The following is a 126,487-nucleotide window of genomic DNA, read 5'->3' as shown; positions in this document are numbered from 1 at the left end:
GACAGCAACAATAAACCCCTCTGTCTTTTTTCTCTTTCTGTTTCTATCGACATGTCACCCTCTGGCCCTTTGTGAACAGTAGCTCCAGTGTATCTAGGAGCCATGACTGAATAACAACACCACTGGTGTTAACATCAGCCTATTCTATCACAGGTTACAACAATTCACACAGGACTACAATGAAAAACCTTTGAAATGGCCACATTTAGTCGAAATCTTTTATGTTTGAGTCTCTATAGTATGTCACAAAAACACCTTAGAAAGCTACCACCCGTTCTGGAAGTGACCAGAAGTTACTTTGGTAGTGCCAAAACAAAAACACCCAGCAACAATGTTTCCTTTGTCAACGTCACCTCCAGTCCAAAAACGGAGGTTAGCTGTGGTTCCTCAAAACAAGTAGGATGGCAATTCAAATCCCTGGTCTGGTACATGTTGTGCTAATGTGTCTGTGAGTTCTATGATTACGGCATCTTCCTCCCACATGTATATGTCACGCAGATTGCCTCTAAATAGATGTGAATGTATGCAGGCCCTGTGATCATTCATTCATTTTACTTTTTTCTACTTGTTATTGATGTGATGTGATGTGATGTCTTCTTCTTGCTTTATTTCTTCTCTTGTTCTTCTTAATTCTAGTGACGTTCAGTGTTCAGTGGCTTTTGCCGTCATCTTTCTCTTGTTTCCCTTCCTAATCGTCCAGCACTCGCTTTGTCTGTTCCTACCTTGTTTTTTTTTTTGTTTTTTTAAATGGTCGAGTGCATAATAATTAGTGAGCTTTCCAATGTTGACATTGGACTGTTTCACCAACCGAGGACTCCTCTGCTCACACCTCCCTTTCCAAGTGCGTCAGGCCACAACGGCTTCCGGAAGCACCCTTACTTAACAATACAAACATACTGCTGCCACTAAACCGTCCTAATCTTTAATAAAATTATAGTTATTGTGGAGGATAAAGCGGTAGAAGATGGCTGAGATTACTATGTTCGATGTATGTGTGTGATTATTCTGAAGTGTGGGGCTGAAGGGATTTTGCCCTCAGGTTTTTGGCTCGCAGCCATTCTTGCTCTTGACACGAGCAGCTCTGACTCACACAGCTCCCATCACTCCACTCACACACAAATAAATATCCCAAGGTGGCTTCTGCCAGTGTCAGTGATGCGAGTCGGCATCTAACAATCTGTCACAGCTGCAGCACTATAGTATAGTATAGACTAACACTTTGGGAGGATGAGCCCAGGTCCATAATTATGCAACAGTCAAGGTGGCTGTTACAAGTGAACCTTCCCGCCCAGAGACGCAAATCCTGAACCTCAGGGTGTGATCGCACAGCTTCTGTCTGCCACGCTGGGCCTTGTCACAGCACTTGTCTTGCTTCAGTGTTCCCTGGAAACAACACAGTTCCACAGTATATATATGCAGCATTGGCCGCCTAAAATGGGCTGGATAATTTTAAATCAGCGGGATCGCCTGGCTGTGAATGCATCGCCCACCCGCCTGTGAGGAGCTTTCAAAGCGGTGAAGTGAGATAAAAAAAACAAGCCCAGCAACACTTAAAGGCCTTAAAGACATAGATTGCTTTTACTAATAGAACACGACCCTGGCAGCAGCTGTGGCGCAAAGGCACAGCAGTGGCACATGTGGTCGCTGCTAGTGTAAACAAAGACGAAATGTGATAATTTTCTAGTAGAGTGGCTAAAGCCACATGATTTTCTGATGATTACAGCAGTGAACATGGACATGAATCATTGTAGCTCATATCATAATAACGCAAAACATTTCTTGAATAATTATGTTAGTGTGAATCCGATGAATAATCTGATTTAGCAAATGGGGAAACCATTTTGATCAGAATGAAAAGTGTGACATCCTGCACCTTGATAAGCATTTTTTTCACTCACAGCAGCAGTGGTTATTCATTTATCAGTGTTTACTGCACAAGCTCTCACTTTAACGTGGATTTGTTCAAGTTCATTCCAGCTGCAATAATATATTATAAAGCAGTGGTTCTCAAACTTTTCATACCAATTATACTACCTGAGAAAATACCGAGCTCTCAAAGTAACACCATTATCGCTAAACGTTAAAATACAGTGGCGTAAACATTTCACAGGAGGCAGATTTATTCCCAATTAGATAATTTGCTCTCTCATCATCCTCCTATTCCTTACAGATACTTCACACACACACACACACACACACACTGGTACAGTAAAATTAGATGAAGACGGAGCGAGAGATAAGGTGACTCTAATTATTATTATTTTATTTTTTTAGTCATTTGCTTCATTTTGTACGGAGCCCCCGAAGTGACATGAGGAAGAAAAAAAATTGAAATCTCGAGTTTCAAAGTCGAGTTTCCCAAAAATATGGAAAAAAAAATGTAAAAACATTTTATTTTTTTATTTTTTTTTTCATCATTTTTTGGAAACTAGAGATCCTGACTTTGAAACTCGAGATTTCAAAAATGTTTTTCCTCATGTCACTTCGGGGGCTCCATTATTTTGTACGTACTGCGCTCAATATTCCCCAGCTCCACTCCAGTCACATTACCCTGGTATATACAGCAGAACAGTATTACTGATTTTCCTCTAAGTACCACTGGTGGTACATGTACCACAGTGTGAGAAGAATGGATCTAAACATTAAAAGGCCCATAAGAACACAGTGAGCACTTTTTGGATGCTTTTTTATTTTTTTATTTTTATCTCAAAATGGCAAAGTAGCCTACAGATAACACTCTCTCACTTGCCCACTGCAGCTCTGTTCTATAATCTCTGCACAAAAAACAGACGCACCATATCCAGTATCAGTGATCTTGGTGCCATTTGGGACACAGGCTCCAAAACATAGACAAGACTGATGACATATTTAACCTCTCACTGTTTCCTCACAGTAGCCGGCACATTGGCCGCTGAAATGCAAACCGCTTTTCCATGTGGTTTGTTTAACCAAACAGTTGCATGTGTTTGTTCATCTGTGAGTGGTGTTAAGCACTGGTGACATAGCTATCGGTTAATATGCTTGGCTCCATCTTCACATTTCCATGGCTGAGTAGGCCCAGGGCTGTGTGATGAATCGGAGACTCAGTAATAAGCTGCTTATGTAAACACAACTATTGTGCCTCAGCTGCAGTGTGCTAAGGTACAAAAAAAAAAAGGTTTCTACCACACACTCCAAATTACAAGAACATTCTCCGAGGCAAAGAGCTATAACCGTACACTCACCATGTGTGGTGGAGAGACACAGACTCTGAATGAATGAAACATATGCTGACATGTTTGGTCTGCTCCATTTTGTTCTGTAATAATTATAGACGGAGCCTGAAGTCATTACATAATACATTTAACTTGCTGCCAGTTCCAGCATCGACTGCATTTTAACGCACATCACGTTCACTTCGTTTCATTTGATTTCTCCTCTAATGTGGTCATCGTGTCATTACGCTCTATTATTCTTAGCCACACACGATTTACACTGCAACAGCGACAGAGTTGCACAAACAAAAACAGTTCCATACAGCCATTAAATTATAATCATTTTATGCAATGCTGCGAGGGGACGTTCCAAAATGTGTGTTCACCTTTGCATCATAGTCGAGGCAACTTTTGATGCAACGCAAGTGTTTACTCATTAAGTACTTGGACTGAGGCGATGGCAGTGAAATTTCTCACACACATTATTATACTATTTCATTGCATGCACAGCAGCTTGCTCTCTCCCTCTCCGTCTGTCCTTCCCTCTCTCCAGCAGCAGCGTCAGGACAAACACGGCTAATCGATGGGCAGTTAAAACATCCATAAACAGCGTTTTACTGTCCTCACAGGCAGTGACAGAACTCATCAGATTTTACCTGCAGCTGCCTCTCTTTTTCACTTTATGTACCAGCTTTATGACTGTGGATAAAATGTGGACTTGTAGTGAGAGTTATATACATAATTCACCATCATCTGTAAGCGTGGTTCTACACATGTGGGGGTATAAATGCCGGGATTTTGTTGATGTGGTTTTTCATGCAGTTGAATGACTGAGTGTTGTATTCAAAGCATTTCATGTCTAGGGACCGCCATGCCTTTTTTGTTGTATTATGGGCAGCGCCGTCTCATTTTGCTCGTCTGCTCTCATTTCCTACAACTTCCACACATTTTCACACAACTGTCTTCTGAGCCAAATGGTGGACTTAGTGAAAGACAACCCTTCTCCAGATATAGTTCTAAAAGGCTCATTCTAAAGTAGTTTCCAGTTGATGACTATAAAACATCATTATGAATATCATATTACAATAGGCGATAAGCATAGATAAGGTCACAGCTGACCTTTAAGCAATGATATGGTGCGTTGACATTATACTAGATCATTAACTCTCTAAGTGTAGCTTAAAGACGTTCGATCAATTTGTTCCGACTTTGGTTCAGAGTTCTGCATCAATTTGGCTGATGGCACATTTGGGTAGGTTATTTTTTCAATAACACCATAACAACATTTCTTCAGACTGTCGGAGGACGACACATATGCACCTCCCATGTACTACGTTAATAGCCTTTGCCAATTGTTTTACATCTTTTGACCAATCACAGAGCAGTTTTTTCTGCAGCCCCACCACACATTCACTGCACACAAGTCTCTCCTATGCAATAACTGCAATTTGAGCAACAGCAACAACCTTCATAATCTGCTGTAAGATCATTCAGACTAATAAAAACAACAGAACCAGTCTGGCAGAGAGTTTTTTAGAGATAGAGGAGCTTGACACACCGTGTCTTGTAGCGGTTGCTAAGTAATCACTCGGCAGTGGCTAATTGAAGGAGGTTGATTACATAGTCAGCTCAAGAATCTGACTATGTGATGAACAAACACTGCACTTGCTTTGACATTAAGATTCATTTACAGATAATGATTTTATCAAAACCAGGATTTATAATGACTCAATTAAATTCAAACTAGTGGTGTGTGCAACATACTGACACTATAGCACATTCTGCAATGTCATTATTGCAGTTCCAGATCTCTATGATTCAGCAACACATGGCAATGATAGGGAAAAAGAGAACCACTTTTGTGAATGCATGCATGCACAGCCTGCAGCAAAGCCGTAACCCTCACCACAACTCAAATCTTGCCCTGAACATTTAGGTGGTTCTGTCTCATTAGGACAAGGTTTTGGTCTCTGTGAGGACTACTGGTCCTGACAAGGAGACAGCGTTTATGCCCCAATGTCCTAGAGGTAACACACACACACATACACAAGACAGCCAATTACATGTGCAAGGTGCTTCTGGGTAAACATGGCTTTGTGTGCAGTGGTTATGAATAGACGTGTGTGTATTTAAGTGGCCCTTCCTTCATGACCACTATTCCTAAGTCATTCTACGTGTGAGCACTAATGCAAGAGGATAGCAGAGGATGCTCATCTGAAACTTTTCAGCACCTGTGGCACTTGCTGAATAAAACACACTGCACTGTGTGACGTTTAGTAGAATGTAAAAGGGGAAATTCTTGATCTGAATAGCTGTAATTATTTGCATGTGACCTCAGAATATAATAACATCAAGTTCACAATCAAACATCAAACATCATGTCATAAACAGACCCCAATGGAGGACAGGATGACTCACTGAGACAACAAGTGAGTTTATGGTGAATCCTCACAGAACTCTACTCTACAAACACTAAGAAAAAAAAAAAATGTCTTCCACAGAGAAGCAAAAACAATCCTCCACCTCCTCTGACCTGTGATCCTTGTTGTGAACTCGAAAACTGTGGCCGCGGCAGATCTACTTACAGCGGAGCAGAGGTCATCCACACACACGAGGAGTGGACCAGAAGAAGAGGAGGAGGTAGGGGAGAGGGGTGGGTGGGGGGTCTGTGCTCAGGTTTGTCTCATCTACCCGAGTGTCACTCACGCGGAGGTAAGTCCACACGATGCAGACACTTCCTTCAAACACGTCTCGGCAGAGAGAGATGGGGAAGACACGGACATGGAAAATGTCTTTCTGACAGCTCGCGCTTCACCTCCCCTCCAAACTCTATCTCCGCCCTGCGCGCGGACACCGCAGTCCTCTTCAGTGTCCAGATGACGACCAGAGACTGGACACAGACACAGCGACACACACAGGAGAGACAGCTATGGGGAAGAAGACTCAGACGAGCTTTATAATTAGGCTGTGGCTCCTCCTCTGCCAGTCTCTGACTTTGACCTTCCCTCGTTGGTATGGCGACGGCCAATCAGCGCTCAGCAAAACACAAGCCTCCTCCTCTCTGACTGGATAGACACACACCAATGTGGACCATGGATGCTGTGTGTGTATGTGTGCGTGCATTTAAATCTATGCAAATATATGTTGTGCTGGTAATTATAATGCGCAATAAATGGGCAAAAAAATGTAAAATTACATCAATTATATTATAGCTGTATTATTTACACCAAACTGGTGTCAATCTTTCTTGCTTTTCTAACATATTACACCAAACATACATACATACATACACCAAAATAACAAACTACAACAGCAGACAATTGCATGTGTTGCAAACTAGTGAAACAGTAACAGAAACTTGGTTTTTAAAACTTGGAACAGATGTGGAATATTCAACCAAATAACTTACGATAAACACTATTTAGACATATTAATGCATCTAAAGATATCTAGATTTCTGTAATATGTTAAAAAAAAAAAAAATTTCTTCCCACACATTATCTGTGAGCTTAATGGTTGGTCACTGGATAAAATACTGTGAGTTTTCAGTAACTTCTTCTATTTGTGCTTTTCTCCACATACAGTGCCACCTAGTGGGCAAACAAAGAAACAATGACTAACAATCAAAAATAAATCAATTTGTAAATAATGGCTTTATTACGCTGGCAGCGGCGGCTAACAAAATTATAATCAAATTTAAGCAGAAGAGCCCAAACGTGTCTATACGTATACAATTTCTGACAACAGACATATTTAAAAATAAATAAATTAAAACAAAACTTGTTGAGGCCAGCCATTCCTGTGTGGGGAAGCAAAGAGCACAGTAAACCTTTCTTATCCAGAAAGAACTCAAACTAGCAAAGCATGATATAAATGCATCAGTAAATACAGACAGTGTTATTTCCAAAAAGGACATCTCGACTTGCAAGATGACACCATGACGCTTGCAGAGGATTTGACCTTTTTTCACAGGGTTGTGCCTAAAGGTATCTTCACCAGAGTTTGAGCAAAAAGGGGGGGGGATATCGAGTAGTGACTACAGCGGAGGAAAGTACAACAGTTCAAGAAAGTCACCTCCACAGAGGAGATGTGAGGAGACGACTGCCTGGAAAATATCCCTTTTGTCTGATTGGAAGTTAGTGCAGGTTGTTGGGAGAGAGGTAATAGAGATCTCAGCAGGGCTGGAAGCCAGGATGAGGTGCATTTATCCTCCTGCTGAGAGACTTCAACACTGTGTCACTGCAGGCAAAAAAAAAAACCTCAACCTCAAACCGCACAAGAGCCTCATGTGATGCAGAGTAACGTGTGTTTCTGCCCATCACAATGTCTCTGTGCTTTCATGGAGACAGTTATGTAATAGGTGGCACAGGAAACAAGCGAATGCACACAAAAGGCACACACTGTGTCTATGCAGTTGCAAAGACATGGGAATTCCCTGTTCTGTGCTGTTAATCATTGAAAAGTCTTTTGACATGTATAATTCATACGCTATTTCACAACAATGCAGAGCTCCATTGTTTTGTTGAAACTGTATTATTGGGTTATAGGAGTGAGTGGTATTGTTTTGTCTGAGCTTCAAGGCATTTAGATTTTTATTTTAACCAGGAATTATTTTCAACTTTGAATACTGGGCAAATAATGAAATAATAATAATAAAAAAATATATATGTGATGTACAAAGACACTTTGAGGCGATATTAAATGTTAAATAATAATTAAAAAAACACAATTAACTGGTTTATTCACCTTTACTCCAAATCAAAACTCGATTTTTAATTATCTGGCATTTATCACACAATAAATATCAATGTCAACTGATTCTGTTACCGTGGTAACTTCCTCGGTCCAACTCACTCTCTGAGGTAGAGCAGGTCATCTTTTAACCAGGGTTGGTGGCTCAATCCCTAGTCCACATGCCACTGTGTCCTTAGGTGAAACATCCATTCATTGTCTACAGCTTTGTTGTTCATGTGAGGGGGCCACTGGAGCCAAGTTGACAAAGGGCGAAAGGTGGCTTTCAAATGAGAGAGTAAATCCCAAATTGACCCTGGCAGCTGTTCCAGCAGCATGCGAATGAATATGAATGATGTATGATCAAAAATACACACTGCATATAGATGTGCTGTATTAATGTGTGTGGACGTGTGAATGACATAACTGGTGTGTAAGACATTTGAGTGGTTATCAAGGCAAAAGCTCTATATAAGGTCTAGTGTTCAATGGAGCTCAACTAAAGAGAAATAAGTCATTTTATTAGCTGCCAAGAAACAATGTCACCCAATGTATCAATTAAAATGCTCGTGATCCTTCAAATGTGAAAAGAACTGTAGAACAGTTGTGTGTGTGTGTGTGTGTGTGTGTGTGTGTGTGTGTGTGTGTGTGTGTGTGTGTGTGTGTGAACATACCCACATCATAGATACCAAGTCAGTTTTGATAATAGGAGGAGAATGAATGAGGAATAAGAGCTGAGCAACAAGGATAGCTGCAAAGATAGAGAGAACACACAGTGGTGCATTAGTAGTTAGGAGACCAGTGTGAATTGGATTCACTGCTGTGCACTGTTGTAACACTCTCATTACAGTCACTTTGTGTGCAGATGCTAAAAAGCAGTTTGACCACACTGTTTTTCTGCCCCCGAGAATTTCTGTCTTACTGGCAGATGAGTGACAAGAGAAAGACAGATTGTAGATGGAGCCAAGAACATCACACTGTTATCCCAGCAGACAGCCAACTGTTTATTTCTAAAATCACTTAAGATAATTTACACATTTACTTCACTGACCACATCGGTTAATTACGTAGACTGCATGATGGGAAACAAGAAGCTTCTTTAAATTGAGATTAGGAGTTAGACAACCTCTTTCATGCAAGTTAAAATAGCTGAAGAAAATATACAGTACATAACTATAAATGTGGCACAGGCAGAGACATCCTGTTATCCACATCTCTATTAGAAATGACAATATATGATGTTGATTATATAACACATTGCCTTTGTTATTTAGGCACAGCTCTACATATTTGATACACAATAATAACTTGTCAATATTGTTTACAAAAATATATTTATATATTTTTAATATGCCATAAGTGCATCATAAACCCAATATCTGCTTACCTGGCAGTAGATAGCAACATGTAACGTTAGTGTAGCCTGCACTCTTGTGGCCTGAGAGGCTCACTACAGTGCATTCTGAACACAGGCTACTTAAATCACAACACATTTACCGATGTGCATTTTATTTCACTAAGGGACTGGTATATTTCCTCAGCAATGAATTGGAAACCTTGGCTTGTAATTCAGTTTAGTTAAAGGTTGGCAAATCAAAATGTCTCACTCACTGCAAACACAAATGGGTAATATGTAGCTACTGTTCACCCTACAAACTTAATAGACACACATCTGTATTCTTAATAATGCTCACTCTGCAGGGGTTTTATGAGCTGCAGCCTCCTTCAGAAGACAGGAGGAATATGTGTGCACACTGTGGTTTCCTCAGGGATCCACCTCGTCCAGAAAGTTTGACAGTAATTAGGCGAGCTGACACTAATTACCATCATTCACTGTTGGGAGCAGGAGTTGTTCCGACAGGCTCTCTTTGACTCTGGACAGGTGACTGCTGCAGTTGGAAGTGAGCACTGTTTCAAAGAGGCACTGGTCAGAGGGCAGGCTTGCTTGGGGATAAGGGACATACTGTACAGAGATCGATGAGGAAATAATCTGAAGGAAGCAGAGAAAAGAAATGAAGACGGTGCCATTGTCATGTCAAGAAGAGCTAACGCAACATGGAAAAGAAAGGATGAAGATGACACCCTTGCAGAAATCTGCTGTCCAAGAGGCACAATGTCAATGTTCACTAGTTGTTTAATAAATTAGAAAGGTAGTTCAAAAATTAAATAATATTTTAAGGGAGGAGTCTGTATTAACACCAAAGAACAGGAGGAACTAAGGGAGGAGGATGCTACTCAAAATAAAAGGGTACAGGAAACCAAACTGAAATACACAACAATAGGATCCTTAAGTCTGTCCTGGCAAAACATTGAATAACCAACTAATCCCAGATCACAATAAATATATGGTGCACAGGCCAAGCGAAAAGGCTAATAATCAGCACTACCTAATACTAATGCCTACATCCGAGTGACACAGGGGCTCACTGTTCACATAAAATCACGGTCTCTACTGCTGGTTACGGGGGTGGCTGATGAGGAGGTGCAGGAGAATTGGGCAGTTGAACTGGAACCGAGGCAAAACCGGGAACAAGTAGGCCGAGGGACATTTTGAGATATTTACAGATTCTGAACGTGTGCTTTCAAAGCTTTTGAACAACGTTTAACACATGTAAATCAGATAATACTTGAAGATGTGGTCATTTGAATGGATGCACTCCTCAAACAGCTTTTGGGAGAACTTTAGCCTCAAAGATTTACACTACAACCCTATCCTGGTCAAGCTGTCAGTGAAACCACACCTATTTTTAGATATTATATACTGGCCATGCATGCTTTAATTGTTGCATTTGTCTGTTTCAAAGATGTCAGCCCTGTACCCCCATCCTGAAAGCCTCAAAATCTGCCACCAAAGCCTACAACACACAATCATAACCCCCCCACCAACACCCCTCACCTACCCCTGCCCTTCCCGACGATATCTCACTCTGAACTGACTTCAAAACTTGAGAGCCCTGATAAACTACTGTAGTAGTTTATAACAGGTCTAGGGACCCCAAGGGTTCTATAAATAGGTCCCAGGGAAAAATAAAATGAAATGTGATTAGAAATGTTATAAAAATGAAAAACAAGAAAGGTAGTATACTTAAGAGTTAGAAGGATCAAAGATAGATACATATTTCTAATATCAAATCAAATCAAATCCATTTTAAGTGGCTCTGTGGTCAATCTGAGCTGATGATGTGCTAACTCTCAGCTAGTTACTAAATCATTAGCATCACAGTCAATACTCCATACACAAAGCTATGTCATTCACACATTATTCAATCAAGCGCATCATGTTGGTTTGTTATTCATATTACTAGCAGACATGCTCACATGCTCCCATTGTGCCTTGATGAAGATATTAACGACGTTAATGAAAACTCACCTTAGAAGAAGACAGAAGGTTAATAATGAGAGGTTCTGGGTGCTGGCGTCATCATGGCATCATGTCATCATCTCAGAAGTAACTACCAGAAGTGTCTGTTTCTCAATGTGTCCAGGTACTCTCATGTCCTGCTCTCTTTCGGTCGCTAAATAATTCACCCGTTTGTGTATACACTCTGGAGAAAGTTTGCGACCATGAAGTCTGCGAACTTTCATGCTAACGCATTAGCATACATACAGTCCGCTAGCTTAGATGCTAATGCTAACGCGTCCACTCGAATAGCAGAAGTGAGATCAGCGTCGGCGTGACCAGAAACCCTCTAACCCTAACCCAATAGGTGGGTATACACCCTGGACAATTCGCCAATCCATCACAGGGCCACATAGAGCCATTCACTCTCACAATCAGGGTCCAATTGACCTAATCTCCCAGTACACCAACCTTGTGGACCCCAAAAATGTGTATGTGTAAATACTGTGACTGTGATGATGTGATTAAGCCACTGGGTGGCAGCCAAGCTACACTTGTTTGAGTGTGGCCTCAGACTCAGACAAGCTGCAGCATTTTCTTCACTGATTTAAAAAGAGCAAACAGCACGTTTACACGCTTTGTGGCGTGTCTGAATTTATGTTTTTGTTTAAAAAATAATGTATGAACAAGCACAAGCATTTCACTGTCCGTTTGTTGGTCTAATGGTGATGTTCAAGCAAACATAATGGCCAGAAATAAGAAAGAAGATATGAATGATTTCACATAATTGAAAGATAGTTCTCAGACCAATATGAGTTCTGTGTTTTAAAGAAGCACTGTGGCTGTTACAGGCAAAAAAGAGAGATAAATAATACGTGTCAGAATGTATAAATGCAGCTTTAAAATGTAGTGAAGTAGTAGTATTCATATAATGTAGCCCATAAGTGATGATTAAATGTTAAGTACAGTTCCGAAGACACTGCAGTCAACTCAATTCCGCCCCTGACCTTCACCCCCTCCTTCTTGTCACCGGCACACAGCAAATACAAATACAAACAATATTAACACAACTACAGTCTATTATAGTAACTTTAAATAACCTTTTGAGTAGTAAATGATCAATGAGTACCTCCTAATTAAATACCACATTACCTTTGTTAAACAATTATTGTAATGACAATGTCACTTTGCAGAACTGAAGATAATTAATGGTTAATTAAGCATTCATTATTGGTCAGTAATTGAATACGCACTAATCAAATGCCATGTGTAATAGTGAATAAATAATGTTAATTTATAGTAATGATTAAGTCTGTGGGTATTTTGTTGAGCCATTATTATTGATTAACAATTATCCAACAAGGACTGTTTAGACATTTGATTTATTTATAGAACAGTATCCTACATTTCAGACCAAATTATGTGATGGGGATCAGAAACTTTCATAATTCAAATCTGCCAGACCAAAAACACTTTTGGATAAACATATTTTAACTTCCAATGGTTTATTTACACCAATGTGATATTTACAACAATGTAATATGTGTATTTTATACAAATGTGCATACATATCTCTTTAACAGGTAAAACTTTATTCCATGGATCCAGAAGGTTCTGGGCAGAACATGTAAACATTCAGTCTAAGGCCAATGACAACGAAGGGGGAGGGAGCATTCCATTCTTATAAAATATAGAGCTTTAATTTATTAGTCAGCAACAACAACGGAAATGGAAGATAAAGTCATTACAATAACATCACCTCTGTGCATTTAGTGTTTTTTTTCTCCTTTTTTTTCATGAAGTCTGATGATGCAAAAAAAAAAAAAAAAACACAAAAACATTCAAAATCTAAAGACACATTTAAAAAAAAAAAAATACAGAACAACTTGTACGACCTCTTTTTGCCCTTTTTAAAAACTTTCCTTTTTTGTTAGAACCAATGCTGTCATTTGAAGTTCATGATCGGGGCTTAGACCGATTCTGGTAATGGAGACTGCATCCAAATCAAGGAGCAGATATAAAAACCCCAATTGAATTGTATTGTTTCTGTGACGCTGATACTTTTTTTTTTTTTGAACAGAGAAGTGTAAAAGAGAGTGAGTGTCAAAATTCTAATCAATAGATTCTTTACTCACTTCTTAATAACACCCCTCTCATCAGTTCACACTTGCCTACTCGTACTTTCATGTGCGATTAAAACACACTCGCAAGATAATTGCACTTTGTAGCACTTTGAACAAAATGTAAATGCCTCATGCTCTATACAGGAGTATATTATTAAAAAAAAAAGGGGCATCTTTAAAGCATTTGTTTTCCCATTGTTTCTGCATTGAGAACCTCCCTCATACCATACTGTACAACCCTAAAAACGAAGAACAGAAAAGAAGGACCACACAGAATCTTATCAGGATTACAGTACAAATACAGGTTCATGCACACTATGAAAGCCAGCTTCCCAATATTTTGGTTAGTGTCACAACATTGTTACAATGCTCTGTTGTGTATATGGGCATTTTTTTTTCCACATTATGAATGTCACATGGAAGTAAGAAAGAAAGATGTCTTGTGTGCTCGGAGCTAAACGACCGCTGCCTGATCTGGGCACATCTTTCCTCTACCTATTGATTTATTTCCACACAGAATCCAATCATTCCATGCCCGAGTGTGCTTGTTGCATTTGGCCCCAGCCAATGTCCCTTGAAAATAAAAAGAATAATGCCCTCTGTGGAAAACCTTGACCTTTTTATTGCACCTCACTCGCAGTACAAATGATCTTTGCATTTAAAAAATATCCTAACCATTATGATGCCATTATTATGCCAACCGTTGTTAAAATAGAGTTCAGAACAAAACTGATCTAATGTTTGCGTCTTCCATTCATGGCTCATTGCCTGAAGGAACCGATCACTCAGATTAGAGTACAAATAAAAACTTTTTCATTTGTTTGCCTTTTTTTAAAATGTAAATCTCTCTTTTTGAAATCAGTATCGGCTGACAGCCAAGCTGCATCATTTTACAATCAAGCCACTCAACAAGACAGAAAAAAACAAGGGGCAAGCATCAGCTTAAAAATATATCTACTAAAAGGCCCAATTACAACATACTGTACGTTTGCATGGAGAAAATACTGTTTCCCCACAGTAACTGGGACCATGTGTCGCTGGTCCCTTTGCCACAGTCACAAGGAGGTTGCATTACCAGTATTACTGATGTGTCCAGTAATAAAAGAGTCCTGGCATTGACTTAAACCAAGCATGAAACAAAAGAGATTCCATTAACTCTTTAACAACAATTCATTTCCTCCCGTCACAACGAGCCTCTCAGAGTTCGCCGGCGACAGCTTACGTGCCTGATAACACATTCCAAACAGTCACCAAAGGTCATATGATGCTGACAGTTTTGTAATGACAGTAACAGCAACAATAAAATTAACAACATCAATAATGACAATATTTGCCCCAAAGGTACCTATACACAAAGAGCATGTTTTTTTTTTCTATAAGTACAAAGAAATCCACAGAATGATACTTTATACAACCTACAATAAATACTGTGTATCTTATATCTTGCTGTTTGAGAGAATGTGTGTGGGGTTTTGTTTGCAAGCCTTTTTTCTCAGTTTGATCTTTTTTTTTTCCAGGTTTGTGGACTTTTTTCTTTTTTTTCATGTAGCTACTCTCGATGAGTCTCTCTCAGTTTTCACAGGGTGGGGTGGAAGGGGCGAGGGGCTGTTTCAGACACAAAGCATGGGTTCCTCATGTCTCTTCCTCCTCCTGCTCCTCGTTCTCCTCCCCATCCCCGTGGTGCCGACGGTTGCGGGGCTTCTTGTGCTCCTTGAGCTCCTTCAGGTCTTTGGCCTTGAGGGCGCCCAGCAGCGGGTCTCCAAACTGCCAGTAGTCCTGGCAGTACTGATTGATCAGGTTCATCTCTGGCTGGCTCAGGATGGTCAGCAGGTCTTTGTACTGGCCTCCACTGGGGGTCCACTGGGTGCTGCTGGAGTGGAGAGAAGATGACACCAGCCCTCCCCCGCCCTCCACCAGCACGCTGTTGACAGCCCGGCTTGACAACACCACCAACTGCAGTTTCACCAGTGTGTGTTTGAAGTTCTTCTCCGTCGCCGTGCACTGGTACATGCCGGAGTCGGATGGCTGCAGCGACCGCAGGAGGAGACCCTGCTCTGTTTTCAAAATCCGACCGTCAGAACGCATCTGACAGAGACAGAGACAGAGACAGTACGTTAACATGACATGAGAGGAAAAAACAAATCAAACTAAAATCAGACATTTCAAATTATGTAAACATCCGGCTGAAATAAATAGCATTTCTTAAAGAGACTAACACTAACACCCAGATAACATGGCTGGCTGTTGAATTGCTACTGCATGAATACATTCAATCAGACCAGAGTCAGACTCAAGCCGGCTTGGGAGTATGTCGCAGTTCTCATCCCCGGCTAAAAACCAGGAAAAATAGCAGAAGCCAGTACATAGAAGGAATAATACAACCATGACAAAAACAAAATTTCTGAAGTACAACATCAAAATATCTTCACAGATGTAAACGATGTGGCTTGAATGTGTTCATACTGAATATTGTATATATTTGTTTACATCCATACTCTTACGGTGTGTTAAAAAAAGTAGGTGGGGTAGAAGTGTAACTCGTATTTTTTCCATATCTTTTTTTATTTTTTTACATCTAAGTCCAAGACATGTGAGGCAGCAACAACGTCAGCTCTGCCTGTGGGAATAGAGACCATCTAAGAGAATAGTCAGTAAAAGGGAGGCAGCCACACTACATAGCTTCACAATAAAACTTTAACCAGGGCCTCAGGCTTGTATATCACAGAGGAGGCCTTATTTACACCTTCCCTTCATGTGTTGTTCCCCTGGGCCTGAGGACAGTCAGAGGTCTTGCTGGAGAGTAGATCCTTAATCATTCACATGAACTGATAATCTGAAATGAACGACCCTGGACTAATTTGTGCTCTATTGTATCTATTGTCTATCATCAAATCTCCTTAATAATGAACTGATAAAAGGAATAGTTGGCTGCTTGTTGTCTCTTTCATACTATGCATAGCTCGTTTGTGCAGGAAACTATTCCGTCTGGGGACAACACAATCTGCTGGATAATGGTTTGCATTTGAGTAAACAATTTCATAATGCATCATGCTTATGCAGTATAACTGGGAAATACTACTTTGTGGTGACTCACCTCTTTCCTGCGGTCACTATTATCTCTCTGCAGATGCCATTTGATTACAGCATGTGGAGAACGGGCCTGACACTCCAGGAAGGTACTGCTTCCCTCCACCCCATACTGCACCATCTCCAGAGTGTTCTTATTGGCTGCACAGCAGAGAGAGAGAGAGAGAGAGACAGGGATGATTTCCATGGCAACCAAAACATTCAATTTCATGAGTCCCTTTTAGTACTTCAAATCTCAGTTGGGTTAAAAATCAAACTCCTTCCAAAAATATGGAGACCACGAATCTGTGAGAATGCAGCCTCTTCAATGGAAACGTTGAACAACTTGGAGCGGCGAAAGTTTGACTTCTGAGTTCATTCATTAAAAAAAAAAACACAGAAGCAATAAAAGTGGAAAAGACAACTTAAAAGGCTGAGGAATAATAATCTTACTGTTGGAGTTGAAGCCACGGCACTGGCGGATGGGATTCCCGTACTTGACGTCCTGCCTCCTGCTCCGTCTAAATGGGTCAGACCAGTATTGCCGAATAAGGAGAGAAAACATTATAAAGCAACTGCAAGCCAGTCAAAGCCATTCAATACAACAATACATGATGCTATTAAAGTATATATAATACTTAATAATGTAATAGTGATGTTAACAGTTCACCCAAACTGATTTAAAAACGCCATTCTGCAAACCACGCAGTCTAATTTGAGCATCATTCACCACACGAGTCAGTCAGTCAGTCAGTTAGTCATGAGGTTAGCGTAACTCGTGCTGTCACTGCTGTTGGTGCTCACCTCTTCTGCGAGGCAGAGTAACGGGAGCAGGACTTGCCATCCCACGCGCAATAAGGATCTCTGGCGAGACAGCAGTCGGCGCAGGCCTCGCCGTACACGTCACAGCGGTGCAGAGCCAGCTGCGTTAGCCCTACCGCAGACGACACGTACAGCTGTTGCTATTAAGACAAAAGCGGGAGGAAAATAGGATTAAAACACAAACTGGGAAAACACAACCATGAACATCATCTCTAGAACGTCTTATCAGTGTTTCCCCCACACACACACAGGGATCCACTTTTTTAAAGATGACAAACCACTGTCACGACCCAATTCACAGGTTCGATCTTGATAAGAGCATATTTGTGCATAATATAATGCGTATTATTTCATTATCATGTTGAATAGATAGATAATAGATAATGATTCATTTATTACTCATAGATGGGAGTAAAAAGGAAGAGCAACCCATCTGAGAGTTTCTGGGAATACACTGATTTGCTACATATGACGTGGTCTTTATTCTTCTTTTTATTATAATATTATGAGTCAATTTCATGGTTTGATTATAGGTCTTCAAAAACTCAGATAGAAAATAAAAGCACAATACTGAAAATGTTAAATAAAAATGTTATTGAACAAGTTTCGCTGTTGAACAAGTGTCTTTTTCTGCTTCAAAGTTTAACAACATTTAACTAATGTCTTTAACTTTTACTGTATGAAACTATTTTAAGATTTTTCTTGGGATAACCCGTGAGTACAAAGGTTAAAGTAGTTCAAATTGGTGTTTTTCTACCTCACTTTCATGGATATATAAGGTCCTTGAAACTTAAAACCAGAATTCAGACCACATAAACCCAGGTAGCTTTTTTTTTTTATTGACTTTGTGTGCAATGTGTAGTCAGGAGCTTGTTAAAAGTTTTATTTTTAAATGTTATTTGCTCTCAACCCATAGATTTCACAAACCAGATGTATGTAATGAGATAAGTGTCAACTCTGGCCCACCACTGTGTTGAAACAGCAGCAGGCTGTGGATCATCTGGGAGAATACTGAGCTCATCTCTATCAGGTTACCGTCATAATTTTATGATCAGCTGTTCATATTCATCAGTCTGGCAGTTTGTGTGTAATACTAACTCTCTGCCTCTGGACTGATGTCATTAAAAGTCAGAAAGGCCAAGTATTTAATCACTGCGGAAGACAACACTAAACTTTTATGTCTTTTTCCATATTGTCTCCCATTGTCATGCATACAGTGTAAGACCTATGACCCAACTGGGGAAGCAGAGCTGTATACGTGTAGCTTGTGACCTTTCCGAGTTGTCATTGATTTCCTTCGGTGGAAGGTGACTTCTTTTCTCTTTATGCCAGCAAAGGTTAAGAAAATCAGTTGTGCAGACATGCTTACCCTTTTGGATGATATCTTCATTGTTGTTACAGGAGTGGGGACCTTTATAGAAAAAGATATTTTTTTCTTGTGAGCACAGTGTGTTATCTCAACAGCGAATGAAAATTTAATATACTCAGAACGTCAGAATAGATGAAGAGAAAGGACAAGAACATTTTTATGCACGAGGAGCTTAGGGGGGGGAAAGCAATAATGGCAAACAAAGAGCACAGTGCAAAGAGAGATAAAGTATAATGGAAAAAAAAAACGAACTCACCTTGAAAACCTCCACTTCCTCCAGGACCAGCTCCTCGGTCTGCAGATCGTCTCTGGGCAGCACGATGACTTTCTGAACCGTCCCCTTGTCTGCGAACCACAACACACACCTGTCAGCTACACACCTGTGACCTCCTACACACCCACATGTCTCCACCTGTCAACGACCCCTTAGATTTTTCCATTTTTATTCACTCAGTGACCTCCAACATGGGATAATCCGCATATCAACAGCGTCTGCCGTACTCTTGGTCTCTGTCATGTGGATCCTCTCTGTGGTTTGCCCTATCCTCAATGACACTCTATTCCACGTAGTGTACTCCATTACAAACCTCTTCTTATGCCCCTATACCTATTCATTTAGGTTGTATAAGACATTCTCAGCACTCCTCCTTTAGCATGTTTGATTTCTGTGAAGAGTACAGTGGGACACCTCAGATAATTTATGACTTTCTTCATTGAGCTTTGACACGGGGGCTAAATGGTTGCTTTTGACAGCAGCTGAAAGAACAAGCATTCCTCCACAGTGGCCGTAACACACATACGACGAAAGCCGCGTTGGGTTCTTATTAAAGGTTAGAAGCCTGCAGACAACCATATAATCTCTTTTACGCGAGTGGACAAGATTAAGATGACGGATATAGCTCCCACCCCACCCCCCCTTGTTTCCTTCTTTTCTCTCCCTCCTGCTGTTGATCCACCCTTGCCCTCCAGGTACACATTTCCTCTTGTTTACTTCACGTGAACGGAGCAAAGTGCAAACCCTTCCGTTGGTTACATTTGCACTCAAGCAGTAAAGGGAAGAATGCTTTCCTCCGTCATGATAAATGATTGCAAAAAAGGGCGTTCTTCATAACTCAACTTCCCACTGACGCCGTCATTCACCACCGTAACTCTGAGTTCACAGGTTCAGACTTCAGAGCTGACGTCATTTACAAAATAGCCCTAAACGGTTCTGACACATTACTTAACAAACAGATTATAACTATTTCATTACATAGATTACAGAGGGGAAAAAAAAAACACTCACCAGTTCCTAAGAAAAGCACTTCATAGTTGCCATCTGCAGCAGTCACCTGGTCCACAGTGATAGCGGTGAATTCATAGTCTACGTTGGTCCTAACCACTAGGGGGCGCTTGTGCACTGGGTACACTGCGTTGTACATGGCTGGGTGATTCCTCATAAAGTTAATCACTTCATCTGGATAGTCCTTAGTGGATTTCATGTTGGGAGTGAATGTACCTCCTGGACACTGTGGGAGAGAGAGAGAACTATTAACATTCTACTAATTAAAAAAAAAAAAAAAAATCTTAAAACAGGCACGTAGTACAGCTTGTAGTAATATTTGGATTTTGATATTGCACCGTGCCTGTATCGTGTTCAGATGGTTTCTATTTGAGTCCTAAGTCAGAGATAATCACTGTTTCTGTGGGATTTTCAAATACGGGGTCAGTGTAAGGTGACGTGAGCTCACCGTGCCAGGGCGAGGGTAGGGGATCTTCCCAGTGTAGGCCACCCATTGGTAATTGGGACCCTCTTTGTGGGCAAAGGGTCCATTGAAGACCATGCGGATGTCGGCCATGGAATAGACACAGACTGCTGAGCCTTTGAAGACAGAGCTATAAAAGAGGAGGGAAATTTTTAACTCAGATTACAAAAACACTATTGTTGTTGTACAACACGCATGCACACGATCACGCAGTCTTCTTCAAAGCCGCGTAGTTATTGTACACTGACCCAGAGACAGAGAAGACTCCATATATCACAGGATTTTTTGTGTCCTGCGTTGGCTGTATGTAAACATCTCCTGTAAGGAAAAAAAGAGAGAAATCATCATGTGCAAAGAGCAAGTGAAGGAAATATGTTCTACAACACAAACACTTCTCTTAACTAATATTGACACAGCTTTCGGGCCGATCCAGTCACTTTTAGAGAGAAAGACTTTTAGGTAACACATTCAGTGGAAATGGTGCACTAACAAAGAAGCTCAACCTTAATCTTTGTTGAGAACACATGGTATCCATTACTGGATTTAGATAGTGAGCTAAGTGGGCTCTTGGGCTGTGCTTCTGTGAGAGTCACTAAAATCCATAACAGCGCCACAAGAATAAAGGTCATGGATTCATGTGAGAGAAAGTTCAAGCTTTCCCGCAACAGCGCTAAACAAGACAAAACACAGCAATAATAAAGCTTATTAAAGGTGCCATATGTAAGAATGTGGCCAAAAACGGTTACTACATTCAAATTCAAAATACCGAGGTCTTTGAGGTTTTCGTTTTCTGATGTAACTGGCAACCCGTGGTTGCTCGGCAGCTGAGACTCTACTGACTGCAATGATTGGTAGACGCCGGTAGGTGGCGCCACAAGCCAAAACATGATTTCAAAACATAAACGTGATTTGCAGTCTGCAAAATATTTTTTTTAATGGAAATATTTTGGCTGTACTGTTGTTGTTGGTGAGTTCAGTTTGTTATATGAACATTATTCCTGAGTCTCTCTGATATATTAAGAGGATTTTATGGCCAGTTGCTTTAAATGTATTACATAATGCAACTTTAAAGCTAAATAAAAATTAGACAACATGCGCTTAATTGCAAAGCTCATAAGCGCCTGTTAAATATGTTAATCAGTGTGTTTATTTCAATATTAACTCATCCATCAGTGCTACCAAAGTTGACGAATAGTCATGGAGTAATTATGGTCACAAAAAGCCTTTAGTAATAATAATAATAGTGGTAAAACATTTGTTTGTTGGCGCCTTTCTCAAAGTCACCTTACCTACAAATGCAAATATAAAAATTAGAATCAAATATAATAATAAAATACAATAAAGTGTGGTTTAAAAGCTGAAAGGAAGGGTAACATTTGCCCACAATCTGGTAAAAAAATTATAAAAAAGGATAAAAAAAAAATGGTTCCTTCCAGACAGCCCACCTTCTGTCATTCCTATATCCTGCTGACGGAAGCAGTGGGTGTAAAACCACAGCAACTGACTGTGCAACAGGAAACTGAATGACAACCACAGGAAAGACAGGTAGGGAGAAGCCTTTTTAAACAGATAACACACTAAAGCTGAAACCCAGAGAGGCAATTTCACCTTTAGAGCCATGTAAATGCAGCAATTAAATCAAAGCACCAGACGCATGATATTTCACATCTGGACACAGGTGGCACCAGAACAAAAGTCAACAACTGGATCAAAACAAGAATGTCCCATCAACTGGACTGTAAACGTTGATGGAACAGAACCAAACGGCCTGCCCACATCTGCATAGGATCCTCATATAATGTCATGGAATGACGACATTAACATTACTCGGACCCCTCCCTGATGCGGAAAGTATGAATCATATCACTTACACTAAAACCCTGAGTTTTGCAATACTGTTCACTTTTGCATCTACAAACAATCACCAAACCCATCATCACATTATTTCCATGTTTACCCCCCCCCCCCTCCCTTTTTGCCTCTTATTAATGTTGCCTATATGTCTGGTTTCCTCTGGTCTAGACCGTAGCTGTGTAATTGCTGAACCACCCGAGACTTCTCCGGAGGAGACAGAAAATGTGAGCTGATGATTTGCAGGGATTCTCCTCTTCTTGCTTTTATAGTTTATGCTTTCCACATAGAACGAAAGGAAATATCTCTTTACTCCCAAGAGAGAACGGCCTCATAAAGTCTTCAGCCAATTATTAAGGTCTGTAAATCATGAATGCACACACGCATGCATGTCCTGCAGGACTCAGGATTTAGCTCATCCTTTTTTGTTGTTACTGAGGTAAAGGTCCAAAGCAACAAATAAAGAGAAGATAAACACGTGATGGGCGATTTGACTTTTTTCCCTGTTCGGTACCTGACCTAAATAGTAATCCCAAGAGCCGCGTTCACATGCCTACAATAGGATAAGGGCCTTCGAGGGAAATAGAGCGTTCTCCCAACCTAGTTGTACAGGAAAATGAAAGACACCATTGAGAAACCTGAGAAGCGAGTAATGTAATAAGAAAAAAAAAATGTATATTATTGTTTGGAGAGTGTGGAAAGAGTAAAACTGCTAAAAAAAAAAAAAAGTACAGTGAATGTTGGGACTGGATCAAAACTGCTGAGTTTTGTTCTCAAACGAGAGAGTCCAGTCTTCGGAGGGACTCCTCACAACTGCAAGTACAGTGCTGAAGAAAAGGATCAGGCACATTGTTCCTATAGTTCCCAATTTACCAGGTCAGTCCCTCACTCTCTCTCCCTCACACACACACACACACATGCAAAACCCACTCACTTTTGTTTAAGATATCATGAACGAAAATGACAACTACAGTTGTGGGACTGTGTGTGTGTGAGAGAGAGTGAGAAAGAGAGAGCATCTCCCACAGCTGCCACAGCTGGAGAAGTGGAACGGTCATGGGTTAAGCGTGGACACAGCGGCACAAAGGTCCGTCAAAGGTGTCACACAACAGACGATCCTCGACACGGCATTCAGCTGTTGGTGCCGCAGAAATGAGAGATTCGCACGCAAGCGCACGCACATGCACATGCAGGCGAGTTACAGCGGAGGAGCCAGGATAGCTCGTTCACAGTCACTAAAATAAGATCATGGGTTCATGGGAGGAAGAAGGGAAAAAAAAAATACTGTATATATAACGTGATTTGCAATAAAAAACCTTTCTGACAGGACAGTAATGACACCAGCTCGAGGGGAATGTGTGCATTATTAACAGCTAAAAAAGGATCGAGATTTGTGTGGCAATAAAATGTCAGCATCTCATTTTCTCGGAAGAAATCTTTTGTTTCTTTGTGCTTTGTACAAACTATTTTAATTATCTTTTTTTTTTTTTTTTAATGTTCAGGTTTTTCTTTGCTCATTTTGAGGTTTGGGAATCTAAACTTTTTTTTTTAACCATTGTCTGACATTTTATGGCCAAAACTCTACTTGATTAATCAAAGAAAAGATCAAAATGATTGTTAGCTGCAGCCCTAAAAGTAGCTCTCATGTATTGTTATTATGACTCAAAGTAAAACTCTTTTCAATCACAGGGGCTCAGTAAGTTACAAGGTGTGAGATGGAGCCAATACGTTTCACATAATCCAACTGTAAAAACTCCCCAGGTCTCAGACGTGCTTTACCATAATGTCTTTCTGGATCAGACCAGGACTTCAGCTGCTCCGAGCGTTTTAGCAAATGCTCCAGTAATTACCTGTTAATTCATTTAAGAAAAGGGGGAATGTTTCTTGCGATTATTTTCTTTCTGAGAGGTGAATATCGGTTGATTAAATTCAAAGTCAGCCGAGTTTGACACAACTGAAAACTGGGAGTAAAAGAATTAAATCTATCTCTAAATGTCTTGAATTAACAGGATGTACTTGAATGGTTTCAGCTTTTCAAGTGAAACTCACACAAGGTGCAATGACTTTGTCCACTATGTTTTGGTTTTGCAAATATTAAACAAACAAGATTTGACATTCATTAAACCTCAACATTAAAGGTGCCATTAGGCTGAATTCATTGTCTTTTGCCAGAGCCAGGAACGCTGTTTCCAGTCTTTTCAGCTAAAAGCTCAATGCCTCTTGCTGCTGCTGTGTCTTCATGTCGAAAGAAGTGATCAACACTGTTGACCAAAATGTCAATCTCCCCATCTAATGGACTCGTTTTAATGCACAGTAGTTAAAAATCCATTTGCCCTTGTGAGCTACTAAAATCTGAAATTTCCTTTCTGTAAAAGACAAACCCTCCAGTGACAGAGTTTTATAAACATATCCTATTCATATCATATCATATTCACTTTACTGTCCCCCACCAGGAGTCCTTGGCAGAGGTGACTGCTTCCTTCCTTCCTTCCTTCTCCGTCTACACTGACATGCCCCGTCCGTGTTCATTCACAAGTCTGTTCCACCAAACATTTTACAGCCTTTACTCACACAATGTCCTGACAATGAGAATCTTCATCGGCGCGAAAACAGACGACACTTCGGCAGCGCTCTTCAGTCACGCTGCTTTGCGTGCCAGTGTCAACACTGACCAAACCAGCACAGACACAATCCTCATTTTGTCAAATCAAAGTGAGCTCATTCTGCAAAGTTGTGCCTACTGTGTGTCAAAAAAAACAGCTCTTAGAGCAGTAGGCAGGTTGAGTTAAAAGCAATGAGTGCGTCAGCAAGAGACAAGAAAAGCATCAATGGCTCCAAACAGACACGTCACTTTTCATTCTTGAGACGAGTTCAACAGCAACAGTAGCCTCACACATCAGTCTCTTATCACTATGTGGCTCTATTTTAAACCAGTGAGACAGAAAGAGATTCCACTGAAGAGGCTAATAGTCTCACACACCACACACACAGTCTCCGACATTCTTGCCCAGTGATCTGATCTGCTCTCCATCAGGCCGCCCCCCTTCCACACACACACATGCACAAAAGACATTTTGAACTACAGTTGTGTGTGTGTGTGCGTGGTGTGTCTCAGTTATATTATAAAATGCTCTAGTGGGCTGCCATATGGGCGGCCAAATACTGAGCGCTGGTGTGTTTGTGCTCCACTATTTGGCAGATGCTGCAGTAGAAACAACAGGCCCCGCAGTCGACTGCTCTCTACTTAATATTTCAGATGTAATTGCACGTGACGGGAACCCAAAAATTAATACGTCTGCGATAAATCCAGACATGTACTTTCTCATTGCTATCCAATACCGACTGTCAAAATGATTAACCGCACGTTGAACAGATTTTGCTTTGCTTGAATTAATTCTTATTCTGAAAAATTTTGATTTTGATTTGCTTAAAATGCCAATTTTACTACTGTATGTTAGAGTGACACTTCTTGTTCATGACATGACATGTGATTTGGTTCACATGAAATAAAGTTAAATATTTATCTGATAATTTAATGAGAGGATAGACAGAAAATAACTGCGGTGACATGTGTACATATTACATATTTCATGAGCTCATATATCATATATCACACAAAAGACAAATTGGAAGTGTGGGAAAAGCTCCGACAATTTATATGAAACCCTTTATGAACTGACACAGAATAACCCATGAAAAAAAAAAAAAAAAAAAAGATCACAGTGCTGCCAGAATGTTTGATTGACAAGGAAGTCTATAAAACACTTCCCACGCAGGCAAACTAACATATACATTTCAGCTGATGAGAAGCTGCAAAAGCGTTTCACAGGTGTACTCACGGAGCTCGTCAAAGTGCGTCTCCATGCCGTCGGCCCCGGGCACCGAGCAGATGAGCCTGGCCTTCAGGAAGGTACTCCACTTGTTGACCAAACAACAGTGGCCCCCGTCATCATTCTGGGTTTGGAAAGGTAGGAGGAGACACAGATCAGTTTCTCCATCATCAGATCATTTGTATGAATAAACAAAATAACCTGCATAATGAGGACAGCTGTAGTTAAAACACACAAAATTAGTTTATATACAATAATTTATCCATCTATCTTATGATAATTTACTAGTATCATCGTGAGCAAGATGATATGGCACACCCTTATTAGCATTTGGGGAATTAAACCATTGAGGGAAATTATCTTTTTTTATTAGTATTTTCCAGTGTAATTACAGTAAACAACCAAGTGTGTAGGGTACAGAGAAGGCCAGTAAGAGTATCCAGATGTTGGGCCAAGAACGACAGGGCCGGCTCTCTCTCCGGAGGCTGGAGCATGACACGCTGAGAGGGGATGACTGTTTGTGTGCCGGGTCACCGCCTGACCCCCTCGAATAAATACAATGGTGAACAGCTGAAGCGATGAGCACACAGAAGCCACATTTTCTCACTCGTTACCCGTACTCATATACCGGCTGTAATGTTCACACATGCATGCAAACATTCACCGACATCGTGTGCACACTGTACGCTGAGAAAGATGGCCCCACAAACTTACTGGGACATTTTATTTTTGTTGTTTCCATGGCTCAGCTCACTATGTTTTTCTATAGTGCACAGTATAAAGTCTAGTTTAACCAAGAAAGACTTCTTAAATAGGAGGTTTTTAAAAGGCACAGTCTCCGCTGTACACTTAAAGCTTCAAATGTTTTAGGACTACCAGAGGGAAGAGGTCAGGAGATCACGGGGTCAGAGCTCAAAGGGCAATCTCACAGACACAGGGATGCATTGTACACAGGAAGGTTAAAGACATGTGGATTCCAGCATGTCAGCGTTGGCCAAATACTCGTCCTGAGCCCATAAACATTCAAACACAGTTGGTGACTCGCCTCGGGAGGCACGAGTCTGTTTTTCATATCGAAGCAAGTTTTCATTTCATTATGTTTACACCCCAAAGCAAACACTACTTGTGTGTACACACCAGGCAGATGCGACCTATTCGGGCCTGGGTCACAGGACTCTGGCCCATCTCTGAGGACTTCTCCCGGAAGAAGAAATACAGCTTGTCGTCATTTCTCTCCGCGCTGTCGGGGATGAGGTGGACATGGACGAACGTGGGGTCTGTGGGGAGAGAAGATAGTGATATTTACGAGGGAAGGAAGGACATGGGAGAATAAATGACTGGATTTATTAATAAACGTTTCCTTTTTTGGTCTAAAAAAAACAATTTCAACCATATATTTAGAAGCCTGTTTGGAATGTACGCTTAAAAGTCATGAACTGGCTGAAAATGTGTAAAATTTACAAGCACAATAGAGTTTTACCATTCAGCCATCTGGAGTTATACTGATCCGTCCTCATGGCTGTCTTTGTCCCCAAAGTACGGAAAATGGCAGAGTCCGTTCCCATAAAGTCAACGTAAACCCCGGCGTACAGTTCACCATCTGAGAAAGAGAGAAACAGTTTGGTTGAAGGACTTTGTGATTTGTTACTGATTACATAGAAAACGGAATTATCCAATTAGCTAAGCTCCACCCACTTTGTTACTATTACTATCAGTCCATCAGGCTTGTTATTCTACATACATGATACAATATACAGGCAGATTTACTTCTCAAAATTTACAGCAACCTTCAAAACGTTTACTTTCTGGGGTTACAAAGAAGCAAAGTAAGATTCCAAATGTTGTCATAACCTTGACCTACATTACTTTCAAGGAGCTTCCTGTAGAAATCAACAACCACTTTGTAAACGTTTGCCAACTTTTTTACTGCCCTACAAATGTTCTGCTTCGTTCTGCGGTTCTTTATTCCCATTATTCTTCACAGGAAACGTCGACATGCGAAATATATCATCTCAGAAACAAACGGGGCTCACACGCACGTCATGAAGGCATAAAATATGACCCCATATCCATGTGTGGAGACTGACAAATGTACACAACAGCCTTGTTAAGCCACAGGAAGGCAAGGTGTTTGTCCTCCAGCTGCTGTTAGGGCCCCACTGGAGAGCAGGTGTGACTGTCACAGCTCTAAAAGATGGAGGAACGAGAACGCAGGAGGTGGAGCAGAGGAAACAAAAAAACACTGCCCTAGCACCATTATATTCAATGTCATGGTCCTCAGCCGTGTTATATGGAGATTAATGACATGTCATTAAAATGTCCATGGATGACAGGGTGGCTAATGTGGTGGAGAGCTGAGCAGTGAGTGGTCAGTGGTAAATCTATTGTTGCGGTGTAGGGTTCTTAATCCTTATCGGTTCTAACAACAGTGTCCCTTGTACGACGCAGACTGGTGAAGGTGGGCGGTAAATCCATCTTAGATGACAGTAGTGGCTCCATATTGGTCAGCTGGCACTGTGCTAATGTGGGAAAGCAGTGCCAGTGATTTACACCCACTGTCTAAACCCGCAGAGAGATCACCTTTCACTGGTGGCAAATGTGGGGTTCAGGACCTGACTGACTGAGTGACCTTGAACCAGAGGACACAATCTTGAGGAGAATAACAACAGATGAAAAGTGACAGTAACCAGGCTGAACCGTAGGCCCCGTTTAGACCAGGTCAAATCTATTCATTGTGACCACATGTGATCAGATCTAGTTTCACCCGTGCTGTATTCAAACACACACTGATGTCATGTCTGATCGCATGAACAAGTGTTGGTGCGGCAGGACAAGTGGCAGGTAGAGAGGGAAAAGGAGCTGAGTGAATTAAAGCACAATTAACTTACACAATGTTCGTACTGTTAGAAATAATACATTATGTGGTGACCAGGGTTAATTCTATGGATATAAATGAATCAACACACGGGCCCTGAGTGTAAAAATACTGTGAAATTGCAGAAGGTCAAAGGATGTCGGAAAAAAAACACGATGGCTAGATTATAAATTATAAGGTTGATACACTTATATCTTACTCAAATTAAATTGTCGAAAGCAGTATTTGACGTCCAGAATGTCCTACATCTGCTTTATATTGAGGATTTGTGTTTAATTTACCACCTGTCTATATCATTTTCTGTAGAAAGAAGACTAGATAAACCCTTGAAAACATTGGAAGAGACAAAAATATATTTTAGATAGTGTTAGAGGCACTCAAAGGTTTTCTGATGGAAATCCATTAATCCTCCAGTGAAGGATTCTCATTGGGATGGACTGTACCCATGTGTGCTAATGTCCTCAAGTGACCAAACCCAGATGATACTCACTGATCAAAGCAGACACGCTGTTGAGCTTCGGGTCATAAGAGCACTTTCCCTTCCCAGATTCCACTTTCCCCGGCTCCAAATGAAATATTTCTTCCTGTTATGGAAAAATCATATGGAGATGGCAATAAATTTAGCACACTTCATCTTGTCACTGTGATTCCCTTATGTGGGGAAAATTAGGCAGCGTATGTGAGTCCTGTGGGACATGTATGGCCTGATAGGGGATGAAGTATTAGAATAATGAGGGTGCATTCATACTGAAAAATACATGCGGGGAAAAAAGCGAGGAATCTCTCATCCATCTCTATGTCACTCTGCTGCCTAAAACAATGTGTCATGGGCTGCTTCTCCTTGCATAATAAGCTGCATGCCAAATATCTCTCAGCTTCCTGGAGCCTATGGCTGTGCAGGTCTACTGCTGACACCAGTAATCCACCACAATGAAAACAAGCCTGGGATGGAGGCTGGATGACTGATGCTCACACCTCGTGGCAACCCCGCACGCAAACACTGATAGGTGATTGGCAGGAATTTGCGTAAGAGAGAAGGGGAAAATGAATCAGTGGCGTGCGATGACATGTCCTCTATCCCCGCCTCACAGACCAGAGCATGTCCGTTCGCCTTTTTTTAACGCCCAACTGCGACAGAGATGGAGACTTCTCTGTCGTTGTGCACACTTGTCCAAACTCACTTCATTGGATCATGCTGCACATGCATCCGTGCACAGTTCCCTACTCATCTTTGATTAAAGTCACCAGTTGTGCAACTGAGAAGGTGCTTACTCGTAGCCATGCCAGATGTTGACATGTAAAGAAAGGGGGAGGGAAACTGTGCCCAACAACTGTGCTATAAAATATGACCCCATCAGAAAAGTTGTGAAACACACACAAAAAAGTTGCAACATTTTCAAAGTGCCCCCACTTCACATAAAGCCCTCACATCCTTTTCAAAGTGTCATTCTGTATTTTGAAGTGCTTGGATAGCACAAACAATGGAGACATGTTTAAGTATGTGGCTCTTTTATTTCTTTTGCTGCACAGCTAGTTGGCTACAGATGGCTGGTGTTTGCTCTAAGCTAACAGACCCTGCTATGGGAGTGGGTCAGATGCTAACTAGTGCGACTGCCTCTGTGGGAGAGAGTGCACCACATTCCTACAGAAGGTGGAGGGCTCAGTGGGGTGAAGGACTGATGGGTGGAACATCCTGCAATGTCTGAGATAAGCAGAAAGAATGCTTCCGCCATCTGTTCATGTTCATTGAGATATAAGCGAAAAATACAAAATGAATATGCCATGCAGTAAACACCAGTGAGCCTGTGCAAATAAATGTGTGCCTCACAAAAGTCAAGAAAAAGATGCAAAGCGATTTCACGTTGATATCCAAGCTCAAAGATACAAGACAATGAGAGATAAGAACGCATGCTCAGAAAATGAAGTTTATGAAAAGAAAAGAAAAAAAAAAGGTTAGAACAAGAGAAAATGAGAATGCATTTCCACATGATTAAAATCAATTTGGTGGAGAGTGGGATTGATGCAAAACAATGAAAACAAGATGGCCAGGTTGAAGATAATATGCACACAAACTGTGCTCAGACACAAAGACGGGGGAGCATGCTGGCAGTGACCACGAGCCCAGGCAGTATGCAGGGCTGTGGTGCAGACAGGGCCCACATCGCACCTTTACTCCGAGTGTCTCGTGCACCGCGCTGGATTCAGCTGCGCGGCTAGCCCTTCCTCTGGCCTGGGCCATCTGCAGATACATGGATGTCTAAAACGGGAGACAGCAACACAAACTAGATGTTACGCCACTAATGAGGAAGAACCGGGGTCTCTGCTAATGTCCTTGCCTGCTGCTTGAATATGTCTTGATTTCCGGATACAGCGAAAAACCACTGAAAACAATACCTTTGTGTGAATGAATATGATGCAAGTGCATAAGGGTAAATGTATGTGCAAGATTGTGTGGGGGAATGTGTGTGACCTCATTTGACCAGATGGTGGAAACGGCAACAATAGTTTGCTGTCGTGTGGTTAAGTCAATATCACAGTATGTTAAATACATTCCAGTCAAAGCCAAACATTCAACTGGTACAAACTGCAAATGCTACAATGTGAATGTGTGAGTTCAATCATGGTTAACTCCTTGGCCCAGCTGGGGTGTGTTTGTGTGTTTGTGTGTGTGTGTGTGCGTGTGACTCAGACAAAAAAAAACAGCCATCTCATTAATGGAATATAACTGGAACATTCCACTGGCACCCCATAATGGGAGCTCCCACCTCCAATTAGCCATGGTCTCACATGGTTGAGGCTGGCGCCTGGCCTGGATGAATTCATGTATGCGCAAATGGATAGGTGACTGAATCAATGGACTTTGTTCATAAGGGGATCTTGCATGCAACAAGGGACTCACGGAAGCCGCACTTGCGTGATGCATGTCGCATACACTGTTTCGTGAACTCCAGCGAAAGTCAAGTGGGAAATACACTTGTTTATTGATCCCCTGATCATCAATTTAGGAAAAAATGTGTGATAATCAAAAGAGAGTGAGGTGTTATAGGAGAGTATTTTGAGGTAGTGATGCCTGGTTTGGTTTAGAAAATTCAAGTGGTCCCAATAAAGACTGAGACTAAACAGAGTAGCTTTAACAGCTCATTGGGGGCAACAGCACAGCTGTGTGCTGCTGAGTCTGTGCTGGCTGCTTTGCCAGATGCATAGATGTGGTAGCATGGGCAGGCATAACAATTGAGAACAGTCATTGTAAAGGGAACCTATTATAAAGTGGACACACCAGGCCACACTAGTGCCAACATTGCACACATGCCTCTCAATACTAGATGTACCATTTCCCCTTGTCATGCACACTCTTGTCCTGTCTGCTTATGCATGTCTCTCTACAGAGCTAGGGTATGCCTGGTCATCTATATTTATATCTATAAATATCTTGCCAGAAATGAAGTGGCAAATGTGTGCATACTTTCAAAGTAGACTGACTACATAAACATCAGAAGTGAAACACCACCCCACATTGAAATTACTTTATGCTGTACAGAATATCTTCTTATTTTTCTTATTCTATTATTCTATTCTATTCTATATTCTTATAAGGAGAAGCAAGATATGGGATGCACATCTATTACTTATCAGAATCTGAATATTTCTCTGACATGTATATTATATGCAATACTTTTGGATGGATTTAAGTTTGAGCTGTAGACCAGATGCTGAAAATGATCATTGAGGATCAGAAGGCGGCACCAAGTGTTGACATTAAGATTGATTAACATGAGCATTGAATGAAAGTCCACTGCGTTTCATGGTGCTTCGTGTTACGTGTCCAGTGTGGCCCAGCTGTAAGAATTTTTGGAAGCCAAAGAAGAGGGAGAGTCCAACAGGAGAGAGCTGTGCTGAGCTAACCTGAGGTTTGCGTCCACGGTTGACAAAGGTACAGACTGGATTGTAAGCTCCTGTCCCACAGACATACAGCTGAGTCCGATTCCATGGCTCGATCAGACGGATGAAGTTTGCACACTCCTCCTAAAGAGACACAATAATGAAGCAACTTAAATATCAATGCACTTCCAATAAGTACATTTGCAGATTTACAAATGCTAAGCTTGAGAAAGCATAGGCTAGACAATATATACCATTAATACTGTACTTATAAATATATTTAGTGTTGTTGTGCTCTCCACCCGACCTAGCAATGAGGAGGATGGTAAGATTAACTCAGCTTTTCTTCTCCAGTTTGTTCCTGTCTATTTGTACAAGACAGAAGGCAACCAGTGTTTTCACTAGGCCAAGTGTGAATCCCACAGATGAATGCCTTTTTAATTGGTTACTTAAATTATAACTAACAGAGGTTGCTCTTTGATTAGAATGCAATGGATTTAATTAACCACATATTTTATTTTTTTTCTCCAACCACTCAAGTTGATGGAAATCACCTCTACTGGAAAATGCAGCAGAGGTCTTCTGGGCTGTCAACATGCATACTTACATTGGCATCCTTCCCACTCACAAGACACTCCATCCTTCTTCGTTCTGACACTGGCCAATGGATCTGCAGGCAGAAATTGGAAGACATTTCATAGTCTGAGGCCAACTCGTTATACATCACTGGCATTAATGAAATTTTGGGGCAACAAATGCAAAAGGGATATCAACACGGGCACATTTTAGTCTGGTTAGGATTGCCATAGCCCAATTACAGTGTTTTAATCACAAATAAAGTGCACTCCAAAAAAAACTAAATGTGAGCCAGCAAACATGGTTGTTGCTGGGACATGACAATTTGCCCTGGGGGAAGCTGTTCTAAGTGCTGAGGTAAAGGAGCTTTCTTCATCCCAGTGTTACAACACATTTAAGAGGCCACAGCTTGAGGGACGGAGAATGGTAAAGTTCTTACGATATGCGGCTCCTTGTTGATGTCATGAAGATCCAGGGACAGGATGTGGTCCTTGCTGCCCACGTACATGCGGTCATGGTCTTCGTCCATACGCAGAATGCGGTAGTCTGACGTGTTGAGGAGGTAGGCGAAGTGATGAGCAGTACCGGTAGATCTCAGCTCTGTTTAAAAAATGAAAGCATATCCGTTAATGAACAGCTGTGGTTGCACATTAGAAGATTATTGCCCACATATGCACGCACAACTGACACATTCCTGATGCCACTCCTGCATACCCATGTGGAGCCATCTGATGGTTTTTCACCAACACTGTGGTAACTTAACACCGCACATTAGACACAAGTGCTACTGAGTGTCTGTCACACTGTGTTGATAGCTTAATACCGCCCGAGTGGATCAGAAGGTCGAGCTCATATCGTCAGAAGCCAGTGGCTTCCAGGCAGAGGAACAGAGAGTGGTTCGTGAGATATTTACCACACATTTATTCCGTATATACACGGCAGGGCAAAATAGATATGTTCCGTTTCTATGGATTTACACAGCGCAATTCTCGCGTGGGCAGTCTCTGAAGGCCGGAGGGGTGCGCGCACCTTTGGTAACACAATGCAGTTAACACGTTCCCTCATGTTGAGAGTAACCCTATCTTCTTCCAAAGCTGTGTTGGAGTGTTTGTTTGATATGTTCTTCTCGGTTCAGCAACCATGTACAGGCGCGGGGCAGAGAGGCTGCTGCTGAGATAGCAAAGGCCCCTTGCCACACCATAGACAAACACACTCCCCCTCTATCTATAGGGGAGAGGCATTAGAGGGTGGCATTCACATATTGTTGGACAAACACTGAGATTTCATTCCAACAGCAGGAAAAGTCACTGTTTAGCTTTATTGAGCAACAGACAACAGGCAGCGAAAGAAGTAACCACACTTTGAGGTTACTCCAAGTGTTTTGTGTTGGTTTTTCAGCCAAGATGTGGTGGAGATAAACCAGAGGAGCAGTTGTCAAATACAGTTAGCTTTGTTTGACTGTTTACATATCACATACAAGAACCCACGTGTACCAGCGTATAATTAAAGCAAGGAACACATGTCGTCAATGTGGGACTGAACTTGAAATTGGAAAACAATCAAACAAAAAAAAAGTTTACTTTGGAAAATTTTAGTTTGGATATGTTTTAGACGATAACAAGCTCGAAATGCACAATCATCATTGTGATTGAAGTTACTGCGAAACATTCCTGCGAGGTTGTTCGGTGCATGTGACGTGGTGATCGTCAACATATTGCAAAGGCAGCCACATGTCCAACACTGGGCCTTAAAATGAACACCATTAAGAGACCCTTTTAAAGAGTCTCCCTATGGAATCTGATATTACAAGTCTTACCGGCAATTAGCCCTAATTTTAACACAGGGTTACATCAATAACCAGAGATTAATAGCATTAGATTTGCCATATTTATCCAGTTTGATTTAATAACTTTACCCACCAGTGGACTGTTTACAGGTCAGCAGCGTGACTGACAGCTGCCGGATGCCTGCGCAGAGGAGCTACAACATGTGGTTGGACCCTGTGATTATTTTTGTTGGAGAGTTAAGTTGAATGATGAGTCCCAGTACACTGTGGGTTTTGTTTATGTGTGTGGCTGAACAGAGCGAAACACATGAGTCCGGCTAACAACGAGTTGTACACGCACACAAACATTCCACGGGCCAGTCAAAGCCTTCCCCGAAACAGGTTGTCAGCAACTCCTCGCTGTGTGTGTGCGTGTTTGTTGTCAGAGAGAAGCTGGATGGGGTTGTCTGTCAACTGAAGAGGGAATGTGAAGAGTGCATAATAACAGCACACCCAAGACAAAGCTGCACATTAAAGCTAAGTCTGTAATTTATTTCTGAAAAATGTGTTTTTAATCTTCTTTCTTTAAATACTGTTCATGTTACAAAAGGCATCAATAAATAAATTTTACTGATTTTTTTTTTTATTTGCTGGCATATGTGTCACTAACTAACCAGCCTGCCTGCACTCACACTGCATGTGCTCTCACTGCACATGAAAACAACTAGACAACAACAACTTTTGATGATGTAGCTGTGACGATAAGAGGGGTACGTATCTGTGTCTGACTTACAGACCATAAATGCAAGTAATCTAATCTCACAATCTTTTGAGATTCTCTTCTCTAAATACACTCTACATGCCAGGAAAAAGAGCTCAGGGTAATTAATAAATTCATCTTTGTGTCATTGTAATTTAACGTACGTGACAAAATAGGTTGTTTGTTTAATCAAACTTTCAGAGTTCCCTCTGCTCATTTTGCCCTTTTGTCATTACGACCAAATGAATCAGAGATGACGTATCTTGGACTCTGTGGGATTTAAATGAACTCACCAAAGCCTAAATGCCATTGGGCCGTCTGATCCCTTTGGTGTGAGAAGAATGAGGAGGAAATCTGGTGCAAAACAAGATGTAAAAGCTTTTTCCATATTCCAGCTGATAGAGATCATTCACTACTCTCTCAGCCTCTCTCAGCTCAGTCCAAAAGTCAACCTTCGCCTCAGGCAGGGGCACCATATGAGATGTTAATGGAAGATGTATAACAACATATTGAGCTTAGCGGTTACGGTGCTCTGGGGGTCAGGCCGCCTGTGGAAACAAGGCCCTGAACTAATGCTGGTGCCAGACAAACTCCAAGTCACAATTGGCTTGGACAGATGCAGAGAGCCTGAGCTTCTCATGGATGATGTTGAGGAGAGACTTGTTTACTATGTTTGAAGAGATAAAGAGGAATTTGCTGGATGAAGTGGAAGTGTGTGATAATTCCCAAAAAAGGAAGTAAAGGGAACATTTCTGCTACAGTAATAAGTTTCAAACGAGCAAAACAATTTGGAAAAGATCCATGATCTCTTTGACCAGTAACATTCTACTGAGCTCAGCCGTACACAACATCCACAGTATTCCAGACACAACTACACACTCACAATAGGAGATTACAATGTCAAACAGTAAACGCTTAGAGACTCAGAACTACTGTGCTCTTTGTCAGCCACATTAGGGCATGACAGCATTTTCTGCACAAACAAACTTATCCTTGAGATTTAGAGGCTGGGAGCAGTGTACAAGTGTGACTATTAGAGCCGGATAAACCCTTAAAGAAGCCCATTACTGCGTGTACGGTTTAGGTTCACTCTGGGGGGTCTGCAGACACACAGCAGAGGCTTTGTTTTCAGGACCGCAATGCTTCCCTGTGGTGGAATGGCAAAGACTCTATTAGAGGTGAAAGCAAGCCGAAGAGGGAACCCGATCTCCGCACTCAGTGTCTCTCCCTTTTACTCATACACTTACTTTCTTATTCTTACAGGCCAGCACTCGCTCAGACAGACGAGGTCAGTGTATGAGATCTCTCATTATTTTCTCCTTTTCCATATTTGTAATTCACGTGCACAGCAGTGAATGAGGGATAGTGTACAGACAATAAACCAATTATGCAGGAGAGGGAGTATGGACACCAAAGTCAACTATAGTGAGAAGGATCCAGTCCATTTTCCTCAGTCTGCTGATCTCAGACAATCCTCTCCTCTCTCAGCATCTCATGGTACCGCCAGCTGATACAGCCTACTGCCAGTTCCCACAACTCAACACCCGGCTGCAAGGAAGGTTTGTGTCGGTGACAGAGAACGGGTCACTGAGTTAAGATGAGTCCTGAAGACATTCTCTGTAAATGCTAGCATCAGAGCCAACTGCTAAATGCTATGCAGGGCTACACATCACACAAGTTCAGCAAGTTTTTTTTACGTTAACCTAAAACACTAAGCATTGGTAAATTAAATCAACCTTTGAAGATACAGCTGCTTATATTTTTGAATTTTGACAGCGCTACTTCAGTCAAAGCCCGACTTCTGTTTGTATTGATTTATCTCTTCAATGTAAAATCAAAATTCATGGTCTTTACTATACCTACATTTACATACATGGACCAAGGCTTCCAGTGAGGACATATGAGGTCTCTGTATAGCCTTTAAAACTTGCACAACATTAGTACCTCTGGCACAGTTTTGGGATATTGTTCTATCTTTCTGCCTGCATGTACAAATGCAAGACCTTGAATACAAATATGGTCTGATGGTCTCAGCAGGGGTAGCTAAGTCAAGTAAAACTGCTCCGACAGTTAAATGACGAGCAAAACAGCAAACACAGATGGTTTATTTCTCTTACTGGCCAGCACTCTGTGTCAGATATCCTTCCTACGAATAGCAACGTCCATACAGTCACGTTGATTTGTGCACGCTAAACCCTCGGTCGCTGCATTGGAGCTCGAGGAGTGGCTTGCATTACAATGTAATGGTTGCACTGGGAAGCGTGGGATGTGTTCTGCCATTCTTTTGCAGCCGATTCTACAGACAATTATGAATAAGAGCATATTCTTGTGAGCTTTCCTGGTTCAAGTGGGTATAGAAACATGGAGGGGAGACATGTCTCACTGTCAGACTGAACCAGCCCTCCTCCTCCTCCTGAGAGAATACTTGGCTGCTGACGGCGATCTCCGGGGCTGCAGGCCTGCATGTTATTGCACATCTCTCCATCTTAAATTAATAGCCAACGGGCCGAGTTTACTTTGGAAATATGTTTGGACAGGAAAAGCTCACTGGCATGCAGCTCACTCTCAAGATCACATCTCCAGAACTAAGAAAGCTCACTAGTAAATGCTTTTTTTGTATGCAATGATTTCCCACCCTGCTGTGACACAAGGGAAAGTTGAGCCTGTATTTTATGTATCATATTCAGATGTTAATGCATCCTGCCATGTGCTTCAGAAACATTAGAACTTCCTCTCATTAAGGAGCAAAAAAAAAACGTGACTTAAGAGCACACACAGACCACCACACTCATAGCTGTCCCGGCAATTTAACAAGACACATTGGGTATGTGATTGGATCACAGAACACTACAGGTGGTGTGTTTAAATAATGAACATTGAAGAAAAGGGTAATTAAACAGGAGTAAATACACATCCTCCATCCACCCCACAATGCAGAACACACTCACAACACGACACTGATATGGGCGCTCCACCCCACTGCATATTTCTTTGGTTTCAAATTGGGTAAATTAAAAGTGCAGTCCACTGCCAATGACAGTTCTGAGCATGTTGCTGCTTGAAGCCTGCACTACTCTCTGTGAAGAACTGCGGGAGTTAAAGAGGAGACTGGGGGATGGTGATGGATTGAAACAAAAGTTGTGGTTTGACACCAAACAGGAAGGGAGCAATGTGTGTGTGTGTGTGTGTGTGTGTGGAGAGAGAAGGATGTAGCAATCGCCTCCTCACTTTATGGGTCTGTGGTTTTCCTTTGTGGAACCTGTGATTGATAATCAGAAACTACAGCCTCTGCGTCACGACTGTCCTCCTGTGCAAATATCACAACCAGATCCCAGTAAAGCTGTAGAGCTGCAAAAAATGTACAACGGTCCTGAATCATAGCAACCATGAGCTGAACCAGGAGCTGTCCACTTGCATCAAATTGAGATTTGATCACTCATAACACATTGAGAAATTCATTCATCTCTCAAATTGCACAACCTGGCTTCATCCAAACCATTTCTTATTTTGAGTGATCTGGGGCTTGCAGTAGACCGGCATTTTTCTTTGCAGTTACGACGATGCATTGCTACCTTTTTCTATGTCTATATCAAAACAACATTGCATTTGGTCTTTGCGTTATCTGCAGATAGGACATGGAAGTGAGATCACCTGAAACACGTGGGTAATTGCTCTAATGGAAGGTGTAAACTGATGTACCTAGATTTGTCCACCTGTGATCAAATCACCTAAGATGTGCTTTAAAGCAAGGTATGAAAAGGGGGTTGTTTCTCTTCGACAATTACCTGGAAAATGTGGCGATAAACAGGGTTTAATTTTTAGGTAGTGCAAGAAAGTGACAGAAATATCCTGTTAGCCCCTGGCACATAACAAACAAGCTGTAGTACCTGAGCAGTGTCCTGAGGCAGTTTTCAACTCTGCAAGAGAAAGAGGTGTGTTACTTCACACACAACAGAGTGGCAGAAGTGATAATTAGGGTGTTTAAGAGGGGGGCGGGAGAGGTGGCATGCTCTCACACATCAAAGACAGCTCTTGTCAAGAATCCTGGCCAAATATTTTAAATGCTGTCAGAAACCTAAAAGACAGTCTTTAGATGAAACACTTCATTTCATCCACAATGATGGAGCTCTGCGCAAAATATCTTTAGAGACTTTGGAAAATTGCATAGTTGCCTGGTTTGAAGTTAATTCAAATTTTTAACAAGGTGCAGTAATGACTTGGGACACCGCAGGCGTCAAATGCCACAGGTTTAGGGCACTTATCTGACAAGTCAATTATCAAGCACGCATCCCCTAAAATATTGTGCTCACTATGTATCAGTGTGAAGGGAAAAGTTTTTAGGGAAAAGTTGCACATTGGTGTTTGTTCAGCTTTGGGCATATGATCCTGAGAATGTGCAGTAGGTGAGATTGAGCAGATGGACAACTGCTATGACCTGTGTCATATTTCTTTGTGTCTTATTTATAATAAAAAACGGTAGCATTATACATAATATTTATATATTTAAAGATCTTTATGTTGGAATTTAAATGTGTAAATATGCACTTTATGTGCGTTACTTGACCATTGGTTGTAAGGCATTATAAGAATAAGAATTATGAACTTTACTTATATAGCAATTTTGCTTAACAGTCAAATCAAGCCTAAACAAATATTACAAGGCATTTTGCCTGATAATGAAACAACAGATAGAAGCCAGACAGACCACACAATGAGCAGGCAGAAGCAGACTCAAAGATGTGCAGCCATCTGTTTCGGCCGGTTGAGGTGAAAGTAAAAAAGGAGACAGAGAAGAGGTGGGGGACAGATGGATGAGGCAGTATTACACAGTTAAGGCCATACATATATATATATATATATATCACTAGGTTAAAAGTAGCAGTGGTTCTGTCGCTTATCTTAGCACAGCTCTCTGACACAGATTCCCTGTATCTGCAGGATAAGAAAGGACCTTGTATAGTAGCAATCACTGAGCTGATTAAGTGCAAATGTGTGGCCACTGGAAGACTGAAGTGACAAGCAGAGCTACGGTTATACGGGACTGTCTTTGTCCCAGTATACAAGCAATAACAGAGAATCCATTTCTCGAAGTGTGTCTGCCTCCGCTAATCTATGAAGCGAAAGGTCCCCTTTCTGATTGTTGTTATAAAGCAGTTACCAGTTTAGCATGCGGTAAGTAAAACCAAAAAAAAAAAAAAAATCCCCTGGCAGACACAGCATAAAACCAGACTCCTCTTCAGTCCAACAAATGCAAAACTGAATTTTGACAGTGTACCAGCTTCTTCTGTTATTTCTGGGTATTGGGATGGGAACTGTGGGGCATGACCAGATTGAGTCCAACTCTGCTTGAACTGAACATGCAGTAGTAATCTCAGTCATAATAACATGTTTTCATTATTTTAAAAGTATGGTTTTTGGGTCTAAAATGGTTTACGGACTAACACAATATTTTTTTTTTCTAATGTCACGTTAATGTACCCAGTCCGAGTCCAACAGTGTCTTCTTTCCCTCTCCTTCAACAGATTCTTTCAACGCAACTTGTCTTCATGTCAAACATTTGCATGAGTTATTTGGGTTTGTGTAAGCTGCACGCTTCAAAGCCATCAGAGAAGTGACACAGTTGTTAAAGAATGCCTGTGTGATTACTGGTGAGTGGGTATGAGGTTAGCTGCGCTGCTAAATGAAAAGGAATGATAACAGTATGTGAACACAGCAGCTGCTCGCCGTGGCTTAGTCACTATGTGGGATGGAGGATAATAAAAGTGGTCAGAGGCTGAAGCCACTGTGTCACATCAGATAGGGCATTTCACTCAGCAAGATAACAGATACGCAAAAGGCACAACATTCAGGGGGTATGATGTGACCCACAGCTAATCTTTTGCGATGTGCTCTTGCAGACGCGTCAAGCTTCGCTGCATCCTCTGTGTGTGTCTCGACTCTGCAGTTCGCTGCTAGGAGAGAAAACACAGACATAACAGCGTGCCTGTGCAAACACCTGCTTCATTTGTAAACGCATCAACACGAGCACCTTTCAGTCAGTCAGTCTTACTTAAAATTTTTAAATGAACAAGCCACTATAATCATTTAATTTTAGTTTACTGTGATCATCATCACTTGGAGAATACGTGTATAGTAAGTCATTATATGGCTCAGTTACATGTCAGTGCAAAAGCCTCCCATTGAGGTCCTAGATAGTGTTAGTTAGTAATGGATAATATCTTTGATTACAACTTTCCAACCATTAAACAGTAAAGCTACTGGGCAGTGAAGTGAAACTACTTGGCTATTCATGGCACGTTGTTTGTTTCCTGTTGCTGTGAGCACCCTCACCAAGGGAAAAGGTGTGAGGCTCTCTTGTCTCAACACATGTCGAACGTGATCCATCATAATGGATCTGCGGTAAAAGCTCTCCAATGTCACACATCATTAACTACCACTCCTGACCTCATATAGTATCCAAAAGTTGCTCCGTGTCAAACGAGAGATGCGACACCTTACCGTGCGCCGCTATCGCCGCCTCATTACCACACCTCCCTCAAAGTGCTGCCACTCCCCTGCCGACCTGAATGCCTCAACCACTCCATAATTAGGAGCTGCTGAAGTGCCACGCCCCTCCTGTGTCCACCTCTAACCACCTCCCCCCCCCAACCCCCACTAAAGGCACCAATTTGTATTCACTGTCAGCTCTGATGAGCTCTCATGCAGAGAGATGGCCTTACTACAGGACCTCTGGCTCCCAACACCTAAGCCCCTCTCCCGTTGCCTGCCAGGCACAGCATGCTGATGGACAGGCAAAGAGGGCGAGAGAGTGGGGGGTGAGCAGTGAGGCAACGCGTGTCTCCATTTTCGTGTTAACTCTTCTAAACAGCAGAGAGATGTGACTTGCTGCAGAATCAGTTGGATAAAGAGTTGGGGTTCTGTACAATATTTACTGCATTACAGATATAAGATGGAGTCATAGCATCAAAAAAAGCAACTACTGCACTCATAAAGCAATTAAAAAATAGAACAGTTATACTGCATCTTTTGTGATTTGCTCATTCAATTGTTTCAAACCTCTGGAACAACCTGACGCATTTTAAGTAAGTAATTCCACACTAATCTATCAGGCAGAAACAGAGGACTTTGAAAGCAATGGTGCAATTACCTGCATTCAATTCTTATTTCTTCCTATTAGACACAATTAGACAATCATCGGTTTGTTTTCAGGTGTTTGGATGGACACAGATGACTTCTGATATGGGGTGGAAATGTGTGCTGCTGGACCTGCATGGCACTCTCTCTCCAAACAAATGAACACCTTTCACTCTCGATCCAGCGTAAACATATAAAACTTGAGGTCCAGCTGAGGCGGATGTGAAACGTGGAGAACTCATGGGGAAGGAGATCCTCCCAAGAGAGTCTTGATCTAATCACACACATCTGCACAAACAGGCTCTTTTTTAACAGACATGTGTTTTATTAACAGTCTCCGACTCAACAGTTTGAAAGTCCTGCCCTGTTCACATCCCACACATCAGCTCCTGCATATGTACCAATTGCAGTTGTGAAACAGCTCCTTGATTTCTTTCGTCATAAGAGGCTCTACCAACAAAGTTACTGGTCTCTACCTCTGTGTCAAGCAACCACAACTTGTTGCATTAATCTAAATTGCACAGATGCAATAATCTGCTTAACTTGCTTTTTCAAGTCCTGGTCAGCAGCAGCAAAAGCCAGGGGACACGAATATTTCAGAGGTCACTGGACAGCAGTGGCAGCCCTTTATGTACTGCTTTAATCTGGGATTAGCTCAGGGTCAGGGTTATCTCTCCTCAGCCTGAGAGGAATCAGGAAACAGGGATTGCCTGGAGTAAAGTGGCATTACTGGATGGCCTGTCCGGAATCACAATGAGCCAGTCGACAGCGTTAAACCAGGGTAAGAGAGAGAGGAAGAGTGTACTAGGGAGTATGTCAGACAAGACTCTCTGGGCTGAGAGATGTAACTTCTCTGCCATCACTCAAACACTTCCCAGACCTGAGTTTCAGCTCAACAGAAACACAACACATGCACCAGTGAACCCATGAATCAAGTGTATAAGGTATCTGTTTGATATGCATACAGTAACTCTGGTTTCTTGAATACATTTAGCATGATTAATTCATTTTAATGCCGATTTAGTACAGAAGCCAGAAGTGGTGAGAGACAGGCCTGTGACTCTGCAGAATTAGCAGAACTACTGCAGGACTGCTTTGACGAGCAGCAGCAGCTACACTAAGACTAAACATAAAGCTCCGACTACGAGAGACCGGTTACCTTTAGCCTCCCTTATCTTAATCTGGAATGTCTCATCTTCAATGGCAGACCATAATCCTCACATGCTGGATACACTCAGAAGTATCTGCATACATCTTTGGTTCTGCTGCCTGATTTCAAAAGATGTGTGTGTGTGTGTGTGCATCTGGGACACCATAGACCAGACGTAGCTGGTAATGAAGATTGATCTTTCTCTGTGTCTCTGTCATTTGGCAGAGCGAGTGGAAATGGAGAGGTCTTTAACACATCTACTGTAAGGGAAATAGACTAAAACCCTACAGTGCTTAACCAAAAAGAGAACAATGATGGATAACCAGACTTTACACACAGTGGCCCGTTAAATCTGAATGACTACACTATGATATACAATATTACAAAATGTGCAAAGCAAAACCTTGCTCTAGTGGAGCTATTATTTTATAACGGATTCCCGGGAGTTTACTTATATACACTTTTTTCGTCATGGACAATACAGCATCGCATAAACATTATTGAATTTTGATCTTCGTGATATTTCTGGTATGGCAGAGAACAACAAGTGAAATCTAAAGGCTTCAAAATCAGCCCAGAGCAAGCTTAAGCTGAGGTTTCAATTTTCTCCATGCTTTGCTCTGGAAAGTAACTCGGCATTCTCTGCGGTCGCAATGTGCAGGAAGCTCCCATCCAAAGACGAAAATAAACTGATGAAACTGAGAAGCACCATGTCTCAAGTAAGAAAAAAAGGAGGATTGAGAAAATAATGTCAGGCGACAATGACACATTTAGCAGTGTGACAATACCTCTCTGTTTCTCTCAGGTGCATCCTCACACCTTGTGTCTGTTCGGTTGATTTACAACCGAACAGACACAAAATGAGGCATTCCTGATGTATTTGCCGCCAGTGACCCACTATCACGCCATGTGCTTTTGAATGCCTTGTTTGTTAAACTCCAGTGTGGAGTCACAGTGTGGGAGGCCAGTTGTTCTAGCCACTTCCTGAGAATGACAGGAAGATAGGACAGATTGTGACAGCAGCCATTGTGGCTCTGCTCCAGGTCTCTTCCTCCCACCAGACTCCCACTGATCCTTCCCCCTGGCATGCACTGCCACCTCAGCGCTCGTCTTCCTGCTTCTTGGGGGGTAGGGTTAATGAGAAGTTGTGGGAAAGTCCAAGAAAGATTTTTTTCTTTTCCATTTTATTTGTCTTGAGGAGATTATCTGCCATACTTGACATGAGGCAGATGATATTGATGGAAAAATGAAACACCAGGGTAGGAACAAGACCACCACAGAGGATGACTAGCCACCGTTAGAACTGCACGTGACGCCATATCTCGTATTCAGAACCACTTCAGACAGAAACAATGGCAACTGCACCAGTGGATGAACAGGTGCTTAAAACCGCACATCACACGCTGTTAAGCCACACTCTTTAACCTCGCTGGAAATTCCTTCACCAAGACAGTCTTAAGCTGGAGGCTGATGGATCGTCGCGCTTGTCCCTTCCCTTGTTGAACAGAGACAGACGGTCAGTTGAGTTCTGATGTGTGTCCTGATTCCCAGGCTTTGGATACAGGAAGCGAGATTAAAAGACAAATCCCATGTTTTCCTATGTCAACAATGTCACTGCATTTTGCCTGAACACTTCATTTCTTTTTTCAAAGGGCGCTCATCTGAGTTAAAGGCGATTAGCCTTTTCCAAACTGCTTTGTGTTTTCGGCTGCTGCCGCCTCACTGTGCCTGTTAATCAGTTTGAGCCCCAAGTGAGGCTGCACTGCTAACACTTGCTCCAGTGGAAATGGAGGATCAGAGAGGTAAAAAGGCTAAAATGCTTACAATGATTTCCCCAAACCAGCCTTCATTAATGTCCACCGTGATGCGTTCGTGCATCTAATTCAAGCTCTTTTCTTATTCTTGACCGTTTCATTATTTTTTTCTTGTGAATAACTGAGAGCAGTTACAACAATTGCCATCTTAAAATGTAGTAACATGGTCAACACACACAAACTTCATTGCATCTCCCTCTTCAACGCCTGCACATCAGTCTTCTTGCAGTTTGTACAGGCTTAGCTTGATCCAAACAGTTTCTGAAACGGTACATTTATGCAGCTAATAAAGGAGACCCATCCAGAGGTTACACGATTGATTCTCTCTAAAGCTATAAGCCTGCTGCTTCTAAACCATGGCAGTTTTAAGGGGCCTTCTAAGGCTCTGCACTCTTATCCTTTCAGAGTCAGAATGAGATAATAGGTTCCCTTAAGATGGGGGAAATCAATCTGGATGAGAGAGATGAATGATGGAGAGTTTCTCCAACTGACCAATATCTAGTAAGTTTTCTTTGTTCGATGTAAAAATATTGCTTGAAGTTACAAGTTGTTCGACATGTTTTCAATAAACCTCACTCTTACCCATATCTACAATTAGAAATCGCTGTCACCAGTGTCAGTGTCTTTTCCTCTATTCATCAAATTAATTTGCACAAGATTAGTGTCAGTTTAACTTGGTCTGATTTGAATCTTCACCCTTTAAATAGGTAGATTCTTAGAGCTTCATTTGTCTCATTGATGTCTCTGTAAGTTGGTGTTAAGGAGATAGTCACGCAGGGAGGTGGTGGTTTTTTCCGGGTCACTGAGTTGACCAAGCCGATTTAGTCCTCCCAGTTTGTCACCGGTAATCTCGCTGCACCTAACATGGTGATAAAATCAGCCTGATAGCCACAGGGGATGGACAGGGAAAGACGAGGACAGAGTGGGTGAGAGAGAAATGCAAGTATTTGTGTGTGTGCATGACTTTATCCCTCTGTCACTCTCACACACACAGAGATAATATGCATAGCATGCACAGATAAACACGCAGGTTATCTGCACGCAACAAAAGAGTGTAGAGAGAGCGTGGACTGGACATTCAGCAGCTGGATTCATTTAAATAAAATATAATTACGAACTGAGATTGGTGTGTAATTGAAAGTGTGTGTTACGGTAGTAGCTTCTATACGTGTGCGAGAGCAACTAAGCAGAAAAATTAAGTAACTCCAGATGCTACAGAACAAAGGGAAACAAAAAGTGTGCAAAAGGTTTATTTTGTTTCCTCTGAGGAGGAAAATGGATGTGTTTGCTATGGCAATGCTCACCAAAACCTCAGCCCTAAAAGAAAAAGAGAGACATGCAGCCAAAGCATCCTTTTCTATCTTCTAAGCCCCTCAGTACGGCCTCTTTCTGCCCCATCATAAACACAGCAATATGTTTTCTGAATCAGGGGAGGCCTCTTTTTTTTTCCACAGCCGAGTAGAACAATCTGAAGGCTTGAGACCTTTGTGAACTAAAACAGTGTGCAACACAAATAATACAGACACGTAATTTTAAAAAAGAGCTTGGTGGGTCTTACCTTTTGCTGACGGCCCAGCAGGACCTAATTTAGAGAGCGGCTTTTATTTCAACACGTTTTCAGGAAATGTGCTTGCCAAAATGTATCCAGTGACTTCAGGTGCAACCAGGTTTAACACTTGACATGTAGTAAATTCTCGGGGTGAATTTTTACTCTACAGGTTGTCTTGGCTTAGCCCTAAGCTATATATCCTCTTTTCAACGATGTGTATGGCTAAGAAAAACAAGCTCAAACTAAAACGTGTGATTTATTCATTCAGACTGAATTTAACTACTGTGACAGTTGAACTGTGAACGCTCTAATTGCCGACTGAAACCGTTTGACCCAGCAGAATTATGTCTTGCTGGGTGCAGATACGCTAGTGGCACGAAGATTGATTTTCCTCATTTCTGTTTGGTCCAGCTTTCGAAGCAGAAAGTCATGTTCCTAGCTCACTCTCCCTCTGGTACAACTAAGTCTGTCAAGACAAAACAAACTCTTCCACTCATCACTTGATTGCCTTGCAGCTCCTCTACACAATGAAATTGGGAAAGTGACCTCCACGAGGGAAATACCAACAGCAAATTATTGATTACCAGGACGTTTTAACAGATTCATCTAAGGGCTTCCATTTCAGGTTTGATCAAGATCTGTCAAAAATGTAGTCAGAGAGTAACACAGAGGAGTTGCTATTCAGGGAAGCATTGACGCTCAGGGGAAATGGGTGGTGGGTACAGGAGATTGGCAGGGAAGAGGGTGTCACAGTACATAACGCACACTACGCCATCACATTTCTCACAAATATAGACATTATTGACCTACATAAGTGCTTTCACACATGCACTGAACTTTGGAGATTCTCCAGAGATTGTCTTGTAGGGCTGTATGTGTGAACGCAAATATCCCAAGAAGTCACTCCAAAGATTCTCCTGCCAGCTCCCTAATATAATCTCTGGGTGATGTCCAAGTGAGCTCATGTGAGAACACAGAAAGAGAAACTGTAGAGGATCCACAGCGAGTGAATGGGCGAGTGCCCTGCCTTCTGCGTGCTCAAGGCAGGCGCCACCCCCTCTCTCTTGGATCCTCCAGAGATTCTCCTGTTGGTGTGAACGTGTCTCTCACCCAGACAATGTCCCACTGCGTTTGACATACAGTATGTAGAAGGATATATCTGGACCCAAATTTCTAAATAATTCCCAGGGTTCATGTCTGAAAGCAGAATAAGGGTAATGTCTGCCAATGTCCAGTTGAGATCACATCCTAAATGTTCTATATTCATCGTGAAACCAAAATGGCATAATACCAATAACTGGCTTCCCATTCTAAATCTATTGCCCAAACTTTACGTCTTTGAGCTTCTTTTTTCCTTAGAAGTGTACGCCCACATTTTCGGGCTTTGAGGGTGCATTAAATATGTTCAGTTTTAACTCCAACTGTTAACACAATCTGCCAACACCGTGACGACCCTGTCAGACAGTGATTTAGACAATGTCATCCTCCTCTCAGATTACAGCAATTACTTGCACACAGTGTTATCGTAACTTAAGAGGAATGCTGGCCACAACTATGAAAATAAGAAATTAAGTTGTGATAAATCTGTTACGGCCTTATAACTGGTGTTCTTAGTTGTGTGAAAACATGTGTTATCTTCAACCAGTGAGCGTTCTTTTCAATAGAAGCTAAATCCCCCTTTCACATGAAATAACACCTGAGACCACGGGGCAAAGAAGAGAGCCAATCCTCGTGTGTAACAACTGCATTCCACAAAATAATAATAATCCACAAATGGGAATTTACGTGTACCACGTAAAATAAACCCTCTTGTTGTCTGTGGCAATTTGAAAAGTGTCAGGTTAGGAAAGGTTGATACCCCGTCTCATTATTCCACAAACGTTTATTTGACATGGAATCAGCCGTTAATCCGCAGAAAATCTTCCTGTGTTTTTCTACCAGGACGGTTTCGATGGGAAGGTTGGTGGGAAGCAGCTGAGGGATTGCCGGACAGCATTGCCTCTAAGCTACAAAGGTAAGCATCCCACACTGGCAGTGTTAGCGGCCAGCAGAGCGCTGCACTCCTCATAATGACTCATTGATCTGAGCTTCTCAATCCCTGCCAGCCTTATCTCAGCTAATGGCGCTGCATCACAGTCTGTCACAGGCTGCAATCTCTCACAGAGACGGAGTGCACTCCGAGGTCAGCGCTGTTGCTCTCCAGTAGTAGTACACTTTAACCAGGTGGACAAAAAAAGCTTAACGTATCTTTCTGAATCTCTCCTTTCTTATTTGACAGGTCCACACACCCTCTAACAACTGTTCTGTTGTTGTTGTTGTTTTTTTTCTCCCTTTCGGAGAGCTGTGATAAACTATCCCTCTAAGACTTTCTTTTATCATTTCAATAACAAACTCGCACTTCACACATACATAACTCTTCTAGGGGCATGATAGCCTGGCTTTGACCCCAAACATTTAAAGCTTACAAAAGAACCCCTCGACACGAACCCATGAAATGCTCCCAAATCCACGGTCATTTATAACTTTTTGTGCTGGCATGACAGCAGGACACAGCAGGGAGTAAGCGGGAGGGGAAAAGACAGCAAACAGGATGAGAGAGCAAATGAAAAGTCTAAATGGAGCAAACAAGTTCACTGTAGTACAGTGCATATCCCCCAGCCGGCTCATTCAGCCTGCTTCCCCTGTTGACCAAGTGTGACGGAGGTTATAGACAGAGGGAATTTCTGTCAGACAAACTCACCATCATAATATGCTCTTTAAATCTGTAGGGCATGACTTTTAAATATAAACAGTCATGACATTCAAACCATACTTCACACATCGCTGATAAAGCCTATCAGCTCCACATGACTCGCTGCGTTTCTCACTAAAGCAAAGTTTTGTTTCAGTGTCGGTCCGCAACATTCATGCACCGCACATCCGGACTTATGAAGCACGGCTACATATTGCTCTTATAGCAGGACAGTTGCATACAATTGGATTTTGGCTGAAAACCGAGGGAAGCACACAGAAAAATTTGTAGAAGTATATTCTCCTGCTAAAAAAGACAAGACAAAACAAAAAAAACTGGATGCCCAATTGCTGCGTAATCGTTTCTTTAATCACAATAACAATTTTGGTTTCTCAAGATTAGATTAGTCCAATATTGAAAATTGTCTGACTAAATGCCTGCATGTGCCATTTACAGCTGCTGCTGTTCCTGCACCACGCGGCTCCAAGTATCCTGGATGTACAATCTGCATGAGTAGTGCTACAATAAGACACATGATCCACACATTACTTACTGGAGTACTACAGAAACAAACATCTAATGTCTTGCACAGAAAACGGTGGTTCTTTGTCTTTCACTCTCTGTGTGTATGAGGAGAAAAAGAGAAAAAGAGAGAGAAGTGGTCTTGTAAAAATACTTGGCAGTGTTTGGGTAAGTACCCAGAAGTCCTACTGCATTCTTAGTACCATATTATTTCAGTGTTACTGGACTGACCAGAAAGGGGTTACAGCCCAAGCATGAATTTGAACCAAAGCTACGGTTGAGCCAATGTTATACTCAGTATCATGTATGTCCAATACTGGCCAAAACTTTCCGTAAACCTTAAATATGACGTAAATTATTTTCACAAAGGCAACATGCTTTAAAGAGAAGTATCCAATGCTACCACCATCATGTGACACACCTTTGTAAAACCATTCTTTACAAATATCTTTGCTGCATTTACTCAGTTACAACAATAATTCTATTTGACCTAAAGTCAGCACTAGGACACGTGTCTGAGAGAGGCTACTAAAAGAAAACATGTCTAGGAAAAAAAAATAGAGCTGATCACAACCACCCATCATCTTCATCGTTCCTCATTAACCCAGAGGAAATCCGTCTCCCTCGACTCAGTCATGCCTGAGGTGACATCTGCTCAAGGCAGCAGACACACAGACAGCTTGACAGCTGTTGAAATATAAGGAGCTTCAACAGAAATCAAAACTCGGCCTCGCTGAGAAATCTTAATGACCACTCAGTCTTTCCTTACTGTGGGGTTTTAATCTGCCACTGCCAGACACACCTGACAGCCTTGACATTTGACTGACAGGTAGGATATCCTACTCTGTGACCCTGCAGGCCTCCTCTTCAGCAATTCTGGCAGAAGGTATAATGAGCTACAGGAGAGGTCGAAAGTAGGGTCCAAAGAAGCAAAGGGTTTTAATTCAGAGCAAATTCCTAGATGGAACAGACAACAAACCAGCAGGGAAGAGGCCTAAAAAGAAATCTCTCACTCATTTACTGATACGTTGACTGATACTCAGTGTTTGGGCAGTCTGGGGTTGTTTGGTCTGTCAGATCAAGATCAGCAACGTTATGTGCCCAAAACGTGAGGCCAGCGGACTACCTAAATATACTGAAGGACCAGACATTCCATGATAACAATTCTAGGTTTTCAGGCTAAAATTGTGCTATTTTCAAACACCGCAGTGGTCCAAAAATCTACCATCATAATCTTGGCAAACAATTATGCAAGTGTAAAGTCAAATGTAAATGCTGACATAGCAAAATCTCATAAAAACAATGCCACAGACAGACTAAATATTTACGTGTAGGCTATATTGACTAAAGATCGCACACCTTTGAAAGTTATAGGGAAAATGAAACAAGTACAGGAGAAAGAAATAGCTCTGGGGGTGGGATACAGGTTGCAGGCGTGAGGTTGGAGGATTAATCGCAGTCATGTCAACTTTCAGTGTGACACAAGCTCTTGCTGTGGTGAGTGTTCAGACTAAATATTACTTGATGATTGACAGAAGATAAAACATGATCTCGAGGTTTTCGGTATAAACAACAGATCCATGACTTTGAAGGCTTTGTAGGTTGCCAAAACAGCACACAGTGCTTTATAATGTTGTTAAGAAGAATCCCAGTGAGCAGAGGGTTGGCAGGAAAGACGGCTTTGCTATTTGATGCAAGTGACTGCAAAGGTTAGATAACAATGAGTCTGCACTCAAGTAACAGCAGATTATACTGTAGCTATAGTGTTCGAGATTAAAGGCCGTGCAAACTCCACTGTGGAGGAAAGTTCCTCTTTCTCACACTCTTTGGCCTTATAGCACCCAGCGATTGAACATCAATTCAGTCTTTGTCCTCCCAATGGGATTATAGATTTGTTAAAACTTCGCCAAACAGAACAAATAGCTGCTCCAATTTGTTAGCATTTAATGGGGCATGTTATTGTTGGCCCTGCTGAGACGTATTAAACAGAGTCACATGTGATAAAGCTGACGTTATTCCACATCATTTGCAAGGTTTGTGCGAGCCATTGCCACGGGACTAAGTGATGTACTTCATTATCAATTGACTTAAAATAGACATTTTCCATTTTGTTTGGCAGAGGATCCACATTTCATAAGTCAACAGGACTTATAAGCTTATAAGCTATATAAGCTTTGTCTCAACCCTTCGGCATTTATATCATGACAAGGATGTATCTCATCAACTGCTACCTCGGAGGAAAATGTTAATCTGATCTGAATAGGAACACACACACCTAATGCTAGTGTTTGGCTGCTTTTTCGCTTCCAAACCTCACTTTCTGTCACTGTCTCTCTGCATCAGGCGATGCACAGCCGCGAACAAGACAGAGCCTTCTGCTATTATCCAGGCTCCTGCCTCACCCACATCACGGCTCTGAAAAACATTTTAATTGACAGAGCAATTAAGTGAGACAAGTCAAAACAGAGCTCTTCTGGAGGCTCCCTGTGAGGAGAGAGTAATCTGCCTCCCCAGGCAAGTTTTTCTTGAGAATGTGGAGTATTCATCAGAGAGGGACAGTTCACTGCAAAGAAAATATCTGGGGAAAAGTGTGGTAAACTGCTGTATATCACCGCTGGGAACAGTGGGAGATGAATTGATGTGCATCTCCACTTGAGGGTCACGCCATATTTTACTTGATTTACTACCTATCAGGCATGTGTTATAACGCTGCCAATGTTTTTCCAAAACCGCATGATGAGGCTATTAGACTTTTTTGCTTTTAGTGTACTTCCAAGCAGGTTTATATCCATTCCAATATGAACATATAATTTAATGGGTATGCAATAATTGCAATAATTACAATAAAAATCAAGCATGGTATTTTTTTTTTTTTTTTACAAACGTTCCTACTGTACGGACACAAAGACAAACATGTGAATTTTCTCAAAGTAAATGTTTGCTATGTAGGAATAAGTTCATGACTACCTTTCAATACCACATAAATCTAAGTAAAATTGAAAAGGACATGCTTTCAAATGACTGATGTTGGTGGATGTCAAACAATAGTAATAATAATAATAATAATGATAATAAAGTCACGGATGATGGTAATCATTTCAATTTGAAGTTACAAAAAAATAACACATACAGTAGCATTGGAATTACCCTTTAAAGCATATTATCCATATCTGATTTTCTGATTTTCAAATTTGGCTTATGGTTGAGCTCTTAAAATGTTATTGCAATACTAATGCACAAACAAGACCTTTCAAAGCAGCAGTTCTTCCAAGTATTAGTAAGAGTATTGCTGGAAAGGACTCTTTGTGGAAACAAAGTTTAACACCATCAACCTCAGGCCTTTTTGTTACTAACGCACAGTACATGTGAGGAAAGATGTTGGAACCAGGGCTGCAGCATGAAGTTCCACTGAATCAAACTTCTAACAGTATCACTTCTTTTAACATTCATCTGTCACCACGCTTCATTATCAACACTTGTGCCACATTAAAAACAGAAAGAACATAAAGGTATCCTTACTCGGTCTTGTATCTTACATCTCACGTGCACAAAACATTTAATTAAATTCCATTACTTTGTAAGATGATTCACAGCAGGCTTTTAGCGGAACGCAGTCCACTGAGACGAGATGAATAATAATGTCCACAGGCGCTATCAACAAACATTTACCATCGCATGGAAACATCCATCCCAACAAACACATAAATTAGGAAAGAGAGGAAACAGACTGACAGGTAAACCATCAGGTATGTCGGTGATTGTCCGCAGTCATGACAACTCTTTTCAGAGCCGATTCAATCTTACCCTCTGATTAACGCATAAAAGTGAATTTTCTTGACATATCAATTGGCAACCACTGCCAAGCAGCTGAGGCATGTTGCTAACAGAGAGAGAGAGAGAGTAAATATGGTGAAGGTAGAGGAGGGACCCAGCTGTGAAAAGACTCATAACGTATCTATCAGCAATTCTGCCGTCTGCATGTTAAAGCTATTTTAGAACTTGTCATAACATGGATCTTTTGTTCTATGAGTTCTTTCTCTTCCTGCCATGTTTTGACAAGGTGAAAAAAAATGTGATGGTGAACAGAAAGGCAAACCTAAAACATAATGTAATTTGAAAATCCCATATATGCATGTATTCCTGCTGTTCCGTGGCCTCTCACCAGTTCATGCAGGCAGTCCGACTAGAATCAGACTTTGAAAATACATTAGTCTGACCAGAGTTGGACTTGAGCTGGCCTGGGCATGTGCCACAGTTCTCATCTCTGGCTTAAACTACAAATGGGAGGCAAACAGAAGAATAAGACCATCCTAATACTAAAAAGCTATAATGGGGGTGTATTACCCCCAAGCATAGTAGAGTACAATACATTTTCTAGTACTTGTATACAACCAAATCTAATATCATCATGTTGACTCCTAGAGAGGGAGAAGCCAAAAATGGGAATAAAAAAAAAAGTGATGCTTGATGAACCAACAATTTCCATGCACTCCAGCTCAGCCAGTGAGTCCTAAGATGCCCTGGAGATTAACCCACAAACACATGACTGAGCTGTATAGTTGGCTCAACGCAGACACTGAAGAGTTAATTCCACAGTGCATTCCATCTCCTCAGTGTGTTGTTAAACGTGCTGCATCTCACTTAATCATCATTTATCTCTCCTCCACTAACTAGTTCCAATCAATTACCTTTGCTCAAAGAAAACAGGAAGCGCTGCTTATTCATCGCTGCTCTTTTTGCCGGCCTTTTAAATATTCCCTCGGGTTACTTTCACTAGCTTTTTTTTTCCTACCGGAGGGCCTTTGAAAGCCATTGCTCAACACAGAGTCCTGCATGTGACAGAGGGGGATGCTTGGACCCTTGGACACCCTCTCTTGGTCTCGCACTATGAAGAAGGGGAAGTTAACTTACGTTAATTATGGCGTTAAGGTAGCAAACACTCGTCACAGTTGAGCTGCGTAACTGAGCTCCATCTGACAGAGTTATGAGCACAAGAGGAGAAACGCTGTAAAGGTGGGTGATGATGTCAGTCATTAGCATCTGAGGTGGAGTTGGGAAGTTTGTTCAAGCAGCAAAAGCAGCAAAAACACAACCACGACAGTAACAAATGTATGGATTGCTGCCTGATTACACACTAGTGGAGCTGAACTCCAGATAAGTGACAGAATAGAACATAGATGTGTGTAACTTTTTGACTTGGGAAGCTTCTCTAAAACTCCTTCTACACTTTCTGCAACTCTGTTCCTTACTGTGCACTCTTGGCTGTCTTTTATTTCCACCCTGGAAGATGAAACATAAGAATGTCACAACTGGGAAGGTAGCAGAAAAGAAGTGATGCTAAAACCTGATCCACACTGTAGCCCACGAGAGAGAGAGATTTTTGGAATGATTCCGATTAGGAGTAGGAGTGAAATCTTAGCCTACTCTGCCTGCCACTCTTCCTCCTCTCAGTCCTCCTTTCTCTGTCTAACCCTCCCTCTGTCAGGCTGCTTCATCACAGACTCTGGGTCTGTTTGTCTTCTCACAGAAAGGAAATGCAAAGTAGGCTGCTTCGAAACTCTGGGAAACGCCACAGGACGTCCCTCGGGGAAATTAAATACGACCACTAATCCACACGGTAAAGTGGCAATAAAGTATTTATTAACCCCCATAGAAGGGCTAAGCAGGAAAACAAGCAACTGGGTTAAGAAGTCAGCCAGGGACTTGCACACAGCAACACCAACCCTCTCATTGGAAGACTTACAAAACAATGAGAGGACGTGCGGAGCTCAAGGCATATGCATCTTGCTGAGACAATCATGGAGATCAGAGAATCAAAGAGGGGAGTGAGTGATTTAACAAAGTGAACAACATTAGGGTATTACAAGTTTTACAAACATATCCCCTGATACTCACGATCTTATGTGCTTTCACACTGTAACACATTGCACACTATTGGTTTGGCAACGTGCCAGATTAGAGAGGAGGACGTAAACAATCGCTTCTGCTCGTCTCAACTTTTATTTTCCCCGCATGTGAGGACCTCATTTTTCACCTCCATTCAAAACTGCTGTCCACCCTTTGCAGCGCCACAGTGGTGCTCCTCGGACCTGGACAGAGGAATCTATAGGCAGCATAGAAAAAGGCCTGCGGGATGCTGTGCGCAACATTCATTGGGGGGGGGGGAAAAAGGCCCGATGCCAGTTTGACGCCCACCCCCAGGTCTCCCAGAATGTGAATGAACTTCTGTGAATATGAGGCAAACCTACACAAACGCCCCTGCAGCTATAGGACCTTCACAGGGGCAAGAGTGTGTGGGCGACGTCAAACAACAACACCAACAAGGGGAGTTGCATGCCAGGGTTCCTCTTTTGACACTTTGTCACCAATCAAGAGGAGGTAGCGCCACAGGAGGGGGCCTGAAAGGATAGGTCACTGACAAAAACCGCTGGCCCTGGCCCAGCCTCTATAGACGTCAATGAGTGTCCATCTCCCCACACTGCAATTAACACCTACTCCACCAACAGGCAGGAGGCAGCAATGGGGAAATCTCAAAATCAGCATTTCAAAACCATCCCACAACAAAGACATCAAAGTGCATGCATTGTTTAATGCCAGAGTGCCCTTATGGGCTAAACTCTTCACCGTCTCTTCCATACAGCCTCATTTCCCCCTCAATGATGTGGAATAGTGTATGACCTCATCGGAGGAGGTGGGAAGGGAAGAAGGGAGCAAACATACAGAAAGGATTAGATGGCAGGGTTCAGTTGGGTGAAACGCTGACTGTGATTTACTCTTTCAGCCAAACACCATATCAGCATGGGCTCATATTAAGCAAATGTTGATTTACTTATTGGAGCCTGTGGATGTTGATTCATGTCTCACTGAATAGAAGAAGTGCAGCACTGTGTGGAATGGAATGGTTCAGTCCAGTTTTTTGTATTTCCATTACGAACAGTACCAAAATAACCGGGCCCCGATCGTTCCATTTTTTGGTACCCTTCTCTTGGGGTACTAGAATAATGGTACGGTACGGCTTGCGTTTCGACTGAGAACAGCAACTTTACTCGATCGGCACATAGCGTGACAGCGAAGCAGACATGACACGCAACTCGAAAAGAAAACAACAAAACAGACAACAATCAAGGACATCCAAGCTTTGTATGAGAATAAACTGCGGGCATTGAAGAAACTCCGCTCTCAAAGGAGTGCCTTTTTGTCATGGGTGGAGCCGGTCTGCCTCCACCCTGATCTTACCGTGCCATATTACTCTGGTACCCCAAGGGAAGGCTGCCAAAAATTGAATGGCAGTGGCTGGTTATTTTTGGAAATATTCCGAATGGAAAACCTAAATTAATATCGTACTGTACCAAAGTGAACTGTTCCACCCAATGGAAACAAGGCTTTAGTATGAATGGAACTAAGGGCATGTATGTGCATGCGGAAACTGGCTCCTTTCATTTTTATTGAACATCTGATACTTGACCCGGCTGAATTGATGCATAAACAGTGCACTGATTAAAAGCAACCATACGTTTCAGAACAGGCTCCAGTAATTAAACAGATTATTTGGCTGATGAATGACTTGTTGGATGTTGGTTTTACATACAGACTTAATCCAGGTCAGCAAATGACTTCACCATCACTGGCATGACAATGTTTATGTAACATCTGTAATCAGTGGGTTTGCAGCCTGTATCTAGATCATGTCATGAAACAAAGATTAAGTGTCAGTGAACTGAGAACAATTTATATACTATATACTATCCTGTGCATATTATGTGTTCCAGCTTCTCCTGATATGATGTAATCTACATGCTGTAAGATATGATATTCACAGACCAAGGTATGACAGCATGTTACAAAATGGGTAGTGCTTGCAGTGCATATCGTTTGAATGCGAACGACACACAGATATTGCTCCTGCTATTCGGAGTCGCTGTGTATTTACTGTAGCCTTCAAAGAGAGGAAGTCTCATCACTCATTACTGCTCTTAGCAGCGTACGCAATGTAACTCAATCCCCCACGGGCAGAGGGTGAGAAATTATATTGAGGTTGTAGACCAGAGGAGGGGCGCTGGCCTTGACCTCTCCAGTCGGTGTCATGGCCTTCCACTTGACCTTTGAAAAACTACCACAGAGCTGGATCCACGGGCCTGAATGTCTGAGAGTACTTTTAAAGGCTGATGTACCAGTGCTGGGCTTTTTTTTATGCACACAGCCACAGACAGCCAGTGGATGGAGGCAATGTGAGAGACGCATTCATTATTTATTTATTTTTCCTTGCAAATAGATGTCAATGTGTATCTGCATACAGCTTCTGAATAGGAGATCCAATCACATATGGTCACAGGAGACAGATCCAGGACGGATTAATACCAGGTGTGAAGAGTCGTAGGCCTTAGATTAGGACGGAAACGTAAACACCAGGTCTGAGCAGGTCACACGATGGCACAGTTTGCCTGCGGGTAGATAAAGAGTCACCCTTGCGTCCTGATTCATTTAGTCTTTCTTGAGTAGCACATTCAGAGAAGGCATTATCAGAGTCTAAACTGTAAACCCACTGTGACACTTGGGTGCAGCCTTGAGCGTGGTCACCGACCGTGTCTGATCCGTCTGGACCATTATTCCATCTGACACCTTAATCTGCCACTAGAGAAACACTAGTGCTAAGAATATATAAGTGTTGAGCTCCAGCAGTGGTGCAGAGACAAAGCCAGTGTGAGTTCGCAACCAGTTTGTCCAGTCCACACTATTGTCCTGTTTTCACAGGTGAGAAAGGACACCAAATCCCACTGGGAAGTTTTAATTATACCATCTAGAAAAAGCACCAACCTTGAAGCTTAGCAGGTGCACTAAATACCCAGTTGCTAGTGCAGTTTGGCCACTATGTCAATCCTGAGAACATGACATTATTATCTGCCGAACAAAGAAGTAGTACCATAACAAAATAATTCTGACTGACAGCTTTCTTCACACCACTGAAAAGTTTTATAAAATCCCACCTCGCATTATGTGACTGACATACTCTCCGGTTACTATAATGACAGAAAAACCTCACCCGAGCAGCTATTGTGATTACAGGAAATCACCGAGCACTGTTTCATTATTTGGTTTTAACATGTGGAATCGTTTACTGCATGTACCGCAAACGTGTTTGCCCCACATTCTGCATCGACCTAAGAGACATAATTGCATCAGCTCCGCTCTGTTTGTAATGGTTGCTCCGATTCTGTAGCTGGAACAATTGAGCTTCCAGTGAATCAAAAACACATGAATGGTGATGCTGCACAGGTGGGCAGAAAGTGATTCACAATAATCTGCACCGTTTGGCTGGCATTTTCCGCTCCACTGAGAAGGGATCCGGAGGGAGGTGGAGGCAACAGATGCAACAACATGCCCGTGAAAGACAAGACGGACAGACAACACTGGCTCCTCAGTGTTTTTGTCAGACAATCTCAGTTTCAGTGGAGGAGAAGCACTGACAGACCCGTAACTTGACTCAGGGGGTGATACCACAGGTGAGACCCCGAGCATAGATGAAGCACCGTGCCCTTAACACAACCTATCCCTCTTTATGCAGATGCTAAAAGAGAGTGGTACTGACATGCTAGGAATCTCAACCACCCTGGTCCCTGTGCATTAACTGCTGTTCCCATGCAAGGGGGGGAGGAGAAACGAGTAGAAGAGGGAAAACAGACAGAACTGCAGCAGGACACCACGCAGTCAAAGACGGGACTATATTTAGTCTCCACTCTGTCACCTTCATTTTCCTTTGCCAACAATAATCCCCTATGGAGATGAATAAGAACCGCGTGTTACCTGCAAACACAGTGCAGTATATCCAGCAGCCATTGGCCGGATGTTAAAGAAAACAAATCCAAGCATTGGCAACATTTCCTCTTTATCAAACCTTAGGAACACCCAAGCAGTATGTGACAGACCTTTACAACCTCGCAGCCATGTGGCATGAGTAGGGCAAGGTGCCAAGAGACTATATTCTATATCACTCAAGTACAATGACTTTCTTCATAGGCCGTCATAAAGGAAGGCCTGTGTGTGCTTAACAAGCATGGGACGAAGAGGATAGAGGATACTCGAGAAACATCAGCGCTGGGCCGGGTGGGAGGCGCAGACAGCACTGATGGTTGGCTGACACAGCTATGAGATGACACTTTTGACCACAATTTTATTTTGCACAGAGAAACTGGCACCATGAGAGACAAACACAAGATCAGCGCAGGTTTCAGGGTTTCTGCAACGTGCAGAAAAGGTGCCAAGAGGAATATCACACATCTCCCACACACACAGTATAGTTGAGCAGGAGGAAGAGAAAGAGAACAGCACTGTCTAATGGTGCAGGACAGATTTAATGTCTAAGTTTAAATGCAGATCATTTTGTGCCACATTTACCAGCTTTAAAATGGTAAATACAACTTTACTGCAAAGGGCACTGCTTCAATGGTTGTCAGCAGGAAACTGGCAATTCCTGTCCTTTCTATTGAAGATGATTTGGGGAAAATATCATATTATTATTTTTCAGACATACATTGTGATTCAAATTGAATTTGCAGTTCAACAGCTTCAGCTTCAATTATTCTCTAATGTAAAGATGTGACCTTAAATATTATAAGAATTGTTTTAACATGTAAGTGTTGCTTTTTTTTCTTATATTGGCACAGAACATAGAACTATTAAGAAAAAAAATCAGATTTAGCTAATTGCTGTGAAACTGCAATTTTGATTTATAAACAATAAATTCAGCCCTATTCTGAAGAGCCTACTACACACATATCGTCACTTAGGAATCACATTAATTCAATTGAACTGCCCATTTAAGACAGTTTGAATCAAATTATGTGGATAGTATATATTTGCTACAGTATAGCAAATTGGATCAATCCTAGCCCTACAGTAAAGACTGTTAAAACAAAAACAACAACAGCCAATGTAGCTTTACTTACAATAGACATTGACCTTGATAAAACAATTCACATAGATCCTTCAAATTCAGCGTATATTGTACCAAGCATGTGCTTTTTTTTCTCTCCCTCAGCTGTCGCTATCACATCATCCTCATTGCATTCCAATGAAACCAATGTAGCAACTGGTCCGGAATTAAAACCTAATCATGGTTTCTATCAGTCATCCGACAAACTGGTGGGGCATAGTTAAGGTGTGAGGCGCTCAGTGGCAGGCAGATAATCGATCCCTGATTATCGACCTGTCAATCTCTCGCTCAGCATTTAGATATAAAACCTGACTGGATGATCATCCAGCAGCAGGTTTGGATAAGGACTTCTTGGTCAGCCTTTCATTTTGGTACAATTGCTGCAGGTTTTTGATCGCAATGAAACAAAGAGTGGATTGACAAAACCACACCTCCAAACTGTCTCCACCCATGACATCCTCTGCATCACAGTGTTGGATTAACCCTGTTTCTAGAACCCGACCCAGACCAGACCGGACCAGACACAACATGCACCATCTTCTCTCTACACACACTCAATCAAACGTCAAACATTTCAGTTATGAAGGGGCGACTGACAAGTAAGTGATGCTCCTGACAGGTGGATCACAGCAGAGTGCACGCTGCACTGGACCAAGCTGCGTTTGCACTTCCACCACTATCACCACCCTACCGACTGTGCTCCGTGGTTAACCACAGTGCTACAAATGAGTGCCGTGAGCGTGTTGAGGGAGGAGAGAATTTTAAACTAAATATAACTGGGCTCTGCTGCTGTGGAGGACGACGTGCTGAGGTCTGGGACCTGGCCAAAGTAACAGTGGTTTTCAATGCTTTGTCAGTCATTACTTTGCTACCGTGGAGGATAGATAGGCCTCAACGCTCGCAGACAATAATTAAACAATCACAGCCAAGTCAGCGGCGGTGCCAGACAGCTGGGGCACTGCCTCTGTGGCTACGACACATTTCAACAATGCTGGAACATCAGAGTGAGGTTCAAGGTGCACCAGTGTGTGGGAGATCTCCTTGTTTTCCAAAGAAACAACAGTATATTGGTCTTTTTGAGATATAATGTAATATTGAGTAAACACTCAAAGCCGTGTCCTAAATGCACACTGCCGTACTTAATCAGGTCAGTGATAAGATAAGAAAGACGCCTGATGTATGGAGCGCAAAGAAGAAAGTGACCACTGAAAAGGTATTGTGTAAAAAAAAAAAAAACAGTAATGACAGTTTAAACATTTACCCGTACGAGTGACGGCGCGGCAACAAGGGCAGCCACACACCTGCTAAAGTCATAGCGACTTTCTGAACCTCCTCGCTCCAACACAAAACACACCCGGCCACACACACACACACTCTTACACCCAATATAGACTTAAGACTCTGCCAAGGAGTAAAAATAGGAGCCTGCTGTTTGGAGGGTGTGCAGATGAAAAATATGTGGAATAATGAGGAGCCCCGAGTCACTTGGTTTTACTGCTACCTGCAACGCTAGTGGCAAGTGTGTGCATTGTTGCAAAGTTGTTGACCCACATTCTGATGCTGTCCCTGTGGATTTGGCCTTGTGTGTACTCCGAGGGAGGAGGGAGGAGGGAGGAGGACGTGCTCTAATCCTTATGATGTTGTGGTAAAAGGTCTTTTCCTTTGTTCTCCCAGATCATAATCGCATTGCTGGAGATGCCAGAGGAATCATTTCAAATGTCATTAATACCAACTGGAAAAATGGTTAAGTTAGGTTCATTGAGTTTATTCAAATATACTTTCTGTGGCTCCGCCTTCAGATGTAGATTATGTCAATGTGGGTTTTCAACGTGAATATTTACAGTCATGGAGACTCTTGACCCTCTGTCTCTGTCTCTGTTATTTTTTCCCTGAATCTGTTTACCGGTTGTCTGTTTATCTACGCAGACTAAACGATGCCTTTATTTAAACATATCTAAGACATCAGTAAACCTGTTTAGTCACCAGTTTACTTTATTAAACAGCAGAGAAACCACAGACAGCAGTTTGTTTTGAATATGAATGTCCGTTCCTTGTGATTAATTTAAGTGAATAAGGTCGTGACAGCACAGTGGAGGCTCAAGGTTTATATGAAATATACATGTAAGGCCGGACATGACAAAGCCATAAGCATGGATTTAGATGTGGATCTACTTATTTCACAAACTCAAACATTTATGAACCAAGAGTGGTGATGTTATACTCTTTCACAAAACATGCATTGCAAAACTTCCACTGGATTGTTTTGTCCATTCACAAAAATCTTATGTTCTCTGTTCTCTATTATGATCTAAAGCTGCACACATTAAACAACTGACCTCTAAATGGATTTGCAGAACAAAGACAGTTGCACGACTTAGGCCTTATCCACACAGAAACAGAACTTCCCGTATAAGATTTCTTCAAACAACATAGTTTTGTAGAAATGTCTTTATCCTCATGAAACCCCCCCCCCCCCCACCAAAAACAACTACAAATGCTGTAACTAACTATGCCAGGCCTGCGTGTGATTTTGTAAAACTGCTACGAAATGCCCTTTACGTATTAAAAAGGTTATAGAATTAAAAACTTTATTTCCTGAACTTGTTTCATTGTGTACTATAGGAGTCTCACTCACATAGCTCTTGACTTTCACAGGTTAATTCAGTATTTCACTGCAGCAGGTTAGAGGACGTCTGTTAAGGTCGTGTACTTGAATGCATCCCGAGGACAGATTGTTATGTTCATCTTTTAAACAAAAATGAGGCCCACATGTGTCGCAAACAGCCTCCAAATGTGATCATTGTGATCGAGGCGCATTGGGCGCTTCAGAACTGTACTTACAGCTGTCCACTTCACTAGGGATGATGTACAGGTCTAAACATGGTACAAGACCTTAAATAAGGTGACACCCACAGTCACAACCACAGGACACTAAGAACTTACTGAAAAAGGTTTTAGATTAAGTTTTAATCAAAGGCTAATCAACGTTAAAGAACTTTTAAAATATTGAGGGTTTTTTCAACAATGATTTATTGTGGACAAATTTAGATAAAACAGGTGGATAGAAAATTACAACGCTACAACAACAACTTCAAATAAGTAAAAAACATGGAATATATTTGTATTCAAATGTGTCTTGACAATTTTTGCAGGTAGTGTTTGATAACATTCCTGTGTCGGGTTGTTCAAGAATCCACTTTTTTGTGTCGAAACAGTTTAATTCTCTCTCTTTCTGCAAAACACTCTCTGTGTTCGTCAGACACCGATTACACCGGCTTTTCTGTCTAAACTCAGTGAGACTTCTTTTTCCTCGCAAAACTCCTGCACACGATAAGCCTGAACAAAGTCTAATTCCAAGGTTTATCCCTGAGAAATGCTAATCTCACTCCAATGCAGATACAACTTTGAAGCCTTGGAGCATTTTGAGAGAGTGTTGACTTGTTTTTCAGTATCACAGAAGGCGCTGTCACTGTCAAAAAAGCTGTGCACACAACATGAAGCCAAAGCAAAGCAATTAGGTCCCAATGATTTACTCTGCCTGCTTTAATAGTGACGTGTGGGCCTCCCAGATGGAGGTCATGGTTCTTAACCTCACTCCTCAGCTACCGAGTTAATCAGTTTGAAACATGTGTTCAGTTCTGCGCTGAGCGAGACGTGCAGATTTACAGCTGCAGTTTGACGTGTTTTTTCACAGTGTGATACAATGCCTTACTGATCAATAATTACAAAGAAGGAACTGATAATTAGCACGTTCTTTGCCGCAGTCTCACATTAAAAACCCACATGTTGTCCACACTTCTTCACCTCCTGTTCCACTAGGGATGCTGCTGAGAAGCAAAGCGCCCTCCCAAACAGCTCAAGCAAAAAAAAAACGCATCATGATGCATCAGGGGAAGTGAAGCAAGCTTGCCAAGGTAAGGACTACATGGGCCTCACAAAAAGCAATTAAGAGAGGGAGAGTCATAATATTGAATTGAGAGGGGGGTGCATTCCTTTGAGAGAGGCAGCAGCAGTAGACTGTGAAATTCATATTGACTGGAGAGACAAACACGCACAGGTAAGCAGCACAGCCCCGGCTTTTTTTTCCACCATGCTTGTCAGCCGCAGAATAGTGCCTGCAGTTTGGGTGAGGTCAGCCATGCAAAGATGCACCAATACAGAGGGAAGTCTAAGAAACCCTTATAGAGCAAAAACACACCTCTAATCTATACGGTAGTCTCAAAGCAACACCGCCTTTGTGTCGAGAATGGAATTAAAAAATATTTGGAAAAAAAAAAAATGCTGAACTGCATGTATGCTCACCGATGTGTAAAATCCTACTTGATTAAAGCAGGAAAATGCCTTCAACAATGAACCGTGCCAGTCCACTTAATTAAGTCAACTTGTACGAGGGAGCGCTGGGAAATGGAAAGCAAAGCAAACAGGGGTGCTGCTGCCGCTCGCTCCCTCGGCTTTTCTCTGGATGCTAATCAAAGGCTTGATCTCCAAGCAGGACAGGCCTCGGGGACGTCGCTCTGCATGGCTGATCTTGGCAATTTGCTCTTGATAATACCCTCTCTCTCTCTCTCTCTCTGTCTCTCTCTTTCACTGCACCCCTCAAACCCCCGGCAAACCCACCAGTACAGTCGCAGAAACACACAAACACAAAAACACAGCCCCCCCTCACTAGGGAATAATTACATAATGGCGATAGAGTTATTACATGCTCTTTATTATCCCGTCTCTCTTTGTGCACCAATTTAGGGATTTCCACAAAAAAAAGATGATTGAAGATAAAGACGGTGCATTTGATAAAACTAAAACAATCATCACTTGTTTCAAAATGTGTATGAACATAAATCTTCAGGTTGTGCATCTGCTCGGTCGCTGTGTTTTTAATTGTTTGCACAATGCAGTCCAGTGGAAGCATCTGGTGATTGTTACAATGCCTGGAGATCTGATGAGGGGGCAGCGAATGAGGAAAGCATGATTTGTCTGTGGTCTGCTCTGTGGTGTAACACGAGAATCTGGTGATGCTGTAAAGTTCTTCCTCCGCACAAACCTTCAGCGGTTATCAAAGCTGCAATTGCTCCAATTACACGTATGTCACGTCATCATCATCATCATCGGCCATTTGGCGAGCAAGCAGCATGTGGCATAGTTTAAGAAACCAGCGAAGATTAGGAAGAGTTTGAGATATTATGGCACCATTTTGCAAACCATGGTACAGGCTTTCCTACCTTTAAAAGAGACGAAGACGCGAGGTGCGGCCAGCGGGTCATTGATCAACGGGTTGCCAAGGACGAAGCTGGACAGTGCCAGGAGGGCGTGGACCGTCCACAGACAGTCCAGCTGCATGGTCACCCAACCTCCAGTCACACACAAAGACTGATGTTGTGTTCAATGTCTGCAGGTACAAAAGGAAATATGTGAGAAAGATGCTTCCTCAATTTTACACAGGAATAAATAAACACAACAAAACACAAACACGTCTGTTTACACTAATTATTTTTACGTGACATGTCATAACCCCAGGTTTGGTGACACAGCACTGAAGCACACATTTCCTGAAGCGCAGGAGCTGAGTTTTTCAGCGATGAGAACACACAATGCTTCCTTCCATCTGGTCATAATGATGCTTGTATTTCAGAGTGTGACAAACCAGTGGAAATGCCACAGTGTCTCCAGTGAGTTTTTCCTCCTGCTCTGAATCCACCCACCGAAAAACACATTCCTACTTAGACAGCGTTTCACCTGCGTGTGCTTCTCTGTAATTATGGCTTCAGCTAATGCCAGGTCACTCGGCGTCCTCACGCTCACCAGACAAAGACTTGTGATTGGCTTCATGGGAAATAAAATATTAACTTTCTTGCTGAAAGGCATGCTAATGGGACAGTTTAACAAGTGTCTCAAACAATAGCCGCGGACCATTAATTAAGCCTTGGGGTTTAAAGAATGCCAGACAGGGAGCCACCACAATGATCCACACATCACAGATCATCAGAGACATTCATCAACTCAACATCATTATCTCGACCACCGTGTCCACATTTACGTGTCTAATTGAACTTGTTTCTGTTTCTACCACTTCTTTCATGGCGGATTCACGGTTTCACTACAATCACTAGACAGTTTGGACCGGGGTCACATCTAAAACACAACTTCAGAGTCATTGGTGCAGCCAAAGAGTCTTCTGCTGCTTGGCTGGAATGGATTTATGGGCATAAGCAGCTGTTTAAACCTTGGGTGTTTACATACAATTTGTTAAGCATCCAGCTGTTTATTCTGAGACAGAGGCCAAGTCCTTCACACAAGCACATGAACTCAAACAAGACTTTTACACACTCACATTAAACATAAGAAAAACCGTGTACACACCAAGTCTAATTAAGTCATCCTGCGTCATTAAATCAAAACAAAAACAAATTACCTGTGTAAAATGTTCAATGGAACTTACAGCCTTATAGACAAAAGACAGTGACCACAAATAGGCTGCTTTATCCAGTGGTCAGAAAAGAATTAACTCCACAGTGAAACAGAACAATCTCTTTACTTTGGTATACATGCTGATGATATCAGATATTTACAACTTTCTTATCAATGCTTTATTCACACTGTTGCGTTGAAAAGAGACGCACACTAATTCCAATGTTCCTGGAACTTGATACATATATATATATATATATATATATATATATATATATATATATATATATATATATATATATATATATATATATATATATATATATGGGGAAATGTGAAACAGGCTGGCAGCTTTGGTCACACATGGACGACAGAACTGTAAACAGTCTGGTGCGCTATCACAGCGCACAGTTAACTGAGCAGAAATTAAATAAATAGTCATCATGGTGATGGCCGCAAGAATGAAAGCCCGTGTTCTATCAAAACATGGATTATAGTGAATAGAATAAAATATTTATGAGCGAGAATAAAACAGACAGTGGGAATTGCTGCAAATACGAGATAAAGAAACACACCCAAATACGCACAGCCAACCTTTCATTTTAATTCAAAGAGAATAACATGATCAATAGATATTATTAACAAGCAAACAATCAACAGCAGATTTACCTTGTTGTTCCAGATATAACTTCAGGTCCAACCTTGTAAGTCATTGAAAATAAAACAATTCCAACAGATCGATCACTTCCACCTCCAAATATAGATCAATACTAATTATAGTGAAAAAATCCCGGTGCTGCCGCTGGACAGTCCGTGTTCAGCAGAGCGGTTTCCGTGGATTATACCTGCGCTCAGTGCGCGCGTAATGACAGCGTGTTGTGACAAAACCAAAAAAAAAAACACACAAATGTTTCTCTAGTTCAATCTTCTCTGGGACCGCGAGGTGTGGAGATGTTGAGGGCGCACGACCACGTTCAACATCTCATGGGAGGAAATAATAATAATAACAACAATAATAATAATAAAAAAAGAGTTAGAAACAAAAAGTCCCGGTGGGTTAGAAGAGGTCCAGACACGCAGCGTGTGCTCCTCAGCAAAGTTAAGCGCTCCTGACTGTAGAGAGGCAGGACACAGCAGGTGGATGCAGAGGCGCATTTGCCTTAAACACACCCACAAGGCGGGCAGCGCAGAGTCGAGCCGCCCATCAGATTCAGCTGAGGAGAGAGATACGATCTGGTTTTTACACACTGTATCATGACAGGGAAGATAATTATGATCTTTACTATCACACAAACAACACAACTTTAAGATCAAGGCAACATTGATTGACCTGTAAGTTTTTGCTGTTGCTTTATAGTGGTATTTTTTTTAAATAAATAAATGAATCATATGGTTAATAAATAGATATATTGTTAGACAATTTTTTTCTTGCATCTTTTTCTGCATTACTAGCTCCATTTACAGTGTCACACAAAGCACAAACACGATATATCACACAAAACAACCACAGCAAAGAGAGAGCAAATCATGGGAACTTGTCAATCATATTCAGAATTAAAAATAAATAAACATGATTGGGATCAAATGCATTTTTAATATAGCCACACTCTTCGTTGGCTGATTTGTGGAGTTTCCGAGCAGGTTGAGCGTCGATCTACAAGCAGATTTGTATTTGATAAAACAATTTAGCTTGTAGAGTTGCACCAAGCCACATTTAAATACCGGAGAATGCTCAGAATGAATGATTTAAAAAAAAAAGAAAAACACATACGCTCACTTCAAAACTGACCCATAGAGCATGGATAGGCTAAAATGTTTACAGTAGAAATTCAACTTTTAAATGAAATTTAAGTACACGTATCTATAATCCTGGGTTTGAACAGGTTTTTCAAATTCACTCACGAGTCAAATGACTCTACAGCTGAGTCTGGTGCTCATTTCCTCTTTGTCTGCTCTATTTTAGCTGGCGATGCATCGTTTCCTTACTTAAAACTTGAGACTTTAGAGCTCAGAAGCGTTTATTGGATGACATGAGCTTGAAAATGATCAATTTAAAGTAAAATATGCAAAATACTAACCCCAGTAAGATTATTAATCCGTTCATTCATTGTCTATTGCTTAATCCTCCATATGAGGGTCACAGAGGCTGCTGGAGCCAATCCCAGGTGACACAGGCACGTTGCCGGTCCATCACAGGGCCAAAACACAGAGACGAACAACTGTTCACTCTCACATTCACATCTACAGTCAATTTCAATATCAATGAACCTGTGCAGGCTTATTTGTGTCAGGAAACTGGAGAAAACCCATTCACACATGGGGAGAACGTGCACGCTCCACGATGAAGACTGGGTCACGAACCCTGGTCTTTTTGCTGTAAGGCAACACAATAATATTATCACTAGAGTTTTTCTTCTTCTTCTTCTGAGTCTTCTAACATCACAATTCGTGCATGCACAGGTGAAATAAACCACCACAGGTCAGATTGAGAATGTGTAATTCACCTTTAATTAGCGGTGTCACCTGAGTTTTAAAATCACAAAATATAATCTCTATTTTTAGATTTTAGAGTGAGATAATCTTGAGTGAGACACTTTCATGACAGCAGAAGAATCTCTGCAGGATCTTCTGAAAAATGTTCCACATTTGCACACAGAGAAGGTATTTATTAACAGCATTATCATTCGTAAGCATCATCCAAAACATTACTGTCTGAGCTTGTCCGATTTACATAGCAGAAAGGTGGAGGTGCACTCTGTCATTCCTTCCCAAATAATAAGAAAAAAAAAAGGTTCCTCTTGCAGCTGCTATAGTATGGCACGGTGTCTGTCCCGAAGGAGGTGTTTGCTTGCTTTGGAACAGTCGACTGTATTTTCATCTTCTATCACTGTGACAACCAGCGAGACACCATCTGCCACCCACACATGAGGTTTGGAGAGAAAACGCTCAACGAGATTTGGCTTAAATGGCGCCTAAATGTGTGCTTATCCTCTAAATCAACAAGTGAGTGACTTCATAATAAATTCATTTGGTCATGCCCCCCCCCCCGCCCCCATCTTAGATTTATTTCATTTTTCAAACTGCGTATTGCAAGATAAAATAAATTATATTAACTTCACCATTCATTTGGTCAAAGTTTGATCTTTACAAGTTTATTGCAGCGTCACGCCGACTTTCATTCTACCGAAGATTTGACCTGCCAAGTCAATTTCGGTGACTTAGAGCACAGACAATGAGATGATTGTTGCCTCTGACTTGTCAGAAAATTATAAGGTCGTATCCTGGTCATAGCTGCTGATGTGAAAAAGGGTGAAAAATGTAATTCCTTTGATGTTACACTGAAAATGATGATAAAAAATGCTTAATTTGCTCCTCCATTCACACACTGATAGGATGCCTCAAAGTCATGGAGTTAGCACCTGTGAGGATTTTCTAAAGCTCTTTCAGAAAATTAAACATTTACCAATTTTTAATCATTTTTTTCATTCAGTGTTCTTTCACACCTGCATTATCTGCACCTCATTCAATCTTGGGGCTTTAAATTGCATGCGCCGGATTCTCCATTAAGCGTGTCGAAGAGTTGGAGAGAAAGTTTGTTATGTGTTCAGCTATCTGTTCATTGGGGTCAAAAGAAGCCGTCCTGTTCAACTTCTCTTTACAATGCCGTGCGGCAATGGTTCCATGGCCTCCACAGTGCAGTCAGACCCAGCATAAAGGTTTTCTTTAAAAAAAAAAAAAAAAAAAAAATGACTTGGCAGAGGTTGAATAGAAAAGGATCAGTCTGATGAGTCCAGGCAGAATCCTTCCTCATCTGGAGAAGCTATTTATTGAAAAAAAAAGAAAAAAAAAGACACGGCACATTTCCTGAGAAGCCACAGTTGAGAAACCAGTCCAGTTTTCTGAAAGAAACAAGACAATCAGCTGTCAGCCCGCAGTAGTTCATAAGTGCATAAACTTTTCTCCAGGGTAAGGTGAGCGTGTTCACCTAGAATGATGCTTTGCCCATAAAGTGGGCCTGAACTGTAATATTCATGATAAAAATCTTGACAGCACATAATTCCAAAGCCAACTGTTGACGTCTATCTAAGCGGTGTATGAAGTTGTTTTACTGTTCAGCAGAAGAAACCTGCATTCCAGCAGAGGTGTGAACAGCGCTTTCTGTGGGGCACTGTCTGCAGGGCATGAACGGATGCCAGGTGTTTTATCAGCATTTGTGATTATGACACTTTCAATGTGTGCGGACAGATAGACAATGCACGCTCTGCAGACACTGTTTTGTGATTCTGTCATGCTAAGTTGAACCGTGAAGATCTCAAGTTCACTCCTAGACAAACTGTACAGATGAGATTTTCCCTCTCCTGTCTTCTCATTGTTTTGGCAAATTATTACCTCCACTTTTGGAGGTTTTGTTTTTCTTTGACTGTCTTTTAGCGCGCAAAAAACTACTAAAAACTGTGTGCCCAAAAACATCTGGAGCTGATTTAACTGAAGATAAGCATATTAAGTGTCTTTAAGTGGATATTTTAATCAATAACAATATTAAAAAAGGAAATACTTTTCACCAAAACATGTTATTTCACTTGAAAACCCAATTATGACATAACCCTTATGGTGCTTTACTTGGATAAATGTAGCAACAATACGAAATATAATAATACTGCTACATAACTGCTAAAAGCCCTGCACTGTGCTCCATCATAAACTTTACCACTTTAATCTGTAACATATTTTTATTAGCTCATATGTTTTGTGTAAAGTCATAATCAGCACGTAACAACTGCCAGATGTGGAAAGACATCAGCAACATCTTTCTCTCTGAATGCAAGTGTGTAAAAAGCAGCAGAAAAATGGAAACACTTGAATAAAATACAAGCACAGTGCAACTTAAACCTGACAAAAACCCAACACTTAGGTTTCAGTCAACGTGGAAAACATGTACTCGATAATGCAAACCGAATTAGGTTACTTGTTGCAACTAAATCCAGTCTAATCCTGTGAAAGAGAACAATCAAAGTTTCGATTTTGGTTGCAAAACCTCGTTTTTTTTGTACCCATTTAAGCTGAAACAACAAATTGGAAAAACGTGTTTAAAGACTGAAAGATGTCACATGTGCAGAAACAAATTAAATGGGGACTACTTAACATAAAACCACTCAAACACACACAAATCAAAAGATAGATGATGCAAACAGACCATGTGTGGAGCTCATGAAGGCTTCTATTTCAACTTCAAATAATAATAATAATAATTTAAATCACAACGTGCTCTTTGTTCCACATTTGCTTGAACTTCTTGTTATCATTCCCTTAAAGTTTTACACGTGTCGCTCCACACGACACACCTTCACATTTATACGCACGTGCACATGTACGACACCAAACGCACAAAGCTACAGCTGCCTTGTTGCAGCAACAACCAGCTTTTAGTAATATTATTTCAAATCCCGGAGGCAGGCGCTCACCTTGTGCAGTGACCAGATAGGAGAAAAGCTTTGCTCGCAGCACTTTCTGTAGATGATGTCCTGAAAGTTATTAGCATTTAAATGAGAAAAGAAAAGCATCATATCAAGATCAGAGGGAACTACTCAACACTATAAAACTTGTTCAACTGTTCAAGAGTGTTTAGAAGAAACTTTTCTCATCTCCTGAGGTGAGTGAGTGAGTGAGTGAGTGAGTTTTAAACAAGTAAATGAAGAAATTAGGTAAGAGATGAAGGAAAGAAGGGGATTTTGAATAAACGTATGCAACTCCTTGGAGCAGAGATTACAATTCAGTGTTTGGACCACCTTCCTTTTCCCTATACCTGTGGTTGGTGCCTTTGAGCAACAGTTTCCTCTGTTGATTTTGGCATCCCCGTATGTGGAGCTACGCACACTTCCCAGACTCCGCCGGCTCAATACTTTACTGCCAGTCTCGCCCCTGCAGCCCGAGGGAACCACAACCCACAGCGGCCAGAATGAAGGAAATGGCTTTGATTTCCTTCCACTTTTCACACATCAGTTGGGGAAAGAAATGAGGACTGTACACTGGTCCTGACCGAGCTGAAATAATAAACTCATGCCACAGAGTGTGCGTATGTGAGTATGAATTTTTGTGCCATTTAAATTGTGTGTGTGAGTGAGTTGGAAACAATATAATGTGTGTGCTGAGGAACAGGTGAGTTAATTTCTGTCCGCCGCTGCTCTACATCAGCGCTGACATTACGTGAAAGGTAAATACTCTGTAATTGAATAAAATCACAAACCGCTGCATAAGCCAAAGGGGAAAGAGCGAGCCAACCCACTTTGAGATTTTCAATACAGCTCTGTTCTCCAGGCCTGGCCGACTGGGGTCATTTCTTGGCTGTCACTGTAAATTTGAGTGGCAAAATGTGAACAAATAATCCATCCACCAAAAGCCTGAATGGTGATTTCATTCAGCGAAAGACTTGGTGTGATTATAAAAAAAGAAACAAGTTCTCTAGGTGGGTCAAGCATGATTCATGCGACGTGTGCGTCATTCTTCCTCCTCGGACTAACTTTCTGGGAGGTACTGAACTAGGAAAGGGTTTATGTTGTGCTGCTAGGTCCCTCCAGAGGAGTAAAAACTGGGATTACATCAGTGAAACCATTAATGTATTTAGATTCACATGAAGCATCTTTGATGAGAAGACTGGTTGGTGATAACTACATATTGCTGGTTCAAGCTTAATTCGTTCTCATCTACAGACATGAACAAACCACCTTTTCCAAGGGTCAGAAAAACCCACTTACACCCACTAACATCTGGATTTTGTCTGCAGTGGGAATAGCCTCAATCTGCATTCACTGCGGGGTCAAATGACTCTGCAATAAGACATTGGTTTTTAGCGGCTCTGGCTCTGATCAGCAGTAATCTAAACATGACACTCGGGTGAACGCGGTCGTTTCATCATGCACCTTTTCCCCACATGTTTATTATGATGCACTAAGCTCAATCAGTGAGTGTGTTGTGGCGCGCTGTGCTTCTGTTGCACAATGCTCGCGTTTGTGGTGGTGAACACAACTTGGACTCAACACAGGGAAAAAAATGGAAAAAACAAATGGATGTAAGTCTTCTGGGTGCGTTTTGAGGCCAACCAGGAAATTTGTAAATATTGAATAGCCACGAGGGGGTGATTCTCCGTGTATCAAAAAAGTTATACCTGTTTGAATTGAAGTCTATGGGAAAATTACTTTACTTCTTATTTGTAATGACGGTAAAAAAAATGCTCCTGAGGAGTTAATGTCTCAATCGCTAGTTTTAGGTGTTATGTTCTTATGTTCCACTTTAGAGAAAAATACATGATAACGTGCATGTGAGTGGACACCTGTGTGATTGATAGCTGGCACTGTCCATTAGGAGCCTAGTTGTGGGTGACACCGCTGACCTTCCATTTGGAAAATATCAACATGATGCAAACTTCATCACTGTCGAATGACCTTTTTTAACTTATGCATGTACCTGTTCATTTTGGTGTCGGAAAGGTAGATTAATAGGTGAAATCAAAAAGCAATCATTTATTGTTAAACTACAGAAGAGCTGATTCAAATGATGATATATGTGAAAGCTATATTTCTTGGCCTGCAGTGTGAGTGGTCAGTGTAGCTGGACATTGGTCTCCTTGGCTTCACTGGTGTCTGAGTGATGGCGCAGAAATGACCATTACAGGTGATATCTTCTCCTGCGTGTACGTGCTGTAAAATGTCTTGTTGCACTGCCATCATAGTGATGTTCTGCCCTTTTCTTCATGCATGTGTGAAAAAAATATTTGAAGCCTGTTATCCTCATCAATACAGAATGTTTATTTGCTTGAGTGGTTGTCGAGACTTCCTTCATTTGTGTTAATGAAGTGCATAGTTGTCGTATCCTGTGGTCGATCATATTAAAATCATTAAAATACTTCATGCCCAAAGCTGTAGCCACAATTGCTACGACGTTCAAACACCAGAACACTATTACTCAACCACTATCATCAGACCATGTTCTGCAGCTCTTATAGGTTCATATTCTGGCTCACAGACTCACTCATTAAGGTGGAGGCCAGTGTTATGACAAACAATCTATGCACTGCTATCTATTGTGCTCTTGCCTTGGCACTGCTTTACTTCATGGATGCTTCCTGAGGATGTCATGGGAAAACTGGTGGATACGAGTGCAATACTTCCTCTGGGCTCTCACTCGCTTCCTTTGAAAGGACACAGAGGTCATGGTTCTTCTTATCCAAACCATGTCGAGGATCTAATGATCTGACTGAGCTCCCGTCTCGTTTGCACTGGAAGAGGAGATACGTTCATCCATGCCTGTTCAAACCTGTTCCACCAGTTGCACCTCTTGAACGTGTCACGATTTGATCGTTGACATTATTAGCCAATGCAGACAAGTTCGAACGTATGTTTTTTTTTGTAATGCGGCGCAAAAAAAAACGCTCAATATTAAAATGGCTCAATAAGCATGGATAATTAAAGCGTCTGCAAGTATAAACATGGATGACCTGAACTATATATAGTAAATGTGTCAGCTCTGGGTCTTTGTAAGCTTTGATTATTTCAGTTCTGTCAGTTTGATGTTGTTCCTTTTAATAACACATTATGACATTCAGGCTTTCATCATGACATTATGTCAGTTATGGAAAAGTGTGACGTCAAGAGAACAAGTGTGGCGTGAACCCACCTTCTGAACCCACTCACCGAAACCGCCAACATTGTGCCACCTTTGTTTTCCTTAGCTGATGCTTTCCTGTGTCTCTATTTCCATGCCAACCATGTACACTCTCCTGGTTGAGGTGTTGGGAGTTGCCTCCGCCAGAACTGAAAGGTTATCTTGTACTTTGTATGGGAACTAATTGTGCAGACTCTCTTATACTGGTCTGCACAACTATTGTTTTAACAGGATACTCCCTCCCTCCCTCTCCCACACCATCACCCATCCCACCCATGAAGTCAAACAACACTCCTAAAATTTCAATCTATTCTTCTTCATAAAATATCTACGATAATGACATACTGATTAATGACTTATACCACTTTTACAATTAATTGCAGATATTGTGAGAAGAAAACCCATTAAAAGGCAATTTACTCATTTCCCCAGTGGCAGTAGACGAGTCAGTGCTTTTACATGCATGCTCAAAGTCTGATTTTAGTCAGACTAAGACAAGATTTGGTTTTCTTAATGCCACGTAAACACATTAGTCCAACTAGTCTTGAGCTAGTCTTATCCAGACTAACATACCTGGATAATACGATTCATAGTCCAATTACCGCTTAGTTGGACTGGAGTCGGACTTGGCGCTCTGCACATGCACCAAAATGTCTTCTCCGGTCTAGTAGAAGTAGTAGTAGGAGACGACGTATAAGCTGGAAATCATATGGTGGCGGCGTCTTTCTTCGGACAACACAGCAACCACAAGAGCCATGCTCGATCTAATTTGTATCAGGATTAACATGTACAGCAGGTACGAAAAACATACAGAACCACAACACGACCAATACCTCCGTCCACTGTTTGTTTTTCTGTGACGTAAAGTGCAACAGGAAATCCGATTCAATAAGCACTAGCTTATAGAGAGATACAACACCACCTACGGAGGTGGAGTCAGCCAATAAATCCGTCAGCGATTGCCTGTCTTAGTCAAGCTACAGCCTTAGCTCGATCAAACTGTGCATGTAAACGTGAATCATGTTCAGTGTCACAAACCAACCAGCATAAAATTAACAATTTTTGTAAACTATTAAATAAAGTGGTGTACCCTTTCCAAAATATAATCACTAGATTCTGTTTTTAGTTGATTAGAAACGATCTGTCAGTGGAACAATAAATAAAGGATACTGTAAATCCTTCCTTCTGACGTTTGCCCATTCCCTCTTCACCAGCTCAGTGGACACTTCTGCCATGGTTACACGTTCAATATTCAAGGGTGTGCCTAACACCCACATAACTGGGTGACTCCATGTTTGCAGGCACACCACCCAATAATGTTGGAACTACATTTTGTTTTTTTAATAAAAGGGATAAACATCCAGCATCCCGAGACCACTATTCTCTTCTATGGCAAATCAACGTATGCTGACTCATGTTATCTCTGTTGCTGTGCTACTGTGAATTACATTAATCAGGAGTGTAAATAACAACCACAAACACAAACACACATTCAATCTCTCAACAAGATTTCACTACAGAGTGTAAGCAGGAAGGAATTAGTTATCTCATAACCATCTGTCACTGAAGCGTTTTCAGGACGTACATCGGGCGCTTTGATGTTCCTCACGTCGAGCACAGTTACCCCACATCGTCTGACATTTTAAGGGCAGTTTCAACACATGCCTCTGTGTCAGTTCAAAGGGCAACAGGTGACTTAGTAACAATGTGTTTTAGATACTGTGAAAAGGTGGTGGTCTCTAAGTGAGGAACAGTACGTTTAATGTCTGCCATAGTGCTGTAGGGGCTGAGGGCCCTGCATGTCTGGGCTGCTCTCTGCTTCTCAGTTTTGAAGACTTACACAGCGCCTGCAGCCCTGAAGGCCAAAGCCTGGGTTGACGAAGCTTCTTTAGGAATGGAGTAACAGTGTCGACATCACTAAACTGTAAAAGTTTAGGATTCATTCTCAAAAATGACGATAATGTGGAGGACCCATACATAGTACATAAGACATGCACTCCTTGCACAGACAATACACATATAAATTAATCAACAAACAAGCAAATATAAAACAGAAAAAAAGATATCCATATCCCATTCTCCTCCTATATAATATCTATACTGTATATATATTTAAATAATGTTCTTCATATTTATAAAACTGTCTTTAAAAAAAAAATGTTCTTGTATATAATTCTGATGTTGATATTAGTTTTACTGCCTTTTTCTGCCTCTGAAATTTTATATAGTTATATAAATTATATTTAAATGCAAATTGTTATATATATACATATATTAACATTTTTACATCTTTTTAATCTTGTCATTTGCCAAATAATGCCATCAAATATCCCAGAAGAACTTGACTTCATGTGTAATCCGTCTTTTATAAGAGTTGGGTTGTTTTTATTTAGATTTTATTTCATTGTGTTCAGGCGTGAACTAATCCTGGTGGGACTCAATGATGTCATAGGGGAGTGGCCTCTGGGCCTAGTGAGCATTGTGTATGGTGTGAGTGTGACAAGGGTCAAAAGTCTGTGATGGTATGGCTGAGCTGCTTCAGGTTCAGTGACATTGAAATATGATTCATGATGAAGTCATTCAAATTACCAGATAATATGGTCAATATGGACAGTATAATTCCATCTTAAAGCATGAGCGTAATCATATTATGCAATAGTCATATTATATGTGTTCTTCCTAAACAAGACCTTAATACTGCGACCAACTGTTGAAACCGGCAAAAAAAAACTGTTTACATTGCAGATTAATCAATGTATGCATGTGCACCTATGGAATGTGAGTTTAAGCCAAAACCTTGTCTGTTTCAGCTTTAAGGGAAACACTGTGTACGTTTCACATTATTAACAACATATTTATTGTTAACAATATATTGGTAAATATACTTTTACAGGGATAAGATAATTAGTGTTATTAAATACTAACTGAATGTTGTAAGTACAGACTTATTCAACCGTGGCCCGAAAGGATAAAGTGGGAGAAGATGGATGGATGGATGGAAGTTCTTAATGGATAAATACAGTGATATGAATGTGAGTATCCACGGAAAGTCCGTTGGACGTCATATTCAGAACATCTCATGCTCTTATGCTACAGATGTTTAAGCCAGGAAGTCACAGAGTCATTATGTCTAAATACTGATAGTGATGAGTCCCCACAGAGGATCTCTTTCTCTCTCCTTGGAAGATACATGAACAACTTATTATGCGAATGTCTGTGCCAAATAGACCCCCCCAGCACGACTAAACACCCCTTGTGACGTCCATTAATAGTTTTCAGTGTAGCATTATCACAGCAGTCCTGTCTGACCCTCAGTGTTTGAAATAACGATGGCTTTCATTTCTTTCAAATCGAGAGCAGGAGTCTTTATCAAAGAACACTCTGCGTGAACCTTTTGAACCACAAACTTTTTTTTGGTTTCTAGGCTTGGCTGGTTTTCTACCCTTCTCTGAAACCCTTTGTGCTCTCCTTATAAAACCTCATTGGCAATGTCACCTCAAGAGGGGTTTCCAGCACTGATCCACTCTCTGGCGTCAGACATTAGCCTGATGCACGAAATTTACTAAGACTTTTGGCACGTTAGTATGACTCCCATTCAAAAAGACACCCTTTCACCCACTGTTTGAAAACACTTTCCTTGTAACTTCAAAGTAGTCCCCTTGGGTTTAGCATAAAGAAAAACATATTTGTGAAAGTGCCTCAGGAATATATTTAATTAAGATACAATGAGTGAAAGGAGTTTGAGGACAACATATGCATGTCACCCCTGTTGCACCGGTGCCAGATCATTAAATATGGCCTTAAAAACAGTAATTATTTGCAAGGGTGGGTCTTAAGCTGCTATTTCTTCCCAGGCGATGTTAATGGCAAGTTTAGCATGCTTCATAAACACGACATATAAAGCCAAAACAAAAGATACAACAACAAAAAAACACTCTGTAAAAAGTATGTCCTGTTCCCAGATTTAAGTCATTATGTGATTGACGAGGAGCTCAGAACTTACAGACTGGTGCCAATGGCTTAGCACGTAGGCCTGGTTCTCATTTAAGGGGGGGTATCTATGCATGTCTTGATTATGTGCCTTTGAGAGATCAAACACAGCTTAATGTGGAGTAGAACATCACATTCTGATAGTTGACTTAGAAAAAGAAGATAACTCCATTGTTAAAGTCCGAGGGTAATGGTTTGCCATCTGGTTTAAATGTTTCTACCACTGGTCTCTTTATTGGAAGCACTGCAGTAAGTAGGAAATGACCCACTACGAGAACGTGTTAGCAACGTCTCCGGGGCAAACAAAGACAATCTCCCTCTTGAATAAGAAAGGATGAAAGGATCTTTTGTTGCCGTGGAGAGTGTGCTCCAAGGTAAAATTTCTGTCCACAGAGGGACTCCTCACCATACAGACTTTTCTCGTGAGAAACACCTGCAGGGATGCATTCAGATTTATGGTGCCAATAGACTCTCAATGGTGAGTAATTGGAAGACTCTGTCTATTTAGCAGGTGAGAAAAAGGTAATGAAATAGCATATAACGGAGGCAGGGCTGAGGAGGCGAACACCACCTGCAGCTAGCTACCTGCAGCTCTCCCGGATGGAGAGTGAGGGAATGCAGCGTGGAACAGGTGATCAGATAATCCCCCTATCCCAGCATGCACCCTGGCAGCACAATCGTGTATTAGCAAGCAGGCTCTCGGATGGAGGTCTGGATAGTGACACACAGCGTGGCGATGACAGAGGAGAGATAGAGGACGAGGAGATTTAAAAATAATCTGGTCTTGCAGCGAAAGAGTCGAGAGATATGGGTGTATTTTTGTTCAGACCTTTCTTTACCACACGGAGACAAAAAATATACATCAGAATTATTGGACGTGCTGCTGAAAAAATATACAACTCAAAGAAAGGGGAATTCAAATGTGTACAAAATGTAAAATATATAAAATATTGTCAGAACATGAATGGCATCAGTCTCAGAAAGGTAAGCATTATGTTACAGCCATCACTATAAACATTGCTGATTCACACAGATTTAAACATACCTGTCATGAATAATGCCAGATGTAGGCATTTTGTTTTAAACCGCCCTGAATTCAAACTGAATACCACAACATGCCACACTATGACACATCCCCCTGCACCACCACCACCACCAGTAATAGAACTGCTAGTGACAGAGAAACAATCCATTTTCAGCCTGAGCAAACAAACACTTTCAAACATCACCAGTGGTTGTAATGAGCATGCTGCTCAGCGACCTCTGACCTGAGTGCACTCCTGTTGTCTCTTTCACCCGTTGTCTCTTTCCTTCGCTCTTTCTTACAGCACAGAGCGAGAGATAGGTTAGCACAGCTATTCTTTCTAGGGTACTGCATTTATTTCCATTCATTTGGACAGGCTAACATTCTCTGACCTAACCCTAACCCCGACCCTAATGACTGCTCATCTAGAATGTTAGAATATTACCTAATATAACAAAATGGTGGACAGTTGATCTCATTCTGAACACATCCTCAAATCAGATCACAAAATACACATTTGATCGTTTGATTAAAGAAGGTTTATGGATGCATTTGCTTTGCATTTGCATTTACATTTCTGAGCTGCATGAAAGCAGCTTGTCATTACACTCCCTAATCAGCTGTCATTGTCTGATCAGCAGCAGTTCAGTGTTTTTCATTTATTAATGCCAGGTGTGCAAAAAGTCCAACTTAAGGATGTGATCTGATCACTGAAGACAGTTAAAAACACCACGTCGAACCTTATCTTATCTTTTACTTCAACCTTAACCAGGGCCTTGGAAAGGGAGTTCTGGTTCCCATTAAGAACCATGAGGAGTACTGGTTCTGACAGGGTCAGTGTTTATATCAGAAAAGGTCTTGACGTGGTAACAAAGTGTGTAAAACACACACACGCACACACACACACGCACACACACATTTGACCACTACCTGTACCTAACCCCTGTGGTTTCCTGCTGTGGGTATTTACATCTCAAGAGGCTTGAGGACACTGGTGGTCCATTGAGAGGGAAATGAGCCTGTCACAAGGAAATGTATTATATGTGTGTAATATTTACTGCATCACGCGGTGATCACTTCAATTGTCCTTCCAGGTTAAACTGCTAACTGTGTTCACGCCAGCGTTTTTGCTGTGTTTGCCTCGATTCGCCTCGTCTCTTTCGCCACAGCAGCGAAATGAGTTTCATCGGTTGAAGTGATGTGAACTAAAGATTCACCCAAGGACAGGATATTAGTCTTATCAGCAACCAGCGACCTAACAGGTCTGTGCACAACATGCAGGAGTCACTTAGGCTGAATCAAAACATCTGCATCTCTCTGCACTAGCAGGTGTCTACCCATGAAGAATGCTGGCTGTTGAAATCCCCAAAGCCCCATTTTCTATATTCTGTTATTTCCTTCACAGTAATTGCTGAAATATATTAATTGCTGATATTAGAATGTTTTCATATATGAATTATGTCATGGGTAAAAAACAAAACATGCCTGAGGTTCCACAGCCCTGAGTGAAACGTCAGCGTCAATCATTGCAAACTTTGGCACAAAAAACCCTTAAAAAACCCAATTTTCTTTATGACCTCTACAGCAACGCAGAAAGCTCAGGTAAACGGTTACATCTGCTGCGTTCTAAAACAATGAAGCTGGGTATTAACATCAGTCTTAAGTGATCCACTCGCAAGCTGACAGTGCCAAGTACAGGTCCACATGAACTCTTATTTCATGTCACAGCAGCATGGGAAACGCACTGATTCACCCTGTTCCTCCTCTTCTCTCTCTCTCTCTCTCTGATACACGCACACACTGTCCCACAAACACATTGGTAAATGTGTAAAAAATAGTGTCATACTTGTTAGAAACATAATTTTGTTCTTGGAAAAAAGACATGGCATCGGTGTGTATTAGCATACAGTGCAGGGAAATGAGAGCTGATCACAGGGGACACACACACTGTAGTGCCAGATGTGAACACTCGTACTTTTCCACTTGCGATTGCGGTCTCTCAGGATGGATTTTAATACCGGGTCAAAAAGAGATGGTGGCCCTGGCAGGGTTAGATCAGTTGGTGCTGAGGTATTGCCACTGTTTGGTACAGACTGACAGGGAGATGGAAGAGGGGGGTGGGGGAAAAAAAAGAAGAATAAACCAGACTGAAATTCCTCATCCTTACACTGTTGCTCCCAGGTGAGCAACAAAGCAAAAGGAATATCTGATAAAAACACAGAGGAGAAACAGGCAGAGGAACTGTGGGTTGTGAATTATTGAGGCACTCTGAGTCTGGAGTGTATGCACAAGATTGTGTTTATTCAGAGAGCTCATGAATGAGTGCACATATACTGTTTGTATGCAGGACTGTGCGAACAACACACTGCCTCTGACACTGTTCAAATTATATCCGCAATCCAGTTGCACCTTCAATCTTTCACTCCGTTCTGAAAACGCAGCACACAGCTCATCCGCGACACGATGAAGTCAATATCACTTTGGTTTGATCGTGACCTCCAATCGGCACGAGGAGCCGCAGCTTTCGTTCCCGATTGCTTTGAGTCGGACTTATGAGGTGGCGTGGCCTTCACACAGCACCATGTGGAGAGTAATAGAAATTGCTGTTGAGTATGCGGTATCCATGGTGACCACTCCATAGATAAAGGGAGAGAGTCTCTGACAGCATTGTGTGTCTAGACCATGTAGGTACTGTATCTCCAGTTGGGTGCAGCTGAAGCAAGTGCAGTGTGCTTTCATGTGCCAGATCAGAGCCATGCTAATGTTACTTTCGGGCGGTATTTGCAGTGCTCAGCTCAGCCTCAGTTTAATTGTCAAGTGGCTATAGCAACCAGTGATTGTGAATAACACTGCTGGCTTTTTGTTTGTTTGGTAAACGCCATGCCAAAGCCAGCAGGCTACTAAACCTGCTGCCATGTTATAGTGACTCTCACAACCAAAACATTTCTTCTGCTATTTGAGAGCTAATCGTGGCCCCAGTGAAAAGATGTTGACGTGAACTGAAACACACAGTCGATTAAGCTATCCCCTCGATTTGGAGTACATAATTGTTTGGAAAAACAGCAATATCATTTTATTAATATTATTTTTAAGCAGCTATTTCACTCACCAGTGATCCAAATAATTGTGTTCCGTTGCACATTGAAGCCTCCAGCAATTTACAAATTCTACAGATGATCAATGTTGGCTTTTGCAAGTGCTGCTCCTGCTATGAGACTGCACTGAAATGTGAATTATTAATACCAGATTGAAACAGATGTGTTAATGCAGTCAAGGGGATAAAAAAAACAAAACACCCATCTTTAAGGGAGGATTCACACTTTCACGAGTGAGAATAGCAGCTCTCAAAAATAACTGGTGTCTTGCTCTAAATGCAAAGCAGCTGTTGGAGCAGGTTTTAGCTGGTTTTGTATTATTTGTGAAAATGTTCTCATGTACTCTACACTTCATCACTACACTTACTGTACAACCCTCCAAAGTCATCATTAATTTAAATGATTGTGAGTGTCTTGTTGTAAACAGTTATTATTCACTACCAAGTCCTCTCTTCACCTTCCAAACATTCAAGTCTGACCATGAGCAAAGATGCCCAAGAGACAGATTTCACTGTTTGGATTCATAAAGACACAAGAGACTGACAAAACATGTTTTTAATATTTATTTGTGGAACAATAACATCATCCTTTTTTTTTATCCAAGGATGAAGACATATACAAATAATTAAAGTGTAACTACAAATCAGTACAGGAGGAACAAAAAAAATGTGTACTATCCAAATCACAGGGAAACAAATATTTTCTTTATATATCTACCTAACCCAAACCCTTCTTTCACTCTTTAATTATCTGATCAACCTCAAGGTGATAAGTGTGTTAGATAAATGTGATAATTCCAGGAGCAGATGATCAATAGACACATTATTGTTATGTGCGTATGGTTATAAATATGTGTAATGTGTGTAAATGTTTCTCTCATATGTAGAGTCATTCCGTCTGTCCATCAGTGTAGCATCAGTTCATAGAGTTCAACATCCGTTCAGCCAATTGACTGTAAAAAAAACAAAAACCTGTTTTGGTAGCAGTTGCTGAATACTGTGGTCTAAGTCCAAATATACACAACTGTTTTTTTCCAATTTTTTCCAGGAACAATAACAGACATCAGCAACATGAAGCAAACTACAGGTTACGACTCCTTGGGGTTTGGGGTTAACAGGGCAAATGGTCATTATAGTTCAAGCCTAAGAGGCATGTATTCAGAGATGTTCCACACATGTCTGATCAGCTATCTCACTCAACAAACAGGTTCTGATGTACACTTGTATCCAACAAGCCATCTCTCCACAAGTGCAATCAAACAAATTAATACAACTAATAACGCTTTGATGCTGACTGCAAAATAATTACAAATTTAATGTACATGTTCCAAAATTGATCTATAACTACTGTCATTTATGCATGGCCCCATTTGGACCAGGATTTTCAAAACCAGGATCGTCCAGAGGCAACATCATCACACCACTATGTCCCCAAAGTAAATCCCACAGAAACTTGCCGTTTTTTAACTATTTTTGAATTATGGATTTCTCTAAATGAAGAGTTATAACTATGTGGACCCTTTTTAAAAAAGACATAACGACTGATATTGAGGTTACTTTAAAGCCTGGAGTACTCACTGCAGTGTGTCAGGCGGCATGTGCGAGAAATTATCATTGTGGTCTGTGTGAAGGGTCCAAAAAGTTGGACGTGCACCTATACATTTTTTTGTCCTTATGTGAGAGGGAAGAGTGGACGGTCAGTTTTACCTAAAGTTACATGCATAACTAAAGAGACAGTTACGTGATGAACTTTGTTGGAATAACCAGTGAAGTCACACATGGCACCAGTCAAATCTTAGCTGTATCATGCTCAAAATGTGCCAATAAAATAAAATACAATGTTTGGAGAGAAAAAAAAAAAAGTGGCTTACTTATCTGTCTGAAGCAGACATTAAATAAAATCCACATGTCATTTTTATCTTCTACTGGCTCTGTGACCACTCAGTAAAATCTTAGACATTGTGGTTCCTGTCAATGGAAATATCGTTAATGAAACCATCTAAAGCAGATGTTATTCCAATAATACTTGTTGATTCCATGCTCATCCACAGACTAATGCATTTGCGTATCTAACAGTTCAGGGTACGACTGACATGCATTGACCATAAACACATCTGTGCTTGCTCAGCGGTCAAGCGACGTTTTGGAGGTCCGTGCTACGATGCCCCATGAGAGGCTTAAAAGATTATTCTGCACATGTTAGAGCAGCTAATGAAGCACAAGTGCCCCAAAAGGATAACACAAAAAACGTAGTCACATATTATATGAGATAAGCACCTGCATACTGGGAGGACCCGGAGGGTTTCTGATCAGCATTACCACCTGTTCCAGAGGCACAGATCTAAACATTTGATCGCGTCTCAATCAACATGGAACCATTGGTATTTGGCAGCGTCACTGAGGGACAGATAATCACCTCATTGTGCTGTATTCATGTACTGCCACCACTCTATAACAGAGCTGGACTGGAATCCACCAACCGGCGGTGACCCTTAATGAAATACTGTATCCGAGCATCCCTCTGATAATGCAGTCAGGTCTCTCATTAGCTATCTGGTTGTGTGGTATTCAGAGCAGGTGGGCAGCCATGTTGCAGATGCTGAGTGACATCCCCTTTCATCTCAGTGCAGACCTGCTCTCGCTCGCTCTCTCATTTGGGTGACAGCCGCAGAGCGAGAGAGAGAGAACAGCAGACAAAGACATGGACAGTCACTAATATCTCAGCCACCAGTGATACATGTCATCTGTTTGTCCAAGAGCGGGATCACCATCCAACAGATCAAAGCAACCCTCAGATACATTCTTTTTTTCTGATGAAAGAAAGCACGACATATCTTCAGTTGAATTCAGTGGCACATTTCATGGTATCTTGGGCAGCCTGAGGTTATGGACCTATCGCACACATTCACACAGAGTAACGTGCTTTCCCACAAACTGACCTCAGCGCTGGCACACGTGTTCCATCACAGCAGCTGCGGAACAGCCGCGGCTCTGTCACACACAACGAGACAGTAACAACAATGTAAGTAGCACACAGAGTAGATGAAAATGACCCAGAAACCATCGCTTTCGTTTCAACATCTCCTCGTGTATGATATCATGAATTAGTATACAGTATTGATTTTTCTTTCCGCTCTAGGAAGAGATGTTTACTGGATGCCCTTCCTGATGCAACCCTCCCATTTATCCATGCTTGAGACAAGGCCCTAGGAGTACACTGGATGTGCCCTCCCTCATGGCTGGGGTCAATTTAGCATGTCCAATTAACAATGAGCAATGGGGATTTGGCACCTTGCGCAGATGAACTCCAGTTCTTGACCTAGCTGGTATTAGAAGCGGTATAAAGGGTATAAGGGTCAAAATACAAATGGACTGCCCATCTATTTATACACTGTTGTGTTCCTTTAAAGCTGACTTTTTAAAACTTAGTTTGCTTCACTTCGCAATTATTTGGATTTCTATTGTCAAACGTTCCATATTCTACCCTATTTCTTGAAACGAAACTTAAGGGACAGGAAATGACATCAGCCACAGAGGCTACTGGGAGCTAACAGCAGTTAGCATTTGGAAAAGTGATCATTTGCAGGCTCTAGCAGGCACATTGCCATCATAACATAACATGTATCCACTGGACAGATAAATCCTCTGAGGCTGGAAGTTTGTGTAGGACTCTGAGCCAAGAATAGAACTTTTCACAGACTTCCGGTTTTCGAATACCGTTGCCCTCGCCAGCACTCTCACGTGTTTTACGGACAAACAGAGCTCCGCGAGACAACAATTCCAGGAATTTAGCTCATTGTGACGTCCCAATGAGTGCGGAAGTCAACATCGCGTGTTTTATCTCTGAGTGAGGAGGACCACAAAAACATGAGTGAGTCATCAAGTCATCTTATACACATTCAGTGCAAAATTTAAAAAAAAAACACTGAGAAACTGTGGGACAGACTGCACAGGCGAGAATAAACTGTGATCATGATCAGCACTCTGGCTCTGTGGACTGTCACGATGAGGGACTACGTAGGTTAATGTGAAAAGATGTATTCATATTATTTTGTATGATTTGAACCACTTGTGTGTCAAACCAACTGTGTGTCCCATTGTGCAAAAGTAGATCCAGACAGTCAGATACACAACAACAGCTCTTTATGATGTGAAAGACACTGAGATGAAAACAGGCATTTGACGACACACAAAAATGCATTAACTGAATTAACAATAAACGTTGTCAGGCAGTCAATCTGAAGCAAGTAGTAATATTTGTCCAAAACAGCCACTTTTCTTTGACCTCTCTCTCTCTTCAAGCCGCTCTGTAATTACGTTGACCTGCAAATCTCGACTGGCTTTGTACCCCTCACACTTCAAAAGAGAGAATCGCTCACACATTCACGCTGAAGATGAATACAGCTGTTACAATATCAGAGGTGAACACCTACAAGAGGTCAAATTCCTACTTTTCCCTGGACTTCTGTGCTTTTGTGGATCTTCGGTCGATACGCTTGTTAAGCCATTTTTCATCTGTTTAGGGGTTTGAAGGGCCAGTGATGAATCTCACATACAACGCCTGCAAGCATAAACAGACTTAAACATAAACACATGAATAACTCTGCCACTGCCAATAAATACAGTAACTGGTAAAACTTAGCAGTTGCAGTAGAATATCCATCACGATGGCCATCCCTTTGAAGTGTGCTGGAGAAACTATATAAGCTTAATTTAGCATAAAACGATATAAAGTTTGTCCATCGCTAGCTATTGTAATAATAGCTGACGCGGCTCATGATATAAATATAAAAAGGCTCATTCTTGGATAATGCAAAACAGCAACTCAAACAACCAGGTGATTGTACACTTGTAAAAAATTATGTATGTTTATTTTATCTTCACTTTCTGCCAAATGAAAACAATTCACCTACATTTTGTTATTTAAAGGTGCAATATGCAACATTTTGCATCACAAAATAACAGGAAAAAAATGACCTATGTAAATATAGAGTGATCACACTCCTTCATATGTTGTTATAGCCTCTTTTTTTAGTTTTAGTCTTTTACATTTAGGCCTAAATATATGATGTGTTTCAATGGGGTTGTTGATCTCTGTCATGACACAATCCCATTTGAACACTCCCCCCAATCACATACTGTGTATTTACACCTGCTCACTCTAAGTGCTCTTCAAGTTCAGAGTTCAAAATGTCCTGCACGCAACCTGAATGTTGTGACTGTGAGCTCACAGTAATTACAATCACGATAAACTTAATTTATATGGACTGGTTCTTAACAAATAGAGGATTAACGAAAGTGCTTAACAGTAAAATTATGTGCAGTATAATTCCTGCACAATAGAAGCAAAGATGGGGACAAAAGAGGAGGAGTGAAAAGGTGAGGAGTGAGAGAGCAGAGACAGAGGAGAGAGCCAGGGGTGGCGTTTATGTAACATGTCTGTTGTCGTTGGTTATCATCGGCATGTTAATTCACTGACATTATGGGTTATAATCACTTTGCGTTTAAGCTCTCACGCACTGCATCCTTTAATGTACATAAAAAATGTTTTGTTTTTTTTGTAATTACGCTCATTAGCCTATGCATCATTCCAGAGAGCTTTTACATTTCAAACTAGAGACATTACTGCACACTTCATGCCATAACTTGTTTAGGTAAAGCTGTAACTCCTCTGTTACCTTAGGTAGGGAATTCATCTCAGTACTGGGTGAGAGTCATAGCTTCCATCATTTATTGAAACTGCTTCACCTTCTTCAATTTCCAATTTGAATTTGTGTGCACAGCTGCATGGCTTTGTGACAAGGCAAGTACTCTTTCATTACCTCATGCCGAATAACACATGATGCACATTTGACCTATTGCATAAGAACATCATGTGAGAGCATCAAGTTCAGCAAATGAAATGCCAAAAAAAAAGTATATGAATAAACTTTCTGACAGGACTTAGACGCAACAAAAACTGCAATCAAGCTCATCGGCATCTGGGTTTAGCACTGACCTTAGAAATTATAACTCTTAATGATCCAGTGTATAAAACTTAGGTAAAATAATCTTAATTTGTCGGAAATGTAATATAAAATAATGATACTTATTATTATACATGTGCAATGAACTGATTATGTTCATTACCCCCTTAATAAGCCTTTAACGTTTATATCAGGAGTTGGATCAGCTCCATGAACACAGCCATTTTGGATATTCAGCAAATTTAGTAAAAAAGGCTGCCAAATTTTTCAAATATTCATATCAAGCCTTTATTGTGCCACTATTTGGCAGTGATTTATTTGGTGGTAGTTATATTAGATGTATTTCCACCAAGCTCCCCACATTATGATTTGCAGTAAACCTGATTTGGCTGGCACCACCACAGTGTGGTGTGAAAAGAAACACAAATTGCATTGATTCTATGTTATAAAGGAGGTTATATTTCAATAGGGTGTGTTTTTCTAATTAAATTGTCAGTGATGCCCAACAGTGAAGACCCTCTGTCCATCAAATGGACTGCAGCTTGTCCAACTCCTCCCCTTAAGTACACCAACTGAAGGCGGCCAACAAGTGGTACAGTATGAATCAGTCATTTTCCTACGCTTGACAGCTTTTAAAAATCCAAAGCAAAATGATTGTGTAGCATACTGAGCTATGCTGCGTTGTGGAAATGGTTATAGCAACTGACACGGCATAGTTAGCTCTCTGTATACAGCGGAATTTGGCATGCAGAACCTGCCATCCCCACTCAGGATTTAAGTGATGTTTAAGAATTGTTGATGTTTGCGATACACTCACTCACTCACTCACAGACTCCAGAAATGAGTTCAGAATGACTGAATCCACACGGCTCAGTGGGAGTTAAAGAAAAACAAAACCACCCATTTCCTCCCTGATTTTCCATTCTTCCTCAGCTGGTCGATTATCCCAACAAGCCCCAACATCTACTTTAGCTTCTGATAACCCATTACTGTCAGGATTAGTGGAAGCCTTGTTCAAAGCGAAGGATTAAAGGGTAATTAAAATGAACATCTTGATGTCATCTAAACTTACTTGCTCGGAGCAGGTGAATGGCTAACACTGAGCTATTCAGTGTCTTTATTTGCTCAAATTCCTGGGTGCAATTAGCAGCCACATTTGTTCCATAAGTGAAGCTGTACAAGATACTTCGGCGATTGGCTGGAGTCCCTACAACGTTTTCTGCTAAAAAAAAAAATGCGGGAAAACGAGGTGGTAGGTTGAGATTAGTGTTTGTGTTCAGTGTGAAATATCTAATGACCAATAAAATATAATATCCAAGCAGAGGAATTCCACCTCTCTGTACGGGAGCCTGAGCAGTAACTCACTGTCCTCAGTTAAAATACCAGTTGTCGTTCTGTAATAAAATGTGCTGACCTTTCTCGTAATTAGTAGTGACCTTACCTTGAACTCAGCTTGAAAGCATCATCAAATACAGATGTGCATGTGGTGGGAGAGCAACAACTGTTGAGCAAAAATCACAAGCAACGGTGTGAGCAGAGTGGTGCAGTTCTGAGGGAGAGACAGTCCACACCGATTTGGGTAATACCACCTGAGATTATGATTCAAGTCTGAAACATTCAATCTCCACGACCCACAAATATCTAAATCAATAACTATAAGGTCGAGGTTGATCACAGTTCCGTGTCAAGGTAAAGGTCAGTGACTAAAGAGGCGTTGGATCACATCAAACAGCACAGAGAACGGGGGAATTATTATTATTTTCTATAAATGACAACATTTCACCATCACTTTGGCTGATGCACAGCAGGGTCCGCAGCAAACAGACCTCGCTTTATTCCCCAGTTTCCTCCAGAATTAATGATAGCAATAACGTGTGAAATCCTCTCTGCCCACCCAAGGTAATGAGTCCACAAGTAAGTCTCACTGGACGAAAGGATTTTGGAAAGTACCATGTTCAGTGTATAAATACATCAGACATTTGTGTAAATAATACACTGACCAGATGCAGAGGAAACACTTATCCTCTTTTACAAAATGGCAAATATTGATACTGATACAGAAATAAGGCAACTGTGAGATTGTTCTGTATTTAAAAAACTCAAATATATTGCTCTTATCTCAACAAATGAGCTGCAATGGCATGAGCATGTCCATAAAATGGCTTAAAAATGTCAAGTGACAACACAAGATTACATACTTGATAACAAAGTAGTGTGAGCATTCAATTTTTTGTGACTTAAATACCAAAATTAAGTGTTAAATGAATGTCCACATTGCCTGAAACCAGTGGCAACAGAATACTTAATAATACTAGAATAATAAGAACCATTGTGATTGTAGAGAGTGTGAAGTGTGGCAAGAAGCAGCAGAAATACAACAATTCACAAACAGATCAAGATCAAAATTAAAAAGTCAATTAGTCACAGTAAGCACTTTTTCTCTCTTAAAATAAATGCTTCTACAGGAGTAATGTGATACAAATTCCCTGCATCTCAATTACCTTGTCCCTCTAAATCTTTACTGATAGGGACACATTTATTTTTCCTGCTTCCTCTCTAGGAATCAGAAGCAGATGTAGGGGAAACACGACTGCTGGCAAAACAACACACCATAATTAGGAAGGGAATGAAGGGCAGCGTAAAGCCCCCCCCCCCCCCATCTATAAAGGGACACATTGCCTTCAGAATCACTGATGAATGAAATAAAAAGGTGCACGATGTGTGATCCAGAGCAGAGGTCCACCCGCTCAACGCCAGCAGAGGCTCAATGGAACGTTTTAAAAGACGTGTACTCAGACAGAGTGCCAGGTCACGGCGAGGAGACGGGTGGAAAAACAGCTCTGAGGGTGAAGGCCTGACCTAGCATTTAAATGTGTTTAGACTCTTCCATCCTACTTTCGTCGAGGAATGAGCAGAAATGTCACACCGTGTGACTGGAAAGAGGAGCCGGAGCAGCTTTCTGTGTGTTCGCGGCACAGTATTCTCTTTGGATCATCGTGTTACAGTTTCAGCAGATATCTGCCTTTTTAGACTTTGACCTTTGGCTGCGGTTTGCAGCGTTAGAAAGAGTCTATGTGGAGCAGAGCATGACTGAATCTAGTGTAAGCTGGAGGCAGTTGAATGCACAGTGACAGGACTTGGTCTGTGTTCTTCCTCCACTCAGGTTCTGCAGACAACATTCACTGGAGACTTGTCATGCCCAAGGGTCTGGTTAATGCACTCGCACCTATGCAGACTACACAGGGAGGGGAAAACACACACAGTGACCTTTTCAGATGTCACAGAGAAAACACACAACCGCTCACCGTCTTCGGTATAAGGTCGACAAATAACCTGCTTTCTCATAGCAGTCTAGGAAATATTTGCTCAGGCTTAACATATAATCTGTTCTACTAAATAATTCATATTTCAATCATGTTAATTACATACAAAGTGAAACTGGGGACTCGGTGTTTTGGCTTAGGATCCAACACTCTGATTAACTGGCTCCTATTCTCCTATTACAGTTTTTATGATAATAACTGGGATGAAAATGAGGCAACAATGCGACAGAGAAGATAGATGTGAAACAAAGAGCAGTGTGTGGACACCTGTAACCTTGTCCTGACTCCTCATCAGTGCTAAATGAAGATAAAGAGAACTACAGAGCTAATGCCAAGACCAACCTTTAACGTTCAGATAAACCTTTCTATAAGCTAATTTATTCCTTTCAATCACAGCATGCCACTTAATAGTGTTTCTGGTTGGCTGTGAGATGTTTAATCTGTATACATTTAAGTTTTCTTTGTATTAAATGTCATTGTATTAACCCCGTTCTATGGAAATTATCGTTTCAGATTGACTCATAAACTGAGAAAATACCATTTTGATATATCCAATTTAATGTGAATATTTATCAGACTTAAGAGTTTAGGTGTAAAAGTGGTTTTTCAGAATGTTTCTTCAGAATTTCACCTATTTAACACAAACACTCAATACTCACACAATACATACAGAGGACTATGGATAATCTACCTATATATATCAAGCTAAACCAAAATAAACAGCTATGCATCAGTAATAACTCTTGCCTCCTATATTTATTTGCCTGATTGTATGAGCATGATGTTGAATTTGTTTTTTTCCTCCAGATCTCATAATAGTGGCTTAAGTGTTGCTTGTTCACACCTTGTCAGATCACATCATCTTGTCAAATCTCATTCACTTGCCAAATTAAATTGTTATTATTATTATAGCACAAAAGACCAAACTATTAATCAAGATCTAAGTAAAAACTACAGACCGTCTTACAATATCATCACATCAGCTGTGACACTTGAAATAGTAAACGTTATCCCTAACCTTTATCATAATTAGTTAATGCCAAACCCTATTCTCAACATATTTAACACTAAATTTAACCTGTTCCTCAGAAATTAGGTTCTGCTTCATGAGGACCAGGTTTTGGTCTCTATGGTCCTAACAAGGTCAGTGTTTAAGCCAGAAAAGGTCCTTAAGAGGAAAAGCACATGTGCACAAACACCCACACACACACAAAGCATTAACTTCCCCACATAATCCTAACCTTTGCCTAACCACAATTCACATCGTACCTTTTACCTTAACCAGGACCTTAGAAATGACATTTTGCCTCATTAGGACTGGGATGTGGTCCCCATGAAAACTATTGGTCTTGGCAGGGTCAGTGTTTAAACCGGAAAAAGGTCCTAAAGAGGTGACAAAAACTAGTACGTACTCAAAAGATGAAAGGGAAACAGCTTCGCTGTTGTGGCTGGTATAATAAACTGAAACTTTTCCTCAGTGTGAAATGAAATAACCTTTGCCTTCTCACACAAAACCAGTGATTAAGAACACAGGACCTGCAGAAAATTAAGTGAATTCTCACAGTTTTTCCCTGATGAGCCGCTATGGCTCAGCTGTGGTTGTTAAATTCTAAAGTCCGACTATAGGACTTGTTTTCTTACCAATCATATGTCTGTTCTTTTCAGTCAAAACAACTGAAGACTGAACCTAAGAAGACATGCTCGTGTATTTATCATTGTATCCACAGTTACCTTCTGCTGGTTCGGTGAAGCCCATTCTACTGAAGTCTTTTGTGTTACAATAGCCTATACTGTATATATACTATCATGGCAATGTGTTTTAAGCTCCAGAGGCACAAATCAAAACAGCTTATTCAATGTACTGTATCTTTATTCTTTATTGCTGTCAGTTGAGAACTATGCGTGTAGCCTGTAAAACAAAACGTATTTTCAAGAGTCAAAGGCAGCGACGACGTGTCAGATTTTTAGTAGCCTGCATTTTCTATTAACATTGCATTATGCATGTAAATCATAAATAAAGCCTTACTTCGTACTTCTACCTGAAAACCTCATAGACTGACCTGTGTTGTTTCACTGAGTTTCAGTTTAGAAAAAATGTTAATCATTAACAGAATCAAATTTCCATATTGAGGTTTGTTTAACTATTTTTTAGTCCACAGTGAATGCATTTAGCCTCATCCTGAATTGATTGAAACTAGTGGGTGTTCTTATGATACATGGAGCATTACCTGGAACATGTATGTTCTCAATGCAGTGTGGAAACAAGTCAGAATATTCTGATTTAAGATATAAACATTGTTCAAATGAGGTGAATTCTAGTTAATAACTAATAACTAATCTATAATTGGTTCTGCTTGCTAGTAATGTATGTATATAAATGTTCATAAAAATGACTGTAGAACTTTCTAGCAGGTATGGAGGGATGGAACATGTGCAGTGCAAAATCAAAGCGCAGTTGTCATCAAAGCAACTGCGCTTTGTATAGATAATCTTTATTTTCCTGTCTTCATCTGTAACTGATCATCAGAACCCGTAAACGTTGTCTGTTTACAACCTATTAAGTAGTGTATTAAGTTGTGTGTAGAATAAAACCTCTTAAAGACACTCGAGTTGTCCGCCGCACTTGTTCTGGTTTCCCTACCCAGACTGTAGTATATTGAGCTGTAGGAAGCAGTCGGTAAAAATCTGGACGATTATTGCATTCTTAAGTCCCCTTTACAAGGAATGGTTTTGTTTGTTTTGGGGAAGGTGTTGGCAGGTCAGAGACACGACTGCCAAGCAGCAAACCACAGTTCAAGGCCAAATGTTGTAGGATGTTGCTGATTTTTTTTGCAGTATTATAAGAACACTCCCGTGAGTGTGTACATGGAGAGTGAGATGTCTGCCACATAGTTCCAGACCACACACTGGGTGTGTGTTTTTGTGGAAAAGGATGTTGTGACACTACGAGGAAAAGACACGATCTGCTCCTCGCCCCCAACAGAGTGCTTCTGGTGCCTTAACCTGACCACATTCATAACCGAGGAATGGTTATCTTCGCCCTCATTTCCTCAAAACACCAAATGCGCCTCAAGCAGTCAGTACACTTTCACGCTGACACACACATCTTGAGCTATAAAAACAAGTGGGCCAGAAAATATGTGTTCCTTACAAAACATAATTGAGGATGCACTTTTTTGTTGCGTGGGAATGTCATTTTTGGGAGACAAGCCTGAACTTCTGAAGTGCTGCTTTGCATATTGAACATTAATTAGTGGAGACTATTTGATATGTTTGAATCAATTGGCTTCCTGATTTCATGTTGGAAGAAGAAGAACAGTGGCTTTTTTTTTTTTTTAATTATGACTCACTGGCAGCTTCAGAATCATCTGTAGGCTAACATCTCTTTTCAATCAATTGAAATGCTGAGTTATTAATATGGGAATCTCACGAAAGAAGTCTTACAGGTGCCATATGTAAGAATGTGGCCAAAAATGGTTACTACATTGAAATTCAAAATACTGAGGTCTTTTAGGTTTCGTTTTTTGACGTAACTGGCAACCCGTGGTTGCTCAGCAGCTGAGATTCTACTGACTGCAATGATTGGTAGACGGCGGTAGGTGGTGCCACATGCCAAAACATGATTTGCAGTCTGCAAAAAAAAAATGTTAATGCAAATATTTTGGCTGTACTGTTGTTGTTGGTGAGTTCAGTATGTTATATGAACATTATTCCTGAGTCTCTGTGACATATTAGGAGGATTTTATGGCCAGTTGCTTTAGATTTATTACATAATGCAGCTTTAAATACAATTGATACGCATCCAGGTGGAGGAAATAGGAAAACGGTTGGTTCCTTGGTTGCACCAGCAGACCTGTTTGGTATTGACTTGTCACAGGCTTCAGTGCAGTATGCTAAAAAGAAGCATCACATGCTCATGTTAGTGCAATAGTCTGAATAAAACCAAAGAATACATCTGCTTTATGTTTTTTGGGTCTCCACTAAACACTGTGAGCTTAGCCTGCGAGAGTGAATGAGCAAAAGCACAGCTCCATCTAAGCAACTCTCCCACGTGACCGCTGGTGTTTACATCCATCATGCCCTGTTAATTACCTGCATGTCTCTGGAGCTTCCAGTTATAGCCTCAGTGGGTACAAGGCATTAAACAACTATATTTCATAAATTGATCTTATCATTTAATCTCCTTATTTGTGTTGTTTTTGAGGATTATCTGGTTTGTGGTGAGATGCACTGGCTGGACTTCAAAACAACAGACAGACATATGTAAAACAATATAAAAGAATGGGGGGGGGGGGTGCTCTCCCTGTGGGTTGACGCATATTCACGCAAGTTCTCTGCACGAAATGCCAAGTGGCTGCTGGGAAAACCTTTGTTGTGCCATGGTGGGTAATAGGGGTATTTGACTTAGATCTTCCTGATTGCTGTGGCTACACACAGTTTGCTGCAGCGCTCAATAGCTGTCTGCAGTGGAATGCATGGACCAGTTTTTCTTTTAACATGAAAATTAATATTCTCTCTGCAACGTAACTTCAAAAAGTATACAGTGATACATGAGAAGATTTAGAAAAAAGGTTGGTGATGGTTATTCTCTGAATGTTAATTAATTAATTATACATGTGGAAATGCACAAGAATATTGAGATAGGTATGTTTTTAAAACTCTTTCAAATGATTTATCATTTTTTAGAACATCCATAGTCTAAGTGGTTGTGGGTCAGCTGTGTTTTTAGCCGTGAGTGACGTACTTGTATATAGTGGAGTTGACCCCAGGCTGTCAGAAATTGATGCAGGCACCGAAGGGGCCCAGCCTTATCATTACTGTGAGAATGTCAAGGTCCCTGCAGATATAGATGTCATCTCTTATGCCTTTTGTTTGGATGGTTTTACAATTTTATCACTCGCATGTGGAGTCTGTCTGACCAAACCACTCACGCACAGTCTGCAGGCCTCCCATCCACTCACAGCATCCCAGTTATCTAACCCAGAAGCTACAACTGTATGTCAGCCACTGGGTTCATGCAACCACAGGGGCTTTGCCACATAGTACATCAAGTTTGCTGCTTAGTTTTTGTTTTGTTTCTGCACATCTGCTTTCCTTCAGCAGACTGCTTGCACTTGATTTTTCACAGACCTCTGCAGTATCAGGTCGCTGTTCGAAATCTGCAAATGGCTTGTCACTTAGCAGATTATCAGGTGAAAATAGAACTTGCATGGAGCTCGTGATTGAAAATGTGTGGTTTAATAACAAACTGATGATGAGGTGTCACTTCAGCAAGAATATGGCACTCCAGAAACGTTTGGCTGGAAGTCGAGAAGATGTCATACGTCTGTTTCTTATTCATTATTAATACACGCACATGTGGATATGCTTATTGTTGTGCATCTGCCTCTGTGGGCAAAGTAAATGTTAGGGCAGGACACACACAAATTACAAATATGACTCTATAACTGCAGTACAAAATTAGCATTTGGATAATAATGTGATCATAGTGATAATTGCTAAGATGTCAATATTTTGTATTCAAGTTCATCCTGAGGTGGGCACTGATATCTGTGTAACATGACAAATTATTTAAAAACCTGGCAATCCTGCAAATCCTTTGCAGCAAGAAGACATGTAGAGTGTAGGAAGTTCTCCACGTGTGTACATGGGTTTTCTCCAGGTTCTCCGGTTTCCTCCAACAAATTGGACATGCTTAATTGACAGTAGCTGTGAATGTGAGAGTGGCCCTGTAATGTCCAGGGTCTAAGTCATCTTTTCCCCTATGCCAGCTGGGATTGGCCCCAGAGCTCAGAGCGCAACCCTCATGTGAAGGATAAACGTGGTAGAAAATGAGTGAATGTATCTTGAAATGATTATGCTGCACTGTGATGATGGTATTCCTGCTGAGCTCTAGGCCTGTCACACCTATACCGATGCCCTCTGATAATACTCCTATAGCTCCAGGTCTTGTAGGAGAAGTTGAGCCATCAACAAAAGCCTCTAGCTCCCACCTCCACAGGATAGACCTTCACAGTCCATCTGCCTCCGCCTTCCTCTGCCAACAAGTCTGCGTACTTTGCCCTCTTTCTTTCATGTGCAGCCACCAACTCGTCTTCCCATGGCACTGCTAGCTCTATTACAAGGGCAGATCTTCCAGCTGGAGTCCATCAAATAATACATAAAGTCACTCAATTTTTATCCCGGCCTGCAGATTTTACCTTTAAAGTCTCTGTATATACAGGTACCATTTACAGCCACATCTATGGCTCTTTGCAACATACTGCGTTGATGACACGGTCGTAATAAATCCGCCATCGATATTGAAAACTGTGAACATTACACCTCTGGTTGTTGGAAATGTAGAGCGAGGCAGCTTGTTTGGCTGACCTTTCTCTCCATTAATCAAGCAGGCCAGGCACGACACTGTGTGTGCGTGACAACACCACGCCACAGCTTAGCCTTCAAATACTGCACAGATATTTTCTAATCAATCTTGACCTACTAATGAGATTTGAGTAAGTCAAACAGACAGGGCGATAGCTGGTTAGCACACCATATAAAGCCACTTTATAATCAATGTTGCATTGTGGAAAACTGAATTTAGAGGTAGAAGATGTTTATGTTTTTTTATTGTTTATAAGCATGTGTGGCCCTGTTTTTGTATAAATTTAAATAATTTTAATGTGCGCCATTTATTCTATTATTTCTGGGTCTAAACTAGGGTTGGGAACTGTGGAGCATGCATCTGGGTATGTTACTCCAACTTTTAGATGTTTTGGGTTAGTACAATTTTAGTCGGATTAACATGGTAACTTGTAGTTTAAAACTCTGACTACTGATTCTTGAGTATTTTAAGGTTATGTTAAGAGGACTTCCTAATAGTAAAACAGGACACAGAGATCATTGTAACCTATACACCACATTATTATCATGCGTGCATTGGTCAGTCAAACTGCTCCTCTGTGAGAGTCACGTGTAAACTGTCTGTTTCCGTCTGCTGAAAAAGGTCCAGACAGTTTGTTCAACAGGAAGGTTCACCAGTGGCTCTCATTTTTTTTTGGAGCATTTTCAAAGAGCCATATTTGGAAAGTAACTAAACTGGCCTTCCCCCTGACTGACTTCACGCAGCTCTTTGCCTCTGCCCTTGGGCCATCATTGACAGAGTACCCACCATCCTGTGTAACACGAGAGGTGTCAACTTGGCTGTGGTAGAAAAGCTTGAGTGGTGGCTAAAAGAGGTTTTTCGACGTCACCTAATGGGCGACCGCATGCAGGGAAAGACAGACAAGAGAGTATGGAGACGCCACCAAGATCAGGGCGGCTCTTTCTGAAGGAGGAGCAGCCGGCTGCCTGCAACGAGATTGGGTTTCCCTACAACTTGTTGCTCGGTGCTAAATAAACGCTGGCATGTTGTGCGGAGACATACTACACCCCTGGCTGAAAGGAGTACTCACCCAGACTAGTTCACAGCACCCAGTTTTTGACCCTCTTTGTGCCCTTTTAACCCTGTCATTCCCTTTCTCTGTGGGACCTGACATTCCTCTCTTGCCGATTGCTGCCCCTGTCAAATCTGACCTTCCAACAATTACTTGTTAACTAGTAAGACAGGGTCATGTGTCATAAACAAGGATGTAGCTCAGTGTCGCAAGGCACTGTGTATGATCTATGAGCATCCCAGGCCCCATGATCCCAGAGCTGATTAACATCCATCCAGAGAAATCCAATCACAAGAGGAAACATTAAGTTTTTACCAAGTCTGACTGCACAGATGTGTCCATTGTGTGTTTTGTGTGTTCATTTGAGTGTCTGTGCAAAGAGGACTACATAGACTACATACATTCAATAATTATGAGGAACTTCTAATGTAACTTTGACATAGAAAGATCAGGCACCAATAGAGCTGAGTAAGTCAAAGCACTACCATAAAGATTTAGTTAAAAAAAAAAGAATGAAATCCTCAGTGTTATGACAGTGTGGGGTTACAAATAAATCAAATTATGGGTGCTCTGCAGTGTCAAAAAATTGTGAAGAGGTGTCAGCTGAGGAGGCCGTCTCTACTCCAACCTGAGGGAAAAACTGCATTCAAGCAGCTCATAAATGTTTACTGACTTTTGTGCTCAAGAAAGGTCCTAAGACCTCTTCATAGGGCTGTTCTGCTTCGAGACTCAAGGCCAAAAACACATACAGAGGTATGTAAGATTTCCTTGATCCAGAACTCCAAATATTCATACCCTGATGTTTTTCTGCTACTTTGCAAAAACCATTTCATGGAGAAAAGGTCTGCCCTGTGCCACAGACCTAACTAACTGGATTTGGTGTATAGCACAAAGGGAATTTATCATTAAAGAAGCACAATCAATATCTCTCACCCCCTGCATGGCAAAGTGAGGCTCGATAGTGAAGCCCAGTGCTGAGCAGCGAAAGGGGAATGTGGGGTACCAGAGGAGCTAATTAGAGAGTGAACGTTGGCTAGCTTGTTAGCCCACATCCAGCTGTGGGAATGGTGCTAATGAGACGTGCTGTACCAATATAGACAGGTTGTTATTGCAACATAGAAGATCACTGCACTTGCTTATCTCGTATGCTTGTATAATCATTCAGATTATACATAATTAATGGTTTTATTCCCTGCTGGAGCTTCACAAGCAAAGGCATCTCTTGCCAGCTACATGGATACAACACATAAGATCATGTCTGACACCATGTCGGCACTTGGTCCAAACATCGCTGAGGCATGCACTACGTTCCTCTGAGAAACAGCAGGTTCATGCGATTAGGAAGCCTTTTAGTCGGTTTTAACATTAGCTTTTGATATTGTACAGGCATCGGGACAACATTATCTCTAAAGTGTATCAAACGGGGACAGGAAGTGCCAAATATTTAGGCAATGAGTAGATAATTAGATCACAGACACTGCAAGCATGGTTGAAACTAAACTTCCACATAAGATGGACAGCCGTGCCTCTGAGTAACTCTTTGAAAGCTCCCTCTTTTGCTGATTAATCTAGTAATTACAAATTAACTGTGGTAATGGCTTGCATTTAGGCAGATTGCAGTGCAGTGTTTTATCTTCATTAGAAACAAGGGGGCTGTAACCACCGAGGCACATTTTGACCTCTCTCTCCTGGGACACATCACTTGGCAGCAGGTCAGGCTTCATATCAGACTGAAAGTAATTCCTTTCTCCCCTCCTTCTTGGAGGCCGTGCCGCTTACATGTTCATTTAGGGGAGGTTAAATGGAGGCTTTTTCCCGAACCAAAGGTTTGCCTTCCATTCATTAAAAATTGTTGTAAAACAACATTAGCTACCCAAATCAGCCTAATCATCTGTGAGGTTTAAGTGCATATCAAGTACTTAAAGCTCAGCGAGGAACTCTGTAATGAGAAATCATTGCAGGGGGCACTGTAAAGCTTATTACTCCCTCCACTTAAGTGCCTCCATCTCTGAGCTTCAGTGCAGGGTTTATTACAGACAATTCTGAAACCAAACCTGCTTACCTCCTATGGTTTGCTTTTAGACTTCCTCTAAAAGCAAACAAATTGGAATTTGCTGTGTAACTGTGGCACAGTCTCTGTGATTTAATTCAGAGGAAAATATCTGCTGATCTGTCAGTGTCGTTACACACAGTCGTGCACCTCTCTCAGTTTCATAGGCTCCTCAAATATTTACAAACATACATGCAAGAACAACTGCTGTGTTCTGGGCACAGCGGCTTGCTGGATCGGAGGAGCTGAAGAACATCGTGAACTCATGGGAACGTGCATGGTCTCAGGTTCCATCCGCTCATCAGGAGGCTTCAAATGCCGGAAAAACAACCGGTCCCAGATGTGAGCCATGATGCAATGGTCGATAAATTAAAAGCTCAGGGGATATCTTAGATAGTTTAGCGTAAGGAATAGATAAGAGGCCCGCAGGATATCAAAGAGTCAGAGAGTAATATAGATCAGCAGATGGGACGTGGAAACAAAGGCATGTTGTGTGTGGTAACTTAATAATAACAATAATAACAATAAAAAAAAACTTGACAAAGTATAAGTCAGCAACTTAATACTTAATTTAAAAAAATCACCTACGTATATGTCACAAGGGCTCCTTGGATGGAATATCATAGTCGATGAATTTCTATGTCAATATATGCACAAAATAAATAACAAACTGCATAATGTTGTGTTTTCTACAGACATTGCTGACATAAAAACATTGAGACACTGAATGAAATGTCTCCAAACATCATTCTTCTAGCTGTGTGTTCTACAGGCTGTGTAAATTAAATGACAGTAATACCCCCACGGAATCCTCAACAGGTGCAGGGACACACCACTAAAGGCTTTTTCACGCTCCACCCTGGGAGCCCGACTGGATCTACGGCCACTTCCATGTCAAATGCTAGGTTTTAATAGAGTGAACATATGGGACATATGTGGGTTGCCACATGATGAGACACCTGCTACAAGGGAAGCGGTGTTATTTCCTCTCTTCCCATTCCAATAAACTGTCCTAATAAATCACTCCTTAGGCTGAGTTTATCACTTTTAAGTGGTCAGTACATTCATGGGTAAGAATGAGGTTGTGTTGTTTTCATATTATACTATACACACTAAGAAATCAAAGTACGAGACTGTACCTTTTGCTGTCGCTCCAGTTGTACCCTATCAGGGTACAAGCACTGTACCTTTATCAGTGTGTACACATTATATAATTTTTTATCACAAGGGGTGCAGAAATGTTTCTTTAGAGATACAAACAAGCAGGTACATATTTTAAAGTGCTTGTACCCTGATAGGGTACAACTGGAGCGACAAAGCATTTGTACCTTTTTGGGTACAGTCTCTGTACTGATTTCTTAGGCCCACTTTACATTACGCTTTTCGCGACATCGGCGAAATTTCCCGCTGTCGAAACGTCTTTAGACACACCGCCCGGAAATCTGGCAGGACACCCGCTATTTTTTTTTGGAACAACAGTCCTGCGGTATATGCTAATTAGCGCACGCTATATGCTCATCACCTAAACCCTGACCTCCCGCTGTCGCGAGCCCAACGCCTTCTCTTTATACGCACTTTGAAGTTGTCGGGGACTCCCGCTGAGTTGTCGGGCGACCACTTCGCAGTTGTCGGGAGAAAATTTGAAGACAGCGGGACTACGGCAGCGGGAATTCTCTTTACACTGTCGCGAAAAGCGTAACGTAAAGTGGGCCTTAGTGTGTACCACCAAGAAGGTTAAAGTTGCAAAACGGTGTCAGATTCTCAATTGATTTACCTTTTGTCAGATACAAGATGAATATTAAAATTTCCTGTTCCTTGATTCCGCTTTCTCTTTAGCGGGCAACTCAGATGTAACATTACATCGGATTTGGTGATAAAAAATTTGCATTTCTTTAGATGAGAAAGACGCAACGCATGGAAAACACACCGAGATGCCGCGAAATGCCGGATATATAGATGCTGAATGACTAGTTGAGATGAGTATGAGGTTACACTTTTGGTTACAGCTGACTCATTCACCATGAGAAGGCTTGATTCAACACTGGACCCGGAGCAGATTTACAGAGGCTCTAAAATGTGGATTTGTCAAGCTCACTAATGCATTGCTCACAACACAAACACACGTATTGTGCATCCTGGCGAAATACATCTGATACAGGAAAGAGATGAGCAACACAATCTATGGCATAAATCACCATAGTTGCTATGTTACACTTAACAGGAACTGATGAAATATTTGGGTGTTTAAATTTGTGGTTGTGAGTAATACGTTCATTTGTACTTGGTACAATCTTAGATGTTTCACCTTCTTTCCCACGCAGGAGTGAGCTTGTGTAAGTTGAGGCCCCTGGAAGCACACGCTTATAAAAACGTATCCCGGCAGCATGACAGACAGGGTACCAAACCATTCTTACCACCTTTCTGCACATACCCAGCATAAATAACGTCTATGTAAGTGAGCTGCCTTACCCCCACAGCTGCCATGGCCGTGTTTTTTTATGAGTCATGGTATGACAGGTAAGGGAGGGGGCACTTTGTCTCGATTGGTGTTTCTTGGTGTTGGGTTACCCCACTTTAAAGAGATAGATGGCAATTAAGGTGTGCGTGGTGCAGGCTGCATGTATGGTGTCTATAGCAGCATACTATGTATAATAGCAGTATACACAACTTATAATTAGGCTTTAACACTTTATATTAAGGTACACATTCATCGTAGGTGCTTACTAACATGCATATAAGTAATTAAAATACTATCTACCCTGTATTAGTAAATAATAAGCACGTATTAAGTAATAGAGGTAGAATAAGCTTATAGAATAGAATAGAATCCGTTTGTCTGACACCAGGGGTGACAGAAGCTTTTCTTCAACAGGGCTCAACATCGCCTTTTCACACACAAGTAAAAACACAAAAGGAAAAGGAAAGGTCCACCAAATAAAACTGAGTAAACAACACATTTCGGTATACTTGAAGGAAAGATAAACATTACGTAGCGTAAGGTGTTAATACGTGCTTATTATTTACTAATAAAGGCCTAGTATGCTACTTAAGCAACTATTTAATGGTGAATAATGTGTTCCTTATTAAAATTAGGAAAGTGGGATGACAGCTTAAGCCACTTATACATTGACAGATTCGTAGTTTTTAGCAACTGTAACAAATAGGCTGCTGCCGTATACTTTCTGATATATCCATCACTGTTTAATAGTTCACATTAAAGCACAGTCCGTCACACTATACAGACTTTTAAAGCAGACATTGAAGAAGCACAGTGTGTTAAAAAAATTAACTGCCAGACATCTCTCATCTTGTTAGCAGATACTGAGGGGAAATGTATATGTCTATGTATAGGAAGGAGGGAAATTGTTTGAACAGACTTGTTAGCCAACACACACACAGCAGGAACAGAGCCTCGGTTCTGGAAGTGCCACTTTCCCTTGTTTCCAATAAAGTCACACAGGCAGAGTTAATGCCCTCCAACATGTGGTGTAGCATTACCGTGAACTCCATGAAACCATCCTGGCTGAGCATAAACCAATGTCGTATGTTTACTGAGCAGTGGGCCGTTCTGCCCTGAGACATCTTAAAAACCATTCATGACTCAAGACACAGGAGAGCTTTTAAATGTTGATTTGAAGAGGCACTGAGAGACAGTTCAGACGTTGGTTTGAGGAGTCATTGTGCGGCTTTGTCAATCAGAGGGGAGTCGACAGTGAAAGGGGCTCATGACTCTCTGTTTACACAGAGATACACACAGCAAGACTATGACTCAAGATATTGCACCAAACAGAAACAATTTATAGTAAATTATTTAACCTGACTCACTATGTTAGTCATGCACTATGCTGATACCAGTGGTATGAGGGTGATGATAATGATAATAAATCTTAATTACCGGGAAGATCCTGTATCATGATTATCTGCCTTTTATTCTCCTGTATTTTGCTGAACTCTTGACCTTCCTGGCTGAATAAGAACTAGGATTATCAGTAAAGCAATAAAGATATTATTTACAAGCTAATGCTATGATATTTTGTGGAGGTATTATCCACATACATCTGACTAAAATACTAGGTATACAGTGGTTAGAGTGGTCTTCATGGTTTCACCAGTTATTTTGGACTTCACTGTCAAAAAGCTTTATTTGCTCAGGCTACATTCACTTTTACTTACTGCATGTTGGACATGCCATGACACAAGGGGGACTTTGCTGCAAGAGTTGATTATTTTGCAAAAGCAATGGCGTCACGGTGTCTGCTGTGTCAACGCTACGTAGACGCACAATGTACAACAAAAAACGCCAGAAATAGGGTAAACATTCTTGTCAGAGCGCTCAGTGTGAATGAATGATTTGTTTATTTCTGGCATGACAGTTAATCAACAACATCTGCACACATCCACATTTAATTTCATACACATGACCGAAAGGGCAAAAGCGGGAGAAGCAAAGTTTATCTTTTTTATTCATTTTCATATGAATGATGTACAGTTTGAGCTTTAATGCATAAATGTCCATTCAATATAGTAAGAAAAAAGTCACTGATTAATATATTGCAGCCTAAATACAAATCTAAAATGGTTTGGAAAAAAATGCATGCTCTCTATTACCCAAGTGTTACTTTGTCATGTGCCAAAGAGAAAGCAGGGTTTTGATGGACAGCAAACTTGCTCCTGTCGTCCACTTTACCTGAAAGCACCACAGTGTCAGCTGTATGCACTTCTAAATGAGCAATGACTGGGTGGTGTCATTCTGATTGACAATGTAAATAGAGGATACCTTTGGCTTTGTCTTTTCCTCCCGGGTGAAGTAATGCTCCCGTCGTGCCTCGTCTCTCAGAGTTGTCCGATGATGCCCTTAGAAAGGTCAAGCCACAGCTCATACAGAAATGTCTGCGCTAATTCTGCACATACCGACCTCTGTTATTCAAGCACTGGATCAACACCCTTTCTTATGGGACCCATCATGAATGAAGCCACGGCCTCTTTCCATTCCTTATCTGCAAGATGACAGGGTGTGTAGCGGAGCGTGAAGGAAGTGTACCGAAGCAGGAGGACTTAAGGATCTTTTGCAACATAAATGCACACAGCACAGAGCAAGTCTGACACACAAGGTCTTTACGCTATTCTCCCTCACTTTATTTCTCTCAAGGCTCAAGGATTTCCTTCCATTGCTGTCACCGAGCAGTATCAGTTGCAGGTGAACCGACCATAATGTCCTTCCAAGGGACTCAAACTACTCCACTGGACTGTCACTTCCTGTAATGAGAGATTTGTTGTGATTTTTCGTCATTGTCAGCAACGGCTCATTTAGCCCTATGCCAGATAATGACCTTCTCTCTGAGTCTGCTCCGTGTGAAGTGAGTGGAGCGGGAGAAAGAGAGCAAAAAGGTGGACAGCAAGTGAAGATGAATAAACTTGTTTGTTCGGTGAGTATTGCCACATACAATGCGTGTCTGTGTGTGCTATCTCAGGGGCTGTGGAGAGGTCGACACACTGACAGACACACAACTGTTGATGAGCACACTGCTGATGAGTCTGGGAGATGGAGATGATACTTGACCTCAGAAGGGCAGACGAGTTGCAGAGGAGGTAACAGAGGCAGACCTGGGATGTAACTAAACATTGTGAAGAGAACATGGTTTATTAATGTGTGGACAAAAGTATCACATGCATGTGTGAATAGCTTTAAATTATTAAAATTTATTGAGGAAGCCACATTAGAGTTTAGCTGCTTTCAGACTAGCTCTGAACTCTGAAAGCTGTCCAGAGGGGTTGAAAGTGTAAACACAAGAATCTGCAGTAAGAAAATGGATGCCACTCCCTTGCCTAGGTCCTCTGGATATTCTGTGAATCACACTGCCTCAATCAAGTTCCTCAGAAAGGCTGCACCAAATTCTGCAGAAATCATCAAGAATGCAGAACAAATAATGGTCCAAATTAACCACGACAAACAGACCACTTATGTGGAATAGGGCACTTGCGGAGACACGTTTTTTCCTTCTTCAGAATATGGAGGAAATCTGGCTCCCAACATGCAAATTTCTCTCACCAGCAGTTTACAGACTGACATTTTAAGCAAACAAGTCAAGCATCAAACAGCAAACAGAAAAGGTTCAAGGTCAAACATGGTGGAGCACTTAGCAGCAAAACAGATTTTTCCCATAGGATTTAATTAAGTGCAAAAATGAGCTTGAGTGAGGGGGAAGAATAGCCATTTATCTCCCATAATCAGTGTAAACAATGAACCAAGTAGCTCTGGAAGATGGGCTACAACACTCTTTCATCCATATGCCCATCCATCCATCCACCATCAATCCCTGTTAAAACCTTGGATTCGTTTCTTTTTAAGGAAAACCTGTGATGATCCAACAAGAGGCCCATTGCTGCCATCCAGCTTCACCCAATTAAAACAACTCAAACCAGAGGCTAACCTCCACAATCCATCTATTGTACAGGACCTTCAACCTGTCAAGACCTACTTTGTTTTCGGTGTCCACACTACTTCTTCTAGAGCCACATTCCCACAGCTCAACACAAAAACCCCTGCCTTCTGCGGTCAGAGCTGGAGTAGAAAAACAAAAACCCCTTTGCCAGGTTCACATGAGAGCAGTGAGATCCTCATGTGATATTGATAAAAGGCTCCGCCCAGGCGGCTTATAGATTTTTTTTTCCAGGCTCCTTTGAAAAATATCAGAATCTCTCATTTTTGTTCAGAGATACATCAGGAACAGAGATGAAAAACCCGCTCTCTGGGGATCACTGTTGAGATCAGAGGTATGTGCGCTCTTTCCTTGCAAACGAGGATGCACCCACATGGTGAGTATGAGTCTTCCCAGTGTAAGCAAAAACTGCATGAAATGATCAAACACAGCTGCACACTCTGACTTGAGTAAGCTGTCCACTCGTCCAAACTCTAAAAGCTGAAAGAAAGAAGTTATTTGTACTATCATGCCATTGTGACGACAACGTTTTCTCTTGTTGGACTGAAGAAGGTTTTCAGCGTTGCTCAGCATGACATAGTAATTAAGAAGCCGCCCCCTTGATTGTTTTTTTTCCTTTATTACTCATTTCCTCTCTTCTATTTCTTTAACCAAGCTCTGGTACAATTTAACCAGAATTCTGTCATAGTCTTTCCACAAAACCCCATGATGACAGAACATTTCTGGTGACAGAACACAGTTATATAGACCACAGGTAGTCCATACTTTACAATTAAGAGTTTTTCCACAACATTTTCATTGACTAATCTTGGATGGTTCACTACTATGCTATGAAGAGTGTTGATGCTGGTGAGGCCTGGTCTCTCTGTAACCTCGACCACAGGCATCACAGGCAGTGTCAAAACAGACTATAATGACATACACTTGTGTGCACAAAAGCCTGTAGTTTACTTTGTACCATTTATTTTACGGAAGAAATCTCTTAACCCTTTAGGCACTACTCAACCATTTGGTTGACCACACTTTAAGGCACTATATCTCATTGAAAAATGCATCAAGCTGAACTCACTAACACTTAATGTGAGATATGTGATAATACTGTCTAATTTCACGTTATTTTCAACTATTATCATAAGTAAATAAAATAAAACAAAATATTAAAAAATGCTTTAATTTATTTCTTGGTGCGTACCTTAAAGGGGAAGTAAGTAGTTTATAGTGACATCTAGAGGAGAGGCTGAAATTTACAACAAAGACCTGCTGCTCTGCTCACCCCCTCCCTTCCCTGAGCGCTACGGTATCCGCAGCTGGTCAAATGTCGTCCTCGTCGTCTTTCTCCGTGTCAGCAGATGAGGTTCGTGAGGTGAGGGAGAGGGCGAGCTACCGCGGCCGTGGCAGACGAAGCGGAGAGAGAGGAGGCGGGACTTCTGCTACAAGTAAAGAGACGCTTGATTTGTTCTCTCGCATTTTTCCTTACAGGCTCCGGCAGAAACATGGCGTCTCGCTGCTAACAGTGGCTATGCGACCGTGGCCCGCGACCATGTTATTTGAAATGACTTTTTGAAACACTACGAAAATGAAACAAAGAATATTATACAGCGACTAGACAATGCAGGAGCACATAATATGTATACAAAAGTGGATTTTGGGTAATATAAACCCATAAATACTACATATTGTCCCTTTAAAAGGTTAAACCATAAATATATGAACAGGAGAACAAGATTAATTCAGTCATATCACATATTTCACTGTAATCATTGTAGTAGACATTTTTGTCTTACCCAAAACAACAAAACCTTTTGGGAAAAACAAACAAAACAGTGGAAGTGAATTTTCCTTCCTCAAATAATTATTGTTGCCGAGTCAATAATTTGTTTCAAAAGTAAAGTAAAATCCGTTTTTTTTGAATCAGTCATGTAACAATAGCGTCAATAAATAAAGTTGACTGGCTAAATATAAACAAATTCGGTGGTTTCAAACACTGCGGTTCATGAGGAAATGATGTGGGTAACCATGTTTTCCGCTTACTGTCCCCGTCTCCTTCTCTTCGAGACTCCGGACTGTCTCATGAGGGACAAACGCGAGGGATGTGACTGTGTCAGTCTTTTAACCTCAGTGTCTACACTAAGTGCTCGTCCCCACAGAGTCATCCACGTGCCTCACCAAATTCATCCCACAATCCACATCTGGAAGCCACATGTGTTCAAGGCCTAAGTGGAGACGGGGCCCAAAACAGCTCAAGGGTACATTTTATGCAAGGCTGGGATTGCTGGATTAACTTGGCTGCTTGTTGGTCATTTTTAATTACCAGCAGTGCTGGTTGATGTAATCTCCTTCTCTTATTTTTCCTCTTTTGGGCTAAGTCACTTGGACTCAACAGAAAGGTGTAGTGGGCTGAGTGTAGCATGGTGGTACATACATCGACCCTGATCTTATTGAGCCCTGCTTTTACAAAACAGGCTTCAATTGCAACAGAGGTCTGCAGTTTTTAAAGCCAACACTTTTTCACGGCTGTCAGACCTTACGTCCATCCACAGTGATACGATCATGGACAGATTGCCAGGTCTGAAGACTCCCAATCCATGGTTTGAGGACACTTAAGGTCACATTCCTAAGCATTCATGAACGTAAACTATCTGAAGGACAGATAAGAGTGACTGCCTCCTCTGCAAAAACTGTCTGATCCAGGGCATTTTGCATGTTTATTTTTTACACTAATTATCTCTTATATGTTGATTTATTTGACCACTGCCACGACATTAAAACGCTTAATGGTAAAACATATTTCATGTTATGTCAGAGTGATTATTGCTTTCTCTACCCCTGTCAGAAACTTGTGTTTACATCTTATTAAGGACACATCATGGACATAATGCATTCCCTGTTCCCTTACCCTAAACTTAACCATTACACTAACACTAACCCTAACCCTAACCTAAACCCAATTCTAACCCTAAAACCACGTCTTAACCCTGAAAAAGCCCTCCAAAAGTGGGGCCCACACAAAATGTCCCCACGAGGTCAAAATGTTCTCACAAAGTCAGTTTGTGTTTAAATAAAGGGCTGGGACGCCCAGAATCAATCATATGGAGATGCACCCAGGATGCATATTAATGCCAGGTGAGAAATGTTGTATGCCATCCATAGGTGAACAGATAAATAAGGACAGATGTTAATACAAGGACTGAATGTCTCTCTGACTACATTTTTAAAGCTCCCATAGACCGGAAGTACCAATTAACGCTGTTTTTTTTATCTGCGCCATTACCTTGTTTAAGAAGCCCTGAAGGTTCGAAAACAAACAGTTTAGCCACTGCTGAGAACGCTGTGTTGTTTTTTAATCTGGGGCTCGGCGAGATCTCTGAAAAAACCCGGTCTGGTTACGTAAACAGCATTTCCCCTGCTCAGGTCACATCCGGTTGCGTACATTGAACGGCAGAAGAAGAATAACGTCCGTTGTGGAGGTGTTTCACGAGCGACAGTGTCTTCTGACTCTGGGTCTGACACCGGGTCAAAGTCATAAAAGGGACTGCGGAGTTGTGACGAAGCTATTTTTAAACACTGTTAAAAAAAATGTGACAATGAGTAGCAGTGCATCCACCGTTCCAGAGGGGGGAGCTGCGCTTCTGAGAGCTGGTGTGCTAATTACGTCACTTCCAGGTATTGGCCAATCACAAGACAGTTGGGAAGGCTCTACGCTGGCTGGCCAATCACAACACAGTCTGTCTTCTGGGTGTGAGATTTCAGTCTGAAACAGCGAGCGCTTCAGTGCAGCAACAGGAGGTTTTTGAAAGAAAAAAAAAAGCAAGTTAATGTATGTAAGTAGACCTCCATAATTCACATTATGTGCAATAGGACCACTCTGGGAACTTTAAGAAACTGAGGACATCCACATACTTTTACCACAACTGTTTTTCTACATTATTTCTACCAAAAATCATTAGTAATTTGGAATGATTTTTGTTCCTATGTCCTCTTGTTGTTTGGAAAAATACGACAAGCTGACTTTTACCCATAGATGAATAAATACACTCACTCAGTGTTTGTAAACCGATCTTCTCAACGATTCCAAAGTGCGATGACATAACACAAACTTTCCTATTTCACAACAGCGTTCTCTCTGTCGACTCTGCCGCTGATGCTGGTGAGTGCCATTTATGCGTGCTGACATTTTTACCACTTCTCTAAATTAGTTCTGTCAGGTTGTTTTTTTTCCTCTTTCCTTTCTTTTTCCAGACAAGGAGGAGTCTCTTGGAAACACGCTCTGAGCCCCGTCCCATGGAAATACAGTCTTTGCAGGTTGACCCTTGTTGAATTTTGCTCATGTCATTTTGCAATATTGTTTAGAGGCGTTCCAGTTGTGGAGGTGCAGCACATGTTCAAGTGGGACTGTGTGCATGAGCATGTGTCAATGTAAATACCAGCTTTAATGTATTCTGATTAAAGACATATTTGTGCTGAATTTGCAGGAACATATTCTCTATAACATATTTGGCAAGATATAATTTAGTTGCAAAGATCGGAATGTACATGAACTCAAAAGCTCAAAAGCTGGATCTCGTTGTGGATGGAGACTCTCAGTATAGATTAGCGTCAGCAGGTAATACAGTATGGATCTCTTTAACCTTTAGAGACATGATATCTGGAGGCAGGACACCACAAATGAAGAAAAAAAGAGACAGGTGGGATGAAGAATGTAAGAACCAATTGATAGGGCAGCTCTGATATGTCAGTGGTCATCTACTGCTTAAATGCAATAAAATTAAAATTAAACAAGGCTGATACAGCAGCCAATCAATTCCTTCTTTAATAATTGAAGGAATCAAAGCCATCTTTTCAAATGTTACAGTTCCTTTTAAACACATCCAACACCTAGAAATAACATGGTGTCATCAGCAAACAGAATACATTCAGAAACCGCACTATGATTAATATACAAAATAAACCCCAGGACCCATCCCTGAGGTACACCGCAATTTATATCATATAATTCAGATTTTATATCATTTATTTGAACAAACTGTCAAGTAAATTGAATCTGAACATATTTGTTTATTAAGAGTCCATAGTTTCAAATGCTTTTTTTGTAATAGGTGTGCAGTGATTGGGTCTAAAATACAATCTACTACTGCTTAAAATAGTATATCGGTCAATTCATCTGTATAACCATGGCCCAGAATGGAAAAACAAAAATGCTTCCCACATTCAATTTACCTGCTAATTTAAAAAGAAACTGAGCAAAAACCCAAACTAAGAAGTTTGACAGTCAGAAGGCGTGACACTGTCCTGTCAATCACAGACAATTAATTGGCCAGCAGGGGATTGTGGAAAGTATGTCTTTTCATGGGCTGCTTTAAATTCACCACATTACTTAAGAAGCTTAAACAAAACTCCAATGTATTGAAAATTACAAGACAAGGTTTGCATCCAGTCCTTAATCCATCCTTTCTCTTAATAGTGAGATCCCTTTACAGTGCAGAATTAATTAATGCATGTCATATTTGATCCAAACATGGAAAATACTGGCATTTTTGTCAAAATAATAGGTGCGCCTGCAACAGCTTGTCAGTTTGAAAAGGTCAGTGTGATTTTTTTTCTTTTTAATCACTTGTAGAGACTGAGGTTTTTTTTTTTTAACAACCTTGAATTGGTTTTCAAAGAAAACACAAGCACTTGGGTCTGTGTGCAAAGTAACACGGCTCCTAAATGTCATTTTGTCCCAGTTAACATACAAGATTGTGCACGCCTATATACTGTAGTACAGTATGTGGTTATACTGAAAACACACACTATATGATCTCTTAGAGTCAGTTCGTCTGTATTACCATGATGATTATCATGATTATGATGTTTTGACCACCACCATAACAGTTTTTGCAACCAGTTTGTTGTGCGTTACCGTCTATTTCCCTTTAAATAGGATCATGATTTACAAAATTTGCTATAGAAAGAAGACCTGAAACTTGTGTTTGAGACCTTTAACTTCTCAGGAAAATGTTTACTTACATTAAAAATTAAGTGAGAAGTCGGCAAATTGTCTCCCACACTTTTATTCAAATTGTGTTATTTAGCCTTGGTGGCTCGCTGCTACTTCAAATCTACTTCCTGGGCTCTATTTTTGAACTAGTTTGTCTATTTTTATACAATCTGGGGAGACGCTTGGAAATGATAACACAGTTACCTGCATTCACTTTCTGAGTGTTTTTTTTTTTTTTTTAAATCAGCCATGACTCGAAAGAAAAGTTTCTGTTAACTCTATATTTTCAGTGTCACCTCATTATTGAACTCTATGCTCTTACTTTTCACCATTGTTTCTCACTTGCAGTACTTTCTGAAACTAAGCAGACTCCTGCAGAGGAGATAATCAACTTCCAGTTTACACCAGCACACACATACCCTGTGGTATTAATCCATGTTATTGTCATTCTTGTGACTTAATAACCTGATTGTTGTTGTTCCACCAGGATGTTGAAAGTTTAAGGTACTATCAGGGGAGTTATAATAGGGTCAGCCTGAAAACAGCTGACTACATTTGTCCACAGTAATTACAATTACGCGAGGACCCTCTATAGCAACATACACGTTTTAACTAGACCCCACCCTCCAGGTTTCTTTCTCATATAGGCTCTTCTACTTAGACTGTGAGAAACCTCCACATCTAAAAATTAAACTGTCTCAAAGGCTGGTTCAGACAGTCATGTCATGGTGCCCACATCATTAATCATGTTGACTTTGATTACAGTTTTCTGATATTCAGCTATCATGTTGTTGACATTTGTGGTTCAGTGAGAAATGTCTCAATAATAACGTCTGGCTTGATTAACATGAAAATTGGTAGTTATTATATTTTCCCCTCAGGATGAATTCAAACAACTTGGTGGTGATCCCATAAAATGCCAACATCCGTATTCCTGTATGAACCAATACCTGCAGAACTACCCACCTAATTTGATCGACCTTTTATTTGTGAAACACTCTTGTCTATTAAGTGAGGCAAGTAAGGAACAACGTGACTGTGGAGCAAAGTGAAGCCAGAGATTTATACTGAAGCAGGTGCATGGTGGCAATCAAGATGATGAGCAGCAGGTTTGCAGGTGGAGCAGTGGGCAGTCAGCCACGCCCAGCCACGCCCAGCCAGGAAAGACAAACATATGCACATCTACGGGACAATCTATAACCACAAAAACATTGATAGGCTTCGATTAGGAGCAGATGTCATTAGGTGTTGAGGAAGATAAGACCTAAATAAAACATATACACTACCGTTCAAAAGTTTGGGGTCACTTAGAAATTTCCTTATTTTTTGAAGGAAAATCACTTTTTTTTCAATGAATATAACATTAAATTGGTCAGAAATACACTCTATACATTGCTAATGTGGTAAACGACTATTCTAGCTGCAAACGTCTGGTTTTTAATGGAATATGTACATAGGTGTATGGAGGCCCATTTCCGGCAACCATCTCTCCAGTGTTCTAATGGTACATTGTGTTTGCTAATGGCGTGAGAAGGCTATTGGATGATTAGAAAACCCTTGTGCAATTATGTTAGCACAGCTGAAAACAGTTTTGCTGGTTCTTTGACGGTAAAAAGCAAAGTTTGAAGGGCAAAATTATTATTTGGAATAGAAAATCATTATTTCTAATCTTGTCAATGTCTTGACTATATGTTCTATTCATTTTGCAACTCTTTTGATAAACAAAAGTGTGCGTTTTAATGGACAACACAACACAAATATATAGGTGACTGCAAACCTTTGAATGGTAGAGTACATATAGAATAAAATAGGAAAATAAGAAGAAAATAATCCACATACACTGAACAAACAAACAAACACAATTGATATAGAAGGTTTTAGAAGGTGCCAGGGAAAAAGAGTGTTCAATGAAGTTCTGTGTGAGTTTCTTTATCCAAAGATTGTCCTTAGACATTGCACTATTAGCCATCAATTTTCTAAAGCTCGAGTCTGTACTTTGTTTTTGAAACATTTTTTTGTGTTATTTTGTTCCGCTGAATAGCCACCAATAAATAAAGACAGAAAAATTGGTGCAGTAATAGTCTGGAAAAGGTTGCAAAAGCTGCAGTAAATGCAACTAATAAGTCTCAGACCTCAATGCAAATGCTAGAAGCCAAGTAAAGGAGGTATTCAGAGGCCTGAATCACCTGGAAGAAAACTGTTTTTACACACAACCTTATTTACTACAGGAGGACTTCAACAACTACCCATAAAATATGGGTATTTTATAAAAAAGAATTGTGGACTCAATCTTTAATCTGTTGTGACGTTTATCTCTATCCACTCTAAAGTGGTAACACATGTAATCAGCTGATGTGAGGGTCTCAGTTCCCGAGGACTAGACTCATTCATGTATCACATGCAACTAAAACGATGGCAGGAGACAGAAATAATCCCATTTCGATAAACAAAACAAAAAAGCTGAGACTACTGTGCCTCTCCAGAGACACTGCTGATTTCAGTCTGCACACAGACATCGGTGCCTGCTTCATATCATCGGAGAAGATGAAAGGCCCCCATCGCAATCAAGATGCTGTCAAAGATTTGAAATATGTAACCCTTTTGTCCGCAGGGTAAGTCGAACAAAACAAGGTGGTATAATCAGTCTGGACAGTGACGAGACAAAAGATGTGCATCTTTTGTTCTGTCTTATCGTGATGAGACCAAACACTTAAGTTGGGTGGATGGGTCTGTGACATGCTGGATCCAATTTACTTCGATTCCGTGTCTCACGACGGCACAACAAAAGCAGAGAGAGGCACTTCAGATGCACCAAATATGATCCAGAGATAAAATATAATGCCGAAAACACTTTTCGTCACGAGGCTGATGTTGTCTGTGTCATGGTTAACTTTCGTGTGGTCTTTGGCATAATGTGCATACCATGTCAGCCTGGGACATGGACGCTCTCTCACTGATAACATGGCTGCAAGCAGGGACACAATAAAAAAACTGATTTGAGTCGCTTAACAAAAGGCTCAATCCCCACACTATTCAATAGAAGAATTAGCAATTTTAAATCATGGCCCACAGTGGCTGTAATCCCTTGCTGCCTCTCTCAGTAAATTAAAGTCGCACAATGTGGGATTTCAACTCCAAGATTGTACATCAACTTAAAACCGGGTGAATGGCACCCATTATTGTCAAAGCCCCCCCCCCCATTCTGTTAAATTTAATTTTATTTGTATAATGCCAAATCACAACATGCATTATCTCAAGGCTTTGTAGCAAGACAGAAACTTTTACAATATTATAGAGAGAAGAGAAACCCAACAATTGACACAATGGAACCAGACCCAAAGATGTGCGGCCATCTGCCTCGACCGGTTGCGGTGAAAGGAAAAATGGGGGACAGAGAAGAGGTAGGGGACAGAGAGGGAAAGAGTGAATCCAGGTAAAGACCAAAGAGAGACACCGGGAGCAGATATAAAACAGTCGGGTCAAGTTATAGGTTTAGACAGAACAGTTCTATGACATGTGTATAGCACTACAATGCCGTTTATACGCAGTGTAGCATTGATTGTTGATAAAAATATAAGCTGATATTAAAGAGAGCAGAGGAAGGTGGTAACTATCGGGCGAGAAAGAACAAGGTTAATGTGTAATAAAGTCATATTTGAAGTTTCATGATGACAGGTGACTGATGAGTAATCAAGTCAAATGCCAGTGAAAAGAGGAATCAGAGCCCCAAGGTCAGATCACGACCTTTATTCACCAACAACCACTGCTGAAAAACTGTAGCTGAAGCCTCTTTTAGGTAATTATATGTCTTATATTTCATATTAACGCATCAGTGAGTCTTACTGAGACTTACATTCCAAAGATATGAGGCTGTGATACAGTCAGGAAAGTGGCCTTTGCTCATGAGTCATCTATGTAGTGTTTGTATGTGAAGACATGAACACATGATTAATGTATCTGATCATCTTACCACTTGCGTTTCCTGTGAGGGCAAAGCCATGGCTCATAACACACACACACACACACTGGTCTGCACAGCTATTCTTCCTGGGACTTAATGCCTAATCCTAACCTTAACCTAACCACAATTCAAATATTAGCCATAACCTCAACCAGTTCCTCAGAAATGTGGTTCTGCCTCATGAGGACCAGGTTTTGGTCCTGACCGCTGGTTCAGACAAGGTCAGTTATCATGTGAGACAAGGCCCTACAGAGGTAACACATACAAGCACACATGCACAAACACACACAAATGCAGGAGGAGAGAGAGAGTGAACTGAACATTATGGATATGGTCAGCCAGCCTCTGGGGTCCACTTACTCTCACTGCTCCCCTTCTCTGGTTACTTTTCTTCGCTCCAAACACTCAGAGACACTGAGAGACCCTGTTGCTGTCTGTCGCTGGTCCATTGCCTAAACCTGCTATGACCTCTCTCTCTCTCTCTCATTTTTCCCTCTCCCTCCCTCTTCACCACCTATTGTTCACCTCTGCACCAACACACATTTTTTATTCCCAAGTCTGACAGGCCAACTCCTGTCTTCTTTATGCATAACTGTGCTGCGAGGCCACGCGCCTGGTCACGTTGTTTATGTGGAAGCTGCCGACAGGACGAGGTATTAAAGGTCTGACTCACAACTCTTACTTTTTTTTTTTTAACTAAGATCTGAGGTTCTGTGTGGTGTGGAGCAAAAAAATAAAAAATAAAGGTCAGAAAGTGACGGTTAGTCTATAATTTTGAGGTTCAGGCTGAGGTGCAGGATGGTTAAGTGCTGCACAGCGAGACAGAGTGTGACTGTTGCTGACATTAATTAGTAAGGGAGGTAAGGGTCAGGGACTTTTTAAAACATTTGAACGGGGAAAGGGGTTTGGAGGGAAAAACTCTGCACTATAACTAATGGATGTTAAGTTCCTTATGAGGCACACATCTGTCATCTGTCATGTGCCTCGGTGTTTTATGTCTAAACATGGCTCCTGGGCCCTTCGACTTCTCTCCTATTCTCTCTCATTCTGTCTTCTCAAGAGCTGTAATTGACCTTGACAACTGTGAGAAGACACTCACTGTATACACTTTTAGCTCTCGTTTTTATCTGAGCGTGCTCTCTGGAGTATTTAAGCATGAAGTGGCAAAAGAAAATTGTTTTTTCGGCTGAGAACAAACAAATACCCTCGTGGATTACCGATGTACGCTTTCTAATGCCTATAAATAACAAACGGAATTAGTTGTGACCACGAGGACTCATCATTACCCTCGATATAGCGCCCAGTCAAGCGCCACCCTCTGTCTTGAGTGATGATATTTTCATAACCCAGTTATGATGAGGTAATAAGCTATAAAGGAAAGCTTCCACCAACAGCTGCAGTGAGGATGACATTGGCTCCATACCATGGGATCTAAAAGAGACTGCACCCTTTTCCTCACACTTGTAGGCCCATAAATCCATTTTTTATTTACTCAGAAGGCACAGAAAAGGTGCCATTGTTGACTTGTCAAATCATTAGTCCTTGGATTTAAAAGGTTGGAATGCTATTGAAAGAGTTCTACGTGTAGTGTAAATATATATGACGTGGCATTAGTCTTTTAGGTGGGGTTTAGCACTTCTGATGGACTGCACATGATTAGAAGACTAAAATAAGTTTAAAATGTTAATGTAACACGATGCTCTCAGGTTCACCACTTCTAATGTGCAAATACCAATTTCTACAGACCAGGTCCAGTAGCCTGTGTTATAGCATTTTATACAAATATAATTAAAACTGTTTAAATTTTCAAGATATATATAAAAAAAAAAACAAGACGAGAGCTTTAGTTTATGTAGCTTGTGTTTTCATATTAATTGTAATTGTAACTAATTATATGCACATTGTTTGACTCACGTTATTGACCCAAGTACATAATGGACAGGAGGACAAGATGTTAGCCAAAGTAGAGTTTTGTAGTTCTTTTTGTGGCACGGACCTGCAAGCAGAAATTGTCAAATTACAAGATTTAACAGAGGTACCATTCAACCTATGTTGATATAACATCAAAATAATTATTTGAAGGTTGAAATCCTACATTGTGTTGCTTTAAGAGCTTAAACTTTGAAGTAAAGAAGGTGTGTTAGCTTAGAAAATGTCTTTCCACTCCCTCTCTATTAATACTTTCCAGAGAGCACCATTCATCCAAAACAGTTGCGATGACAGAAAGATTAAATACGCTTCCCTCCACGAAAAAGGCCACAGATTCATTATTTATTAGACTCGTAAATGAATTTGAAATGGAAAAACAGCCGTAACAATTAGCCCATAATATACCCACGATTGAACCGGACAAATAGCTTAATGACAACGGTTAAGAGACTGAAATAATAAATACCAAGAACAATCAGGGAACCCTGCTCGAGTCTGCAGTCAGTCGTCTAAATACACATTAGTCACGACGAGTAATGTTCTAATTATCCATCATGCATAAAATAAACACTGTACGCAATCTTTATTTTGAAAAGTAAATGAGAACAATTAAGTCGGGCGCTACAGTGGCCAGAGGTTTTGCCAACATCTGTATGTTGTCGCACATCAAACATGATCAGCACTTTTGTATGTTTTTAAAAATGTGTTCTTAGTTTTATCATCTGCCATTCTTCCAAAGCCATTTTCCCACCTGAACTCTCGTCATTATCCAAGGAATCCGGTTCAGATTTTGTGATGCGTTGCCCTTTACACAAATGCAGTACACCACAGATTGTCCATGTGATGTACTCACCCTTTTAATACTGTTTTAAGTCTGTTCAATGTCCTGCTTAACTGATATAACTCCTCTGGGTAGACGTAGATGTAAGTATGTGGTGGCAGTGCATGGGTGGGAGCAATGCCACAGTGCATCTGTGGTGTCTCTGGTAGGAATGGATGTCCTGAGGGACAGTATAGGGACAGTCATCCCGATACTACAGAGGAACAGGTGGTATATTCTTGTAACCAGGCCTTTCTCTAATACCAGGATAAGGAGTGAGCATGGTGTTAACACTTTTACAGCTCCCCTGGGCAACGTAAGACTCGTGGCAGGCTTGCGTAAAAAGCCTGTGGTGACAGGTCACCTTGGTGGAGGGTGGCACTGTCTGTCTGGGCACATGGTTAGGTCACATCATGTCAAGACAAGTAGCCTCTGTAATAAGATGATGCTCGAGAGAAACACAAACAGGTGGCGTGTCTCTGGCCTTACATTGAGGATCATCTTTAAACACAGGTAAAAAAAAAAATGGACAAACTAGTACACAGAGTTTGGCACTGAGGAACTCTCAGTGTACTCCATCACAACACATGACATCTTTAATAATGGACACCATCTCTTATACATATTGATTTTTTTTTTCTATTAAATTGGATCACAGGATGACAAGAAACTGCATCGTGTAGCGTTTCTAAACTGAACTAACAGATAATATCACTCATCCTTTGTTACAAGACACAACAGAGTCCCAGCAACACCTTCATTCCCCAAAAAGCATTATGAGGAAAATATTCTGCTCCCAAAATAACAAGTAATTATACTGACAGAAAAGTTATTAAATGATTGGACGTGTATCAGTTGAATTTGGCAATTAAATTTATTTTTGTCCACAAAACGCAGATTCGCGTTCAAATAAATAGCTCGGTTTGAGAAATGAATGGGTGATTCATCAATCACAAATCATCCATCTTTATTTAGCAACACCTGCAGCAACTCAAAGGTCTGACCACATCCTCACACAGTGAGCTAAATTAAAAAAGAAGAATGTTAATTTGGCTACTTCATGTCACGTCTTCTATTTACAGCGTTTCATCCAAATAAACTTATCAATGCGAAGTGATGCAAAGGTATTCAGGCTTATAAATGCTGTTCCTCGTACCATTAATCTAGTAAACGTTTAACTCATGAACTCACTGGTTAAATCAAGAAAGGCTAGAATTTCACAGGGAAAGTGTGTTTACAATGTGGTTGTTAGTGTTCCAGGTCCAGGACATTTCAACTCGGTCAACCTCATCACCACCGAGATACTTCAATGTGCAGATGAGGTTGCCAACAAGAAAGTAAGGGCTAGCAGCGAGTGACACACAGGAACACTTTCATCGTTAAATAGATTCCTGTGCCGTGCCATTACATTTACGCTATGTCAACAGTTTAAAAGAGAGAGCCTTTGAGTTTTGTTTGACTTTGTGTCTCAATGTTTCCTTTTCAAAAAGCACCTGTTGCCAACCTAGTGTGAGTCCAGAAAGTGCGCCCACCAACAGAGTTTTCATATTTTAACTCAGTTCAGCCAGTGTGGACTAATACTAAGACGCTATTGTTTTAATGTTGGAATGTATTCAAACTTTGATGACTCCCTGACCTTACATTATAGGCACCATCCTGTAGCAAAATTGATTTTCATGGCCATTAGTGATACTGTGTTGGTAGACTGTGATTATGCAGATTTGTGTGTGCCATCCCTCCTTCCTGATTGGTGCTCCTGCCTCCCTGCCTCTCTTCCATCATCTGCATCCACCTGCCCTTCTGCCGCTGTTATTGGTTGGCCCTGTTCCAGCTCACCTGCCCCAATACCTCCCTCACCTCCTCATCAGGCACACTTGTATAAATACCAGCAGCTGAGATACAATGGCCACTGTGATTAGTGGGCTGGTATTGTTTACCTGTGTCAACCAAATGGCACAGGCCATATATTTTGTTTTAAATATTAGTTGTCTTGGTACATTTTGTGTTTTGTTTCCTGTATCCTTAGTTCCTCCTATTGTTTTCGGGGTTTGTTTAATACTGATTTTTCCTTCTCAATAAAATACTACTTAAATTTTGAACAACCAATCTGGACAACCAATCTGGTTGCAAAAAAAAAAAGAGCCTTAACATTTTAAACACCAACACGTCCATCCATCCTCGGTTATCAAGTGAGGGTTGGAGGGAGACGCAAACTGACACTGGTCAGTGGATCAAATTTGTAGTTGAATCCACTCCAATCCACGTGTTTTTGGACTCTGGCAGGAAGCTCGAGCACCTGGTGAAAATCCATGCATATTATATAAGGGGAGAAAATGCGAACTCCACAAAGACCTTGGTTGAAATGTGATACACAAAGAATCATTTTTGCTGTGAGGTGACTACAACTCATTGCATGTAGCTCAAATGTTGTGCACAGTTTTTAATCCGACATGACTCTAAATGAGATATGATATTTACCAGTTTTGACTTGGTTTACATTTGGTCTCGACTTCCCAGAGCTTATATTATGTGCTGTGCACCCAAGGGTTCCAGTGACACAGCAGCTTATTGAAAAAGGAGCCGGTCTATTAAAAAAATATGAGCAATATCGACCCACTGAAGAGTGAAATCATACATCAACGGGCATATATTGCTCTTTCATAAGTTCAACAAACGTGCACGCTGTTCCCATCGAGTTCCATCATCTAACTCAATATTAAGTTTCACAGAAAACATCACAGCAAAAATTACACGGAACAAACAAGGCACAATACAGTTATTGAGAATGGTTCTATAAGCCACGGGACAATAGCCAAGATGTCCACATCATTTTTACCTGCCTGGTGATATTTATGACCTGAAGGGCTCACAAATATATATTCTGTTCAATCCTTTCGAATGTAATGCAAATTTACATTCAGTAAGATGAATTGTTTCTCCCTGCAGAAGCATTTTCTCACTCCTCCTAAATATCCGTGGCCCCAACACTAAAGAGGGAGGGCATAAATCTCACTCCTTAAGAGATTACACACTATTAAAGGCATATGATCCTGGACAGAAAGCAGATCTGTGGAGTGGAACTACAGAAAAGGTTTCCTGGAATGACTCTGGCTGACACACAGGCCCCATTCTCAGCCCCACGAGCAGCTTTATTACGTGAGGCCTGTCAGTATATTTGATCGCTGATGGTCACAATCTAATCCAGTGCTGTATATCAAATTTAAGGTACAAGCCGTAGTGTATCTATAAATGAGTGATCATGTAATGGCCCTTCTGACCCGCATAGTGTGTGTGTGTGTGTGTGTGTGACAGGACTGGACATAGGAGGCCACGTTCGTATGCGTGCTCTCAGATGTCTACGCACCAAGTTAGAGCAATATATCATTGTACCCATTTTAAGAGCAGCACACATTCATGGATAGATAGTGTCACGCAGTTATGACGTGGAATAGATGTATACATGGATATATACGGAGCGTTGACTTTGCAATTACTGCTGTTAAACAAACCTGGCGTCATGTGCACGCTCAACATGTGAGTCTGTTGGCCAAATCATTTTTTTTAAATGCACTGTGATGAGCTGACATCGCTATGATAAAAAGCTGAGTGGCCCTAACAAGTCCCTGTTGTCTCACTCTTGACGGTTGCAATCAGCCGTGCAGGCAAAGTGCTG

At 41.2% G+C, this 126,487-nt stretch overlaps 1 protein-coding gene across 1 annotated transcript; it reads right to left on the bottom strand.

The window, feature by feature from the left end:
- Positions 1-13,460: 13,460 nt before the first annotated feature.
- On the bottom strand, positions 13,461-67,057 carry LOC310929540 (semaphorin-3F-like). Its single transcript, XM_083892330.1, has 17 exons — positions 66,976-67,057; positions 33,841-34,001; positions 33,433-33,495; positions 32,850-32,969; positions 29,437-29,530; positions 27,552-27,671; positions 27,209-27,348; positions 26,081-26,195; positions 20,639-20,708; positions 20,376-20,520; positions 19,931-20,153; positions 18,902-18,990; positions 18,646-18,687; positions 17,259-17,416; positions 16,908-16,975; positions 16,483-16,616; positions 13,461-15,473 (listed from the first exon to the last, which is right to left on the bottom strand). Exons 2-17 carry the CDS (start codon positions 33,928-33,930, stop codon positions 15,021-15,023), a joined length of 2,124 nt encoding a protein of 707 aa, XP_083748456.1. The 5' UTR covers positions 33,931-34,001; positions 66,976-67,057; the 3' UTR covers positions 13,461-15,020.
- Positions 67,058-126,487: the final 59,430 nt, after the last annotated feature.

This window comes from Microchirus variegatus, assembly GCF_963457635.1.
Source record: "Microchirus variegatus genome assembly, chromosome: 7".
In the NCBI taxonomy this organism is placed as follows: Eukaryota; Metazoa; Chordata; class Actinopteri; order Pleuronectiformes; family Soleidae; genus Microchirus; species Microchirus variegatus.
The sequence above is the reverse complement of the archived record's forward strand: the minus strand, read 5'-3'. Positions and strand labels throughout refer to the sequence as shown.

Excerpts from the sequence above, each read along its gene's own strand:
- LOC310929540 (XM_083892330.1), bottom strand. The coding sequence starts at position 33,930 with ATGGACGAAGACCATGACCGCATGTACGTGGGCAGCAAGGACCACATC. Across the intron at positions 32,970-33,432 it reads TGAGTGGGAAGGATGCCAAT|GAGGAGTGTGCAAACTTCAT; the intron begins GTAAGTATGCAT and ends GTGTCTCTTTAG. Across the intron at positions 16,976-17,258 it reads TACTCTGCCTCGCAGAAGAG|ACGGAGCAGGAGGCAGGACG; the intron begins GTGAGCACCAAC and ends TGACCCATTTAG.